This window comes from Macaca nemestrina, chromosome 3, assembly GCF_043159975.1.
Source record: "Macaca nemestrina isolate mMacNem1 chromosome 3, mMacNem.hap1, whole genome shotgun sequence".
Lineage (NCBI taxonomy): Eukaryota > Metazoa > Chordata > Mammalia > Primates > Cercopithecidae > Macaca > Macaca nemestrina.
The window spans coordinates 24,368,758-24,512,936 of record NC_092127.1 but is presented as its reverse complement, the minus strand read 5'-3'; the positions used below and the strand labels follow the sequence as shown (position 1 = coordinate 24,512,936).

The following is a 144,179-nucleotide window of genomic DNA, read 5'->3' as shown; positions in this document are numbered from 1 at the left end:
TATTTTAAGTTAATTGACTACAAACTTACTCTTCGAAGTTGGACCAAAAAATGGTGGGACTGAAGAATTAAATGTTATGATACATTGTTTACAACTGAATTATAAATATAAAATTAATATTGAATATCTTGAACAGAAACCAGAAGCACATTAAAAGACTGATACTCCATGGCCAAGTAGGATTTATTCCAGGAATGTAAATATGGCTTATAGCTTTAAAAAACTATGAATATAATTCACCATATTAATAAGTCAAAAAAGAGAAACCATATGATCATCATAATAGATGCCAAAAATGGATTTAATAAAATTTAGCATTTTTTTTTTTTTTTATTGGTACTCACTGGTTATAGCAAGTACTGATTTACTTTCTTTTCTCTTTTTCATTTTTTTGAGACAGAGTTTTGCTCTTGTTACCCAGGCTGGAGTGCAGTGGCGCGATCTCGGCTCACTGCAACCTCCATGTTCCGGGTTTAAGTGATTCTCCTGCCTCAGCTGGGATTGCAGGTGCGCCACCACGCCCAGCTAATTTTGTATTTTTAGTAGAAATGGGGTTCACCATGTTGGCCAGGCTGGTTTCGAACTCCTCATCTTAGGTGATCAACCCACCTCAGCCTCCCAAAGTGCTGGGATTAGGGGTGTGAGCCAGTGGGCCTGGCCAGTTCAGTGGTTTTTTAAAACTCATTAACAGCAAGAATAAAATAGAGGTGCTGCTAATGTATTAAGTGAAGGAATCAACCAAGAGCTGGAGTGGAGACCACAAAAGGATTATTTTCAGATGATTTTTGAACCATAAATACAAAATTAATAGTCTGATTATACATAATAAAATTACCTAGTTAGAAAACATATTGTCAGAAAACACACTAATTTATAATAGTAAGTAAAATGTAACTTACATCAGAAAACCTTGACGAGAAGGGTTATGTAAAGAAAATGATCAGGGCTGGGCTGGTGGCTCACTCCTGTAACCCCAGAATTTTGCGAGGTCAAGGCAGGTGGATCACTTGAGGTTGGGAGTTCAAGACCAGCCTGGCCAACACGATGAAATCTCGTCTCCACTAAAAATACAAAAATTAGCCTGGTGTGGTGGCACATGCCTGTAGTCCCAACTACCCAGGAGGCTGAGGCATGAGAATCTCTTCAACCCAGGAGGCAGAGGTTATAGTGGGCCAAGATTGCACCACTGCATTCCAGCCTGGGTGATAGAGTGAGGTTCTGTCTCAAAAAAAAAAAAAAAGAAAGAAAAAAGAAAAAAGAAAATGATCAAATTTTACTGAGTTCTGTCTGATTCCAAATACAATTAATCACCATTGTGGATATATTTATACATATTCACTTATATGATAAAGGTAACATTTCAAAAAACATGGTAAAAAAAATTCATTACTCCATAAGGGTTTTGGACAACAGGTCAGTTATCTGGAAAAAATAAAACAGATCAAGATTTCAACTCCCAAGAAGCATTGTGGTTATCAGGGGCCGGGGGTGGGGCAGAGTGGGGAGCCCTTGGTCCAGGGATACAAAATTTCGGTTAGACTGGAGAAATAAATTCAAGAGATCTATTGTATAACATGTAACTATAGTTAATAACAATGTATTGTATACTTGAAAATTGCTAAGAAAGTAGATTTTAAGTGTTCTCACCACACACAAAATAATGATAAGTATGCGAGGTAATGCTAATTAGTTAGATTTAGCCATTTCACAAAATATACATATTTTATAACATCAGGTTGTACACCATAAATATATATATATTTAGTTATCGATTTAAAAAAAGATTTCCATGCCTTTCACACGAACATCTTCTAGATGGATCATGGGTGCAAGTGTGACTGATGAAATGTCAGAAGTGCTAAAAGAAAAATAATGGATATTTTTCCTTTAGGGGATGGCAGACCTTTTTAAACAATATCACAAAAATTCAGGAGCCGAAAAGAATAAAATTGATAACTTTGACATTTTAAACTTCTGTGTTGCAAACGATCAAACAAAAAAAAGTCACAACTCACACTATAAAGAAGGAAGAGAGAGAGGACAAATTGAGAAATGTTTTTGCAGCATGATCTATAACAAAGGGCTGAAAATAAAAAATATATCTTACATACAAGGAAGAATAAACAAAAGAAAAATGACAAAAGACAATGGACCGAAAATTTATAAAAAGAAGATATCCAAATGACCAATACATATATTAGATGCTCTAGTTTATTAGGAACCAAAGACCAGTCAGATGATATTAAAACCATCATTGAAATATTTTTTTTGTCCAATTGTTAAATATTTTAAAAGATAGTAACATTCAGAGCTGGAGATGATTTCAGCAAATGGATACTTTCATATCCTATTGGTGTAAATGTAAATTAATATAATACTTCTAGAGGACAGTTTGGCAATATGCATAAAAATAACCCAAACTGCCACATAGAGGAATTAATTCAAAAGGAATAACTGAAAACATGAGAACAGCTGGAAACATAAGGATTCTCACTGTGGCTTTGTTATAATAGAAATTCAGAATCAGCCCAGATAATTAAGTAAATTATGGTACATGTATTCAGTAGAACACACTGCAGCCTGTAAAAGAGAAAAGTAGCTCTGTACTGATAGGAATGGAAAGATGTCTGGGACAAATGGTGGACTGAAAGGAAGCATGTTTCAGAACAGCATGTGCAGTATGATTTCATTTATGTGAAATTGTGTTTGTCTATAAATGTGTGTATTTGCATAGAGAAATGTCTAGAGGATATTCACCACACTGATATCAAGTTTTCTCTATGGTGATGAATTTTAGGTATATGTTTACTTTCTTTTCTGTACTTTTCTGTTACATGAGATTTTGTTTACATTGAGCATGTGTTATATTTAAAAAACAGTAAGTTGGTTTTAATATATTGCCCTACATGTGGCTCCTTTCAACATGGCAGGGCATGTGTTAGCAGTCTTGTACAGACACGAGAGCAATGACGATGTCAACGGTATTTCTCCCCTCAAAGTACACTTAGTCCTAAAGGAAGATGGAAAAACAGCTTGGTGGCTAGAGGAAATACTGGAAAGCACATAGTACACTGGAAAAAAAGGGGGTTCATAGAGAGTCAGACAACTCCATTCCCCAAAATGTGGCCTCGAAGAGTTCAAGTGGCATTCATGTATCCCTTTTTACAAATTGTTTGTTTATTTATTTATTTATTTAGAATAGAGATAGTGTTTTGCCATGCTGGTCAGGGTAGTCTCGAACTCCTGGCCTCAAGCAATCCTCCTGTCTCGACCCCCCAAAGTTCTGGGATTACAGGCATGAGCCACCATGCCTGGCTTCATGTATCCTTTTGAAACATTCTACTACCAAAATATCACATTTATATTCAAAAGTGACATTCAGTGTTCAGAAACTTAAATTTTCTGAATTTGCAGACATTCTTGTGGTGAAATATTAAAAAGTAATATATCACAAGACCAGAAAAGGCCTTATTGTAAAGCATCATCGACTCCCATGAAAGAAACATACCTGCAGCCAGAAGCCAAAAAAATAGTATTATGGCAAGGCCAAGCACATTGCACATCATTGCCAGAAACATATTTCTGGCAAAGAAACAAAAATTGGTAATTGAACTATCAAATATATTTCAAGAGGTTATTATGTTCCAGAGAGAATTGAATACATTTAGAAGTAGATTTCATCTCATTTTCCCTGACCTGAAGCATGTCTGAATGCCAACATCTATTAGGCAAGATCCCCGTAATATTGAATGCAATAAAAAGTCCTTTATATTTCTTATAAATTTTTACTTAGGAGGGGTTTTTTTTTCTGTATAACAGACATTCTCTAAAGAAAATTTTGTCTTTAGTAAGCTTCCTTGAAACCATTTAGAGTCAATAAAATTTGTTATTGTATTAAAACATGATTGAGAAATTTTAGACCCTGCCCTCTTGAAGTATATTTTTACCTGCAGCACCGTTACACTGTTTAGCTTTAACAAACTTCTTTATTTCTAGATTCTGTCAGCCACATTTAAAAAAATTTTTTTAAGAAGAGAACATTACTGTATTCCACAGGGAGCAGTAGGGTTATAATGAGATAATATTGATAATTTATTTTGATAAAAAAATTACTATGAATAAACATATTGTATATGATAACTAAAGGGAAAAATATAATTCCACAATGAAAAACAGGTATAAATTTAAATATTTTCAATATTTCATGTTCATAGATGAATCCTAGCTCAGTGCCTTGCCAAGGAAGATTAAAAAAAAAATCAGTTTTAGAAAGCTCAAAGTTGCCAAAGTCAGAGAAATGCGAACAGAGTCAAGCTTACTCCATTGTTTCAATTTGTTCAGCTTTATCCATTAGTCTGTCACTAACTTCTGGATTTTATTTTTTTCTCAGTAATGTGCATAGGCCAATTTAGTATGAAAGCTGCAACGCAGAACCACATATTTTGAATAAGAGATTGAAAACTGAAACCTTGTTTAAACTAGTCAAACAGCTCTCTAAATTTTCTTTAGCATGGATGGAAGCACAAAGATTACCATAGGCTGCTAGTTTTTATTAGAATCGAAAGTCATTACTGTAAAGTTCTAGTATCAACCTAGAACTTAAACATTTTCCCCAGGGACTAGCTACATCCCTATTTATAGCCCAAACTCTTGGTTTAATGCAATTTAGAATATCTACAACAATAACAACTTCTCTTTAGGATTTTCTTCTCAATTTTGATAGTTCACTAGTCAAGCTCCAAAGAACTGTACAGTTGGGCTGGTGATTCTCGAAGAGGGCCATGTTGGAAATTGGAGAGTCAAACCCCTCCACTCCTCAGGATGGACGGGAGGAAAATAATTCAATATTATATTTTTATGTTTTTGAAGGAAACACTTTGATTCTTGTAATAAAACTATAGAAAGCAAAACTTCAGGGAAAAACTATGTGTATATGTTGAAAATGATTGAGAAGCACTAGCAAATACTGATATCTACTGTAAAGGAAGGAGAATGTAAAAGAACTGGTCATTTAGATGGAAGCTGAGGAAAATTTTCGGCCAGACACAATGGCTCACACCTGGAATCCCAACATTTTGGGAGGCAGAGGCGGGTGGATCACGAGGTCAGGAGTCCAAGACCAGCCTGACCAACATGGTAAAACCCCGTCTCTACCCAAAACACAAAAAATTAGCTAGGCATGGTGGCATGCGCCTATAGTCCCAGCTACTCAGGAGGCTGAGGCAAGAGAATCGCTTGAACCTGGGAGGCAGAGGTTGCAGTGAGCTGAGATCACACCACTGCACCACAGCCTGATGACAGAGTGAGACTGTCTCAAAAGAAAAAAAAAGAAAATTTTCTTGGTGAAAGAGGTGACAGAGGGACGAATAGGATCATGCAGTACCCAGAGTGTTCTGTTCCAGTTTCCTCCTCCATTCCATACTTGTCTAGTTCGTTAGCAAGCTGTGAATTTGGATGGCTTAATCTGTGACTTGATTAGCTTGATTAAAGGCCGAGTTAAGTTGAAATATTTGGCACTGAATTTCAGAACTGAAACAGATAAACATCATCCTTGCCAAGTGGCAATTCCAAAAGTTCATGGGTTTTGTTGATTGGGGCTGGAGGTGATTGGGAAAGTAAAGAGGGGGAGATTTGGTAATAAGGAAGGCGGTAGAGGGAGCACTTGGAGAGAGACAGAAAATTAAGAAAAATACACTTGATTTTTAAGTTTAAAAAGAACCACAAGATCACAAATAATAAATCATCATAAAATTGGATCTATGGTAACAAGTAGAAAATGCTGTTCACTACAATGCACAGGGATTTAACATTTTAGGATAACAAGTCTATTGCAGCCAGAAACTGGAATTACAAACTAATAATCAAAAGCATATATAATTTGGAAGTAAATAACATAGGAAACACAAACGTTTTCATATTTATACCCACGTGTTTCATAATAACTATGCTGAACTCTTAGAGAAGAAACACATTCCTGAGAGAATAAATGGGGCTTTCCACCTGTATTCCATGGAGGAAGACTTATTTCAAGACCTAAGCAGAGCCACTTGTAGAAGGATACTGCTCTTATCTTTTTGTGTTTTTCATAGCCTTTCTCTTCAGGCAATGTGTTGCAGTTTGGTCCCATAATATGCAACTAGGTTTGTCTGGGCTGACTTATCTGGGTTAAAATATTCAAAGTAATTCTCCATTTGCTATCCTTCCCAAAATGCTTTGTTAAAAGTTATCAGTAGGTAGGTAAAATAGCTTAACACAGTGAAAATTCTAATTCAGAATAATTATCTTAAAGGCTCAAGTGAATTAAAATCTGATTTATAAAATTCTTTTTGATATTTACAAATGTATTTTTAAGTTCTCTCAGAATATGAGCTGATTCTCTGAAATTTCCAAGGAGAGTTCCTTTTGGACCTGTTTTAACAAACAGGTAAAAATCATTTTTAATTAGTTCATCATTCATATGCAAATAAATGCTGCTACAGAATTTCAAGAGTGCCTGAAAGGACTTCCTAAGGAAAGCTAATAGTTCCCTTGTGATTTTTTTCTCATTTATAATTTATTTAGCAAACATTTTCTTAGAAAAAGTACAAAGATCGTGATCTTATCTATGCTAGAATTATCTCAGTTTCTTAAATACTGTTTATTTAATGAGATTTTACTGGAATGCTCATCGTTAGTTTTATCACACAGGAACGGTAATTGTGTCATGTTTATAAACCTTGTGGAAAACATTCCAGACGTCAGTTCCTTATGGTTTGATTTTAGCTATTTCTAGGACATTTATTTTAACATTAAACAGGATTCTGAAAATTTTGCGGATTTTCTGTTGATTTGTCTAATGCATATGTATCTGCATCTTTTTCCTCATAAGCAACATGTTGGGAGATGGTGTAGAAAAAGGTAAGGATCCAAATCATCAGTTGAAAGTGAGAGCAAGAACAAACATCAGCATACTAAGGTTGGAAGGTGAAGCAGGCCACCCAGCAAAGTCCAGGCTGGGTCAGTGTATTAATTTGTTTTCACACTGCTGAAAAAGACATACCTGAGACTGGGCAATTTACAAAAGAAAGATGTTTAATGGACTTACAGTTCCACGTGGCTGGGGGGGCCTCACACAATCATGGTGGAAGGTGAAAGGCACGTCTCACAAGGTGGTCGGCAAGAGAAGATAGCTTGTGCAGGGAGACTCCCCTTTTTACAACCATCAGATCTTGTGAGACTTATTCACTATCATGAGAACAGCATGGGAAAGACCTGCCCCCATGACTCAATTACCTCCCCCCAGGTCCCTCCCACAACACATGGGAATTCAAGATGAGATTTGGGTGAAGACACAGCCAAACCATATCATTCCACCCCTGGTTCCTCCCGAATCTCACGTCTTCACATTTCAAAGTCAATCATGCCTTCCCAACAGTCCCCAAAGTCATAACTCATGTCAGCATTAACTCAAAAGTCCACAGTCCAAAGTCTCATCTGAGACAAGGTAAATCCCTTCCACCTATGAGCCTGTAAAATCAAAAGCAAGTGAGTTACTTCCTAGATACAATGGGAATGCAGGTATGGGGTAAATATAGCCATTCCAAATGGGAGAAATTGGTCAAAACAAAGAGGTTACAGGCCCCACACAAGTCAGAAATCCAGTGGAGAAGTCAAGTATTAAAGCTCCAAAATGATTTCCTTTGACTCCATGTCTCATATCCAGGTCAAGCTGATGCAAGAAGTAGGCTCTCATGGCCTTGGGCAGCTCTGCCCATATGGATTTGAAGGGTATATCCGACCCCCGGCTGGTTTCACAGGTTGTCATTGAGTGTCTGTGGCTTTTCCAGGTGCATGGTACAAGCTGTTGGTGGATCTACTAATCTGAGATCTGGAGGATGGTGGCCATCTTCTCACAGATCCACTAGGCAGTTGCCCAGTACAGACTCTGTAAGGGGGATCCAACCCCACATTTTCCTTCTGCACTATCCTAGCAGAGGCTTTCCATAAGGGCCCTGCCCCTGCAGCAAACTTCTGCCTGGGCATCCAGGAGTTTCCATACAGCCTCTGAAATCTAGGCAGAGGTCCCAAACCTCAATTCTTGACTTCTGTGCACTGGCAGGCTCAACACCACATGGAAGCTGCCAAGGCTTGACACTGGCACCCTCTGACGCCATGGCCTGAGCCCTATATTGGCCCCTTTCAGCTATGGCTGGAGTGGCTGGGATGCAGGGCACCAAGTCCCTAGACTGCAGACAGCACGGGGACTCTGAGCCTGGCCCATGAGACTTTTTCCTCCTAAACCTCCAGACCTGTGATGGGAAGTGCTGCTGTGAAGACCTCTGAGATGCCCTAGAGACATTTTCCCCATTGCCTTGGCAATTAATATTCGGTTCCTGGTTATTTATATAAATTTCTGCAGCCAGCTTGAATTTCTTCTCAGAAAATGGGTTTTTCTTTTCTATTGCATTGTCAGGCTGCAAATTTTCTGAACTTTTATGCTCTGCTTCCGTTATTAAACTGAATGCCTTTAACAGCACCCAAGTCATGTCTTGAATGGTTTGCTGCTTAGAAATTTCTTCTGCCAGATACCCTAAATCATCTCTTTCAAGTTCAAAGTTCTACAGATCTCTGGGGCAGGGAAAAATGCCTCCAGTCCTTTTGCTAAACCATAACAAGAGTCACCTTTGCTCCAGTTCCCAGCAAGTTCCTCATCTCCATCTGAGACCTCCTAAACCTGGACCTTACTGTTCACATTACTATCAGCATTCTTGTCAAAGCCACTTAACAACTCTGGAGGAAGTTCCAAACTTTCCCACATTTTTCTGTCTTCTTCTGAGCCCTCTGAACTGTTCCAACCTCTGCCTGTTACTCAGTTCCAAAGTTGCTTCCACATTTTCGGGTATCTTTTCAGCAGCACCCCACTCTACTGGTACCAATTTACTGTATTCGTTCATTTTCACACTGCTGATAAAGACATACCTGAGACTGGGCAATTTACAAAAGAAAGATATTTAATGGACTTACAGTTCCACATGGCTGAGGAGGCCTCATAATCATGGCAGAAGGTGAAAGGCCCATCTCACATGGCAGCACACAAGAGAACAGAGCTCTTGCAGGGAAGCTCCTCTTTTTACAACTATCGGCTCTTGTGAGACTCATCCACTATCACGAGAACAGCATGGGAAAGACCTGCCCCCATGATTCAATTACCTCCCACTAGGTCCCTCCCACAACATGTGGAACTTCAAGGTGAGATTTGGGTGGGGACACAGCCAAACCTTAACAGTTGGATACCCTAGAAACTTGTGAGTGTTAGAAGTAATGTCAAAGCCACTAAACCATGGGGGGTCGGGGTGGGCGGCGGGAGTTAAATGCAGCAAAATCATGGCAATGGCCGATATAAGATATAAGTGGTGACCATTTTATTATTAACTTGAATAAGATAAATGGGAAGAAATTAAGACAAAAAGAAATGTTATAAAGGCAAGATAGGTGGAAAAGATTTTGGTCAAGATCCAGGCAAATGTCAGCCAAAGTTCAACTGAAGTCTGTGTCGCATGCTAGGACGTAGATGAGTTCAACTGAAGTCTATATTGCATGCTAGAACAGAGATGAGTTGGGGGGGTGCAGGCAGGAGAGCTTCAAATTTTCATTTTATAAAGCAAAACTGAATCTCAGGGAGATAGAGTTACAAGCTTACTGTATGGCAGAAGTAAGTCATTATTTTTATCTGTCATCTCTGCAATGGAAGTCCTACCCATACTTCAAAGGTCAATTCAAAAGCCACCCTCTGTTCAATCAGGCACGAGAAAGAAATAAAGGGTATTCAATTAGGAAAAGAGGAAGTCAAATTGTCCCTGTTTGCAGATGACATGATTGTATATTTAGAAAACCCTATCATCTCAGCCCCAAATCTCCTTGAGCTGATACGCAACTTCAGCAAAGTCTCAGGATACAAAATTAATGTGTGAAAATCACAAGCATTCTTATACACCAATAACAGACACACAGAGAGCCAAATCATGAGTGAACTCCCATTCACAATTGCTTCAAAGAGAATAAAATACCTAGGAATCCAACTTACAAGGGATGTGAAGGACCTCTTCAAGGAGAACTACAAACCACTGCTCAACGAAATAAAAGAGGACACAAACAAATGGAAGAACATACCATGCTCATGGATAGGAAGAATCAATATCGTGAAAATGGCCATACTGCCCAAGGTAATTTATAGATTCAATGCCATCCCCATCAAGCTACCAATGACTTTCTTCACAGAATCAGAAAAAAAAACTACTTTAAAGTTCATGTAGAACCAAAAAAGAGCCCACATTGCCAAGACAATCCTAAGCAAAAAGAACAAAGCTGGAGGCATCATGCTACCTGACTTCAAACTATACTACAAGGCTACAGTAACCAAAACTGCATGGTACTGGTACCAAAACAGAGATATAGACCAATGAAACAGAACAGAGCCCTCAGAAATAATACCACACATCTACAACCATTTGATCTTTGACAAACCTGACAAAAACAAGAAATGAGGAAAGGATTCCCTATTTAATAAATGGTGCTGGGAAAACTGGCTAGCCATATGCAGAAAGCTGAAACTGGATCCCTTCCTCACACCTTATACAAAAATTAACTCAAGATGGATTAAAGACTTAAATGTTAAACCTAAAACCATAAAAACCCTAGAAGACAACGAGGCAATACCATTCAGGACATAGGCATGGGCAAGGATATCATGTCTAAAACATCAAAAGCAATGGCAACAAAAGCCAAAATTGACAAATTGGATCTAATTAAACGAGCTTCTGCACAGCAAAAGAAACTATCATCAGAGTGAACAGACAACCTACAGAATGGGAGAAAATTTTTGCAATCTACTCATCTGACAAAGGGCTAATATCCAGAATCCACAAAGAACTCAAACAAATTTACAAGAAAAAAACAAACAACCCCATCAAAAAGTGGGTGAAGGATATGAATAGACACTTCTCAAAAGAAGACATTTATGCAGCCAACAGACATATGAAAAAATGCTCATCATCACTGGCCATCAGAGAAATGCAAATTAAAACCACAATGAGATACCATTTCACATCAGTTAGAATGGCAATCATTAAAAAGTCAGGAAACAACAGGTGCTGGAGAGGATGTGGAGAAACAGGAACACTTTTACACTGTTGGTGGGACTGTAAACTAGTTCAACCATTGTGGAAGATAGTGTGGCGATTCCTCAAGGATCTAGAACTAGAAATACCATTTGACCCAGCCATCCCATTACTGGGTATATACCCAAAGGATTATAAATCATGCTTCTATAAAGACACATGCACACGTATGTTTATTGCGGCACTATTTACAATAGCAAAGACTTGGAACCAACAAAAATGTCCATCAATGATAGACTGGATTAAGAAAATGTGGCACATATACACCATGGAATGCTATGCAGCCATAAAAAAGGATGAGTTCATGTCCTTTGTAGGGACATGGATGCAGCTGGAAACCATCATTCTGAGCAAACTATCACAAGGACAGAAAACCAAACACCGCATGTTCTCACTCATAGGTGGGAATTGAACAATGAGAACACACAGGAAGGGGAACATCACATACTGGGGCCTGTCGTGAGGTAGGGGGAGCGGGGAGGGATAGCATTAGGAGATATACCTAATGTAAATGATGAGTTAATGGGTGCAGCACACCAACATGGCACATGTATACATACGTAACAAACCTGCACGTTGTGCACATGTACCCTAGAACTTAAAGTTAAAAAAAAAAAAACCCAAAAAACAAAAGCCACCCTCTGTTACTTCCCTGTTTTTCCTAACTCCTGATCTCTTTCACCTCTGAAATTCTGCAGATTTTAGTAGTGTTTATGTAACAATTTCTACTTATATTTTGGTCACTTGTATGTAATGTCTTAGCTTTCATAGTCTTCAGACTGTATACACAATGTATGCGACAACCATAAACTTTTGTTGACATGAATAAATGAATGGACCAGGCACAGTAGCTCAAGTCTGTAATCACAACACTTTGGGAGGCCAAAGCGGGAGGATCTTTTGAGCCCAGGAGTTTGAGACTAGCCTGGGCAACATAGTGAGACCTTGTCTCTACAAATAATAAAAAATTAGCCAGGTGTGGTGGCATGTGCCTGTCGTCCTAACTACTCAGGAGACTGAGGCAGAAGGGTCGCTTGAATCTAGGAGAGACTGCAGTAAGCTATGATGGCACCACTGCATTCCAGCCTGGGTGACAGAGGCTTGGAAGTTGTCCCAAAAATAAATAAATAAATTTCAAGACCATTTAATGGACAGATTCCTTAACCCTGTCTGAATTTAAAAACCAAACAGTTTTGTCTTGTTTTTCCTGGCTTACTATCGTGTTCCTGTTGCAGGCTGCTTGAACTCAAAGAAAGAGGCTCACTGATGAGTATGTAGGCAGGGAGGGCCTTCAACATAGTGTGTCCTCTTGCTGGAGAGAAAAGAATAGGAAGAAAAATGAAATGTACCCTGTCCTCATCATTTTTTTCTCTTTTTCAATAAATGACCTTCATGAATTCAACTTGTTTTATTTCTCCCTGTTCCTATGAAACCAGAAGGTAAGTTTTTTAGGGTTTCTCCTTAGAGCATTCTATTACCTCCATGTTATGATTCCAGTAAATAAATAAATTCTAGGGACCTTTAGTAGACCAAAGGCCAGACGATGTCAGCTTTTCTCTGCTTTCTACTTTGAGTGACAGTCAGGTAGTACCAATGCAACCCAAACTTGGCTAGTGTGGTGTGGGGTCACAGAACCAAATTAGTCAGATGTATGGTAGCTAACTGATCATTTCAAAGTAAGAAAGGATGGATTTAAAACTTTTGCTATTATTATGATGATGGTAAAAGAGAAGTCATTATGAAATTACATTAAAAGAAAAAAGATGGTTTATACCTAAAGGAGGAATTAACAGCTGGGAAATAAAGATTTTTTTTTTTTTTTCCTGTCAGTGAGCACTTGTGAATTTAGAACCCCAAGGAGTGAGTCACTGAAATGTCCCAACAGATAACATATTGTTAATCTTTTTCTTCTCCTAGAAAATCCGACGTGAGAGACTAAAAATCTAAAATAAAGTCCACTGCCTATCAAATATCTGGAGAAACTAATGGTAGAACAGTGATGAGACCAAAACAAAATAAAACAATCAGCTGATCTAATTCCAAGAACTAGAGAGGGTGTGTTTTGATTTCTGCAAAGTTCTGGAAAGCAAAGCATCTGGGCAAATTCTTAACTCCTTAAGGGCAGAGCTCTGCTTTATTTTGCCTATGAATTCCCTTTAGTGCTCAGTGGCGCAGAGTAGGTGCTTGGTACATGTTTGCTGCATTAAAAGCTTTGAGCCATACTTGGCATAGCAAAGGCAACCATGTGCCTATGTTAGTTACCTCTCATATCAAGCCTTTCTGAGTCAATCTTCTGTGTTCTTTGTACTTCACAAATTGGTGACAGAAAAGCAGATGCCCTTAGTCTTTTGTACTATCTGTTCTAAGCCTGGGTTTCACAGTTACTTCTTTCCATTTTTGTGTGTGTGCTAGTGAAAAAGTGATGACTTTTCTGGTAAATGATGTATGTTTCCACTGCCTCTAAAGATGCTACATCAAAAGACCTCCAGGACTCCTATTTTTCATGCCTAGCAACTATTATTGATGGGAATTCGGTCTCAGAGTTTAATAATTTCATTCCCAAATCTCTGGGGTGCAGAGAGCTAGGCTCGGGGCGGGGGGAGGTCCACGTTTGACTTAAATACCTGTCCCTCTTGTTCCCACTCATAGGCCCATTTCGCAGTAATGAGCCAGACAGCTCTGCCTAGAGAGCCTATTGCTTTTTTTTTTTAAATAATTTTCTTGATCTTAAAAGCATACATTTTATTGTTAAAAAGTGATTGCAGATAACCGTATGGAGTAAAAAGGAAGAGTGTTCCAATCTTTTGCCATCCTATCATTGATCCCTTTCACCAGAGGTTACCGCTGATAACATCCTGACCTTCAGAGATTCAGACAGATTACATCACTGCCAACGTTTGAAAAAAGAAAAATCTTACATTCAAAATAATTCTGTCTGCATGCCTTCCCATAGTTCATTTTACAGTTTTGATGAGACACTGGTCAGGTACTATAAAAGATCTGAAAGTTATTACTCCCAGTACATCCTGTGTGTGGTACAGACTGTCAAACGTACACCTTGTATTATTCTTCATACATCCTGGATTCCTGGGGAGAGGGTGTATGATGTGGGCGTGTTTCGTGTGCTTGATATCTATAAATACACTCAGAGGCTGCTCAAAGCTGCTCACTGTTATTTCAGCACATTCACTATTCCCAGTTTTTACATACACCCGCACCCTCACAAAAAAGGAGTAAAACTGAATTTATTTCTGTGATCATGACCATGATTCCAGATAATTTGCTACAAAACTAGTCATCATTTTCTAGGTGGACCTAACCTCAAACATGCAAAATTAACTTCTAGTTTTTCAGCAGCGATGTGTAGAACACTCTGTTTCTACTCGTTTTCTTGACCTCCTTCAGGGCTGACTTCTGAGATACTGACTTCTATTTATGCCTCCACCTGCCTTCTGCAGTTTGACTCAGGGATCATCTTCTTTTAGCTCGTGACTCTGACTCCATTTTTCTGCTAAAGCTTTTCTTTTTTTTTTCTCCAGGAATCCCAACCCACAGGTCTTCCACCCACTGCTGCCTGTATCCTGCCCTTGCAGTCTGCACTTATCTGGAGGATGAGACCTTGACAGTGTTCAGGGCCCATCATGATCGGCCCCTATTCACCCAGCCGGCCTCGTCTCGCATGGCTCTTTCTCATATGTAACATTGTGGTTAGGAGCATAGATTCATGAGCCAGTGTCTGGGTCCAAATCTTGTCTTTGTTTCTTCTAAGTTATGGGTTACTTAACACCGTATGAACTTCATTTTCCTCATCTGGAAAATGGGGATCTTAGTCCAGTTACCTACATCACAGGGTTTTTATAAAGGCAGTGGGTGGACTGTTGCAATAATAGCAAACCCAGTGAATCATGCCTGAAACCATGCTCTTGCAGAGTCCCCTTTGACACTGATTTTGGGTTTGGTCATGTGGCCTGCCTTGACTGACGGCACAAGCAGATATTTGATATGTGCTTGCACGTTGAGTTTTGTACTCATTTGCTTGCTGGTTTTTGGAACTCGACCACCACCTGAAAAAGCCTAGGGTAGCCTGCTGGATTCTGAGAGACGCTTGTCTCAATGGACTCTATCCCCCAAGTCAACTGAGACAGGCAGGTGGGGGAACATCTGGGACTAGCCAGCCCCAGCAAACTTGCCAAGTGATTGCAAATACATAAATAATTCCAGCTATTATATGGAGCAAAAAAATGGACTGTGCTAGCCCAAATTGCCAACTCACAGAATCTTGAGCTAATAAATGGTGAAGGAGTCACTAAGTTTTGGGGTGATTTGTTATGTAGCCACAGTTAACTGATAGAAAGACAAGGGAGTTTTTACTTGGTACATGCAAAGTATTTAGAAAAGTGTCTGACACATGGTATGTCAGTAGTTGTTTATTATTATTTATCATTAGCTTGAGTCATAGGGGTCATCCTGGAAACTCCTGAATAGGCTGAGCCTTCTTATGCTTCCACGCCTCTGCATATGATTACAGTTTTCAAAAATGCATTCACTGACTGCCTACCTCCTATGTATCCTTCAAGAAGGGGGATATTTAAAATATTTAACAATTAGTGTGGCATGGGCACCATTAATCAGAATCAGGTGTGTCCCACCTAAATGTCAGGTCTGCCTTCAAGACTCTGATGAAGCAGCACCATCATCTGTCACCTGGGTTATTGTAATACCTCATCAGATTTCTCTGCTTCTCTTCTTACATCTCTCCATCCTCACCCCATAGTTTGCTCTAAACATGGTTGTCATTTTCCAATGGAAATGATCCTTTAAAAATGTAAGTCAGATCATATCACCACGCAGAGAATCAAAGCTGCAATGGTTCTTCAGTTCACTCAGAGTAAGATCTAAGGTCCTTGCAATGGTTCACAAGTCCTGCAAGTTCTGAGTCTTCCACTCCTGCTCCTTACCTCTCTGATTTTTCTCTCCTTCCTTCATTGTGCTCCAGCCACACTGATCTTCTTGTTCTTTCTCAAAAATCCTACCTTAGAGATTTTGTTCTAGCTGTTATTTCTTCTCAAAATGCTTGTCCTAAAAGAACAGACTTGCCTATTTCACCTTTTCCAAGTCTTTGCTCAAATACTTCTCAATGAAATCTAAACTATTAATCTGCAACCTGCTCCCTAATGTTACCCTACACTCTCACTCTCCCTTTTACTCTATCACCTTCTGTAATAGTCAGGAATCCCCCAGAGAAGCAGAACCAGAAGGATATATATATATATATATATGGAGATATATATATATATATATATGAATATATATATATGGATATATATACACAGAAGGATGTGTGTGTGTGTGTGTGTGTGTGTGTATGTGTGTGTGTATATATATATATCCTTGCAAGGAACTGGCTTATGCAACTGTGGGGGCTGGCTAGGCAAACCAAGATCTGTAGGGCAGGCTGTCAGAAAAAACAGACTGAATTCCCAAGCACAAGCTAAGGCTTCAGTCCATAGGCAGAATTATTTGTTTTTTTAGGGAAACCGCAGTTCTACTTGTAAGGTCTTTCACCTAATTGGATCTGTTCTAATCTGGCCCATCTGGATTTCTAGGATGATGGTCACAGCAACACCTACACTGGTGTTTGATTGAATAACTAAGGACTATAGCCTGGCCAATTGGCACATAAAATTGGCCATCACATCTTCTAATATACTATATAATTTTCTAATTTCTTATGTCTATCATCTCTCTCCTTCACTAAAATATAAGTTCCATGAGCATTGGGGATGTTTTTGTTTGCTGATATATTTCACAGTAAATATTCAATAGATGTTTGTTGAATTAAATAGAAACATCACATCCCCAGGAAGTCTTTTGACTACCCGCTGTCCTCAAAGCAGACACCTACCTACCCTAAATTAGGCGCCAATCTTCTTCTTTCTACCTCCTGGTTAGCTAAATCCATCCACTTTAATTAGACTGATTTAACCTCATTCCAAGAGATTAAGTAAAGCACCAGGAATAACTAAGCATCTTATGGTTTTATTTATTTAACTTACCTCTTTGCTCCCATTAGCCTCCTATTTTGCATCTATTCCTTTAGCTTTCTTCTACTTCTTTCTTCTATTCGAATCATTAGGAAAAATAAAAAGGAGGATGTATTATGATGAAATTTATAAAAATCAGCCTTACACTAAAGGCAGTGATGACTTGTTTGATATCTCCACCTGCAAAAATAGTCTTTCAATTTAGCAGCATGCCTCCATTTATTTTACCAGCATTTATTAAGCACCAAATATGTCAGACATTGTATAAAGTACTGAGACCATGGAAATAAAAATCAATGTCAATGCTTATAATCTTTAGTAATTATTAACTGTCATATATTATCGATCATACAATTAATCCTATCAATTATTTCTTATTTCTCATTAATTAAGCCTTTATTAATTATTAGTTCATTATTGGTATACACAGTGTTTGATATTTAAATCGGCTGTTCACACTGAAAAATTAGGCCGGGTGAGGTGGCTCATGCCTATAATCCCAGCACTTTGGGAGGCCAAGGCAGGTGGATCACCTAAGGTCAGGAGTTCGAGACCAGCCTGGCCAACATGGTGAAACCCCGTCTCTACTAAAAACACAAAAATTAGCCAGGCATGGTTGTGGGTGTCTGTAATCCCAGCTACTTGGGAGGTTGAGGCAGGAGAATCGCTTGAACCCGGGAGGCAGATGTTGCAGTGAGCTGAAATTGCACCATTGTACTCCAACCTGGGTGACAAGAGGGAAACTTCATCTAAAAAATAATGGAAATATTAGAATATTTTACATAGAAAACAGAATTTCTAGCTTCCCTTGAAATATCAAAAGATATAACAAAATGACCTGCATTTTTACATAGAATAAGCAGCTCAGATTTGAGACATGGGCTCTCCATTTCTAATTCACCATATTCACTACTTCTCTGCATTGCTTCTCAACATTAAGGTCAGGTATCAGTTGCTATTTATCACCTTACAGCTAGCCTGATTAGTTATTTAGCTACCCTCCCGGCCTCCTGCATGGATTTCATTTGTGTATCCCTAGTCTAGTGCGTTGTATATGAGGATACATTACTAAAACACTTTTTAACTCTGCAAAATAATTCTGCTTCTGTGACATAATTTGGTGTTCACAGTAAATCTAAGATGTAGGTAGGCCAAGCATTTTTGGCTCCATTTTTTTACACAACGTAATGAAAAATTGAAGTGGTTAATTTATGGATTTGGGGTCTAGTAGTGGTTCTAGAATTTACATGTCCCCGTTAGCTACCTTAAGTCTAAAGAGTATTGCAGAGGGATCTCACCGCCTTCCTCACTTTCCCCAGTGCGAGATTTTAGACTGAAGTAGGTCAACGACTGGGAGGGGCAGAAAAACGAACACAAAGTTAAATTTGGAATTTTAACTATTACTTAAGACTGAGTTGTGGCATTTTAGGACTAAGTGGCTGGGGGACTTTTATTATCTGAGAGTCATGGGCCTGTTCGATATTTCATCTTAGGACAGAAAAAGATCACACCAATGAATACATGTGTAAAGGGACAATGGAAGCAAAAATCGAATTTTTCTATGCAATCAAAATGTTTCATATTTATTCAGCTTACCAGTTACAGAGATGCACACACACCACACAGATACTTTTTTTTCTTTTACATACACGGACTCATACTATCTACAGTGTTTTGTTGTTGTTGTCGTTGTTGAGACAGGGTCTCACTCTGCCATCCAGAATGGAGTGCAGTGGCGTGATCACGAGTCATTGCAGCCTGGATCTCCTTGGACTCAGGTGATCCTCCCACATCAGCCTCCTGAGTAGGTGGGACTACAGATGCATGCTACCATACCTGGCTAATATTTGTATTTTTTATAGAGACAGGGTTTCATCATGTTGCCCAGGCTGGTAATATTTTCTAACTTGCTTTTTCCTTTTAACAATATGTCGTCTTTTATGACATTAAGTTTTCTTATACTGTATCAATTTTAATGGTCTCATAGTAGTCTACTATATGGTGGTTTTATAATAATATTTATCCAGTAACCTGTGGGCCAGTTTGGTTTTCCAATGTATTATTATATAAATAAGTTGCAGTAAATATTCTTGTAGCTGACTCATGTGCATGTATGAATACTTCTTTTTTTTTTTTTTGAGACCGAGTCTCACTCTATTGCCCAGGCTAGCATTCAGTGGGACCATCTCAGCTCACTGGAACCTTTGCCTCTCAGTTTAAAGTGATTCTCCTGCCTCCGCCTCCCAAGCAGCTGCGATTACAGGTGTCTGCCACTACGCCTGGCTAATTTTTGTATTTTTAGTAGAGACTGGGTTTCACCATGTTGGCCAGCTGGTCTTGAACTCCTGGCCTCAAGTGATCCACCTGCCTCAGCCTCCCAAAGCGCTGGGATTACAGGCCTCAGTTACCACACCTGGCCATATGGTTACGTCTTTAGGATAAATTCCTAGAAGTGGAATTGCTGTATCACAGGATACACGTATTTTTAAAATTTTGATGCACGTGTAATGACTCCTTAATCAATGTCCTTCCTTCCCAAATCTCCCAACTCCTAACTAGGTCTAACTACTTCAGCCAGATAAATCTCACTAAATATCATACTTGAATATTGTATTCCCTTGTTAAAAAGTCTCAGTGGTTTCTAGCTTATTAGATAAATTTAAAAACTTTGGGGGTGTGGGGGGGTGCCCTGAGAAAATATCTCATCTTGACTTCTTTAATCTCACTTACCGCTCTTCAATTCCAGTTGGAGCTGACCTGTACTTTTCGCCAGGTCCAACATTTCTATTTTTTTTTTCCCCTACACGAGGAAGCTGCTCCCTTTTCTTCTCTGCTAATTTAAATCCTATATGTCCCCTGAAGTCCAGATCAAATTATACCTCTTCCAGAAAGTGTTACTGGAATAATCCCACCCCCAAATTATCATTGCACCCATAACTCATATTCCTCGATAACTTTAGTACATATAGCCTAAAATTTCCTCGGGGTGAGCAAGCTGTTTCTGGGCAGGTTATATTTTGAATCTGCCTCCACAGCAAACACAGTGCTAAGTTCTGAATCTTGAAAAGGACTGTAAAAGTGTACAATGAGTTACTGGAGAAAGTTCTTGAATATTCCCTGAATGCCTTTAAAATTGGTTATACTCCCATTTGAAATTAGGTAAATGGACTAAATGAGTTTTCAAAGAGGCTTCAGCCATATTTTTCTAAGAGTATAATTATAATTAGTTATTGATGAAGTATGAATCATTTTCAGCTGGCCCTGTGAAAGACACCTCCACTTACTCACAAAAATTATTTGGTATGGAATAAGGTATGAGAAAAAAAAATCTCTCAAAGATAATTTAATCACCACAATTACCAAAGTAGTTGGTGGTGGTCACATGATGGATTTTGAAAACCATGTAAGTGAGGTTCCATTGTATAAAGATATTTTTATTCACAGCTTATGATACAAAACTGAACCAATGAATTTTCAAATTATCCTAGATACTGAACATTAAGAAAAACTTTGATTCATTTAAAAATACATAAATTATTTTCATTTCACCCCCCCCAAAGTATGGTGCTTCACTGTTCCAAAAATACTACACATTCAAATAAACTGTAATTATGAACACATATAGCTTCTCGTTAGAACTTTAAAAATGAATTGTGTTAAATAAAATGCATGTTGCTGCAATATTTAAATATGCTTTAAAGTAAATCATTATTATAAGTAGGCATGTAATTACTATGACTTTAGGAAGGTTTAACTGGGAACTAAAATACAAAAGAATAAAATTTCTGCAGCTTTTGACCAAAATACAATGAAAAATCATAGACAGAAAAAGTAAAATTTGGAACAAAAGATATGAAAAATAGAGAATATAGAAATATTAAGAACTTCAGGCATTGTAAAATCCAATTTAAAAAAAAAACTAATCTTTACTGGAGGAATAGTGGCTTTGAATCTATCTCCCTAAGGATTAGAGCAAAAATAAGATTTCCAAAAGAGTGGGTGTGTTTTGGTCAGAATGGAGGAGGAAATTGTCTGTGGTACTAAGATGCAATGTAGTACTCACCTGGCACTAGGTACTATTTAACCTAATGCATTAGTCAACCTTCTCATATTCAAGTTTTCCCCTGAAATTTGTATTATTTTAACTCCTAGATGTACTGGCAACTGGCAGCTGAGCTCTCCCTGCCTGGGTCTCCCACAGCTACAGCAAATTGGCAGTAAGCCTTCCTTAGCAGCTGCTAATGGGCTGAAGGTAACTACAGCATGATTCCACTTACATGAAACAAATACAAACCCACCTATTTCCGTGTGTACCACATATATATTCAACTACACAGAAAAATATTTGAAAAGATACACTTAAAACTGTTAACATATGCTACTTCTGGTGAGAAGATTAAGGGAAAGGTCAATGAGAACTTTCATTTTATGGTTTGAATTTTTACTATAAGAATGTAATCATTTTCTTTCCAGTAAAGCCTTATGGAAGAAAAAATGTAATCATGTATTATTTGCTTTAAATTATTTAAAAAATTAGCAACCAAGAAAGCAGCCCTGGGATGCCAGCTAATACCCAGAGCAATGTGAAGAACAATGTAGTTGACCACAGAAAGTTGCATTACCAGTTTCTTCAGGGGCCAATAACTTTATGAGAGTGAATCTATCTTTATACCAGGTGTCCTTGATCTGGCTAATCTACAGCTTTCTGCTGGACATTTTACTGGGATATCTTGAGGTTACTGCAAACTCTGTAGGCCTAAAACCACACACATCATCATCTATCCCACGTGACTTTCTTATTTTTACCAGCTCTATCATCGTATTTTCAGGCTACTTCATCCTCCTTATCCCCCATACCAAATTAGTCACTGAGTCACGTTTATTCCACCATTGCCATTTGGCTTTTTCATTTGTGCCACACTATGCTACTTCATGCTTTTATCATATCATGCAGACACTTTTTTTCTTTTCTTTTTTTTTTAGATGGAGTCTCATTCTGTTGCTCAGGCTGGAGTGCAGTGGCACCATATCAGCTCGCTGCAACCTCTGCCCGCCAGGCTGAAGTGATTCTCATGCAACAGCCTCCTGAGTAGCTAGGATTACAGGTGTGTGCCACCACACCAGGATAATTTTTGTATTTTTTAGTAGAGACAGGGTTTTGCCATGTTGGCCAGGCTGGTCTTGAACTCCTGGTCTTAAGTGATCCACCCACCTCAGCCTCCCAAATTGCTGAGATTATGGGCCTGAGTCACCACACTTAGCCCGCAGATAAAGTCTTGTAATAGTTTCCCAGATAATCTTCCTGTTTTCAGTCTCTCCCAGCTGTCATTAATTTTGTAAAGCAATGCCAGATTAAAACTCTTACAAGTACAGTTTGTTTATTCTACAACCTGGACAAACACACACACACACGCATGCATGCACATACACGCACGTGCGCGCGCACCCACACACACACACACACGGACTTACCCCTCTAATAACTGTCTACTTACTCCACATAAAGCCTGAAAGGATTTATGGAATCTGATCTTAACATTAACAGCTTGGCTTTATTTCTTAACATTCTATTCTTGGATTATTTGCTTAAAATCCTCCTTTATTATCCACTGAACATATTCTCTTTTCCCACTATGTACTCTTCTCTTTCTTAAGCGCTCAAGTCAGAGTTTATCTTACTTGTGAAGACTCTGTTGTCTGGAATTTTTGTTTAATTAGTTTTATTTATTTAAATTTTTTTGAGATAGAGTCTTACTCTGTTGTCCACGCTAGAGTGCAGTGGCAACATCTTGGCTCACTACAACCTCTAACTCCCAGGTTCAAGTGATTCTTCTGCCTCAGCCTCCCAAGTAGCTGGGATTACAGGCGCGACCACTATGCCCGGCTGAGTGTTTTTGCATTTTCAGTAGATAACGGAGTTTCACCATGTTGGCCAGGCTAGTCTCGAACTGTTGACTTCAGGTGTTCCGTCTGCCTCAGCTTTCCAAAGTGCTGGGATTACAGGCATGAGCCACTGCTTCTACCCTAGTTTTATTTATTTTTTTAGAGACAGGGTCTGGCTGTATCACCCAGGCTAGAGTACAGTGGCACAATCATAGCTCACTACAGTTTTGTACTCCTGGGCTCAAGCAATCCTCCCACCTCAGCCTCCCAAAGTGCTGGGTAATTAGTTTTATTTAAAATTTGGATTTATTTTTGTGACTGAAGTTTATTACAATTATCTTAAGGGGAGAATCTTTGTCCTAAGTTTCATATTATTCCTAACTGCTCCCCCAGATGGACTCACCTATCACAGTGTAATCATCAAAGAAGACATTCAATAAATTTGTTGACTGGTTGACCGACTGAAATCAAAGAAAATTTCTCCGTACCTTCTTTATTTCTGGGGACCATTATTTATATACTTCCAAAAGTAAAAAAGAATAAATTTGATACATTGATGTAGCCATATATCTATTAAAATGCACATTGCTTGAATTTTGAGTTGGAATAAATGTTCCTGGAGGTAAACATTTTGGTTGGTGCCAGTTTATTCACTCAACAGTATTTGTTGAATGTATAATATGTTAGGTATTTTGCTAGGCCCTGGGACTGAACAGACTAAAATTCATGACTTCATAGAGCTTACATTCCAAAGAAGAGAACAGACAATACATGAAATAAACAAGTAAGACAGAGTTGGTCAAATTGTGATAAGTGCCTGGGGAAAAAAACAAATCAGAAAAGAAGTTTAGGGAGTGTTGAGGGTGCAGGGGGAGTGCTAGTTGCAATTTAAAATAGGGTGGTCAGTATTTTCCCTATGTGACATAGAAAAAAAGTTGATACGTATATCTAAATATAATACAATCAAGATTGGCTTGAATCAGTTTGCCTCAGAAAATATGACTTGGAATATTTTTCTCATGATTTAATTTTAGTTGGCTTTTAACAAAGACTTCAAAATGGCAGCTCAGGTTCATTTTTAGTTCAATGAAGAATAGTTCTCATACATATGCAGCCTGGATTTAATTCTATTTCTTGGGTTGGATTATTACCAAGATCTTAACAAGGAAAATGAAGAAATATGGATGCCTCAGGAATTGACTAACCACTTATATCCTGCATTAAACATGCTTCTTTGCATCCAGAAGCTGACTAGTACCAGATTAAGAACTAGAAAGGATTTCTTGGCAAAGGACCCTTTCGTGCAAAAATAATTCCAAGACTTGGGCTGAGCTCAAATTTTAGGATTTATGTGGAAATTCAAGACTTATCTTTTTATATTAGCATGTGAACAATTTGAACAAGTAATACAAACTCCCTGAGGTATGGTCTCCAAAGGTCTAGAGTTTAAGAATATTTTTTATCTCTTATACTCTGCATGTTACTTGTCGAAGTAAAGCATTCATTTCACAGCATTATTCAGTAACACCTTTATTAATGAAAGACACATTTAAATATCACAACTTGTAAATAATTTTGTAATTAATATAGATGACATTGGAACGCATTCTAGGAAGGAGAATAGGGGTAGGGTATTAAGATATTATTTAGCTCAAATAATACCAGTATGAGGTAACCCCTTGTCTAAAAGCCATTTGTTTTAAAGTATAGTTCACTAATCATTCTGTTGGCTGATGTCTGATCATTTCTAAGTTTTGATTAGGGATGGAGAGAGGACACTGGAAACCTGTAGATGGTGTCAAAGGTGAGAGATGTATTGACGCATGAAAAAAGAGAAGAAAATGGGAAAAATGAGAATGCCAAAGCAAACTTATTTCACAGTTTTGCTTAGGGCCTGTGCTATTAACAGTCAGCTGTAATGGACAGGCAGAAGCTGTGGGGAAAAGTTTTTATGTATGTGCAGATGCACAATTTCAGATGAATGACAATAACCTAATAATGCTTCGCATAATTTATCAAGAATTTTTACTTGCTTTTTCTTCCCCCCAGCACTGCTGACTGTGTAGAAAGATGTTCAGTCCTAGATAATTCTATAATGAGGTATTACATCACCAGACTACATAAATAGATACCATAAAGCTATATACAAGTAAAAATAGATTAAGTAAATTTCCTTTTCTTAAAGCACAGAGAAACTGCTTACCTGATATACATTAGTGTGAAACCTATTTTTGGATACTTCCTGTACCAATTCCAACAGATTTTCAATTAAACTTTGCAGCAAACAATTTGCATTCATTTCTCCAGGAAGCTCAGACACAGGGTAATGGAGAGGTATGCTGTGTTGGAAGTAAAGTTGGTATCTTAAAGACTACAAAAACAAGGAGGCAAGCATTTGAAGAGCAAATTGGATTCATGGAAACAAGGGACTCCATCAATTAAAGATTTTCTATTGATCTGGAGCACAAGACTCACATCACCCCATTTGACACCATAAAGCTTGTAATAAATATCTTACTGTATTGACAAATCCATTTGCTAAACAGCGAAGTATCACAAGAACATTTTGAAATGCTTCTTAATATATTATGCATGCGAAGTTTCTCCTAGTCAAAATTTTAAAAGCAAAACCCCTAATTGAAAATTACTAAAGCAACTTAAACTAAGTCTTTAGGATAGAAAAATGACACTTTTTAGAAGGCCTTTATCTTCTTTAGTACCTAAGTTTGAATGAGTGAATCTTTTCATACTTGCCATCTTTGCACTGGAAGGAATTACAAATATAGCATCTAATGGCTTTGTATTCTTCGGTGAAGTTAAGTCTTTTCTTTATAGGAAGAATTCTTAGCTCCCAGATACTTGCCATGAGATGTATTTGTGCCTGCCACGTCATGTCATTAGTTCTATTGCAACATCTGATTTCAGCTCAATCTAAGGAATTTTTGCCACTAGCTACTCTCATGGACTTGTTCATCTGAGTGGTTCCATTTTCTTTACAAGTGATACATTCCAATTACTTATATTAGCTTTAGATTATAGTTACTAATATGGTTAAGGAATTGTTCTATCTCAACAGTATAGCAGGCAGATGGACTTTTGTAAGATCTCATTCCTCTGCCAAGGGTGTGAAGGGCTCAGCTAAAGAATGATGAAAACGTGGGTGGAGGTAATAACCTAAGCAAGGGGAGCTCAACACCGTTACATGTTTAGTCAGACCTTATGTCAGCGGAAATGAAAAAGAGAAGAGCTTGGTGGTCTTAGACAGCTGCTCCTAATGCTTAGTGTCCTTCACTTGAGAAGATGGTGAAACTGAGAGTCAAAGGAAGAAGTATTAAAAAGTTTCTTCCCCACTGTAGTGTTGGATTTGGGCTCAGCCTGTCAAGCATTTTTGTTTACTTTCTCTTGTGAGCGGAGAGACAGGTTAAGGGTGGAGGCTGTAACTGGCTGAGGACCAGTTTTGGTGTGACATTTAACTCCAAGTAAGGCTGAATTGTATGTGGGTAATGTACTCTTTCCCAGTCTACGTGTGAAGCCTACAAATGGGGGTGGTTGTGAAAAAGGAAAGGTTTGGGTTGACATTTCGCATGCTAGATGAGTTGAACCCCTTAAGCAACAAATGATGATAGACAAAACTAACCCAGAGGAGGATGTGAGAGGGGCTATGGTTTGAAGTGATGTGCCTAGCTGTCAGATGGACACATCTTAATTTTTTAGTATTTATTTGTACACATAACACTATTTTGGGTGGGAAGATACAAAAGCAATAGAAAAAGTCCACCTCCCACCCCCCGCCTCAAAAGAGTTCCTGAAATGGCTGATGAGTCAGCCCTACTCACCGAGCTTGCATGCAGAAGGAAGTCAGGCCAAAGGTTTGGTAAAACCTAAGTTAGTATCTCTTGGCTCTAGGACTTAACCCAGTTCCTAGCAGAGTCAGGTATAACTGATGGCCACAGAAATGTACAGAAATAATAACAGCAACCAACATTTATTAAGTGCTTCCATTATACATTTATGTCCTATGTACTTTACATCAATTACTCCATTTAATTCTGAAAACAACGTTGTAAAGTAGGAAGTTTTATTATGGCTCTGAACAGAACCATCATACAGAAAAGTCTTCATGCTAAAGTGTACTAAGGTTGTTGTTGTTTTTTTTTTCTGGAACCCTTCACTAGGCTGCCAAGACACCTGCCTTGGATCTCCTTCTATTTCCCCGGTTGTTCCTTTACTATCTCCTTTGCTGAGTACTCCTCCTCTTCTTTTTTAATGTTGGAGTGCCCCAGGGCTTACTTCTTGGTCTACTTCTTTTCTTTAGCTACATAATCTAGTTGATCTCAATATCATCTGTACACTAACAACTTCCAAATTTGTATCTACCCCAGATACATATATCTAATTGTCTACACCTATCTTCACATGGATGTTTAACAGACATCTCAAGCTTACCATATCTAAATCAGAGTTTACAAATACAATGTCCACCCCGCCCTCCAATACTTGTTCTTTCTCAATCTCCCTAATCCCAGTAAAGGGCAACTCCATTCTCCCCAGAGCTCAGAACAAAATCCTTAGGATCATCTTTCTTTTTTATACGCGAATCTACCAGCAATCCTGAGTACTTTACCTTCTAAACAGATTCAGAACCTGACCACTTCTCTCAGTCACTGGGACTCTAATCCAAGCCATCCCTACTTTTCATCCCAGCCAGGTTAATCTCCTTGCTTGCTCTCTTGCCTCACTATGCATGTTACCCATACAGCAGTCATCTTAAACAAAACAAAACAAAACAAAAAACAACAACAACAAACACACACACACACACACAAAAACTTCGTATTATGAACTTCTGTTTATTTATGAATTTTGGGACGGAGTCTCGCTCTGTTGCCCAGGCTGGAGTGCAGTGGCGCCATCTTGGCTCACTGCAATCTCCGCCTCCTGGGTTCAAGTGATTCTCCTGCCTCAGCCTCCCGAGTAGCTGGAATTACAGGCGTCCACCACCATGCCCGGCTAATTTTTTGTATTTTTAGTAGAGACGGGGTTTCTCCATGTTGGTCAGGCTGATCTCGAACTCCCGACCTCAGGTGATCCGCCCGCCTCGGCCTCTCAAAGTGCTGGGATTACAGGCGTGAGCCACCGCGCCCGGCCTCTGTCCGTCTTTTTGTGGGATATTTTCAAACAAATCCCAGAAAAGTCATCCTTTTAATGATCAGATCAAGCTACTGACCACTTTCTAATTGCTTCTCATCTCAGTAAAAGCCAAGTCCTTCATCATGGCCTACAAGGCCTGGGTAATCTGTGATTACTCCACGCCACACCCATTCCCTCCGCTGTCCTCCTGACCTCACTCTGCTTCATTAGAGGGTCTCCCATCCTCGCGACCCCAGCAAGCATCATCTGGAGAGCTTGTTAAAGCGCACGCTGCTGGGCCCCACCCCCAGAGTTTCTGGTTCAGTAGGTCTAAAGTGGAACTGGAAAATTCGCATCTCTAACAAGTTCGCAGGTGCTACTGCTTCCAGCGGGCATACTTGGAGAACCACCAGCTGCATTGTTCTCCTTTCCCTTCCTCAACAAAGCAGGCAGGATCTTGCTTAGCAGTCTCCACGCTGCTCTTCCCTCTGCCCTGGGCATTCTTTGCATTACTCAAAGTCCCTGTTATTCCATCTCTGTTTAACTCATGCCTTTTGGGAGGCCTTCCCTGATCACTCCTTATAAAATCTCTTTACCTCTCCTCATCCTCATTTATGTTCTTCATGGTAAGCATCACTTTCTGTTTCTGTCATCCCGTCTAGATGGACAGCTCCACAAGCACAGAGACTTGCTGTGTTTTGCTGTCACGTCCCCAGCACTAAAACCTTGCCTAGCAGATGCTCACTTCACTTGTCCAAGGAATGGATAGCATACTGAGGAGGGACAGCTTCTTGCTTGGGACACTGGACAGGCAAATCATTTCTTCTTGACTCAGTTCCACCATTTGTAAGGGCACTGGTTGGTTATGCCTACCCTTCCCATCTCCCTGGGTATAGGCTCAAATGAAAAGAATAACGTGTACACGCCCGCGAAGCAGAGCAGTAAGTGGATACCGGGCATTATCCGAACGCCGCGCGTTCGGCCGCCCTTTTTCTGCACGGAGAACCCCCTCCACTCCCATTTTCCAGCGCCCCCGTCCCGGAGATCCACAGACCCGCTGTGGGCGGCCGCCGCCCGCGTCCCGGCCTGCGGGCCAGGGTCTGGGCACGCCCGCCCCGCTCCCGGCTGGCGCCCGCCCGCCTCCAGAAGCAGCAGAAACAGCAGCAGCAGCGGTAGCAGCAGCAGGAGGAAGGGGAGGCGCCGAGGGAGGGGTCCTCGGCAGCCGCGGGAGGCCGCATCGCAGTCCCGTCACAGCGTCGGCGCCGGCCGGGGCCAAACCCGGAAGTGGCTGAGCCCGCGCGCCCGCCGGTCCCGCCGCCGCCGCCGCCCAGCACTCGGGCGAGCGCGGGAGCCGCGCAGTAGACGGAGCGCGCCTGGCCGAGCCGGCCATGGCCGCGGGGGCCGCCGCCGCAGGTGGTGGCGCGCGGTGAGGAGAGCGCGGCGCCCCCTCCGGGGCGGATGGAACGCGGCTCGGCGGGCGGGCAGTGCCGGCGTCCGCGGCTGGAATGGTGCTGGCGGCGGCGGTCGGTGCCTGCGTTCTGAAGCCCGAGAGGAGCCACAATGGAGACGCCGCCGCTGCCTCCCGCGTGAGTGAGCGGACGGGCGGGCTGCGCCGCTGCGGATAAGCGCGCCGCTGCGGCGCGTGTCGCTGGCCGCGGGCGCAGCTCTGGGGACGGCCGCCTGGAGCCGCCGGGGCCGGCGGGAGGTGGGAGATGCGGGGCGTGACGAGGCGCTGTGCCCGCAGTCCGGAGCGGACGCGGACGGAAACTCAGCCTGGCCAGGCGGTGACTTAAAACGCTGCCCAGGATTTCTGGGGAAGGGTCTTCCCCATCTCGGGCGAATAGAAGATTCGGGGTGGGGCTGTGCATGGGTGACCCTGCCGATCCTGTGTGTACCTTCCTGAAATGCATGGGCACCTGGTGCCCAGCTTGCCTACCCCTTTATAAGAGATCAAGCTAGGATGCACTGAGTCCGTTGAAAAAAGGAAACTGTAAAGTACCAGTCGCCCGCTGTCTAAATGAATTGATTCTAGGTTGCTTGATTCCCCGAATTTCTAACAAAATTAATATCCGAGGAGCTTTTGCATCACTCTAAATGAGCGGCGGTCGTTCAGGGCATGTGACCTCTTTTACCTGGCACTGCAGAACGTTTTATCCAGAAATCAGAGCATCTTCTGTTTCCTTCGTACCTCGGGCTAATTAGTAGCGTATCGACCTGCCAGGCACAGGTGTCTTTTTTCTTTGGTACCCAAGTACATTCAAGATCACTGGCAACAGAATTACTTTCTAGAAATAATAGCTGAAACATTATGTAGAAGACATTATTGCATTATTCAGAAAAAGGTTTTTTTTTAAAAAAAAATTCTAGTTTTTAGTTTTAAAAACATCTTGGTAAAAGTGAACTGTAAATACCCAGGAGTTTCGAGAATTTCAATTTTGGTTCCCTCTTCTCTTAGGAGGGAACAAGAGTCCTTTGAATCTGACTTTTCAAATCGCAAACAAACCTCATCCTGAAGAATGGTGTACCTTTTCATGAGAGCTTATTCATGGAGGCTTGTCGTTCTCCGGTTAGATTTGGCAAGCTTCACTCCATACCAATTGTACCGCACCAGCCTCTTGTGGTTATTTGGCAGAATTCCAGCCAAAATAAGGATACTTGGCTTGGGTTGAATAATTTTTTGATGTTCAGCCCTTTAAGGAGAGCTAATAGGATTCTGAAACGACAGTTTCTAAAAGTGCGTTTCAGAATTTTTAGCTGGAGTGGAACAGGTCGTGGAAATCTAGGGGGTAGATGATAAGACTCTTGAATTGGCCTTCCTGGGCTGACAGAAGCAGGGGCTTAGTCACCTCTCGATAGCTGTGGCTTTGAGGGCTGTGAGATTTGGTCATGTTCTTCAGCAGGCTGGAGGAAGGCACCTGAACTCGTAGGAAATATGATGGTGGATGGTTTACATCAGCAGCATGAACACACGGGGGTCTGCCCAGGCTCTGAAGCACTTAAGGCAGGATATGCTAGCTGTATTTAGACAGCACATGGTATATAATATGTAACATGTAGGTATGTTATCTGTAGTAAACCTGCCTTCTATATAAGTTCCTGCAGTTGCTTTTTACTTTTGGAACAGAGGGAACTAAAGGAAAGAATAAGGGAATCTTAGCATGCAGGTGAAAAGAAGGGGGTGGAAAAGTAGGCTCTGGAGGGAGGGAATAGAGACACAGATGATTTAAATTGAAACAATGAAAAATGAAATTGATGTATGCATTCAAACATTGATAAACTGACTCTAGGGTAGATCAGCTAATCATAATTTTGATGACCAGCACCATTTTTTGGCATTGAGATTCCATCAATAGTGCTGAAACAGTGAGAGGCTGAGATATAGTGGGAAACCTGGAATGCCAGCCGGGATGAAAGAATTGTTAAAACTTCTTTCAATCATGGGTAGCTAAAGTTGGTGAGACTTTTTCTTTGTTTCTATCTATTTAATTATAAATACAAGTAGGTTTTTATTTTCATTTGGTTCTATCCAGCATTAAACCTAATTCAAGAACTCATTATGGTGTTATTTGCCATTCTTTGGATCAGAAATAGTTTTTTTCCTTGCCACCCCTTGGCCTGTTTGCCTCCACTCCCATTAACATCCTTCCACCATGGATCCCGTGTGCTGGATTTGAGACTTGCAGGCAGTGTCTTTAGGAAGGAACTTGACCCGGCCTCACTGCCAGAGCTGGGCTAGGACAGAGGCCAGTGGAAACTATTAGGAAGACTCAGCTTTTCATAAAGTTAGATTTTTAGCCTGAGCTTTAAGGCAAAGAAAGATGTTTGACCTGGACTTAAAGTGCCTTGGATGGTGTGATTGGAAGCATGGCCCCAGATTCTCTTTGTGTAAGTGTCTGTTTATTAATGCGTTCAATCTGCAAATGTTTGAATGCCTGTCTCTGCCTGGCACTGTGCGTGGTGCTTTTGCTTGTGTTTCTCTTAACATCCAGTTTTACGTTGTTCTCAGATTGCACCTTGTTCTCCATTGTTCCGTTGGCACATTGTCTTGGAGGGATGTCAGGCATCTGTACCCACCATTCCTGTTTCCTTCAGGATGGACTCCTTGAAATTAGCTTTTGATCTCTTGTACTTTTTCTCCTTCCTTGCCTCCAACTTCTCATCCTTTAAATTCTCATATAATTAAAAATTGTTGGACTATATATTTCTGCTTATTGTTTTTTGCATACTTGAGTATATGTGGCGTTTAGATTCTGTTTCATTTTGGGGTCTGGGTGATATTGAGATTGTGTTACATTTGCTTCTGATCAAACCTGAAAAGTGTGTAACTAAAAAATTAAATGTAGATAAGTAAAGGAATTTCAGGTAGTAAATTGAGAGATGCACTTTAGATGTAGATTAGTAAAAGAATTTCAGATGGTAAACTGAGATGTGCAAAAGGAAATGTAAATTGACCAGCCCTGACCTTAGGAATGTATTTTACAGTCTGGCTTTTATAGTTATTTGCGTAAAGGATTTTCATAATAAGTTGAAGGAAGAATGTGAGGTATAGGCCTGAGTGCATCCCTCTGATCTTCTCTTACTGATCAGTTTTCTTGGCATTTGTTATTTTACTGGCTCTTTTTTCACAAGTCGGCTTACTCTCTATAAGCCTTGATGTTTTTGCTTTTCCTTCACAAAACTAAGCAAACATCCCTCAGATAGAACTATATCTTTTTTCAGTCGATGGTTCCACATTACTAGAGACTTGTCATCAGAGGTGTTCACGCATAGGCAGATAAACAACTTGTTGACCATATTCTAAGGCATTTAGGCAGCAGAAGATTGGTTGGATTAGAGCAGACGTTCTCACATTTTTGAATTTCACTGACCTGTAAAATTTAAAAAAGAAAAAAACACTGAAGTCTAACAATTCCTAAGTTTTTTGTTTTGCTAAGTAAAAGAATTATTTATAAAACAATGATCAACTATCACCATCTTTTTATGAAAGAAAAAAACATTTTAATATCCTTCCTCAAATATAAGGAAGGATATAATCTGACTAAAGGATTGTCTTTAAATTTAAAACATTTAGCCTTATGAAAACTTATTACCTTGTCCTCATTTTGACATGGATCAGTAAAAAGTTCATTGAAGCCTGACATTTGCAGTCCACTGGACCAGATGACCTTTAATGTTCTTTCTAAGATTCAGTTGCTATGAATTTGGAACCTTGCTATGGGTTACCCAGTATTCATTTGTTTATTATAGTGCATTGGAGTGTATTCTTATTTTTGTTTAATTAAATGTACATTGGGCATCTATCATTTCATAGGTGAATCTCCCCAGTGATAGGCAAAGATGTTTAAAATATTTAGGAGTAATAATGGCCCACAAACAAGGTAATGGTGAAAGAAGACATGTGGATCAATGTGTGTTGAAGGAAGTGTTACATATAGGGACAACTTTGAGGTGCATTTGGGAACTTAAGAAGTGAATTCTGGAAATAGGTAGCATTTATGTGGTAGTTTAAAAAATTTCTGATGCTGGAAAATCACTCCACCTACTCCCCACAGAATGCCCCAAACCTTTTTTCTGATGTACATGGTAGGTATTCAGTAAATATTAGTAAATGTGCTTTTCCAAAGGTGACTGTAAGTTTATTCATCTATGGCTGTTACGAATTTACATTAGTAGTGCTTATGAAGACCATTGAACATCTTTCTTAAGATCAGGCAGAAGGTTTTTTCAAGGTGATCCAGAGGAGGAAATTCACTTTAAGTTGCATTTCTGTAGTGTTCTACCAAATCCAAATGCATTTACTCTTTATGATGAGGCAGTCTGAGTTTTTAATTTACATTTATTGAGTGCCTCCTATGGCCAGATTTTGGGGATATCTCAGAAAACAAAGTTCCTTTTCCTATGATTGAAACTAATAGCAAACAAATATGTAATATTGTTAGTAGTAAGTACAGTAAATACAAATGAAGCAGGATAAAAGGTAGAGAATAATAAGAATAATAGTTCAGATAGGGTCAGGGTGTCTTTGGCGAGGTGATATTTTAGCACAATCCAGACGGGGAAGAGCATTCCAGGTAGAGAGAATAGCAAGCGCAAACGCATTCCTGAATTCTTCCCCTGAGATAATTGCTGCAGTGAGGGGGTCAGTATACTTTTTGTGTGTTATGCACTGTACTTTCTTACATTTCAGACTGTTGGCATTTGCCAAAATATTCCTTTGACCAGTTCCATTCTCTGATTTTACCTTGAAAAACAAGCCCCTGCTTTTTATGATAGCTCTTTTTCTTGTTTTCCTTCTCTGGTTTTTAGGTTGCTAAATGTGATTTGCGTACTTTATTACTTAATCTCACTTACTCTTGTCAACAACCTTATAGTGGTAGGTGTCTTATGTATCAGCTGAAGAAGTAGAGTTTAAGTTACTTTCTCAAGCTTATCAAGTATTAGAAAAACGGGGATTCTAATCTCTCTGTTGAATCACTTTTTTCTGTCTTGCATGGCTTCTCTTCTATCACTGTTTGTGGGCAGTATTTCCTCATAGAAGTAAGCCTTGGCCAGTTCTTTTCAATCGACTGTTAATCTCTGAGTTCTAGCTCCATCTATATCTTAAGTCTGGGCTCTAGGTCTGTGCTTTGGTGCGGAATTTTGAACTTCTCACATCTCTACTCTTAGCTCATACCTCTAAACCCAGCATATCCAAAACTGATGTTCGGTCAGAAACTGACTTCATTTTATAACATTTTCACTTATTTAATGGGGTAACCATTCTTCTGGTCCCTGATAACCAAAACATTGGACTAGTCTTTGATTTCTCTCTCTTTCTTTATCCTCCATATCTTATTAGTCCCCAGGAACTGTAGTCTTGATTTCAAGTGTCCATTCTGGTTGCTACTATTCTGATGAATGGATTTCATCACTTGATACCTGAAGTTTTTCACTGGTCTCCTATTGAGCTGTATGTATTCTGTCATCATCCTTCAGTCCCCATACTGTTTTGACCCTCCAACATCTTAGAGCCATGTGAAGCGACTTGACTTATCAACACCAGAGACTCAGGCAATCATAGCCCTCCATCATTTTATCTTATCCTATATATGCAAGATCATCATGTGCTTTTAAAACTCTCCCTTGTCCACAAGCCAGGATCCTCCAGCCTTTTCCTATGCTTCTCTTCTTCCCTCCGCTGTTATAATAACTTGAAGTTCCTCCAAGGCCCCATTGGAGCCCCATCTCTTTCACAAAGTCTTTGCTCTTTACTCCAACTCATTCCAGCTCATCGTTGCATTCCTATAGTGTTTGTCGCTGCACCTGTGTACTGACTTGTGCCATTCCTTGGTGGTTTCCCATGTACCTTCCGATTTAGATGGTAAATGGAGGAAGATCTCAATTCAACCTTCCTAATGTTTCTTACCCTTCTTAGTACAAGGCATGCAGTGGGCATCTAGGCAGCACTTAAACAAATACTTAATTTATTAGCTTTGGTCATTTTGAATATTGCTATTAACTTTGAATTGAATGTTGCAATTAAAAATGAAGGCCAATAAGATCCATAAAAATATATCTGCGTATTCAGCTTAGCTCCTGAACTCAACTCAACAGTTTTCTTCTAAACTTTGCTTACATTCATATAGTGCCTATACAGCTCCCTGAGATAAGTAGGTGAGGTATTATTATCTTTGACTTTCTTTTTTTTTTTTGAGACGGAGTCTGGCTCTGTCGCCCAGGCTGGAGTGCAGTGGCTGGATCTCAGCTCTCTTCAAACTCCGCCTCCCGGGTTTACACCATTCTCCTGCCTCAGCCTCCTGAGTAGCTGGGACTACAAGCGCCCGCCACATCTCTATTTTTTAGTAGAGACGGGGTTTCACCGTGTTAGCCAGGATGGTCTGGATCTACTGACCTCGTGATCCGCCTGTCTCGGCCTCCCAAAGTGCTGGGATTACAGGCTTGAGCCACAGCGCCCGGCCGACTTTCATATTACATTTCACATCAGACATATTTGTGAAATAAATTTTATAAGTAGTCTGAAGCCCACAGAGGCTAAGTGACTAATCCAGGGTCTCTTGGTTAGTATTTGGCATAGACAGAACCACAATTTAGGGCTTCTTTCTGATTCTGGTCCTCATCTAGTACCTTTTCATTCAAGTGCTAGAAAATGTACCCCAGTCAACTGAATTGCCGAGTCATATTGCCGCCCCCTGCCAACCAAGTGATGGCAATACTAGGAAGGGGGCAAAAGAAAAGTCAGAAATATAAGTGATAAAAGAAATGGACATGTTTGAAATGGATCATCGACCCCCTTTTCCCTATTGTAGCCCCTCACAAATATCCCACTCTGACAATGCTTTGTTAGTTGTTTATAAAATATTCCTTAGGAGATTGATCTTGCATAAGACATGATTTTACCCTGGTCCTTTTCCTGGTAATAGTCACTGTCAGGGACAAAAAGTGCCTGATTGTGTTCTGTTTGTCATGTAGGTGGGAGGGAAAGAGGGAGAGAAAGCTGAGTAGAACTGAAGCAGAGCTTTTTACAGCTCTATTGTTCTACTATCAGAGAGCAATTATACTCCAACTTCCATCAGCCTCTCCACCTCAGACGTCCCAACCTCCTCCTCCTGCCAAAGCTTCCCTACACACTTAACATACAGCCGCACAAGGGAGAAAACGGATGCTCTTTAATACCTCTCTCTGCCCTTCAGTGAGTTCAGGGCTCTGCTTTTTAACTGCTAATATATTTTAGTAAATTTGGCAATTCAAGCTTTTCTAGATGTTTCCTTTTCAGCTCTGGAAAATCAGAAAAATAATTTTTAACTATATATATTTAAAGTATTCAGTGGCATTATGATATTGTCTGAAAGGCATCCTGTGACTTGATGCAAGATCAGATTTTTTTTTTCCCCTCAGAGAAGTGAGTAATAAAAAGAAAAAAGAAATCAAAGTTTTTATCTCACAAGATACCTCATATTCACTTCTAAGGGTCTACATATTGAAGACCTAATCCAAGTTCTTACATGTCTATAAGGCAAATGTTAACATTTTTAAAAAGCTGTATTTGTTTGGCAGTATGTTTGTAGATTAGTCTGCTGTTTCCATACCTAATAAAAGTTTAAATTCCAGACATATGAAGAAAATTTGCAGTGTGTCTCTTTGCCTTAGCTAACTGCAAAAATTGAAATCACAACCCTACCGTAGACCCAAATGTGTTTCCAGTTGAGAAAGTCCTCTACCTTCACAGCCTCGTAATATAGTGGCTATTTGTTTGAAGGATGTGAGAGTATTTTGTTGAGAAACTGTAGAATGACATGACAAATTTTAGTTAAAATATTAGTTATGGTTGACTCTCTACTTCTGATATCCCGGATTTGTGTATGAGAGCAATGCTAGTAAGATGCCTGCTTCTGAATGCAAGTTTAGTTGGGAAGACAGCAGAGAAATAGAAGAAATATTATAAAGTAATGGAGAAATGTCAAAACAGTATGGTATGGATGTTGACTTTGAAAACAACAGCTGCTGACGTGAACTTGGCAGAAATTTGTGAGTAATTGCAAGCAGGAGAGTCTTGCAGCTTTTGAGGTGAACAGGCAGAGGGGGAGAACACTGATGGTGACCACCCAAGGGCCAAGTATTTATGTCCTAAATGTCAAAATGTCTCAGATATCCTGTTAAACTTCGCAGCTGCATTATTCACATGAATAGTTGCATTTTTTTTTCTAAAAATGCAACATATTTTCTAAAGCATTTGTTTTTGATCTGGGATGATTCTGAGGTGGGAGGTAAGTTGGTGGCAGGACATATTACATGACTTGTGTTGTTATGATTATTTTTAAAAATCACGCATTGCTGGCTTTACCCTATACCCCTGGAGATGCCATCATGTACGTATAGCTAATTCTAAAAAGGACTTGTGTGACTTTTCATGTGAGAAGGGGTGGTTATTTGTGGCTTGAAAAAATTGCTTGGGTAATTCTGATCTTTCTCTTTCACTCTGCGAAAAACCATTGTTCCAAAGCCAATAATACATATCTAAAGAAGTTTTACTTCATTTATGTGGTGTTCTCAGAATTGTTACAGTAGGTTTAAACCTTTGCCTGGTTTGGAAATCTTGACTATTTGAGGGAGACAGCCCTGTTAGAGTCTTTATTTTCTTCCTCTCTGAGAATTCAGTTATCATCAATAGTGTATTCTTAGGCAGAGTCAGAAAGTCATCTCATCTGAGAAGCCACCCGTGTCCACAGCTGGGAATTTGCAGAAGTCAGTCACTGAAGGAAGGCTTTAGGATATCTATGAAAAAACTTAGCAAGCAGTACACTGGGATCCAAACCCTGGGAAACCTCAACTATTTTAGAGTATGTGTTGATAACAATAGGCTATTGGATAATTGCCAGACTACTTGAGGAGTCTCAGAGTTGGGGAAATAGTTAAAGGTGAAAGGAACTTGGAAAAATATCTTCAGGTATTTTAAGGAAGACGGTTCTCAGAATGAGCAGCTTTTCTGGAAAAGGCTAGCACTTTGCTTCAGAAGGGAAGCAGGGCAAAGGTGTAATTCTTGATTTAATGTGGTACAACCTAAAGGGTAAACCTTTCCCTCTCACTTAAGTGGTTGTTCCTAGTATATATATATTTCTCACGTCTGTAGTTTTAGACATTATGCTTCATTTTCTGTTCTGCTTCTGAATGAGAAGCCATCTAACATAAAGCCACACAGGGAATGGAAATTTATGGAAAGGGCATTAGTTTTGAAAATGGACGTTTGCAGAAAGGGGTGATGTATTTGTAAGTGACTCTCCGTACAGAGAACACTTAACAGAATTCAGTGTTTTCTCTTACTTATTCCTTTAAGCCTTTGAATAAAGTCTTTTTTGCAGAGTTTGTATAGTACATCAGAAAAAGGAGGAGCTGAAAATAGGTTTAAGAGAGCACCAATATGGGCATTGATTGTTGTATGGCAGCTGTCTTAAAGTGAATTCTCCAATGCAGGGAATTTTAATTCCTAAGTTGTTAAGCACGTATAAACACTCGTGACTCTTAAATAATGACATTCTTTCTGGAGCAGAGTTGCTTTTGCTTCTGCTTTCAAACACTGAAAATTCTTTTATGATAGTTTTGCTAATTCTCAGTATAACATTACTCCCTTTGTTGCACCTGCTAAATTATTAAACTAGAAGTAGATATAGAGTGAATATTGCCTTGCTATCGTATATGGACATTCAGTGTTACATGGTTAGAAAGTTTACATGGGTTGCATATATCTATGCAGTTTCCCCTTTCCCTGGTTTCCTATAATTTCCTTTATAGGTAGAATGAGAATATCTGTGTTATACTATAAAGTGTTTCCCCAGTCCTCTCCCTCCAGACGTGAATGTTCTGCCATCTTTTTGGGTTCTAGACTTACCAGTGCTTTTCCTTTCTTAGACTGGGTGTAACTAATTCCCTACACACACACCTTTAAGAGGCCGTAGGGAGTAGAGCGGAACCTCCTTATTCTCCCACTTCAGCTGTGGGCTTTCCCTGTGGAGGTAGAGCCTTGCGTTAATTCATTTGTTAGGCCTCTTAAAAAGTGTCAAGTGGTGAGGAAGTAGAACTGACGGGCACCTGTAGTAGGCAAGCCCTCAGAGAGGCAGGTGCTTCAATTAGTGCTGATCCTGGAGCCTGGGGTTTGGTTAATTTTAGAGATTATCTTAATGTTGAGTACTTGTTTCATGGCTTAATGTACCATCCATGTAACCAGTGATTCCCACATTTCTGCCTCCAACTAAACTTTTTTCTCCAACTCTAGACTCTAATATTTATCTGATGATTTGATGCCTTCACTTGGATGTCTGATATTTTAAAACCAGTTTGTATAAAAACAGCTCTTGATCTTCTTATCTCAAACAGTTTCTACCTGCAGCCTTTCCCAACTTAATGAACAGAAACTCAGTCCTTTCTCTTGTTCAGGCCAAAAGACCTGGAGTCATTCTGACTTTCTTCGACATGTCATAGGGTTGTTTAAACAGATCTTGTTGGTTGTATCTTCAGAATATCCAGAACTCAGCCAGTTTTCATCACTTCCACTGCTACTATCCTCCCTAAGCCACTGTCATCTCTTACTGAATTACTGTAATATCCTGCTAAATAGTTGCCCCCTTTTAATCTTTAACCTTTGTTAACTGTTCTCAACCAGCAGCCAAAGTGGTCTTTGGAAAACATAAGTCGGATTGTGTCACTCTTTTGCAGTGTCTCCTCATTTCACTCAAAGGGAAAGGCCTTAGGGTATCCTAAAAGGCCCTTTCTGCACTCCCCTCTCCTGCTCAGCCCCAGCCTTTTGCTCAAGCTGCATGGGTCACAGTTCCTGGAACATACCAGGTACATACTGGCTTTTGCTGTAGTTACTACTTCCATCTGGACGTTTCCACCCCCCTAGTCTTTTGTTCAAATCTCAGTTCTCAACTAGGCCTTCCCTGAGCACCCTGTTTACTGCAGATTACACTCCTCCACCATCCCCACATTTCTCACTCTCTTCACCCTGCCCTGCTTTTTCTATTTCCTTAACACCATTTGCTAACATGCCAGTTGCTTCCCTGACTTGTGTTGTCTTCCGCTTCCCCCCACCAGACTCCAAGCTCTATGAGGACAGGGATCTTTGTTTTATTCACTGATGTATTCCAAGTGCCTTAAGAATAGTGATTGGTACATGGTTGGCACTAAAAAAAAATTGCTGAATGAATTAATGAACGATAATGTTTAAAAATGAATCATCCTTTTAGAAATGGGTCAGGAAAGGAAGAGAAGTGCAGCAATTAATAATGATGTTTGCTTGTTCCTTGATATATATACAAGTATGATATTTTTAGACTTCATTTTTAAGCCTGATTAAAAAATTGGTGCCCTGATTTTTTATGTAATAGCTTTATTGAGGTATAATTTACATACCATAAATCCACCCATTATAATTGTGCAATCTAATGATTTTTAATAAATTTATAAAGTTTTATAACCATCACTTCAAAAAGTTCTCTTGTGTTCATTAATTTGCAGTTAATTCTCTGCCCCCTTCCTCATTGGACCCTGATTTTTTGGGTTAATTTTTGGGTCCTAAGTCTTGAAAGAATAATTCATGTAGCAATGCTAGTATAGCCTTGTGTGCTTAAAAAATGTAAATTTAAATATTCACTGTTCAGGGTAGGAAATGGTATTGAAATATTAGTGAAAAGAATAAGATGGAGAATCAGACTGGCCATACTTTTACCCAGCCCTACCATTTACCATGTTACTCAAACTATTCTCTTCATCTGTTAAATGGGGATAATAATAGTAATTTGCTCAGAGAGTTGTTGTGAGGATTAACTAAATAATGAAAGTAAACTACTCAGCACAGTGGCTGCCATATGGTAAATACTCAATAACTATTAGCTAACATGATTAATCTTGATTAATCTCTTGTTAGTATAGGTCCAAAATATATGGGGTAAATATATCCTGGCAGGTAGAGAGCAAAATTTAAATCAGATTCTAAGTTTCTGAAGTTTGTGTAAAATATGATCCTGCTCTGTCTTGGTTTGTTAATAACATAGAAGTTTTTTTTTTACAAACTGTAGAAGTTTGTAAAAGCAAGTTAATTTCCAATGGAGAAGATCATTTCTCAACAGTTTTATTTGGAGATATCTGCTAAGCCACTTTTACTGAATATTCTGTGTTGATCTTTGACAGAACTTTGACACCAGGGAAATAATTACCCACTTTTTAACTGAAACCATAATGTCTATCAGAAACTGTTCTCGATTGTCTTAACCTTACATTGGGATATTCTGTCCATGAGACTTCCTCTAAATAAGTAGGGAAAGAGACATTCATTGTATCTCTTGTAGTTTGATAAGCTGAACTAAATGATCTTTAATAAGACCTTTTTCTGTTTTTGTTCTTTTCTTTTATGTACAGATGCACAAAGCAGGGTCATCAGAAACCTCTCGATTCAAAAGATGATAATACCGAAAAACACTGCCCAGTGACAGTGAATCCTTGGCATATGAAGAAAGCTTTCAAAGTCATGAACGAATTAAGAAGGTATCATTATACTAATGTACATGCAACCATTGGTTTCGTCCCTTTATTTTTCAGTTGTTTGTAGTGAGTATATAATCAACCTTCTATTGTTGCTTTGTCTGGTACATGGAACATTAAAAGCTTTTTCTGCAAGTTTTTTTAAAGGAAGAGAGCAAATAATTTATCGGAAGTGTGGATGGTGTGGGGCTTCTCTATTGTGTGGTAACCGCTTAACCATCCTGCTAGTCTGATGCAATTGTTTGGAGGTGAAAAATACACGGGGGATTTCTAAATGCAAAAAAAAAAAAGAAATGCAAATATTTTATTAATACTTTTAAATATATTCCATGTAGAAATGATAATATACTAGATATTTTGAGTTAAAAAGAATATAGTAGGCCAGGTATGATGACTCATGCCTATAATCCCGGCACTTTGAGAGGCCGAGGCAGGAGGATCACTTGAGGCCAGGAGTTTGAGACCAGCCTGGTCAACATAGTGAGACCCTGCCCCTATTTTCTTTTTTAAACGTTAAAAATAAGAGAGTATATTATTGAAATTAATTTATCTTGTTTCTGTTTACCTTTTTAATGTGATTACTATAAGATTGTGACTTGCATTATATTTATATTGGACAGTGCTGGTCTAGGGCTTCTTTTTTTTTGTCTTTTTTTTTTTGTGGAGAATGGGGTCTCGCTATATTACCCAGGCAGGTCTCGAACTCCTGGGCTCAAGCTGTCCTCCCGCCTCTGCCTCCCTGAGAGCTGGGATTACAGGCGTGAGCCACCGCGCCCGGCCTGGTCTAGGGCTTCTACCTTACCGTGGCAAAGAATATGGAAATAAACTTTTAGACAGAGAAAAATGTAACCATTTTTTTTGTGGGAGTGGTGGTAGTTTTAGGGGACAGTGATCTGCCTGTTGCTGAGGTACTAAGGATCTCAAGTGTACTAAGGATCACTGCAACTTTTAAGTAGTATTAAAAGTTGATTGAAAAATGAGTAACTTTTTTTTTTTTTAATTAAAAGGCTAATGTATGTGTTAAGAGTCTTGGGTTTTATTAGCACTTTATGAAAGATCTGCTTTTTCCCACCATTCCCTTTGTGAAAGTATTCTGCATATATCTATCTGAAATGCTGAAAGCCTAAGAAGGGATTAAATCTTCCCTTAATCTTTCTATGCCTCCTAAAAACTCTCCCTTTTAGGCCCATCATTTGTTTGTTTCTTCTTCAATTAGTGATTCAATAAATATTTATCTGCTAGGTACTGTAGGTACAATGGTGAGCAAGAACAAATATGGTTGCCACCCTCGTGGGCCCATAGGTGACTGCACGAAGCAGGCATTCATCAAAGAAATCACAAAAATAATTTACTGTAATGACAGTATGTGCTGCAAAGGAGGGCTGCTGGTGCCAGAAAGGTGGATAACAGTGGTCAGGACAGGCTTTCTTGAGACGACAGGAATAATTATGCTGATATCTAGAAGGAAAAGAAGATAAGGAGATAAAGTCAGGATGGGAGTGAGGAGAGAGAGAACAGTGTTCCAGGCATGGGGAATGCTGTGCCACATCTTAGAGTAGGAAGGAGCCGACCTCATTGGAGGAACTGATAGTGTTGCTGCAGTGCACATGGTGGCGGAATCACACAGGAGAGGCAGCTGAGTTGGTAGGAGGGGCCATTGGACTGAGGTCCTGAAATTTTGGTCTTAATCAAGAGTTGCCTTGAGAGGAAGCCCGTAGAGAGTGTTAAGCAGGAATGTGACCTGATGAGATTTATATTTTGAACACACTGGCTGCTGGGTGGAGAATGGATTTGAGAGAGATAAGAGAAAGTTAAACTGAATATTGGATCATTTGATTTGTTTCCTAGTACTGCTTTGACATTTTCAAAATGTGGGTTTTCACTTATTCTTTGGGAGAATATATAGCTGGGATAATCCAGCAAGTCTGAGGGTGCTGTTTCGGGTTTTTAATCCTGTTTTGACAGTAGTTATTAGAATGTAAAATGCATTGGTTACTAAGTGGAACTGTAAGAAAAGCAAGAAAAATAGTCTGGTTGTTTTAAGACTGGGATCTTTAATGGCTGTTTTTTCTCTTTGAGAAGTCTAAAAAGATTGACTTTTAATAGACTATTCAAATGTTCTTTTTCCCCACTCCTATGGGTGGGGCGCGGGTAGCCTTGGTGTTCTGCTGGTGTTAATGTGAGTGGGTCTCTGTTGACCTGGGCATGACTCACTAAACTGCGGGGAAGGTAACACCAAGTGCTCCTTCCCTTGGGGTCAATGACCCGAGTTTTGGGACAGACTCTGGCCTCGAGCCAATTGTTTTACTTGTTTGAGCCTGACTATAAAATGAGAGGAATGGACAGGATGGTGTCTAAGGTTCCGTGCTGCTCTGACATTCTCAGCTTAGAGATGTTTTTCCTGCTTACCTGCAAGCCCTGTGGTATCCTTGCCTGGCCCTAGGATTATTTATAAGCTCCAGTCTTCCTTCATCTGTTTGCCCCTTTTTGGATGTAAACCATATAACTGTCAGATAGTACCTTCTTGTTCTTCATGTGGCACCCTTTCAGCAGCTAGTATGTCACTGGGCTGGTAGTCAATGCTGATTTTCAGAACAAAGAATGACCTTTGAATAGCTAGAGTGTTGGCTGCCAGGTCTATAACCTGGATTGTTTCAATGAAAGCGCCAACCAACAGTATTTTTAAAAATGGACTGTTGTTGGGGTTCATCAGACCTTTTTAAAAATGTCATTCCCTTCCATTCTTAAATCTTATAGCCATTTTGAGTAATTCTTTAAAAAAAAATCTCTGAAGAGGCCTATTCCTTGTACAGCTGAAAATCATTAATTATTTCCTGTCCTTGTGTCAACTTCCTGTTGCCCGGAAAGGGTAGCTGAGAGTGGTTTCCTGACTTCTGGGAAGGGAGAACTTCCTTGTTCTCACCACTCTGCCCTTGGGCTCTAACCTCAAAGTGGTAGAGCAACGGCTGTATGCCGAAGAATGTTAATGTGAACCTTCGGCTGATGGAAGCAAAATTTTAGGAGTAAAAGTCACTTTCAATTATGGCTGATGTAAAGTGTGGTTGTGGGAATGGGGGTAGGAAGACAGGAGTTCTGTAAGGTTTAAGTTACAGAATTAAAATTGTTTGATAGAAAAAGTATGTGACATTTTATTGTTTTCTTAAACTAATTGTTTTTAGACAGGAGGCTCAGAGACCTAGCTTTATATCCCAGCCTAGTAAGAGCTTGAATATCTTGAAATTATTTGGTTTAAAAACCCTGCAGTCACATGTAAACAGTGTATTCAACGAGTATTGGTGAGCACCTAATCAGCAAATATGCCTGAAATGCTATGTGGGATCCAAAAACAGTATCAGACTTAGCCCATGCCCTTTGAGTGTCTAGAGAGCTGCTGGACAGAGGAGGATGAGGCAGTGAAAAAGTGTGCAAATCGTGGGTGCCCAGAAGGATTCTTACGAGGAAAATTCACATAGCCCACAGAGGTGGGCTTCAGTTGGGCCTTGTTGGGAGTGCAGCAGGATTCACTGAGGGGATGCAGTGGGAAGGTCTTTCCTGGTATAATTAATTGCACAAGCCAGGGAGGGAATAAACATCATCTGTTGGATAAAGTGAATCAAGGGTTCATCCTGGGGAGTCTGTGCAGAAAAGGTTAGGAAGCAAGAGAAGGGCAGAATTGTGGCAGGCTTAACTAGTATGATGAATTTGGACTTAATCCTCTGGGCAGTGGGATTCATTGAAGGCTTCTGAGAAACGGAGTGTTGTGCTAAGATTAATGATGTTGGAGTTGTGAAAGGATGGCTTTTAGGTCAGCAGTGCATCTCTGGTGGGAAATTCAGCTCTTAACTCTAAGTTTCCCAAGTGTGGATGGGGGAAATTTTTCAAAACACCAATGTTTTCAAAACCCAATAGATCTTCACAGAGTGCTTATAATGTGCAACACACTGTATTAGGTCTCTAGAGGGGACAGAGAAGCAGACTGTACCCCAGGTAAGTTTTTTTCTTTTTCTTTTTTTCAAGACAATCTCACTTTGCCACCCAGGATGGAATGCAGTGGCGCGATCTCAGCTCACTGCAACCTCTGACTCCTGGGTTCAAGTGATTGTCCCACCTCAGCCTCCTGAGTAGCTGGGATTACAGGTGTGTGCCACCACACCCAGCTAATTTTTTTTATTTTTAGTAGAGACAGAATTTTGCCATGTTGGCCAGGCTGGCCCAGATAAGTTTTATTGACAAAATTAGATGGCTAGCTTTTGGAGATGACCAAAGAGCAACTGTCTTTGGTGGCATTTTGTCTTTACAATTAAAAAAAGAAAAAGAAAAAGAAAAACTACTGTTTTTTAGGCTATAGGATAAGACTGTACTTGAGCTTTAACAATTTCAATGAGTATTAGTGATGGGGGCACAACCTATTAGCTTTCTTTACAAAGAATATAAGTTTGATCCTTAATATTTAGGAGTTGAAAGTGTTCGGTAAGGATGAATCATATGAAGCAATTCAAATGTTCACCTTTATATCCTGCATAACCCATAAATATTGAGTTGTTCATTCATAACAGCAGTTCTTAACATTCCAGAAGATATTTAAGCAAAATAGCCTGATGTGCCTTCTTAAAGGAGTGGTTATTGTGTTTTTCCTCCAGGATTTTAGGCATCATGGGACCTATATTACTAACTAGGATTAGATTATCTGTTGTGCATCCATAAAAAATTTGATTTGTGGCTGTTGAGTTTTGGCGAAATTGTTATTGTGGCTCTTGTATGAATTCATACTTTGTTACTTAGATGGCAAGTGAATTAAACAGTGAACTTAAGTGAGCCTCCCTTTTTCTTCAGGAATACCTAAGATATTTTGGTACAGATATACAATGTATAATAATCACATTTGAGTACAATTGTGGGTACAAATGGGGTGTCCATGACCTCAAGCATTTATCATTGGTGTTATAAACAATCCAGTTATACTCTTTTAGTTATTTTTAAATGTATCATTAAATTATTATTGACTACATTCACCCTGTTGTGAGGCGTATTTTACTTTTACGAAGATAGACACTGTGCATTTTAAAAGCAGTGACAGATTTTTCTCAGTCTTAGGAATTCATTCATTTTATATCAGAAACCCCAAGGATTCCTTAGTATGCTCGGGCATGTTTCATGCCTTTTCAAAGCAGGTTTTTTTTTTTTTTCCTGAGAAGGACCAATTTTCATGATATAATTTTATTTAGGAGATGGAGTGCCTTTCTTTATTCTGTGCTATTTGAGTTTTACATTAAGCCTATCTAACTCCTTTCTTTTCACTTTAGATTTGAGCTTAGAAGCCACTTCATTCTGAAGCTTTCCCGTAAGGTTGGGCCTAGCCTCTCCTGTGTGTTTCCAAATATCCCACACCTGTCCCATCTTAATAGTCATGGGTTCATTTTATAATCACTTATTTCCTTCTCTGTCTCCCTCACCTGACTGTAAACTTCATACTGTCATGGCTGTTAATCTTGTTTATTTTGGTAAGCTCACACAGTCCTTGATGAATGAATGAATAAATGCAAATTTTGCTAAATAACAACTTTATTTATTCCATTATTTTGAAGGCCTTCTTTTCCTACAGTTTATTCCCTCATTAGATTTTCAGTAAGAGGAACATAAACTTAGAAATTCACTATGGAAGACTTTGCATATGGGCTGCTAAAAGAAGTTTTTCTTATTTTTAGTGCCAGACTTTTCATTCGTAGCTCTCTCACTGAAAAGTCATTCAGCTTCTTGTAAGCATGCAAATTTGGAAAGAGGTAAGGGCCAGACTCAATGTACACACACTGATATACACTCATTGTATACTCAGTGACACAAACTAGTCAGAGTTTGTTAGCTCTCTCATCTCTAATGCTGTTTTAAAATATGTTATTACTGAAGACAGATAAAAAATTGAATACTAAAACTAAGCATGTCCTTAATTTGTAAAGTAGCTCTGGGACCTAACCCAGGATGTGGCTGCATAATATTTTAGCAGTGTTTTAACCTTATTAGTTAACTTACACCAACTAATAAGTCAGTAAGGCCAAGTCAGTAATGTAGGTGACAGCCAGCAGGTATTATGTTAGAAGGTTTGGATCAATGAATAATTGTAATTGAAGCCAAATGTAATTAGTTATGTGATTTTTGAGGTGTTCAAGTGTAATTCCACTTGTGTTCCATCTTGAAACTAAAGCACTAGGAGGGATTACTGACAGAAGGAAAATAGGCATAAAGATGCACTTACGCACTTGACTCATCTTGTGTTCAAATCCCCAGGTCACAAAAGAGAAACCTGGATTGCTTTGTTCTAGAGAGATCATGCATGCTCTGCTGACCCTGCTTACCTCCCACCAGAGTTTTTTCGCTGCCACGCTTCTCTCTCCCCACTCTTTTTGACCCACAGTTCCACATTCTGCTTTGCTGCTTTAGGTCTCCATGCAGTAGTACGTCGTGTTCTCTTTGGGATTCTTGTGCTCATTCTTGATCCAGCTGACTCTTACTTGTTTTTAGAACTCAGCTTAAGGCCAATAGCTGCAGCAAGCCCTGTCTGACCCCCAGTCTGATTTAAATGCACCCCCACCCACCTTTCCATAACATCTTTATTACGGTGCTTTCCACTTTCTCCTATAATTTTTGCGTTGCCAGTTTTTTCTGCTGGTCTTCTTAAGGGCAGAGATGGTCTTGCAGTACTTTGTTGAATGAATGAGCAAACTTTGATTTTTAAAAATATTCTGTAGAGGTAGTGCTAACACTAAAATTGGAGCTTTTATTAGCTATATATAGAACTTAAAAATAATTTCTAGTATATAGTATGTCAAAAAGTAAATTATTATTTATAATTTATTGTTTCTCCTTCTTGTTTTATTCAAACTTTAACAGATCTTAAAACCGTATAGCTTTAGGTTTTGTGTAGTGGTCAAGAGGCTCTGGAGTCAGCCTGTGGTTTTGAATCCTGGCACTGCCACTAGTTGGAGGACTTTAACCTTGGTTTCCCCAACTATAAATTTGGGGATAAAAATAATACCTTATAACATTGTGGTGGGCACTAAATGAAATAATACATGCAGGTAAAACTCTTGCATAGTTCCTTCGTGAAAACGCCACTGACACCACTGACTTTTCCCACCCTAGTTATATGTGAACCCATAGAATTCATAGAATTGCAGAATGCTTTTATATTCTCAGAGCAGGTGGTACACTTCGTCAGTTCTCTAAAATGATCTGGAGGAGTTATAAATTAGTGATACTGTGCCACCTTTTATGACTCCAGTATGGGACCTGCCGTATGTCTCATACAGCATCGTGAGCCATTAAACTGTAACACACGAGCCAGACTATAATCTAAATGGCATAGCAGTCTCCTCAGCAATGAGGCCCTGGGATGCAGTCATCACTGATGCTGGGGTGCTCTTTTTCTCCCATTTCTCCTAAACTGGAAGGAGAGTAGTTACCAGTAGGCTCTCCAAAAGTTTTGGCATGAACTTTATGGGAACAAGTTTGTAAGCAGTATGGGCAGGTGGAAAACTTCAAGGACTTGGTCAAACTCATGGCAAATGTTGCTTGTAAGCTACTAGAAAATTACAGAAGGAGGCAGGCCACCCTTTTAGGAAATAGAAGAGTAGAGGAGGGTGCCAAGTGTGACTTGCGTGCGCTGTGGACATAGACATAAATTCAGTGCTTGGGTATGTGAGGTGTGGAAGGGACATTTGCTTTCACCACACCCATTTCAGTCATTCATAGTATGACTGCTAGCAGGGCAGGTTTTAGGCTTCAGAGCCTTCTTGCTTGTTCTAGAATAAGCATCAGCAGCGTTTTCTATTAAAAATATTCTGTGACATTATGAATTACCTGGAGAGTACGATCTGTCACCACATATGCATGTCAAAAATGCTTACCACGTGTTTTTGAGTGAATTGCAATGGATGTTTTAAAATTAGAGATATAATAATTATGGATGCTGAATAATGGTTTGTTTTGAGGTAACAAAATGCTTTTTTTTTGAAACAGAGTCTCTGTCACCTAGGAGTGCGGTGGTGCGATCTTGGCTGAATGCAACCTCCGCCTCCCAGGTTCAAGCGATTCTCGTGTCTCAGCCTCCTCAATAGCTGGGATCACAGGTGTGGTCTACCATCCCTGGCTAATATTTGTATTTTTAATAGAGCCTGGGTTTCACCATGTTGGCCAGGCTGGTCTCAAACTTCTGGCTTCAAGTGATCCACCTACCTTGGCCTCCCAAAGTGTTGGGATTACAGGCATGAGCCACTGCACCTGGCCAAAGTGCTTTTTGACTTTAGATGTAATATTTTCTGGCCTTGAGGGATGAGATATTTTGCGCTGGTAAAATGTTGTGATTAAGTTAAGCTTCAAATGCGCAAAGACTTTTAAGCAGCAGGTGTAATTGAATATAATTTTACCATTGCTTGATGAACTAGGGTCTTTTAAGATTTTTGTTGTTGTTGTTGTTGGGAGGGGGTGGGTATTTGCCCCAATTTAGTTTTCGGCATGTGTTTTTTCTTCATCTTCATGTCAGACTACACCTGCCACTTCTACTGCTACTTCTTAGTCAGACAACCTCTTCTTTTGCAGTCCATTGATAGGTTTGCTGCCAGTAATTGCCTTTAGGTTGAAAAATCAGTAATCAAGTTTGGGAAGATTTCTGTGTTTTTCAAAGGCAAGATTCTTAATGAGGATCCAAGGCATGTTGGGCATTTATCCCAGCTGTTTTCTATGTACTTCATGTTTAGGGATCATGTCCCAAAGGATGGCTGTCTTTTACATGAGTCTCCACTTGATGAAAGTGGGCTTTACTGTAATATTTTTGCATAGGATGTTCAGTACATTCATTGTTGATATCATTTACATTTTTTTCTCTCTGCTTTTTACACAGTCAAAATTTGCTGTGCGATGTCACAATTGTGGCAGAAGACATGGAAATCTCTGCTCATAGAGTGGTGCTGGCCGCCTGTAGTCCTTATTTTCATGCCATGTTTACAGGTATGAAATATTTTAGTTATGGGCATTTTAAAAAATGTATTCAGATCTGAGCTTTTCTTACCACATTTTCTTTTGTTATTAACATTTTACTTTCATGAAATGAAGAATTACAATGGAAGAAAATGTTCTTGCTTTGTTCCAAATTCCTCCTCGTCTTTGTTTTTCATTGTTGGGGGTCAGTAAGCCTATATATACGTACACTCACAATTTTATGCTCAACTTTCCCCCGTAAGTTATGTATATTAGTTCCTGCCATTTATAATAGCTTTTTGGCACTTTATTATTTTGACAAAAGAAAAACACTTTTACTTTTTTTAAAATGATTTTTATATTTGTTTCATCTAGTGTTACATTGAACAAAAAGATGTTTATTTAATATCCTTCATTTGGAAATACAAGAAAATAAAGCGGTTTATCTACAAGCTTAGATTTTACTTTGGCAACTGTGAAAATGTATAGAATGATTTTAGTACTTCTGGAAAAGAAGTAATTTATGTCTGTCACACTTGAATCCTTTACTCTCATTCTTTTTTAAAATATACTGTACAAAGAAATGAAGTTTTTATCTGTTACATCAATGAGTTTGTAATCTTAGGGTATTGGTATGCCAAATAGAAAATACAAATAGAAATGTAGTTATACCAAAAAGCAAAAATACAAAGCTCTTCTTACTTTAGAAACTATTAAGTATTTTTGGTGCTACTGTTTTACTAGATATCTCAAGGCATACAAAAACAATGTGAACATGCTTCCTGCCCCAAAAGCTTCCTGTGTTGCCAGGGAGGTGGATGTGCGCTCTTTAATAGGTAATAGTGTATGGAAGATCTGAGTGCCCACAGCAGTGATCAGACATTGAGGGCTGTGGTGGGCAGCACTGAGAGAAGGATTTCCCCAGACTTGATGGATTGAGGGGTTTACACAGATGAAGATGAATGTAGAAGGTCAGATGGAGAAGATGGACTGAGTGAAAACTTTTCTGGGTGTCTTGGGAGTAGTGAGGAGACCAGAGCCCCACTCAGTTTTCAGCCTTTTATGATCTTGCTGTTCCAGAACAGAGTTAAATAATCAGGAATGAAGAAGGATAGCAGGTGGGCTCTGAGCCAAGTTGAGGATGTAGTTTGGGAGGGTTGCCTTTCAGCTGAGATTGATCTGAAAAGTCAATACCTATGAAGCGAGACTAGTCAGATTTTTATGTCTTGGGGTTCACTTTAGTCTCTTGATTTACATCTTATTTATTACTGCTGGACACTTCTAGAGAGAGAGGGTCTCTAAGGCTTGTAAGAGAAGGATTCAATCTGGAATGTGTTGGGCTACTTCAGGAATTCCCTTGTAAAGTGCTGTCCCCCCCTTGGTGGCCTTCCTTCAGATGACACTGCTGTTGCCACTTACTTGTTGGAACTACAATCTGTGCTTCAGTTTCCCCATCTGGAAAATGGGAATAATAATATTACCCACATCCTAGAGTTTTTGTGAAGATTAAATGAGGTCATATGTGTGAATTTCTTAGCACTTGACACATAGAAAATGATCAGTTAATTTTGACACTAATTATTATGGTCATCATCACCATTCTTTTTTATTCTAACTTTGTAAATTTCTTTATATTCTGTACAAGATTGGAAAGCTTTAAGTTAGACTCTTTTTTTTTTGATAAATATTTTATTATCCACAGAGTGACAAAAATAGAGTGATTAACTTATACCTGTAAGACCAAGGTTAGTTTTCTTTCCCCTCAAAAGGCTTTGGAGACTTAGTGTCTCCAAATTCCTTGAGCCTTAGACATCCAGTGATATGGATGCTAGGTAGAGATAGGAGATCTTATTATGTCTTTAGCTCTCTTTTCTGTTTGCTTTATAATCTAAACTGCATTTCGGTTTCCCTCTTCTGTGTTTACTTCATGATTTAGCTGACATGTGATTTATGAATATGTGAACTTTGCCTAAGGAAGGGAATGAGGCATTGAAGACATTCTGATTCTCTAAGTATTTATAGTGTATCGCAACTAACTAGTAGGTAGGTGCTTTTGCAATTCAACTGGTTTCTGTCTGAGAATATACCTTTTGTGCGTAGTCAAATTTTAGATTGCTATGCGCTAAAGTAGTTGAAAATAGGAATACTGTGTTAATTTCTGGCACATATGCAAAGTGTGAATTGAGTACCTAATGTGTTTTTTTTTTTTTTTTTACTAGTTTATTGAGGCATATTTTATATATCATAACATTTACCCATTTCAGGGCTGGACGCAGTGGCTCACACCTGTAATCCCAGCACTTTAGGAGGCTGAGGCAGGTGGATTGCTTGAGGAGTTCAAGACCACCCTGGGCAACACGGCGAAAACCCATCTCTATCAAAATACAGAAATTTAGCTTAGTGTGGTGGCACTAGCCTATAGTCCCAGCTACTCAGGAGGCTGACGTGGAATGATCACTTGAGCCTGGGAGGCAGAGGTTGCAGTGAGCCAAGGTGGTGTCATTGCACGCTGAACTGGGTGACAGAGTGAGAAAAAAAAAATTACCTGTATTAAATGCACAACTCACTGATTTTTAGTAAATTTACTGAGTTGTACTGCCATCACCATAAATCAATTTTAGAACATTTTTGTTCCCACATAATGTTTATGAGGTTCATCCATGTCATAGATGTTGCAAAGGAAGCTGTTCTTATTGCTAAATAGCATTCCATGTGGATAGACCACTTTTGACTTTCAATTTACCAGTCGATGGATGTTTTTGTGTTGTTTCAATTTTTGGCTATTATGAATAATATTGCTATGAACATTCACGCGCAGTTCTTTGTGTGGACATGTATTTTTATTTCTCTTGGGAGTAGATATTTAGGAGTGTAATTGCCAGGTCACATGGTACATTTATACTTAAAAAATTCTGCTAAGCTGTTTTTCCAAAGTTACCACACTGTTTTACGTTCCTACTAGCAATGTTTGAAACTTCCTATTTCTCCACATCCTTGCCAGCACTTGCTCTTGCTTTTTAAAAAATTATAGCCCTTCTAGCGGGTGTTGAAGTAGCATAGTATTATAGTTTTAATTTCTATTTTTCTAATGACCAATGATGTCGAGCATCTTTCTATGTGCTTATTATTTAAGCTAAACTTTTATGATTTTTCAGCAGTAGATGCCCTTTGACTTTCTGGCTATCTTTGTATTGTTTTTTTTTTTCTACTTTTGAATCTACTGTTTAGCCAACAAGTTGGCAGAGATTAGATAAAAAAGATAAAAGCAGGGCGCAGTGGCTCATACCTGTAATCCCAGCACTGTGGGAGGCCAAGGTGGCAGAATTGCTTGAGCCCATGAGTTCTAAACCAGCCTGGTAGAAATAGGGAGACCTCATCTCTAAAAATATTTTTTAAAAAATTTACTGAGCATGGTCACACGTGCCTGTATAGTCAGTCCCAGCTACTGGGGAGGCTGAGGCAGGAGGATCGCTTGAGCCTAGGAAGCAGAGGTTGCACTGAGCTGAGATCATGCCATTGCCCTCCACCTGGGCAACAGAGTGAGAATGTGACCCTGTCTCAAAAAAGAAAAAGAAAAAAAAAAAAAAAGAAGACACGGGGATTGGGTCTAGGTAATTTAGTGTATATAGACTCATTTAAGTATTTGCCAGAGTATGAGTACTTTATTTCTTTATTTGTTTTTCATGGTCTGAAGCCCTGGTAAGTTTTGTTTTGTTTTGTTTTTTAAATTATGGTGAGGTAAACAAGTAGACCATTGGATGCTTTCATTCCACCAAACATCAGGTACATTTACATTCTCTTGCTCAGGGACAGGGAGTTTCCCTACTCTTCTGTTTTCGTGTGACTAACCTGTTAGGAAATGGGGAATATGCAGATGTTCTTCGTTGGCTCTTACTTTTAATCTCATAAACTGTAGGTGAAGTATTCATTTAAGTTATATCACCTAAGAAATAATTCTGTTACTCATCATAGTTCCAAGTGTTTGAGTAGAGAAGGGAAGTGAAAAGTAATTCTGTGATGTAGTCACAGGGTTTTACTTTGTGAAGTATGGGCCTATTTAGAGCAAGGCCAAGTTGTTTAACTATTACTTAAGAAAGAACGTACCAAATTGGGTTCTTGTGTTTTTAGATTACTTCTTGGTTACAAATGTGGCATTTGGAAAGCTGTTTGCTTAACACATACTTTGAGATTTATTTGTGCCACAGGCTAACATTTCTGAAATCTGGTGAGAAGTACTGAATACTAAATTTTTATTTTTAGCCTTTTTTTTGGTGTGCTTTTTGATTTCTTTTGTCATATTGAACATGATTCAGTAAAATAAATTAGAATAGGAAAAGACAGATTATTGTTTGAGTTACTAAGAAGTCAGATTTTAAAAAGCTGTGTACATGGTTATGTTTGTCTAAGATTCATACTTTCATTCATCAAGGAGTATTTATTGAGCATCTTCTCTGCTAGGCATTGTCCTAGGCTTTGGGGACTAGAGTGATGAATAAAACAGATAAGTTCCTGTTCTCGTGATTCTAGTTAGGAAGAAGAAGAAAGGTTAGACAGTAAGTAAACACACGAAATATAATTTCTGGTATTGATGATGGCTCTGAAAAAAATTAAATAGAATGTTGCACAAAGAACTTAAGTTGGAATGTTTAGGCTGCCTGTAACAGCAAGCTCCATTCAAACTGGTTTAAATAATAAGAAAGCAGGCTGGGCACCAGACATGAGCTTGAAAATTTTATCAAGAATCTTCTTCCTTCTGTCTCTCTACCCTTCTGTCCTCAATAAAAACATCCTAAGGTTTGTTCCCCACTTAAATGAAAGATGCCTACAACAGTGGACCCAACAACCACTTCCTTGAGTGGACTCAAGGAAGGAGGACACTCTCTTTTAGGAGCTAAGGAACCTTTCGCAGAAGTTACCCAAACCAGATCAAAACTGGAAGGGCAATGCAGTTAACATGTTGGCCTTAGAATTGCTGTAGAACTGGAGAGTTACCTGCTTTGACCATCATAGAGAGTGGCTGGTGGGGCACCTGGGTCAGCTTGCCAAACTGAAAATTCCTGTGTGTCAGTAATTGCTTTGTAACCCAAGAAGAAAAAGGTGGTAGTGATTAGAGTAGATGACAAGTGGAACTTGCAAAGTAATGGAATAAAATTTATTTATTAAACATAGCTATAAATTTGTTATTTATTTCTTAGGGTTTCAGCACAGAGTTTCTGCGTCACACTTTTATGTGTTTTTTTTTTCCCCAGATGTTTTGTGTGCTAAATAACTGAAATTAGAATCATAGAATTTTAAAAATGAAATGAATTTTAGCGTTTATCTTTTTAAACCTATTCACTTTTCATGTATTCATTGGATAAATTCATTTTACAGTGGATAAGTGAAGTTACCAGTTTATGTTGGGCTTCAGGAGTCCTGATTAAAGGTCCTTGAGATGGAATTTTTTTTTTTTTTTTTGGAGATGGAGTCTCGCTCTGTCACCAGGCTGGAGTGTAGTGACATGATCTCAGCTCTCTGCAACCTCCGTCTCCTGGGTTCAAGCGATTCTCCTGCCTCAGCCTCCTGAGTAGCTGGGACTACAGGCATGCGAGATGGAAATGTTTTTAGCTATATATGTGTTCTTAACACTTTCATGATTTGGAGGACTTCCTTTTTTTTCTCAATAAAAGTAGATATGAGACTGGGTGCAGTGGCTCATGCCTATAATCCCAGTACTTTGGGAGGCCAAGGCGGAAGAATCATTTGAGGCCATGAGTTCAAGGCTGCAGTGAGCTGTGATTACACAATTGAACTTCATCCTGGGCAACAGAGTGAGACTCTGTTTCAAACAAAAAAAGAAAAAGTAGAGATGATATGGTATTTGCTAGTGAAAGTGCTTGGCTCACCCTGTAATGTATAGTGATGTTCAATAAATGTTTGTTGACTGAAATCCTTCATAGCTAGAATATCCATGTTTAAGACTAATTAAAGTGCCATTAGTTATGTTAAGTAAAAATGCTATATTTTATGTATTTATTCAATTAATTAATTTATTTACTTATTTATTTGTTTGACAAGACAGAGTCTTGCTCTGTCATCCAGGCTGGAGTGTAGTGGTGTGGTCTTAGCTCACTATAACCTCCGCATCCCAGGGTCATGCAATTCTCCTGCCTCAGCCTCCCAACTAGCTGGGATTACAGGCTTGTACCAGCATGCCTGGCTAATTTTTGTATTTTTAGTAGAGACAGGGTTTCGCCATGTTGGCCAGGCGGGTGTTGGACACCTGACCTCACGTGATCTGTCCGCCTCGGCCTCCCAAAGCACTGGGATTACAGGTGTGAGTCCCTGCGCCCAACCAAAATGCTACATTTTAAATTGGCACTTGCTTTACTTTTTATTCATCTAGTCATTTATTTATCCAACCAGTATTTATTGGGTATCTACTAGATGTCAGACATGTTATACAGAGATAAGAAAGGCTTCATCGGTGTTCTCATGAACTTAAGAATTCAGAGGAGGAGAACTAGGTAAAGAGTTGATTATGACAGAGTGGATTTGCATGAGTTACCCAACTGTACCTAGAGTGAGAGCGTTAATCCAGCCTTGGGCCACCAACAGATAAGGCTACCTAGAGAGGTTCCAGTGGAGATTAGCCTGGGAAATGAGTGGGTGGGGAGACAGAGAGGACAGTGTTCAACAGGAGCATCAGGGGTAAGACATTGCCTGGTGTCTGTAGAAAACAACAAACAGCTTCTCATTAATGTATTTCAGGTTTAGAAGTGGCAGGGGGAGAGAGAGAAGGCTAGATAATGAATCAGGGGCTGGACATGTGTGCTTGGACTGGGAGAAACCAAAGGATTTTTGAACTCCATGCTCAGGTTTGTGGAGTCAGTACTGGAGGCAGGAAAAGAATTAGGAGGTGGCTCCATTGGTATTAGCAAGAGATTATAGGACCCCCCAATGGCGAGAAGGTGAGAAGATTTATTTGAGATCTATCCAAGGTTAATTCTGCAAGTTTTGGTGAACTGTGGGATTGGTGAGTAAGGAAGAGGAGAGAGTCAAGGATGACCGTCACTTAGGTTTTTAGTATAGGTGTTTGTATGGATTGCATAATGTGGTTTCAGAGTTCTGATATAACTTCAGAGTTATGTGATCAAAACATAAACAAGAAACTATAATCTCTATAGAGATTATGGGAGGTTACAAATGGTAAGGATAAACTATGTACAGTATCATTGGATAGCCTAGCTTTTTTTCTGTTTTAAATCCGACAAAGTCTTGCTATGTTGCCCAGGCTAGTCTTGAACTCCTGGGCTCAAGTGATTCTCCTGCTTCAGTCTCCCTAGTAGCTGGGATTACAGGAGTGAGCCACAGCACCTGACTCTCTTTGGATAGTTTTTAAAATGCATTATCAATCATAAATCTCACAAAGCCATGCCGTTTAAAGATTTCCTCTGAAAACACAGCAAAGGGCAAAAACTAAGGTAATATGTGACTACTGGAATTAGATATAAATAACTTCTACAATTCTCTTTAGTATGTGCTTTGATTCATAGTAATTAGAATTTTTAAACCATCAGTGCAGTCATGGGCAAGTTTTTTGTTTTTCTTACTGTTCTTATAAATTAATATAAAAATATTAAAATGTTTTCAAACAGTATATAATTGAGATTGAATTTATTGGAAGCAGATACAGTTTTCTGGGGAGAAAAATAGTCTTAAAATGACAAATATTTGAATTAGCAAAATGCATCATATAGCAATACCTTAAAAACTGTAATATTAAAAACTGTTTGGCGGAGAACTAAATATTTTTCAGCCATACATGTAAATTAAAGTCCTGCTTGGTTTTGTCTAAGGTGAGTCCCGTTTAACTGAGTACTGGCTGTTTGGCTTTGTGCTCACATGGCCCCAGGCCCTGAAGGGCTTCGTGTATTATTGGGGCCCTGTAGGTGAATCAGTTATGGGCTTTGTCTAAAGTCCAGGTGGGAATCACCAGAATATCTTAACTTTTGGCACAAAAGAGTCTTCAGTTTATACAAACCCCAACTATCCACAGGATCCAGCAAGAATAGGATAGAGGCAGGTGCCTTATATGTGGCTGAAGACTTATTTTTCTGTATTCCTTGACCTTCCTTTTTCCCCCTTTCTGTAAGCAGGGGAAAAACATTTGCTGCAGCACCAGACATACAACTCAGTCCCCTTTCATCCTGCTACGTAGGTATAGGTTCATCTTTCTCATTAACTCTCCTACTTCCCTTGTCATACAAAGAGATGCTTTTCTTCCTGGGAAGTAGCAGGGTAGTTTTTGGGATATTTTAGCTCTGAGGTGAACAGCTTCTTTCTGAGATCTTGTCAGAGATAATCTCCAGGGAAGCACACAGTTAAATGTACATGACGATTGTTATTTCTCTCCTCCCAGGGTTTGTGTTTACAAAGGAATTTTGTGTATTTATGATTTCCCATAGACTTTTCTGATAGTTTATGGTTGCTGACAGTGCATTGTATCTGAAAAAGAAGCGAGCTTTCAAGAAATCTTGAGGCAGTGTTGTTTTAATAAGAGACACTTGGTTAAAGTGAAGGTGATGAAGGCACGTTCTCATGCTTCTTTTATCTTTAAAACTTAGTGAATTCTAGAGCCAAATCTTTTTTGCCCATGGCCCTCAGCATTATTCTTGGACTGTCCTTTTGATTTTTAATTGAATCCCTCCCCACCCCCGTTCAATTGCTTGTGTCTCCAAGTATCATGGTTCACTTATGTTGTCCACACCTAGATGCTTAAACTTGCCTCCTGCTCTCCCCAAGTCTCCTTGGCTTAGGGACCATCCCTTCTCTTTTCTCTTTCCCTATTTCTTTTCAACAGGTGGGTATTAGGAAGAAAGTCTTGTACTGTTTTTTTGCAGGCAGTTTTGTAGAAGGATGCCTGGTTTTAGTAATAAAGCTGGTATGGAAGTGACTTCAGCGTGAAGTTGCTGCGGATGACAAACAAACTGAATCTGAGCTAGAAGATCTCTGTAACAAGCTTTGTTATTGACTAACCCTTTGTTATTATTGTGATCCCTGTTATGCCTTGCATTTTCTCAGCATCATAAGTAATTTGTTTTCTCCTTGTCTCTGGAGTGAGGGTTGTGACCGCTCACTGAGGGTGGAGCTTTTGTGTCTGGTGCAGGCTGTGCATGCCCCTGCAGGCATTTGTGTGTTTGTTGAAGGAGTAATGCTAACCAGGTGGGTGCTTTTTAGCAGCCGTTCATTGCTATTAGCCAAAGGCAGTAACATCGTTACTCTTCTAGTCATGACTAGAAATCCGTAAAGACAACAAATGCCCCAAAGCAGGGACAGCCTCAGCTACTGATCCTGTAGCCACAAGAATAGTTCATGCAGCTGGACATATGGCACATTCATTGTTGTGATACGATTTTGAGGTACAAGTGGGTAACAAAAGTACATATTATGATTTGCTCAGGTAAGCTTTGGAAGAGGAAGGGGAGTGTTTTCGGCTTCCAAAAAGTGGCTGATTATGCTGCCCGTTGAATACAGTGAGTGGCAAGAAGATGTATCCATCCATATTGGCATCGGAACTTCCACAGCAGTGTCTTGCTGTAACATCACTCTTATTCCTTTGTGTTTTAGGTGAGATGAGTGAGAGCCGAGCAAAGAGAGTTAGAATAAAAGAGGTAGATGGCTGGACCCTGAGGATGCTGATTGATTACGTTTACACTGCAGAAATTCAGGTTACAGAAGAAAATGTACAGGTAAGAGTAAACACTTCACACCATCTAGCTATTTATGCATACAGTTTTTTTAATAAAAAAAAGCGTACCCACACAGTATACATTTTGCACCAAAATAATAGGATTCATTGTGAAAATTGTATTTCTAAAAAATATTTGGAATGATTACATCTTTTTAGTAATGTTCCTGAGTTCAGTATCTTTTATATTCCTTAAGATCTAAGATACAAATCCTTTAGTTCCCTGAATGATACTTGTTCTTTCATGAAAACACTGTCATATTCTTTTATAACTGTTGATCGATGCTGCCCACAGTTTTTCTTTATTCCTTGGAAGGGTATAGTCTACAAGAATGTGTTTGACTGCCGATATTCTTTATTTCTGCCTTTTTTTTTTTTTGATACACGATCTTGCTCTGTCTCTCAGGCTGCAGTGTAGTGGCTTGATCATGGATCATGCAGCCTCGACCTCCTAGACTGAAGCAGTCTTCCTGCCGCAGCCTCCCAAGTAGCTGCGACTACAGGCATGTGCCACTGTGCGCAGCCAGTTGTCTTATTTTTTTGTAGGGAGGTCTCACTATGTTCCCCAGGCTGATCTCAAACTCTTGGACTCCAAGTGATCCACCCTCTGGAGCCTCCCAAAGTGTTAGGATTAGAGGTGTGAACCTCCATATGCCCAGCCTATTCTTTGTTTCACTATTTGAGCATCCTCTTTAAGTGATTCTGGAGTTTAGCTAAAAGTTGACATTGCATCTTATTTCCTGTAAAGAACAAATGTTTCATGTGTGTTACATAAATGTTTAAATAATACAGATGGATGTGGAGTAAAAGGTGAAAATCCCTCCTTAGAAAACTGCCCTTCTCTTTGAACCTACCCCAGTCCACATCCATTGATTCACTTCTTCTTCCCTAGAGGGTAGCTTCTGTTATCTACCGTGAATCCCTTCAGACCATTTTCCATGTGTTTATTCACACACACGTACACACAGATTTTTTACATAAGAAATACTATACTTGTTCTGAAACTTGCTTTTTGAACTGAACAGTGTCTTAGGGGTCTTTACACATTAATGTATATGGGTCTAACTCATGTTAATCAGCTATATATATGTATGATTTTTCACCTTTATATAAACAGTGCAATGAGTGGACAGTTTTACATTTGCATCCCCAAACTTTTATTAGCTGGATTCCTCAAAATGGAATTGGTGAATCAAAGAGTACATGCGTATATTAATTTTTTGATAGCGATGCCAAATTGCCATCTGAAAATGTGTGTTTATTTATATTCCTTCTAACAGGGACACTTTGTTTTAAGGACAACAAAAATAACTAGGGCTAAATTCTTAAGAAATAATCTTTAAATTCTACCTACACAAATAGGAAGTTGTTGGCTTAATCGTTATCCCTGCTAGCTAGTTGAAATATGCTACAAAACGAATTTGGAGATTGAAATCTTTGCACTTTTTAAGACATGCTATCGTTTGTTCCATGTGAAATATTGGCAGTAGTAAGGTCTCCTGGTGATCTTTCCCAGATGGCCTCATTAGCCTTTGCTTGGAAGTTCCAGTTATGAGGTAAGGCATTTGAAAAACCTTGGTCAATACTGGGGATGTTTCTAAATGTATGCATCAGATGCCAGATGAATTTTTTTTTTTAACATGGAAGAAAGTGTTTGGTATATGTCATGAGATCACTGTACTAATATGTCATCTCATTCTTGTCTTTTAGGTACATTTAAACTATTTGCTAGATTCTGGGGCGTTGTTTTCAACAGGAGTTTATCTTGGTTTCTTTTTGTTCATTCCTTTTATTCACTTCAGCGCATGGGCCTCGTTATGCCCTTGTATTTGACCTTCAACAAATGAATTACTGATTTCTTTGATTCACAATGGACCACATGGGAGAAAATTGAGAAAAATCATTTAGGCATTAGAGACAAAACTGTGTGAATTCAGCCCTGAATGTTGTTTGTAGTAGTTCTTGTGGTGGGGACATGGGCCTATTAGGAGTTAGGAGAACGCCTCTCATGTTTCTTTTAATAACTGTCATGTTCCAGTCCTGAAATATTAGTCATCACAGCCTTTCAGAAAACTCTTGCCATGCTAATTTGCCTCTTGTATATATTGCTTAGCTTTTAGAATATGCAGGAATACATTCTAAGAGTTACATTTGGCAGGCTTATTAGATCCTTAACATTTGTATAGTTTCATTTTGTTTTTAAGAGGGGGAGGGATAGCTCTTCAGCATAGGGCTATCCTGGTTTGTAAAGCTTTCTTTTATTTTCAATTGAAAAATACTTGTTTTGGAAAAGGCAGTTGAGAAATAAATTTGATTAAAAATAGCTGCTTTTTCCATAACATGTGTTTTTCAATGAAAAAAATAAGACTATACGATATCAAGATACACCAGACTCCTCTTTCCTGTTTTATGTATTTTTTGTCAATCTGTGTTTTGTTAAATCTTTCTTGTGAAGTGCTGTCCACCTTAAAAAAGCAGTATGGTGAAAAAAGCAGTATGGTGGAGGTGTCTGGTGTTATTAACGTTAAGCTGAAGTTTTAAGTGGCCCTAACTGAAAGCCGTGCTCTGAATTTATATGCCCTGAAGGTGCTGACAGTGGGAACAGAAGTTTCTGTAATTCAAATGGTTCTTGGTGGTGGTATATTTTTCTCACTAGACCTAGACTCAAATCTTTTACCAGGTGACCTCCCTTATGTAAAGTTTCTGTTTTAGTAAGAAAGTACAATATTGGGCTAGAAAGTATCTTTGGGATTGCATGTTTTGATGTAGAATCATTGTGCCGTAGAACGCTGAGGTTCAGCCATCTGTTGGCAGTCAGTTGGCGACAGAACAGGGCTATAACCCTGTTTTCCCAGATTACTAGTGTAGGGTCTCTTCCATGATACCGTACGATCTTCTTATTACACCAACTTTAAATGATATAATAGCTATTTGAAATGAAAGTTGTTAACTTGGAGTCAGAATGAGGGAATGAGTAATTTAAAAAATTAACTCCAAAGAAGGGACTACTGTTATTATAGTCCCTTCTGATTTATACAAGCAATAGGGCTTTAATTCTTGGCCGTTCCAGGTCTCCTAGCTTTTTGTGTGTTTGTGTATGTTGCTGCTGTTGTTTTTTTGTTTGTTCAGGTTTTTAAACTTTGGCTTTAAGTTTGGACATTTGGTTTTATTTATGGCAAAATTGGAGGATAATTTGAGCTAAATGAATTTACAGTTTTTTTTAAAGGGAATTAAAAGGAGAACCAATATTTTACCTATGACTACACTTGTAATTCAACTTTTTTGGTGGTGGTTGTTGTTGAGAGAATTAAAATTTAACTTGTGTCTAGAGTTTCAAAGCAAACTTTATCAACTGCATAAATCTGGGGAATAGAGAAAATACAGCCAAAGGCTATTGAAAAGTATGCTCTTGGACATTTGGTGGTTATGGACACCTTTGAGAATCTGATGAAAAACTGTCAACCCTTTCCTAAGGAAAGGGCACATTAGCTTATCTACACAAAGTTTTGCATACGTTTTCAATACACTTTCAGAGAATCCGTGTACCTTGCTGCTTGCCCCACCTTCCACTGTTAAGAATACTTGGCTTTATTTTTAAATTTTGTAATCTTTTTATTTTATTGAGACAGAGTCTTGCTCTTTTGCCCAGGCTGTAGTGCAGTGGTGTGATCTTGGCTCATTGCAACCTCCGCTTCCCAGTTTCAAGCAATTCTCCCGCCTCAGTCTTCCAAGTAGCTGGGACTACAGACATGCACCACCACGTCCGGCTAATTTTTGTATTTTTAGTAGAGATGGGGTTTCGCCATGTTGGCCAGACTGGTCTTGAACACCTGACCTCAAGCAGTCTGCCCACCTTGGCCTCCCCAAGTGCTGGGATTATAGGCATGAGCCACCACTCCCGGCCAAGAATACTTGGCTTTATATATAAAAAATATAAATATGTAAGTGCGTGTGTGTCTGTGTGTGTGTATATGTGTGTGTGTGTATGAAGGATTTTCACATGGGTATATCTCCAGCTATATGCTAAGCATTTTATATGTAGCTCATTTGATGTTTATGCCTCCATGTAAGATAGGTGTTACCCCAATGTGATTGAAGAAATAGGCTTAAGAAGGTTAAATAATTTGCTCAACGTCACACAGCAACTATTAAATCGTCATTAACTAGTATTGCTTACAAAGAGAGTTTGTAAATTCAAAAATGTAAATGTCTTTATAACTAAAAAATTTTTTTCACGATCCAAAAATTATTCAAGATATATGCTATGTCATTAGATGTATTAATTAACATTTTTGGAGAATCCTAAAAGATCTTGAACCTTAAAGCATTTACTTCATTGCTAAATTTGTAGTTTTGTCACATGAGTTTGGCTTCTCAGCCTTTGGGTATTTGTTTTGGCTTCCTAAAAGTAGGTAAGAGTTTTTCACTTGATGTAAGTGTTAAAAACAAAGGTAATGATGTTAATAAACAGTGCCCATGAAAGTAAATGCTCTCATTCCTAAATTAATATTATGAGTACTCATCTACGGATTCTTTCTATTTTAGAACTTTTATCATCTAGAAGAATTTAAGAAACATCTGATAATTTTGAATGGATGGGTTTTAAAAAGCTCATGAAACGTATGTTAGACGAATTGGAATTATTTGAGACAGAAACGTCTCTTTAGAAATGAAACAGAATTTAAATGAGAGTTTTTCAAGGGACATCTAAAATCAATTATTGGTAATAACAGACTCATTGTTTAACACAATCTCAGTATAGTAGAAATTCAGCATAGTGTGTCCATTTTATTGGTGGTGTGGGGCAGGTGGTGGTGGTTTTGCTTCAAACCAGAACTGCTGGGAGTATGCTATATAGATAGTGTTTTACTCTGCGTGTTCCCAAAAGGAGGACATCACATGGAGGGGCTTACGTGGTACCAGGCCTGTTGACATAGTTGAAAAAGCTTTAAATTGGCTTAATAAAAAGCCTGCCAAAGTAGAGAAATCACCAAAACAGTACATGTGTACCCTAAATATTTTAACCTCAAACATGTAGATTTACAATTGTATGCCAGTCTTTGTTTGTAAAACTAAGTATGGTCAGCTGTTTCTAGAGCCGCAGGTCCTTTTTTGCACAAACCACACCATAATCACGCACCAACTATAATTTCCAGGCCTTTTTTTTTTTTTTTTTTTTAAGTGCAGCAAGAACTGAGACACTTGAAAAGAAATCTCAATGCAAAATCTTCTTTGAATTATACAGTTTCTCTTTCATTCCTCCCATGTCTAATTGGATTGAAAACATTTATTTTTTTTCCAGTAACACATTGATCAAGCCACTCCAAAGCAGCCAACTTAGTTTTCATAGAAAGAGCTCTTTTTACATTCACATTTCATTGAATTCATTTACTTAAATTGTGTAATTTCAATAAGTGCAAGTGTCATAAACAGATGTGGGAGCAAATCCAACATGTACGAGTTGGTAAAATGCATCCCAGCTGGAGGAGCAGATGTGTGCAAGCACAGTAGAGTGTACTTACTGAGGTCATGGAGAGAGTTGGTTCATCAGGTGAGTAGGTAAAGTGGATTTTGGTGAAGAGTGCTTTTGCTTTGTGTATTTCTATATTGTGTGGGTAAACATTGAAATGAAATTCCCATTAGGTGGAGATTTGTTATAAAAATCTGTCTTAAAAATAAGACACTCTATCAGTTAAACAGTCATAGATGGAATATCTGATAAGTACTCGGTCCGGTCCTGGTGCTCCAAAAAAAAAAAAAAAAAAAAAAAAGGAACAAAGCACAATGAATACAGTATATACTTAGACTGGGTTTGGATCTTGGCTTTGCTGTTTAAATGCCATGTGACCTTGCCTAAGTTGCTTAACCTCTGATTGGCATTGGAGCTTGAGCCAGAGATGAATAGGGCTAGGCGTAGGAGCACTGACCTGATGGAGCAAGCACTCAACAAGTATTTTTTGTGTGTTTGTGTTTATTTTATTTTATTTTTTTGACATTTTCAAAAAAGTAGTTTTTAAACTGAAGGTATGCTGGGCATAGTGGCTCACTCCTGTGATCCCAGCACTTTTGGAGGGATGCCAAGGGAGGCGGATCACCTGAGCTCAGGAGTTCAAGGCCAGCCTGCCCAACATGGTGAAACCTCATCTGTACTAAAATTACAAAAGTTAGCCAGGCATGGTGGTGCACACTTGTGGTCCCAGCTACTCGTGAGGCTAAGGCAGGAGAATCGCTTGAATCCGGGAGGCGGAGGTTGCAGTAAACCAAGATCGTACCACTATACTCCAGCCTGGGCAGCAGAGTGAGATTCCATCTCAAAATAACAACAACAACAAAAAACTGAGGGTAGCATGCAGTCCAAACTGAAATGTTTAGAGTTGAGTTACAAATTCAGGTCTGAATGAGATGCTGCAGAGAGCCTGGCAGCAGGAGTTTTGTGGTGTTGGTAGTGGTGGTGGCATCTACTGTTAGGCTGATGGCAGTGCCTTTATCCAGGAAGAGCTGCCCTGGGTGAACACTCAAGCCTACAGCTCTTATATTTCTGGCTTGTCAAGAGACTTGATAAGGGCTGGGCAATTGTAATGACCACAACCAAGTAAGTTTGAGATTGTGGAGGGTCTGCATGCCCATAGGAAACTGGGCAGCAAACCCAGGATCTGGGGCTTGTTATGTGGGGCATTAGGAGTCATGCTGTGGCTTGGCAAGCATTAGGGTACTTAGGGGAGCATATCACCTTTAGGGCAGCAAGATTAACGCCAGACTGTAGACACTGATTAGGTGCCCAATAAGCTTTGTGGTATTGGTCAGGATTAGTTTAGGACCGAATTGAACTGCACTTGAAGATCTAAGATTTTTAAGACCTGTAGCTGGATCAGGCCAGATCAGGTATGGATGAAGAACCACTTTACTGCTTTTTATACATGGCTTGCCCTTTACCTTCCCTATATCTAAGCTGTTGAGCTTACCTCTTTATTTTCACTGCCAGTATTGATCTTGATGAATTCCATCTTTCAATCAACAGTTTATTAAATATTTATGGGGTATCTATTCTATGCCAGACACTGTTCCAACCATTGGTGTTACAATGCCAAGCAGGACAGATAAGGTCCCTGTCTTGAAAGGCTTTACATTGTAGAGGCGGGGTAGGGACGAGACAAATAATATACCCATAGATAGAGAAACAGGTAAATTTTACATTATTCCCTGGGGAGGAGTCATTTGAGCAGAGACTTGCATGAAGAGAAGGGAGTGATGTAAAAGTAAAGACAGAGAACATTCCAAGCAGAAAGAGCAAAGGACCTGAGATGTGAATAAGTTTGGCACGTTTTATGGACCAGAAAGAAAAGGACGATTATTATTTGAGCAGACTAAATGATGAGAGAGTGGAGAAAGATGAGATTAGGTTAGAAAGGTAGATGGGGCCAGACAAACTGGGTTTGTAGCCTATGATAAGGGGGTTTGATTTTGTTCCAGTTGTAGTTTGGGCAGGGAATTTATGCTTTAGACAGATTGTTCCCCTTTCCCATCTGCTAGGTGGAGGATGGACTGTGGGGGCAGTAGAAGAAATCGGAGGCCCTTTAGATACCTGTTGGGGTAGGCTAAGTGAGAGACTAGTGGCTTGGGCCTGGGTTGTTGGCGTGAGATGGTGAACAATAGATTTGGGAGATATTTGGAGGTAGGGCCAATGGAATTTACTAATGGATTTGCATGACGGGATGGAGGAAGGAGAATGGTCAAGAATGGCTCCTGCATTTTTGGCGTGAGCAACTGGGTGGATTATAGTACTATTGTCTGAGATGGTGAAGACATGGGATGGGGACATATATTTGGGGTGGTGGGAATTAATGGTTCTATTTTGGTTGTGTTAACTTTTACCAGTTGGACTTTCCAGTAGAGATGCTGAATAGGTTGGTTCTGTGATGGGAAGGGGTCAGGTTAGGGAGGTAGATTTGGCATATTGGTGGCATATTGAAGTGAACGAGGTCACTTTAAGAGGTAATGTAGACAGAGAAAGGAAGCCAAAGACATAATCTGGGGCATTCCAGATATTAGATGAGCAGATGAGGGAGATGGAGTACTGGTGTCGTAGGAGGAAAAGCAGGTGTGTGTGGTGTCACAGAATGCAAGTTCTAGAGAAGAAAGTGCTTCAAGGAGACAGTGTTTGGCTCTGTCCGATGTTCCTGATAGGTCAAGAAAGTGAATTGAGCCATATCAGTGTAGGTGTCATTGCATTTGTTTGCCTGAGACAGTCCTATTTTATGCCTGTTAATCTGGTGTCTTGTCTGATTAGTGTTTATTTTACTCAGAAATGTTCCAGTGTGGATGATAAATTATATGGTCACACTGGTCATTAGTGACCTTGGGAAAAGCTATTTAGAGGTGACGGTGAGAATGAAAACTGGTTTGGAGTGGACTAAGAATAAGTGGACTCAGAGAGTACCGACAGTTCTTTCAGTGCCTTTTGCTGTGAAAGGGGAGAGAATGTGCCGGCTGAAGGGGATGATGAGTTTAAGGGTGTTTTTGTTTGTTTGTTTGTTTCGTTTTGTTTTTTGATGGGTAATATTTTAAAGCATGTTTTTATGTTAATTAGAATAACCTAGTAGAAAAGTGAAAGTTGATATGATAAAGGGGAGAAAGAAACAAAGGGTATAATTGCAAAAGTGAGAGAGGTTGGCATCCAAAACAAAATGAAGGGGTTTACCTTAGATGGGAGCAGGAAAACTGTTTGTTAACCAGAGAGAAGGCAGACTGTGTTCAGATACAAGTTAGTGGCTTGGATGGTGGAAAGGTAGGTATTTTATCAGCTTGCATGTAATTATGAAGGCTGTGGCAAGTAATCAGCCAAAAGGAAGATGAGGAAAAGGGATGCTGGAGATTTGAACTAAAGATTGATAAATCATTGTCTTGCAAAGGATGAAGGTGAATTTACTAGTGAAGTGTAGCTGAATTGTCAGGCCATATTGGGAGCTCATTTGAGATTTGCAGTCATAAATATCAAGTAGAATGGTTGTGTGATTTTCTTCAACCATGTTAGACTACTTATACTTAGGTATAGAGACGACGAATGTGTTAGTTAGCTATTGCCACAAAAGTGCCACAGAACAAAGTGTGCCAAAGCTCAGTGGCTTAATAAAAAAATCATTTATTCTTATGGATTTGCAGATTGGTTGAGGGTCAACTAATCTAGGCTGAGGTTGGCTGGGTGATTGGCTCTACACCATATTTTAAAAATTTTTCTGGAATAAGAAGTCTAGAACAAGACTGCCTGAGTGGGGTAGTTGAGAAAGAATGGAGGAGGAAGTGGTAGTTGGAACTCAGGAAACTGAGATGTTCTATTTGGATGTTTATGTCATCAAAAATTGTCAGAAATTGTGGTGGAGAGATTGGTGATTTAGGTTTTAAAAAGTTCTCTCACTCTTGTGTGTTTGAGTTAGCGTGACGACAGCACTCTGGGGTGATTGTAGTACCGTACTAAATCTTTGATTTAGAATCACCTGTTCCATCTTAGTGTATTAGACGAAGTTGGCCAAGTAAAAAAAGTCATCTGTAAATGAGTAGGAGTGACTGAGGTGTCATTAGATAGTCCCAGTGAGGAAGGTGAGCAGATGTGTGCTTCCAAGGAGTGGGGTTTTTGGAGAAAGGAGAAAGAAAGTAGCAATGGGGAGCTGCATCTCTAGGCCTTGGAGCAGCATTTTTGTTTTTCAGGTGTGGATGCTGATCAACTAGTTGGTCAAGAAATAAACTTAGTAGTTCGTTATTAGCATTTAAGAGAAAAATTAGAGAGAAGAGTAGGAAATGCTATTCAAGCCTAAAGTCTGTTTCAGTCTAAAGACTGCTTAGTTTTTAGACTACAGAAGAAAATAGCAGATCCTAGCAAGTCTGTCTGTTTTGTGAAACTTTTGAGTTCTAGGTTGTGAGATAAAAAGTCTTACTATGTAGTGTGGTCAAAAGAATTGGAAAATTCAGCTGTAAGTTACTTGGAGTGTGAGAGAGAAAAGTTTCATAAATAGTAGAGATGTGACTGAATATATGTTATTGATTATGCATAAATACGGTGATTTTTATGTTATTTGTGTATATGTTTTATTTTTCTAGACTGTATTCTTTAGCTTGCATTTCTAGCATGGAAATACCTGATGGATGACTAATAGATGTTGACTGCCTGGATGTCAGGAAGACATAGGTACTCAGTGGTAATCCAGAAAGTATGCTTTGTTTTCTATGCTGGCTCATGGTGCAGGTCCTGGAACAGGGCACAGAGATTCAGATGGACCTGCTTGAGATGGTGAGCGATGAAGGTGACATCACAGTGGGGGTTAGACATCGCTTGTCCAGTCTATTTCTTGGCTTTGCAGGTCTAGAAACTATTGTTAGCTCCTTCAGAATTGATCAGACTTTTGGGAAATAGCTCAGACTAGCCAAAATCAGAACACTAATACATGAACCATAATGATCTTAAACTAATTTTCAGTGGGGTAACAGGTGTTTCTAGGGACTATGTTTACATTATCCAGTGTACATCATTCTCAGGATCTAGATACCCAAGTGATAGAATTAGTAATCAGAACATCATTTGGTTAGCAGGGAATCACAAGGAAAGGGAATTTACTTCAAAGGGATAATGGAAAGTCCTATTAAACTGGCATCCCACTGCAAAACATACCTTTCTAGTGATTTGAGTATTGATTACATACTGTGAAATCCAGTATCTCCTTACCTTTCATGGTACTGGGAAAACTCTGACGAATAGTTGACCTTTGGATAACCCATTTCTGATTTTTTTGTATTCTGGTAGTTGTGTTTTTCTGTCCCCAAGCACTTGAGGATGTGCCAAACTCCACCAGACAACAGTGGTTCATTGACGCAGAGATTCTCAACTAGAGGACAGGGGGCCCTGGTATTTTTAATTCTTATTTATCCCCTTATGGAGATTTAATAATGTGGACCATTTTAAACCTCACGTTAAAAATAGTTTCTTCTGGCCAGGTGCAGTGGCTCATGCCTGTAATCTGAGCACTTTGGGAGGCTGAGGTGAGTAGATCACAAGGTCAGGAGATCGAGACCATCCTGGGTAACACGGTGAAACCGCATCTCTACTAAAAATACAAAAAATTAGCCGGGTGTGGTGGCGGGCGCCTGTAGTCCCAGCTACTAGGGAGGTTGAGGCAGGAGAATGGCGTGAACCCAGGAGGCGGAGCTTGCAGTAAGCCAAGATCGCCCCACTGCACTCCAGCCTGGGCAACAGAGCGAGACTCCATCTCAAAAAAAAAAAAAAAAAAAAAAGTTTATTCTGACAGAGACTATCACTATATATTTGATTATGTTTTTTTTTGTTTGTTTGTTTTGTTTTTTTTTTTTTGAGACGGAGTCTCGCTCTGTCGCCCAGACTGGAGTGCAGTGGCCGGATCTCAGCTCACTGCAAGCTCCGCCTCCCGGGTTCACGCCATTCTCCTGCCTCAGCCTCCCGAGTAGCTGGGACTACAGGCGCCAGCCACCTCGCCCGGCTAGTTTTTTGTATTTTTTAGTAGAGACGGGGTTTCACCGTGTTAGCCAGGATGGTCTCGATCTCCTGACCTCGTGATCCGCCCGTCTCGGCCTCCCAAAGTGCTGGGATTACAGGCTTGAGCCACCGCGCCCGGCCTTGATTATGTTTTGAGCTTCGTTACAGTCACGTTCCAGATCTGCTCCTCCAACACTGCCCTCCACCCATTTTGAGTGGATGACCATGCTTCGTTTGCAGCCACACATTTAGAAGTTGCCAAGTAGCAAGGAGTTCTGTAGAAAGTTCATCTTCAAGATGAACAGAAACATCTACTGAGCAGTTTTTTAAAATGTTGTTAATGACTCCTCAAGATAAACTCATTTGAATTACATGTATAATGCTGCATGTTTACATTAATGTGGAACAACTCAGAAAATAATAAGGAGCTCTTAGGTTGGCTTTCTGCTAGTAAACTTCGTGGCCCAGTAGACTTTGGCTAATTATCGTATTAAAATTCAGAGCTCAAATCTTAAATTTATTACTGACTTCAAGAAGGGCCTTGAGTTAAGATATTAACCTTTCTGTTTCTCAGCTATTAAATGAGGCCAACAGTGCTTTGCCACTGCATTGAAATGATGTAAAAATATGCCGGTTAAAGCTTGCAAAAATATCTAAATGCTCTATAAATGTGGAGCAGAAATAAGAGATGGACAGGAATAAAAAGACTTAGGACCAAGAAAAAAAATAACTCATTAAAATTATTTGGGATCACTGGGTAAGCCGAGACGGGCGGATCACGAGGTCAGGAGATCGAGACCATCCTGGCTAACACCATGAAACCCCGTCTCTACTAAAAATACAAAAAACTAGCCGGGTGAGGTGGCGGGCGCCTGTAGTCCCAGCTACTCCGGAGGCTGAGGCAGGAGAATGGCCTAAACCCGGGAGGCGGAGCTTGCAGTGAGCTGAGATCCGGCCACTGCACTCCAGCCCGGGCTACAGAGCAAGACTCCGTCTCAAAAAAAAAAAAAAAAAAAAAAAAAAAAATAGCTCATATGATTTTTCCTTCCCTCTTTATATTCTGAATCAGGACATATAAAAAATGTCCCTAATTTGCTGTGGAGTTCTCTCTGTCTTGTGCATTTGAGTTGGTGTGGAGACCACCCTCGGGTGATTGTAGTACCATGCTAAATCTTTGATTTAGAATCACCCATTCCATTGGTTTGACATGCAGTGGCTGGAGAAAAAGTTATGTATCTCCCAGCAGTGTCTATGGAGGGCTTATTGCTTTTCCATTTCTGTTTTATTTCTCTTATGAGATAGAAGTACTTTGTGAGTAAAAGGGTTTGGCAGATGAGGTACTTGGTAAACACAGGTTAAAACTTTAAAAAAAAAAAACATAAATTCCTGAATCAAACCTTCAGGATTAGTGGTTGTTTATGATATAACCACGGGAACTTATATCATTGTAATGAATTTATCTGACATTCTAGCACCCAGAAATCAGTTACCTTGATATTTTATCACTTTACCTGATTAGTACTAATTTATTATTATTATCCAAATGCATAAAAATTTAAATTATTTACCATTTGAGTTTTGATGTTAATTGTATTTTATTATATTTTAAGTCTGAATTTGGAAATCCTCATAGTTTTAATCAAAATATTAGACCAACTAGAACATTCGGTCTCCATTCTAGTTAAATTATTTTTATTCAGTATAAGAATATAGAATAAAAAAAGTCTTATTTAAAATTTAATATGGAAAGGCCATTGAGGTCAGCTAGTTTGAGAAAACCTAGAAACCTTGGTATAAGAGCATCTAATAAAACTAGATGGATGTGAAACCCAAAGTGGTTTTTAAAAAATTTATTGTTCGGAGCAAGGCTAGGTACTCTAGAAGCAGTAGTAATTGAGTTACTTGTGGCTTTGTATTATTAAAATATATGGTCCTTGAAGTTGTCTCCACGACTGAATCATTTCGAGATTCATGTTTTAAGTAGTTTCATGTGGTACATAAAAGGCATTTATCTTGATGAACAAAAAATGACTCCATCCTGATTATGATTTAGCATATTATAACAGCGTCTTTGTAATTTGAACTAGAACAAGAAAAATAGAAACAATTCAAAGTCCTCATTAGAAATAAAGCCAGTTCAAAGTGGATTTTTCTTTTCTTGATTTGTGATGTTTGCCTCATGTTGTTTAGGTATGGAGCCTGTGTATAGGATAGCACATTTGTTTCAGGCTGGTTGCCAGTGTTCAGGGTTCGCCTCTCCAGTCCAGTCCAGGTGGTCACAGTCTATAGTTGTTAAATTATATGTTCTGGCATGTTTGGTTTGACACCAGCCAAAGGTTTTATAAACCCTAGCATTATTGACATATAGTCTTAAAAAATATTATTACCTCTTGGACCTTAACATCTTAATCTCATGGTTAGGTTAGTAAAATTAATGTGCTTCTGATAATCTGGTTTAAGTGTATTATGCCTTTTCTTAGGCTATATAGTTTATGAAAACTTTATTTCTAGCTTTTACAGTGGCAGTATCATAGCCAATGAGGTTTATCTGAGGCATGATTATTGCTAATTGAAAACTTTATTTCTTGGGAAAATAGAATATAGCTATATCGCTGACATAGATGCCCAAGTTACTGTTTTAAAATAAGTTTATCAATGCTAGTTTAGAAATTTGGTCATGTAAATGCATTTTTGCGGGATTGCCTCTTATTTTGGATTCTATCAGGTAGGATTATTATTTTCTATTTGAAAACTTATTTCATGGCTTATAAGTGCTGTCGGTTGACCTCTGGTTAATCTATTATGGATTTAAAGTACAGTTGTCCCTCAGTATCCATGGGAGGTTGGTTCCATGACTTCCCTTAGGTACCAAAATCTAAGCATGCTCTAGTCCCTGACATAAAGTGGCATAGTATTAATATTTGCATATAACCCATGCACATCCTCCTGTATACCTTTTTATTTTTTATTTTTTTGAGACGGAGTCTCGCTCTGTCACCCAGGCTGGAATGCAGTGGTGCGATCTCGGCTCACGGCAACCTCCGCCTCCTGGGTTCAGGCGATTCTCTTGCCCCAGCCTCCTGAGTAGTTGGGATTACAGGCACCCACCACCGTGCCTGACCACTTTTTGTATTTTTAGTAGAGATGGGGTTTTGCCATGTTGGCCAGGCTGGTCTCAAACTCCTGACCTCAGGTGATCCACCCGCCTCGGCCTCCCAAAGTGCTGGGATTACAGATGTGAGGCACTATGTTCGGCCCCTCCTGTATACTTTAAATCATCTCTAGTTTATGTATAATACCTAATACAGTATAAATGCTGTGTAAGTAATCATTAATATGGTATGGTTTAGGGCATAATGACAGGAAAAAAGTTTGTACATAATCAGTACAGATGCACTATTTTTCCTGAATATTTTTGATCTGAGGTTGGTTGAATCCCATGGAGGGTTGACTGTACTTGATTGTTTTTCCCCTAGTGGGATATAATTTACATACCATAGATCTTAACTGTACAGTTTGCTAAGTTATAACAAATGTACAGATCTATTAATCCACACCCAAATCAAGGTATCGAGCATTTACAACCTCAGGTCTCTTCCCAATAAATCTCCCTCTCCCTTTCCAGGCAGCCACTGATGTGATTTCTATTATAATAGATTAGTTTTTCCTGTTCTTGAACTTCATATAAATAGAATCATACAGAATGTATTTCTTTTAAGGCTGATTTCTTCCTCATAACATATTTGTGAGAGTCATCTATGCTGTTGTGTATTTCAATAGTCATCCCTGTTTATTGATGAGTATGGCATTGTAAGGGTTTACTGCAGTTTAGCATGTTAATGGATACGTGTCTCCTCTGACTAGAGACAGGATGGGATCTAGATCCAGTGCTGCCAGCTGTAGGAGTGAAGGATGCAAGGGCAGGAGCCAAGCCGTCATTAAAAAGACCAGTAGAACACTTTCTTTACTATGTCCACTATGTGTTAAAAATACTTGGTGTGGAAGTGTTCAGTAGTTCGTTCTGTTCGTGTCAACATTGTTTTATTTTCTAAGTTTCCTGAGATCAGAGGAGCTTGTTGTCCATTAAATTTTTCTAATATGATGATAGGTTAAAGCTGTGTGCCAAGTCCCTTTAATTTTATAATAGGATTGTTTCTTATAGCAAATACTTTAGAAATGTTAGTATTTTTAAAGCCATTATTAGTCTTTATTATTACTGATAACATTTCATCATGTGGATTTACCATATTTTACTTAATTGTTGCCATATTTTTAGATCTTTAGTTCTGGTTTCTTTCCTACTCTTATAAGTAATGCTAAAGTAAAAGTCACTTACGTATCTTGTTCCATTTTTTGAACTTTTTTCTCAAGGTAGATTTTCAGAAACATAATTTTAGGGTCAAATGTTTTGAACGTTTATATTTTTTGGTATCTATTGATCAATATTCCTTATTTTCTAAGAGAGTTGATTAGTTTATAGGGACAACAAAAATATGCTAAGGGACAAGGCTTACTATACTTTAGTTTGAATACATATTGTCTGGAAACATTTTGTTGTTTGAATTGGGAGGTGCTAGAAAGAAAAGTAAAAACATTTTGTATCGTAGTTATAAAATGCACTCTCATGGTTCTATATTTATTTGGTAACAAATGAGGCATCAAATACATTTCTCATTTTTGTATGCTATGTTTCTTCTTTTGCAAATTTTTCCCGATTACATCTTTTATGTTGAGAATATTTGATCAAAAAAGGAAGCTATCTATATTGTGAATGATCTGGGATAAAACGTCTTCTTATGCGGGAGAGAGTAAATCTTGCTGTTCCATTCTTATGGGGTAGAATGTTTAATCCAAGAAAAAAAGCCTTGAGTCAGAGCTGATGTACTACATGGTCATTGCCAGGCATTGTGTTAAATGGCTGACTGACATTTAATTTTTCAGCAACCTTGAAAGGTAGGTGGTGTCTTCATTATCCATTTGAGCCACTGTCAAATAAGTTGGACTTTTAAGAGAAACCTTGGGTTAAAAGTAGTAGAAGTAGCAAGTGGAAAAAGGACAGTGTAGGAGAGATGGCTTTCAGTCTGCCTGAGGCCGCTTTGCCCCCAAATTTGTTCTCTCCATACTACCTTTGCTTTTCTACTTCATTAATTATAACATTGGAAATTCCACCAATTGCAGTTGTATTCTGCTTAAAAGTCAACCTCTCTTAAAATGTTAAAAACCCCTAGAAGGGATTTATTCTGGAAGATCTTGTGTTATTAGCCTTTAATATGAGCTAATAAGACAGTTTTTTGTGTGGGGGGAGGTGGTTGTTTTTGTTTTTTTTAAACTCTGGGACATACCTATTCCTAGGGGTGGAGTGTTGGGAGGAGGCAGGCGAGGTTGCATGTGGGGTACAGGAACGAAGGAGGAAGAGAGTTTCCTTCCTCTTTCTGGGATGTAGGGGGCTGGCCCGGTGCAGAGTTTTGACACAGGAAATGTTTGTCCTTGGCATCCTGCCATCTCCTTATTCATACTTCTACCTCTCAAAACCCTACGCCTTGGCCGCAAAACCCAGCCCTCTGCTCTGCGCATCCAACCATGACTCTCCACCCAGATCTGCCTTTCTTGTCACTAAGTGTTTCATCTTCTAAACGCATCACCCTTGCCTGCCTCCTCCCCACACTCCTCCCCAAGCTCCCCCTTGCAGGATAGCTACGGCTAGCTGAGTCAAAAACAACAGCAACAACAAAAGCTGTCTTTTCATGTTTGCATGTTTTCTTAGCTATCTGGAAGTTATATGTATATGGAGCAATCAGAACCCTTGGTAGTCTCTTCCTACTAAACAAACTGCTAATGGCTCAGGATTTGAAAGACATACTACATAAATTATTTCTCCCTATGGAATAAATGCCCAAGCTGAAAATAAACTACAGATCCTAATAGCCAAGCAGAAGGAGTATACTTGTCTAAGCGAAACATCTTATATGTAATTTGGCTTGTCAAACAATGTGAAGTATAGGATGAAAGCATCTTACTTTAAAATGTGCAGCTGGTGTGAGAATGTCACACGGATGCTAATTGTTTGGCTTGGTGTCTTCTGTTTCTCATGCTCTACAGTGTCTTCACTCATCATTGGTGGCTTCTCCCCCCGTTTCCTTGTTCATTGCAGAAAGTATAAAATGTGCAGGCTTATATTTGTCTCCATTGGTTGGAAATCAACATATACAAATAAAAAAGTTTTTTTTTTTTTTCCTATTTTACAAAATGACAACATTTTAAGTTAGATTTATTTAATCAGGGGGCTCTGTCCTTCTACTTCATGTTTCTCCAAACTCTAAAGCTGTTGCTGTTCACCGAACAGGAAGAGTAACGTGTGGAGCCTGGTGACTGTTCTACAAAACACTGGCTTGATGATCAAAGGTCGTTCAGACTCCAAAGGCCTTTCAACACGCCAAAGTGAGGCAATCTCTAGTGAGTGGAGGGTAGTATTTCCCGTAGAAGCCACAGTCCGTATATAGCTCCCCTTAGCCTTTGTTATATTTGCTAGCATTGTAGAAATCCAGAAAGACATTCCTTTACTTGCTTCTCCCTGACATTCTTTTAAATAATGTTTGACCATTTCAATGGTACATAGAAAATGTACCACTTAACAAATACATAAAATCTAACAAATACATAAAAATAAATAGGAAATGTTGGTATCACACCTAACCAGAGACAAACCCTATTAACAATTGTGGTATAGCCTCTAGTACTGTCTGTTGTTATGTACACATGCGTTTACCCAAAAAAGGGGTCATACTGTAGATTCTTTTAGAAACTAGCTTTTTATATTAAATGTGTTAGAAATATTTTTCCAAGTCATTAAATATTTGTCTACTGTATCTCTTTTAAGAGCTGCAAAATATTCAGTTTCACTGATATTATAGAATTGACTTCATTTTTCTCTTGTTATTGGACATTTAAGTTCTTTTCAATTTTTTATATTTTAAACAGCACTATAATTAATAGTTCTATAGCTAAGTAGATTCACATTCACAGTTTGTTCCATTGTGTAATATAACAGCTTGGGGTTCTTCTGCAAGCAAGGCTTATGTGCAGTTCATTTATTTGGGAAGTGATCCCAAGGAGCCACAGTAAGTGAATGGAGCACTTGAGCTGGAAAGGAGGGAAAACCAGTTCGTAGGTGCAGTACAGAACTGGCCATAGCTACATGTGACAGGACCTTTGAAAGCCTTATGAAATGTGTCTCAGAACTGTCTTCTAGGAGAATACCAGGGGGAAGTATTTCTCTTCCTTTGATCCATTCTTCACTGGTCAAGGGTGGTCCCACAGCATTATTTCCCACATACTTCCAGATTGTGTGGGTATGAGCCCAGTGCATCACTGAAGTCCTAGGATAGGAAGCCAGAGAGAAGTATGGGTGGGGGCTGGGGTGAGGCCCTGTTTCGTTACATCTTCAGAAAGGTGGTCAAAGCCTGCTAGGGCCTCGTTGCTGCAGTGGTGGCTTAAGCAAGAAGTAAGGCTGAGGGACTTTGTAGTAGGATACAAGAAGTGTCTGGTACACATACATTCCTGGAAACAGAGTTTGTAATTTTGTCTCAAAGGACATGCAGAATTGTATCTCTTAAAATACAAATACACATGGGAGTCATAAAATTATGTTCAGGTTGATTCATTTATGAGGTACACATTCTAAGACCTGAGGATGCGGCAGGGGGCGAAACAGATGCAATCCTACTGCCACAGAGCTTACATTCCTCTGCAGGAAGATAGTAAACATGGGAACAAATACATAACATCAGTGCTGACAGCAGTAGGTGCTGGGAAGCAAATGAAATGAAGCAGTGCTGTTAGTAGTGACTTGAAAGGGACCGAGCCCATGCTGAGAACACAAGGTTCTCATGATTTTAGATGGCACACAGATAACCTCAGAGTGAAGAGATTCGGGGTTGGGTCGATGGAATAGAACTAAAGGAGAAGGATGTAGGAAGCAGGGGCGAGGGCCTCTTTACAGTCACTGTGTGCTTTACATTTTTCCTAGAGGCACATATACCCAAGAGAGATTTTGGCTTTTGGAGTGTGGCCTTCCCTCAGTATATACGCTATATGGAATTTAATCATTCTTCGATTCTTAGAAAATATCATTCATATTCAAAATATATAGCAAATTATAATTGCTTCATCTTTGATGTTTTGGAATATACTTCAGGATCATAGCGTGCCTTAGGGTTATTTTTAATCAATCTCAGGGTTAACACTAGTGCAGCACAAATAGATGGAAATTTCCATTACATGGTGACTGGGGGTTTATTGTATCAACGTAATTCTACTTCGTAGAAGAAGCAGCACTGTTCACCTGTTCCTTTGCTTTAGAGAGCTCAGAAAACAAGTTTCAAAGACATAAATTTATTCATTTGACCTTTTAGTTACAATGCCCAAGATATTTTTGTGACCTAAATAGCAAAGTAAGAACATTGCTAGGTGTTTCTCACATTTGTTACCACTAGTACAATTTATCCACTTCAGTAGAAAATAAGCCATGGGATTATGATACCTCCAGATTAAAGCACATTCTTCTTTTTCAGTGATATGTAAAACCACAGATCAGAATTATATTGGATATCGAAAGATTAGAATATTAAATCTGATCTCCTAAATCAGGGTTTTCCAAATTCTGATCACTTGTAATCATTTGTGTGCCAGCTTCAAGATTTTGCTATATTCTACAAGTGCTGATGCTATTACATTTTTAATGTTTTTCTCTACAGTGAGTCAATTTTTGCTTAAATAAGTTTACTTGAGAAGGAATGTTTATATTATTGTATTATTGAAATAAATGGAAAATAACTTTAAGAAATATATTTCTAACTATGAACCTATATTCTTTTTGTTTGTTTGTTTGTTTGAGAAGAGTCTCACTGTGTTACCCAGGCTGGAGTGCAGTGGCGTGATCTTGGCTCACTGCAACCTCCGCCTCTCGGGTTCAAATGATTGTCCTTCCTCAGCCTCCCAAGTAGCTGGGATTACAGGTGTGCACCACCATGCCCAGCTAATTTTTGTATTTTTAGTAGAGATGCGATTTCACTATGTTTGCCAGGCTGGTCTTGAACTCCTACTCCTGACCTCAAATGATCTGCCCACCTTAGCCTCCCAAAGTGCTGGGATTACAGGTGTGAGCCACCAAGCCCTCCCTGAACCTATATTCTTGACTATTGATGCAAGACGTTTATCTGTACGTCATCTAAAATCATTATACACATTTGGTTAGTACTGCTGTCATAGCAGGCTTGGCCTGTCCCATACCAGGTGTATGACCTTTAGCAAGTTACCCAACTTCTTTTTTTTTTTTTGAGACGGAGTCTCGCTCTGTCGCCCAGGCTGTAGTGCAGTGGCCGGATCTCAGCTCATTGCAAGCTCCGCCTCCCGAAGTTACCCAACTTCTACCCTCTGTATTCACTTGTGTACGATGGAGATAATGAGATATTATTGTCTGACAAGTACTTAGCACAGTGCCTGATGTAGTAATTACTCAGTAAATGGAAGCAACTGCAATAATGTATTGTTGAAGTGGTTGTTGCCTTTGTTATTATTCATGGAAAGGACAGTGTTGGAGATTTAGAAATTATACAAATACTTCCATTCTGCACCTAAATTTGGGGTCGAAGGTATTAGAACAGTAGACCAAAGAGTTGACCAATTTAATTATATCCCTAGCTTTCCATGACTCGCTGTATGACTTGGTCAAGCCGTTTAACCCCTCTAGGGTGTGGTTTCTTCATCACACAAATTAGGAGGTTTGATTTGATTTGATCTGAAGACATTCAGCTTGCAGGGTGCCAGCTGTTTGAGTGGTTTTGATCATGGGATGTGGTTCATCTGAAGTCAGAGCATTTTAAATTTTGTTTTAAGTGGCTATTTGACACACAAAATAAGCTAGGAGTTGATGTGGCCCCAGCTGTTTTCCTGTTTTCATTATGAGTGACTGATGGTCACGAGGCGTCATGTTAGCAAGCTGGGTCAATTAGTAATTGCTTTTGAAGCTGTATATAATTAATTACATAATTATGAGCTATTGAAGTTTAGTTCTAGTAAAACTACATCATAAAACCAAGGCAATTTCAAAAGATTTTCTGACAAAAGAAAAATATGAACAAACTTTTTGTACATTTGACTTACCTTTATTTTATGTGTAATATATATTTGTCAAGCATGTAACACTTTTCACAATAAAAATTATATGTGAATATAATCTAGCCACGCGGACCACTGTTGAAATAACTTTTATATTTCTACCTAGATGACTTGTTATGCCCCTTCCAGATAGGAGAATCTACAGTTTTATGAATTTCAATCTCCTAATAAGGTAGATCTGAACTTGGTAATGATTAAGTTCAAATCAATAAAGCCAAATAAAAATTTAAAAGCCTGCTATAAATATATACATATATGTAAGTGTGGGTGTATATGTTAGTATAATATACCAACGACTATTTTTTTTTCACTCAGGAATATATTTTAGAAATTATCTCATTTATTTCCTCTTTTGTTTGAATGACTGCAATTGAATAGATGATTCCAATTGTTTAATCAATCTCCTTATGATGGACATTTGGGCTTTTTTCTAACTTCTATTATCCACAATAATGCTGTAATGAATGTCTTACACATGAGATTTTGTGCATATGTTAGCATATCTATAGGTTAAATTGCTGGGTCAGAGGACATGTGCATTGGTAATTTTGAATTTGAAATAAACAAATTATTCTTCATGGAGGTTGGACCAATGTGTGCTCCCACCAACAATGTGTAAGTGAGCCTATTTTCTGCCCAACCACTTTTTCCTCATCATTCTGTGTGACCAAACAATTTAAATATTACACTGTTTTCTCTAGGAAAATGCTAATTAGAGGGGCGATCATACTGTTTGTGCAGATTTCACAGAGATTGAATATTACACTGAAGACCACTTTCTAAACTATATGTAGATATTTAATTTGCTGAATTAAATGGTTAAGCATCTTGGAACGCACTTTATATTGCTTTAGAGCGCAATTACACTGGCATGGAAAAACCTGCAATTTGAAAATTATCAACAAATTAAAGCCTTCTGTGGATATTCTCATAATGAAACCTACTATACATATCATGCAAAAAGTTTTGCTGTAGCATTATTTATACTTTATTTTCTATTTTTATTTTTATTTTTTGAGACGGAATCTTGCTCTGTCACCCAGGCTGGAGTGCAGTAGTGTGATCTCGGCTACTGCAACCTTTGCCTCCAGGGTTCAAGTGATTCTCCTTCCTCAGCCTCCTGAGTAGCTGAGACTACAGGTGTGTGCTACCACACCCGGCTAATTTTTGTATTTTTAGTAGAGATGGGGTTTCACCATGTTGGCCAGGTGGTCTCAAACTCCTGACCTCAAGTGATTCACCTGCCTCGGCCTCCTAAAGTGCTGGGATTACAGCTGTGAGCCACCACGCCTGACCTATTTTTCTTAGAAGGAAAAGGCCTTATGTCTAGATACTGTTTCTATTTTTTCTTGAGCCTTTAGGTTGACGAGTTAAAGCTTCTGTGCTTCCTTTAAGAAAGTCAGAAGTTTGTTACAGAGAGATGTGAATGATGTCTTTCTTTTCTATGTTTAGGACTTATTCCATAGATTTAGGAAAGTCATATAGTCATAAACCATTATTATTTTTCTGTCTTTGGGCTACAGTGTAACATATATGAAAGTCAGTTTCTGAAGGAACTTAGGGTTTTTTTTAACGCGAATGTGGTCTTTTCTAAAATTTACCATTGTTCGAATAGTTGAAGGTTTGTTTGTGGGGTTTCTTTGGCTTTTATGAAGGATCACCAGATATTCAATAACTTTTTTTTGAAGTTTTTCTCCTTAATTTGACTTTCAAATATGGTCCTTTATATAGCACTGTAATAATTCACTTACAAGGAAAAATATTTTTCTGTTATTGACTTATTTGAAAAGCATTTGTAGTGTTGGATATAGTATTTATAGTGAAGATAGTGGTTCAATCCCACAGAATAACCTGTAATTAATATAAAATTACTTGGGGTTATTCAAATAAAACGCAAATTAAAAAGTTATTAGATAATCACCTATTACATTTTCCTTGTTAGCACATATATTACATTCTAGAGAAACTGTCTGCTTATAGGTAGAGGCTGTTGTTGAATTTTAAATTGTTCTACCCCGTAAGGAAAGCAGTTGTTATGATACTCACACAGTGGAAAAACAGGCCTTCAGCAAAATGAGGCTTTGTTGTGATATGGATTACTCTGGGGCCACTCCTTCCCCACAAATCACTGAAACGCATGACTGCTTGAACTAGGAGAACAAAACCGTTTTCATTGAATCACAGCACCCCCTAGCATCCTAATAATTTACAGGTTTGTTTTGTTGTTGTTGTTTTTGTGTGTGTGTGTGGTTTTTTTTTTTTTTTTTTTTTTTTTGTGATGGAGTCTCACTCTGTCACCCAGGATGGAGTGCTGTGGGGTAATCACAGATTACTGCAGCCTCAACCTCTCAGGCTCCAGTGATCCTCCCACCTCAGCCTCCTGAGTAGCTGGCACTACAGGTACGTGCCACCACACCAGGCTAATTTTTGTATTTTTTGTAGAGATGAGGTCTTGCTATGTTGCCCAGCCTGGTCTCAAACTTCTGAACTCACGCGATCCTTCTGTCTTGGCCTCCCAAAGTGCTGGAATTACAGGTGTGAGTCACCATGCCCAGCCAAGAATTTGTGTTTTTAGAAGTCAAAGAAACATTTTTGTTTATGCTTATAAAACAAACCATGAATCTAATAAGATCTGATATCTCATATTCTTCTGACCAAGGAGAAGAGACCTTTGAAAGATTCCATGGAAATTATGGGGAATGTGAAGAGTCATCATTGTTTTTGAAAATAATTGTTACGTTTGTTTTCTATGGAATATAGGGGTATGAATGCAGATAATAAACTATGGCTGAACCTCTTGTGTCCTGTGTAGAAGTGGTCAGAGAGACAGTGTTTTTCCAGCCAAGTGCCTAAGAATATTAATGTGTGTGTTGCAGGTACTTCTCCCAGCAGCTGGTCTCTTACAGTTACAGGATGTGAAGAAGACTTGTTGTGAATTTTTGGAATCCCAGCTTCACCCTGTCAACTGCTTAGGAATCCGGGCTTTTGCTGATATGCATGCATGTACCGACCTTCTGAACAAGGCCAACACCTATGCAGGCAAGTGGAGTAGACCTCAGCTGAATTTGGGAGGAACTGGCTTGATTTTTGGTATGATTCCACAGTGGTCTCTGGAAAGTCATGTCGTATTTCTGTGTGTGTGTATATGTGTATATATGTCTGTGTATATATATATAACATTTTCTTTATCTACTCATTGGCTGATGGGCACTTAGGTTGATTCCATATCTTCGTAATTGTGAATTGTACTGTGATAAACATACACATCCAGGTGTCTTTTTGATATAATGATTTCTTTTCCTTTAGGTAGATACTCAGTAGTGAAATTACTGGATTGGATTTTAATTCTTTGAGGAATCTCCAAACTGTTTTCCATAGAGGTTATACGAATTTACATTCCTACCAGCAGCGTATAAGCATTCCCATTTCACCACATCCACACCAACATCTATTGTTTTTTCACTTTTAATAATAGCTATTCTGGTTGGGGCAAGGTGGTATCTGGCTGAGGTTTTAATTTGCATTTTCCTGATGATTAGTGATGTTAAGCTTTTTTTTTCATGTTTGTTGACCATTTGTGTATCTTCTTTTAAGAAATATCTGTTCATGTCATTTGTCCACTTTTTGATGGGATTATTTGTTTTTTTCTTGCTGACTTGTTTGAGTTCCTTTTAGATTCTGGATATTAGTCCTTTGTCAGAGGTATAGTTTGCAAATATTTCCTCCCATTCTATAGGTTGTATGTTTACTCTGGTGATTATTTCTTTGGTCTTGTGGAAGTTTTTTTTTTTTTTTAATTAGGTCCCAGTTATTTATTTTTGTGTTTGTCACATTTGCATTTGGGGTCTTTGTCATAAATTTTTTTGGCCAGTGCCCAGAAGTTTTTCCTAAGTTTTCTTCTAGAATTTTCATGGTGTCAGGTCTTAGATTTAAGTCTTTAATCCATCTTGGTTTAATTTTTATATGTGGTGAGAGATAGGAATACAGTTTTATTCTTCTACATGTGGCTATCCAATTTTCCTAACACCATTTCTTGAATAGGATGTGCTTTCCCCAGTTTATTTATCTGTTTTTAATACTTTAGGTTCTATGGTACATGTGTACAACGTGCCGGTTTGTTACATAGGTATACATGTGCCATGTTGGTTTGCTGCACCCATCCACTGGTCATTTACATTAGATATTTCTCCTAATGCTATCCCTCCCCCAGCCTCCCATTGCCCCGACAGGCCCTGTTGTGTGACATTTCCCATTCTGTGTCTGTGTGTTCTCATTGTTCAACTCCCACCTATGAGTGAGAACATGTGGTGTTTGGTTTTCTGTCCTTGTGATAGTTTGCTGAGAATGATGGTTTACAGCTTCATCTATGTCCCTGCAAAGGACATGAACTCATCTTTTTTTAATAGCTGCCTAGTATTCCATGGTGTATATGTGCCACATTTTCTTAATCCAGTCTATCATTGATGGACATTGGGAGGTTCCAAGTTTTTGCTATTGTGAATAGTGCCGCAATAAACATACGTGTGCATGTGTCTTTATAGTAGCATGATTTATAATCCTTTGGGTATATACCCAGTAATGGGATGGCTGGGTCGAATGTTATTTCTAGTTTTAGATCCTTGAGGAATTGCCACACTGTCTTCCGCAGTGGTTAAACTAATTTACACTCCCACGAACAGTGTAAAAGCATTCCTATTTCTCTACATCCTCTCCAGCATCTGTTATTTCCTGACTTTTTAATGATCGCCATTCTAACTGGCCTGAGATGCTATCTCATTGTGGTTTTTGATTTGCATTTCTCTGATGACCAGTGATGATGAGCATTTTTTATATGTCTGTTGGCTGCATAAATGTCTTCTTTTGAGAAGTGTCTGTTTATATCCTTTGTCCACTTTTTGATAGAGTTGTTTTTTTCTTGTAAATTTGTTTAAGTTCTTTGTAGATTCTGGGTATTAGCCCTTTATCAGATGGGTAGATTGCAAAAATTTTCTTTCGTCCTGTAGGTTGCCTGTTCGCTCTGATGATAGTTTCTTTTGCTGTGCACAAGCTCTTTAGTTTAATTAGATCCAATTTGTTAATTTTGGCTTTTGTTGCCATTGCTTTTGGTTTTAGTCATGACGTCTTTGCCCATGCCTATGTTCTGAATGGTATAGCCTAGGTTTACTTCTAGAGTTTTTATGGTATTAGGTCTTACATTTAAGTCTTTAGTTCATCTTGAGTTAATTTTTTATGGAGTGTAAGGAAGGGATCCAGTTTCAGCTTTCTACATATGGCTAGCCAGTTTTCTCAGCACCATTTATTAAATAGAGAATCCTTTCCCCATTGCTTGTGTTTGTCAAAGATCAGATGGTGGTAGAGGTGTGTTGTTATTTCTGAGGCCTCTGTTCTGTTCCATTGGTCTATATCTCTGTTTTGGTACCAGTCCCATGCTGTTTTAGTTACTGTAGCCTTGTAGTATAGTTTGAAGTTAGGTAGTGTGATGCCTCCAGCTTTGTTCTTTTTGCTTAGGATTGTCTTGGCTATGTGGGCTCTTTTTTTGTTTCCATATGAAATTTAAAGTAGTGTTTTCCAATTCTGTGAAGAAAGTCAGTGGTAGCCTGATGGGGATAGCATTAAATCTATAAATTATCTTGGGCAGTATGGCCATTTTCACAATATTGACCTTCCTAATCATGAGCATGGAATGTTCTTCCATTTGTTTGTGTCCTCTTTTATTTTGTGAGCAGTGGTTTGTAGTTCTCCTTGAAGAGGTCCTTCATATCCCTTGTAAGTTGGATTCCTAGGTATTTTATTCTGTTTGTAGTAATTGTGAATGGGAGATCATTCTGATTTGCTCTCTGTTTGTCTATTATTGGTGTATAGGAATGCTTGTGATTTTCACACATTGATTTTGTATCCTGAGACTTTGCTGAAGTTGCTTATCAGCTTAAGGATATTTTGGGCTGAGACAATGGGGTTTCTAAATATATAATCATGTTATCTGGAAACAGACAATTTGACTTCCTCTCTTCCTAATCGAATACCCTTTATTTCTTTCTCTTGCCTGATTGCCGTAGCCAGAACTTCCAACACTATGTTGAATAGGAGTGGTGAGAGAGGGCATCCTTGTCCTGTGCTGGTTTTCAAAGGGAGTGCTTCCAGTTTTTGCCCATTCAGTATGATATTGGCTGTGGGTTTGTCATAAATAGCTCTTAGTATTTTGAGATATGGTCCATCAATACCTAGTTTATTGAGAGTTTTTAGCATGAAGGCTATTGAATTTTGTTGAAGTCCTTTTCTGCATGTATTGGGATAGTCATGTGGTTTTTGTCGTTGGTTCTGTTTATGTGATGGATTACGTTTATATGTTTGCATATATTGAACCAGCCTTGCATCCCAGGGATGAAGCCCACTTGATTGTGGTGGATAAGCTTTTTGATGTGCTGCTGGATTTGGTTTGTCAGTATTTTATTGAGGATTTTTCCATGGATGTTCGTCAGGGATATTGGCCTAAAATTCTCTTTTTTTGTTGTGTCTCTGCCAGGCTTTGGTATCAATATGATGCTGGCCTCATAAAATGAGTTAGGGAGGATTCCCTCTTTTTATATTGATTGGAATAGTTTCAGAAGGAATGGTACTATCTCCTCTTTGTACCTCTGTTAGAATTTGGCTGCGAATCCATCTGGTCCTGGACATTTTTGGTTGGTAGGCTATTATCACCTCAATTTCAGAACCTGTTACTGGTCTATTCAGAGATTCAACTTATTCTTGGTTTAGTCTTGGGAGGGTGTATGTGTCCAGTAATATATCCTTTTCTTCTAGATTTTCTAGTTTATTTGCATAGAGGCATTTATAGTATTCTCTCATGGTAGTTTGTATTGCTGTGGGATTGGTGGTGATATCCTCTTTATCATTTTTTATTGCGTCTATTTGATTCTTCTCTCTTTTCTTCTTTATTAGTCTTGCTAGCAGTCTATCAATTTTGTTGATCTTTTCAAAAAACCAGCTCCTGGATTCATTAATTTTTTTTTGAAGGGTTTTTTGTGTCTCTATCTCCTTTAGTTCTGCTCCGATCTTAGTTATTTCTTGCCTTCTGCTACCTTTTGAATTTGTTTGCTCTTACTTCTCTAGTTCTTTTAATTGTGATGTTAGCGTGTCGATTTTAGATCTTTTCTACTTTCTCTTGTGGGCATTTAGTGCTATAAATTTCCCTCTACACACTGCTTTAAATGTGTCCCAGAGATTCTGGTACGTTCTGTCTTTGTTCTCAATGATTTCAAAGAATATCTTTATTTCTGCCTTCATTTTGTTATGTACCCAGTAGTCATTCAGGAGCAGGTTGTTCAGTTTCCATGTAGTTGTGTGGTTTTGAGTGAGTTTCTTAGTCCTGAGTTCTAATTTGATTTCACTGTGGTCTGAGAGAGAGTTTGTTGTGATTTCTGTTCTACATTTGCTGAGGAGTGCTTTACTTCCAATTTGTGGTCAATTTTAGAATAAGTACGATGTGGTGCTGAGAAGAATGTATATCCTGTTGATTTGGGGTGGAGAGTTCTGCAGATGTCTATTAGGTCTGCTTGGTCCAGAGCTGAATTCAAGTCCTGGATATCCTTGTCATTAATCTTCTGTCTCGTTGATCTGTCTAATATTGACAGTGGGGTGTTAAAGTCTCCCATTATTATTGTGTGGGAGTCTAAGTCTGTTTGTAGGTCTCTAAGGACTTGCTTTATGAATCTGGTTGCTCCTGTATTGGGTGCATATACATTTAGGATAGTTAGCTTTTCTTGTTGAATTGATCCCTTTACTATTATGTAATGACCTTCTTTGTCTCTTTTGATCTTTGTTGGTTTAAAGTCTGTTTTATCAGAGACTAGGATTGCAACCCCTGCTTTTTTGTTTGTTTGTTTTCCAGTTGCTTGGTAGATCTTCCTCCATTCCTTTATTTTGAGCCTGCATGTGTCTTTGCATGTGAGATGGGTCTTGTCAGTACAGCACACCGATGAGTCTTGACTCTTTATCCAGTTTACCAGCCCGTGTCTTTTAACTAGGGCATTTAGCCCATTTACATTTAAGATTAATATTGTTATGTTTGAATTTGATCCTGTCATCATGATGTTAGCTGGTTATTTTGCCTGTTAATTGTTGCAGTTTCTTCATAGCATCAATGGTCCTTACAATTTGGCATGTTTTTGCAGTGCCTGGTACCAGTTGTTTCTTTCCATATGTAGTGCTTCCTTCAGGAGCTCTTGTAAGGCAGGCCTGGTGGTGACAAAATCTCTTGGCATTTGCTTGTCTGTAAAGGATTTTATTTCTCCTTCACTTATGAAGCTTAGTTTGGCTGGATATGAAATTCTGGGTTGAAAATCTTTTCTTTAAGAATGTCAAATATTGGCCCCACTCTCTTCTGGCTTGTAGAGTTTCTGCCGAGAGATCTGCTGTTAGTCTGATGGGCTTCCCTTTGTGGGTAACCCGACCTTTCTCTCTGGCTGCCCTTAACATTTTTTCCTTCATTTCAGCCTTGGTGAATCTGACAATTATATGTCTTGGGGTTGCTCTTCTCAAGGAATATATCTGTGGTGTTTCTCTGTATTTCCTGAATTTGAATGTTGGCCTGCCTTGCTAGATTAGGGAAGTTCTCCTGGATAATATCCTGAAGAGTGTTTTCTAACTTGGTTCCATTCTCCCCATCACTTTCCAGTACACCAATCAAACGTATATTTGGTCTTTTCACATAGTCCCTTATTTCTTGGAGGCTTTGTTTATTTCTTTTCACTCTTTTTTCTCTAATCTTGTCTTCTCATTTTATTTCATTAATTTGATCTTCAATCACTGATATCCTTTCTTCCACTTGATCGAATCGGCTGTTGAAGCTTGTGCATGCGTCACGAAGTTCTCTTGCTGTGGTTTTCAGCTCCATCAGGTCATTTAAGGTCTTCTCTATACTGTTTATTCTAGTTAGCCATTCGTCTAACCTTTTTTCAAGGTTTTTAGCTTTCTTGTGATGGGTTAGAACATGCTCCTTTAGCTCAGAGAAGTTTGTTATTACCGACCTTCTGAAGCCCACTTCTGTCAATTTGGCAAACTTATTCTCTGTCCAGTTTTGTTCCCTTGCTGGTGAGGAGCTGCATTCCTTTAAAGCAGAAGAGATACTCTGGTTTTTGGAATTTTCAGCTTTTCCTCTCTGGTTTCTCCCCATCTTTGTGGTTTTAACTACCTTTTGTCTTTGATGTTGGTGACCTGCAGAGAGGGTTTTGGTGTGGATGTCCTTTTTGTTGATGTTGATGGCATTCCTTCCTGTTTGTTAGTTTTCCTTCTAACATTCAGGACCCTCAGCTGCAGGTCTGTTTGAGTTTGCTGGAGGTCCACTTCAGACCCTGTTTGCCTGAGTATCACCAGCAGAGGCTGCAGAATAGCAGATATTGCTGCCTGATCCTTTCTCTGGAAGCTTCGTCCCAGAGGGGCAGCCCTTTGTTTGAGGTATCTGTCAGCCCCTACTGGGAGGTATCTCCCAGTCAGGCTACATGGGGGTCAGGGACCCGCTTGAGGAGGCAGTCTGTCCATTCTCGGAGCTCAAACGCCATGCTGAGAGAACCACTGCTCTCTTCAGAGATGTCAAACAGGAACGTTTAAGTCTGCAGAAACTGTCTGCTGCCATTTGTTCTCCCCAGTTTATGTTTTTGTATGCTTTGTTGAAGATTGGTTGTTTGTAAATATTTACTTTATTTCTGGGTTCTCTATTCTGTTCCATTGATCCATATATCTACTTTATGCTAGTACCATGCTGTTTTGGTTATGATACCCATATATTAATATAATTTGAAGTCAGGTAATGTGATGCCTCTAGATTTGTTCTTTTTGCTTAGGATTACATTGGCTATTTGGGCCTTTTTAAAAAAATTCTGTATGCATTTTAGGATTTTTTTTTCTAATTCTGTGAAGAGTGATGGTGTTTTGATAGGAATTGCATTGACTGTAGATTTCTTTGGACAGTATGGTCATTTTCATGTTACTGATTCTTCTAATCTGTGAACATGGGATGTATTTCCATTTGTTTGTGTCATCTATGATTTCTTTAAGCAGTGTTTTGTAGTTCTCCTTGTAGAGTTCTTCACCTCCTTAGTTAAACATATTCCTAAGTATTTTATTTTATTTTGTAGCTATTGTAAAAGGGATTGAGTTCTTGATTTGATTCTCAGCTTGGTCATGTTGGTGTGTAGCAGTGCTACTGATTTATGTACAATGATTTTGTAACCTGAGGCTTTACTGAATTCATTTATCAAAGCTAGGTGCCTTTTGGAGGAGTCTTTAGGGCTTTCTAGGTATAAGATCATATCATTAGCAAACAGAGATAGTTTGATTTTCTCTTTTCTAATTCGGATGCCCTTTATTTCTTTCTTTTGCTTGATTGCTCTGTCTAGGACTTATGGAAGTTGCTAATTTGTTTTTAAACCATATTTCTGGAAGATAATTCGGGTAGAAGTTACAGTCCACCAACTGCCTGCAAGACTCTTCTTTGCATCTATGAGACTCAATAGGAATAGTTCCTATGGAAGCTTCTGTGTTCACTGCTCCTTTAATAGGCTCTAGAAACTGTAACTTCCTCTAGCCTTCAAATGCAAGAGCCCTTTGTCTAAACTCTGCTTCAGTGTGCTTACTCTGATGAGTAAGAAAGCTTTTGGTACATAGATCTGGGTAAGGGAGAATACACGTGCATATATATATGTGTGCCTCTGCCTGCACAGAGCATTGGACAGTAGTAGTCCTAGAATCCCTATTTCATTTACCAAATAAATAACGGTTCAAAGTGGTTAGTTGAAAAAACAAAAACACAGTGCTTCACTAAAGTACAGTAGGTCCAATAAATTTAGACTTTGTTGATTTCTATTGGGTGGCCTGGTGGCCTAACTGCCCTTTATTTTTTTTATTTTTTATTTTTTATTTTTTTTGAGACGGAGTCTCGCTCTGTCGCCCAGGCTGGAGTGCAGTGGCCGGATCTCAGCTCACTGCAAGCTCCGCCTCCCGGGTTCACGCCATTCTCCTGCCTCAGCCTCCCGAGTAGCTGGGACTACAGGCGCCCGCCACCTTGCCCGGCTAGTTTTTTTGTAGTTTTAGTAGAGACGGGGTTTCACTGTGTTCACCAGGATGGTCTCGATCTCCTGACCTCGTGATCCACCCGTCTCGGCCTCCCAAAGTGCTGGGATTACAGGCTTGAGCCACCGCGCCCGGCCTCTAACTGCCCTTTAGAAAATTATTTCAGTGAAAAAATGTGATCTGAGTTCGAGGAAGCCGATTTACAGATGAGCTTTTAGAACACAACCCTTCTGTAAGTTGGGGAATGCCTGTAGTGTTTGACAATATTCATGCAGCCCTTTTGAATAGGATGAAGCATTTCATGAAAAATCAAAGACAAATATGAATTTATTGGTGTATTCCAGTGCAACCAATTCTGTTCAACTAAGTAGGAAATATTACTTCTAAATTCAGATTCCATTAACTGCTAGACTTAATGCACCTGTTATAGGTGACTTCTATTAGGAAAACCAAGAAAACTTTCATATTTTTAGATATTTTTTGCTGCATGAAACAATCACTGTTTAACATTTTATCTTTCCTGGGCTGCCAGTTGTCTCTGTAGTGCTTGATAAATGTTACTGACTGCTAATGAGGAGAGGAGGGTCAGTGCCTGGGGAGAGAATGAATAAAGTAGGATTAATGTACAGGATATCCAAACATAATTCATATGATATACTAGAACTCTTAATTTTGCCCGTATTAGAAGCAACTCATTCACTGTGTTTTTAGGAGATCATTAGATTTTTTAAAATCTTTCTCTTATTTAAAATCTTAAATTTATTCTAGTATATTACAAAATATAAACAATTTTCCACCAAAATTAGAACACGTCTGTTTCTTAGTTTGTAGAGTCCTCCTTTGTAATTTTTCATGAAAAATTATTCACTTTCAGTAGTAAAATTATAAAGAAGCATTGATTTTTCATTTTTAATGCACTATATTTTGCATCTGAATCTAGCTTTAACATACCATGCTTCTGAATCTTGTATTTGCTTGAGTTTCTTAGGTTTTAGGTAACATTTTAAAACATCTTTCATTATGAAAAATTGCAAGCATGTACAAGAATAGAATAGTACTCATCATCCAACTTCAACAGTTGTCAACTTAGGGATAATTTTGTTTTAATTATAACCCTCATTACTCCCCTTCCCTTTTTTTATATGCAAACATTTTACTGAAGTCTAATGTACATATAGAAAAGTGCACAAATCATGTCTACAGCTTGAGGAATTTTTTACATCCTCTTGTATTATCTTGAAGCAATCATCATGCTTTAACTATGTATTTCATCCTTGTATTTTAAACAAATGCCATTACAAAGACCGTGCTTGTATAATGAAACTTTCCATATCTTTGGTGTATTGATAACTAGTTGCAACAAACTTTCCAAAATAATCCAGAATAATACTATAAAACAGTTTGATATGGCTTGGCTGTGTCCCCCCTCCCCCCACCCCAATCTCATCTTGAATTCCCATGTGTGGTGGGAAGGACCCAGTGGGAAGTAGTTGAATCATGGGGGTAGGTCTTTCCTTTGCTGTTCTTGTGAGAGTAAGTCTCACAAAATCTGGTGGTTTTAAAAATGGGAGTTTCCCTGTATAAGCTCTCTCTGTTTGCCTGCTGCCATCCCGGTAAGACATGACTTGCTCCTCCTTGCCTTCCACCATCATTGTAAGGCCTCCCCAGCCACGTGGAAGTGTAAGTCCATTAAACCTCTTTCTTTTGTAAATTGCCTAGTCTTGCATATGTCTTTATCAGCAGTGTGAAAACAGACGAATACACAATTGTTCTTCATAGTGAAACTACCTGATTGTTGTTGACATTTTAAGCAAATAGGAGGTGGGGAGATAAGGAGTCCATGCAATAAGATGTCTATAGCTCCTTTTCTACCATAAACAAATAATTGTTGTTTAGGTGATTTGTGATTTGTCTTTAAAGCACTCTATTTGTCCAGAAAATTTACCCAAACCTTCAAATTACTTTCAAGTCAAATCACATAGCATGTGAAGAACTCCAAGAGGGTGATGGGACACAGTGACAGTAAAGTTAATATTCTTTTTCTTTTTCTTTTCTCTATCATAGGCAGTAGGACTTGTGACAGGCTTTTCTAGGTAGGAAAGAAAAGAAGGAAGGGAAGAAATAAATAGCAATAGATGACTCAATACATACATACATACATGTATGTAAAGCAGAAGGGAGGAAAACAAGCTGAGGGAGAAAAGGATGGATAAGGAGAGAAAGCCTGCAGGACCTCAGGGTATTGTGTGGTCCATGGTGTGGCTGCACATAAGAAGAGCACTCTCTATCCTTTGAAAACTCACCAGAGATTCTGGACATAAGAACTGCTTCATTTCTTTCTCTTGCCCATTGGAAACAAGCTTTTTAGAATTCATTATAATTAAATTAAATTGTGCAGGTATAATGAAAAAATTACAGTGTTCCATGGAGATCTCTTCCATGAACTCATGCTTATTTTTAATAACATCAGTATCTTTAGGGAAAGTAAAAATGTGAGCAACCAGATGGGTAGGTTAGAGACTGAGAGTAGGGGAGGACGTGGAATCCGCGCTCCTCACCCTCAGACGCTCTCGTGGCTTCAGCAGTGTGGCTCTGGCAGTGACAGCCTGTCACACTGACCACGCTGCTTCTCCAAGGTGTGGAGTGACAGCTCAGTGTGACCAGACCACCCAGGTTAAATGGCCTGTGGACTGAGGCATGGTGTTCTGGACTATGGTCAGCCTTTGTTATACTCCTGAAAGATTTATTTTATTTTATTTTATTTTATTTTATTTTAGCTTAAAAAGCTGTATGAAATTATTTTTTGCATCATGTCTAAAAATGACATTTTTCTCAGTTAACCCCAAATGTACTGACTTATTCAGAGAGTGCTGGTTTGTGGACTCTTCTCATGTTTTTTGGGTGGTATCTATATTTTAACCATTTCTCAAATCATTAGCACCTTTATTTTTAGCATTTTGGGCAGGCCAAAAAAATGTACAGGAGGTAAAAATTGAACTCATCCGTTTAGATGCATTTTAATAGTTCTAGCAAAAGACTCTTTGGAAATTGGATTTTAATTGTAATCTGAAATATGAATTTTATTCAGTGTTTCTTATTGATAGCCAAGCACATTTAAGGGGAAAAAAAATTGTTTCAGATTTTTAGTCATTCCTATACCTCACCACTTCCCATACTGAAAATATGAGAAACTACTTAATACTAGTTCTAACTGATCTTTGGGGAAGTTTGTGGTATCATTTTCCTTTTTAAAATAGAGATGGGCTCTTGCTGTATTGCCCAGGCTGTTCTTGAACTCCTGGCCTTAAGCAGTCCTCCTGCCTTGGCCTCCCAGAGTCGAGATTACAGGCGTGAGCTACCACACCCAGCCTGACTGTCATTTTCAAGCTAGACCTGTAGCTGAAATTCTGGGCTTGGTAAGCACTCAGCATTCCTCAATAACAGGACTGCCTATGGAGAATTCCTTCAGAGCCAGGCATGGTGGCCCACACCTGCAATCCCAGCACTTTGGGAGGCTGAGATGGTCAGATTGCTTGAGGCCCAGAGTTCGAGACCAGCCCGGCCAACATGGTGAAACCTGGTCTCTACTAAAAATACAAAAAAAAAAAAAAAAAAAAAGGAGCCAGGCATGGTGGCATGTGTCTGTAGACCCAGCTATTCAGGAGGCTGAGGCACAAGAATCACTTTAACTCAGGAGGCAGAGGTTGCAGTGAGCTGAGGTCGCACCACTGCACTCTAGCCTGGGTGACAGAAAGACTCTCTCAACAACAACAACAAAGAAGTCCTCCAGTTACTGATGTGCTTTCATTTTATTTTCCATTCTTTGGCTCTTAACCCTGTTATTAGTTTATATCCCAGGCCCTAGGCAGTAGTAACTACTTTACCCAGGCCTGTTCAGGCACCCCTCACTGTCCTGCTTCTGTCCTTTCCACTAGGCCTATAAAATGATCAAACTTTTTTATATGCGCAACTGTTTTCATGTGTGTCCCCTCTGTCTTTGTCGTAAATGAAACTTTGTGTTTCCCCCAAACCTGTATGTCGTGGGCAGACTTCTTGAAGGGATCGCTACCCACAGCTCACTGGGAACCTAGGTGGAAGGGTACCACTTCCAGAGCATGCTCTCTCACTGCCATTAGCCTCACTTTTTTTTTTTTTTTTTTCTTCACTGTTCACTACAAAACAAAGTAATTTTAAGATATTTTTAAAAATTGACATTAAGAAGCTAGATTAGGTAACTTATAATATGTGACATTAAATATTTTGAGAAATTCTTGGTTTCATTGGAAGGCATTTGTAATGATAAACCTTTTTTCAGTTATAATGAGATACTAAGCAGAGATAATTCTTTCATCCCAGATAGCAATTTCTTATTAACAATTGATAACATTTGAACTGAAAGAGATTCTTGGCTTTATTTCTATATTTTTTTCTACTTAGGTATTTAACTCTTTTGACATCCTCTTATCCCCTCAATAGGATCCAAAATATGTCTAAAATTAATTCAAAAGAAAAATAACTATTTGAATTATTGCTTGTGTTTGAAAACAATATTTACCGTAGTAGTCCACATTTTCTTCTTTTTTAAAGCTAAGACAATTAAATAAAAATGTAAGGGATAAGAAATATAGTTGAAGTCAAAATAAAGTATATATTTTTTTATGGACATAAAACAAATTTTAAATGTTGGCTCTTTAAGAAAAAAATTATCCTGGTAAATATGCATAACTGTTGCCCAAAAATGTATACAGTTGTTTTCCAACATATTTATATATATAGTGGTTCACTTAAGACCAGCCTTGTTAGAACCTTCTGAATATAATGTGCTCTTAATTTATAAATGGGCTACCCTCAGTGTATAAAATATATAGGCATGTATGTTATACATACAAAGTAAAAAATATATAAAGGAAAGATGGAAGAAAAAAGAAAGTATCCTTTCCTTTAAGATCCAGACAGAAAGTCATTATAATTAGTGGGACCATGGAAAATGTCTGAAGGATTTCAGTTTTGGCAAATAATTTTCAGAAAAATATCCAAGCTGTGAGAACACTAAATGTCAATTTTAATAATTTAGTAGAGGTTTCTATTCAAACATTCAGTGAAGGTGTTGCCATCTTCTACTATGAAAAAGAAGACTATGAAAAGAAGACTTTTGGGGTGTCTGTTAAAAGCAAAGAGCTGCTCATTTTTAACAGGTTACTAATAACCTTTTAATCAAGTATATGTCATGCAGAGACTCAAATCCTGATCCAACAGTGTTTGAGTCTGTTTGATGGAAGATTCCAATGGTGAGGATCCGAATTCATCCTACATCTTAGAGGAGCAGGATGTTATGGCAGTGGAGGGGGTCAGCCCCAAAGGTAGCTGGCCCAACCTTAACTGTGGATGTTAAACAACAACAACAACCACCACAACAAAAACACCAAATGTTTCTATAGCATTCTTTTTGCTGCATTTTCTTTATTTTAAGCCACAGGTCTACTTGGAGGGTCATGCAGCAAGTAGCTAATAAATAAAATCAAAGTCTATGAATAGTGTCATCACATTAAGAGACAGAATTGCTGGGTTCTTTCATTATGTGAAAAGCTCGCATCTTGGGAATCCATGAGTTGGTAGGTTTTACGGAACACCTGAGATGTACCTTGCTCCAATTAACATTATCATGCTACTCACTATAAAGAAGCCCAGGGGCAGACTACAGAAGATACTAGGGTCACCACTTTCTGGAGATTGAGTTGTAACCCAACCCATTGACTTCATCACAGCTTTCTTCCATGTAGAATAACGAATTTCACTTTCCTCAGCATTAATCTGAGGTTCAAACCGCTCCATCGTGACGGCAGACAAATCTTCGGGTTCAAGACTCCATACGTTGACTCCTTCTGCAGCCCCTGCCGCCATGGCAGCACCCAGTGCAGTGGTTTCGGGCATCGAGGGCTTCACTACTGGAATACACAGAATGTCTGCTTGTAGCTGCATAAGAATTTTGTTGCTGGTCATTCCTCCATCTACCTGCAAATGACTGAGTGGAATTCCACAGTCTCGATTCATGGCATCCAAAATCTCTCGAGTTTGGAAACAAACAGCTTCTAATGCAGCAAAAGCAATATGGCATTTGTTGGTGAACTGAGTGAGTCCACAGATTATCCCTCTTGCGCTGGGCTCCCAATAAGGTGCATATAACCCCGAAAATGCTGGGACGAAGTAGCATCCATAAGAAGTACCTACTACTTTAGCAAGTTTTTCAATTTCTTCTGAGGTCTTTATAATTCCAAGATTGTCTCTTAGCCAGCGAACAACAGCACCAGCTATAGCTACAGAACCTTCCAAAGCATAATATACCGGTTTGTCTCTGCCAAGTTTGTAAGCCACTGTGGTGAGAAGGCCATGATCAGAAAATACACACTTATGGCCTGTATTGCATAGTAAGAAACATCCTGTTCCATACGTATTTTTGGCTTCTCCAATCTGGAAGCACATTTGTCCCACCAATGCAGCAGACTGGTCCCCTAAACACCCAGATATCGGCACACCTTCCAAGGCCCCAGCTTTCATTAGGCCATAGATCTCAGAAGAACTCCGGACATTTGGAAGAATTTCCATTGGAATTCCAAAAAAATCGCAGAGTTGTTTATCCCATTCCAAAGAATGAATGTTGAAAAGCATAGTCCTACTTGCATTTGTGACATCTGTACAGTGGACACCTCCACTGACGCCTCCTGTCAAGCTCCAAATAAGCCATGAATCAATAGTCCCAAAAAGAGCTCGTTTGTCTTCAACAGCCTTTTGAACTTTTCTCACATTGTCAAGGAGCCAATGAAGTTTCACTGCACTGAAGTAAGTGCTAAGTGGAAGGCCTGTCTTGGACTTGACAAAGTTATTATTTCCTGGAATTCTTTTACTAAGACTCTCGACGGTAGACTGGGTTCTTAGATCAAGCCACACCACAGCATTGTAGAGAGGCTCTCCAGTTATCTTGTCCCAGACTACAGTGGTTTCCCTCTGGTTGCTGACACCGATAGCTTTTATGTTGGAAATATCAATATTGAGCTGTCCAAGTTTCTCACATGTTTTCTCTATACACTCATAGACAGAATGTAGAATTTCCTTAGGGTCCTGTTCCACCCATCCTTCTCTTGGGAACTCTTGTTTTATTTCCACTTGATGATGACTAAGTAGTTCAGCTGTTTTTGAATTGAAAACCAAAAAGCGTGTCGAACTGGTGCCCTGGTCCACCGCCCCCACCAATGGCCCCCAAACTGCCTTCTTGGAGGCTGCCATGAGACCAGCTTCATGTCCGCCGGCGATTGCGGCCGGTTTCCTGGGTGACGGCGGCGCGAGGGGGAGGGGCGGGTGACGAGTCCGAAGAGCGAGGCCGCGCATGTCCGCTGAACCAGCCTCACTTCTTTACTGGCTGGCTGGCGGGCTACTGCGTTCTCTCTGCAGCTCATTTTCTGTCTTGGCTTCTGGGCATACTTCTGGATTTAACACTGAGATTTTCTTTCCCTGTGTATTTTGTTTCTTCTGCCATCAACGCCTTTAGAATCTATATTGTTGGGTCACGTGAGACTCTTTCGTAGCTCCTTGTAACCCTCATCTTCCCCCCCACAAACCCATTCATCACCTTAGACTACAGTTCCAGGGTCTGTTGGATCTTTCTGGTATTTAGAACTCTGGGGTTTCCACCTTGGTTTGGACTACATGTGTGCCTTTTCATTCTCTTGTATTTCTTCATAAATCTGTGCTCTTTGGCGCTTGTTCTTCCAGCCAACTCTTGGCCGTTCAGCCCAGACCCAGTAGTCAGTCATTTCAAACCTATCCTCTTTATGTGCCTGGCATTGCCCACACTGTTGTGGGTGATAGATAACAGGCTCAATACAATTTAACCCTTGCTTATAATCTAACTTTATAGTCCAGTAACAATAAACTCACACCCTAATTAAGTATATTTGGAATATGCGTTATTCTCTGTAAAACCAGTTTTTATAATAGTTTCTTCTACAGAAAATTTACTTCAATCATTTGCCCACCTTTCTATAATTTAGGCTAGGAATCACTGCTTGGAATAAACATCGGTTAGAATAAGCTCATGATTTGAATACTGCCCTCTTGAAAGAAATTTGTGTTGAGTGAGTGGTTTTAATAGTAGTATTACTAGCCTTAGCCATGGGATATGCATGCCAAAGAATAGATGCTGATTATTCAAGGGTCTATTGCAATGTTAATTTACTGATAACAGAAGATTCTTCCTTTGGAGAACTGCGAAAGCACTTGATGCCAGCACTTTTTAGCTGAAGTCATGCCAACTCAAATGATGCTTCTTGAAAGAGTTAATTATTTGTATATTCATGCATTCATTATGGTCATTTTTATTCCTTAGTAAACGACGTACAGTCTCTGCTGTGCCTTGTTGACAGGTTTTTTTTCTGGCTTACCTGAGTTAACTGTTTTCAGGTTTCATTAAAACTGCCTCATGTTAATAGAACTGCTGGAGACATATATGATTTTTTTCTCCTAAAGATTAATAGTGTTGAAAGTCAAAGAATCACAGAGTATTAATGTTATAGGAAATCTTAGCAGTTATCTAGTCCAACACTGTCATTTTATTAATTAGGCAAATGAAGACCAGAGATATGTCTATTTTCCCAAAAACACTTTGTCTGTTAGGGATGAGCTGCTTATGGATCTAAGATACTATTGTTATTCATACTTTTGTCCTCACTTCTCAAATGGGACTCTGCATTGAGTATAGAGGAATTATGGAGACCCATCATGGCATTTTAATTTTGTTCAGAAAGGTGCTTGGCATTTAGAAATCAAATACAAAGGGTACTTTGTACCTTGTTACAGGATATAAAACAGAACAAATAAGACTTGGGGCCGGGCGCGGTGGCTCAAGCCTGTAATCCCAGCACTTTGGGAGGCCGAGACGGGCGGATCACGAGGTCGGGAGATCGAGACCATCCTGGCTAACACGGTGAAACCCCGTCTCTACTAAAAAAATACAAAAAACTAGCCGGGCGAGGTGGTGGGCGCCTGTAGTCCCAGCTACTCAGGAGGCTGAGGCAGGAGAATGGCGTGAACCCGGGAGGCGGAGCTTGCAGTGAGCTGAGATCCGGCCACTGCACTCCAGCCTGGGCGACAGAGCGAGGCTCCGTCTCAAAAAAAAAAAAAAAAAAAAAAAAGACTTGGGACTTATATTGTTGATTTTATTACGCTTATTTGGGATGAGGGTCCTAACCTGATGCTCTCTCTTTTTTTTTTGAGACGGAGTCTCGCTCCATCACCCAGGCTGGAGTGCAGTGGCAAGATCTTGCTCACTGCGAGCGCCGCCTCCTGGGTTCTTGCCATTCTCCTGCCTCAGCCTCCCCAGTAGCTGGGACTACAGGCGCCCACCACCACGCCTGGCTAATTTTTTGTATTTTTAGTAAAGATAGGTTTTCACCGTGTTAGCCAGGATGGTCTCGATCTCCTGACTGCGTTATCCACCCGCCTTGGCCTCCCGAAGTGCTGTGATTACAGGCGTGAGCCACCGCGCCAGGCCCTGATGCTCTCTCTTGACCTGGTATGGCAAATTCTAGGGACTGTCTTTCGTTTCATGATTAGCTTATTTTATTTCCTGGAGGGAAACAGAAAAGTTCAGTTGCTCTAGAGAGTAATGAGCATATATGTTCATTATGGGAGGAATGAAATGTATATTCCATATACATGTATGGAAGGATGCATATATATCCACATTATATGTGTGTAGTTTATGTGTTTAACGTGTATAGCATATTGATGGCATAGTCTTTACTACTGGGAATTGTGCCCTATTGCAATTATGGTATTTGTTCAGAGAGAAGAAACCGATGATTAAACGTCAGTATAACTGTGTTGGGCTTTATTCAGTGGCCAGTGGTGAACTACTGAAGGTAAATTACTAATGTCACAAGCTGTGATCCGTAACAAGATGTCCAGTGAATATGTGGGTGAAAGGTTTGGAAGCAATAATTGAGGTTGGTAATAGGGTTAGAACTAGGGTCATGAACATAGAGAGGAGGTGAATGAAGCAGGATCATAGATATGGGAACTAACTCTGAGTATAAGTGGAGGAAACGGATTACACTCTGAGATGACCTGCCTTTTAGCATTACAGTGTAGGTAAATTCTTTGTAGGTACATTTTAGTGTATGCATATTTATAGCCAGTGTGCAGTAGCTGCTGATTTTTACTGTACCTTACTGAGATACAGTAGGCTGAAAAAGAATTCATTCTCTGAAAAGGAAGAATTTTTCACTTTGGCTGTGTTGTGTTAGGCTTTTATTAACCAAACGAATGCAAACATGTTAGGCTTTTAGTTGATGGTATATTCAATGGGAATCAATTATGTAATTGTATCCAGAAAGGTGTAAGGTGATTATCCTATTCTGTTCTGTCCAGTTCCTAGCTATGAAAGTGAGTTTATTTTTAGGTTCAGTGTTTTGAGAGAGACTGATGCACTAGAGCCCTGAATTTATAGCGAGGGTGATGATGAAGACCCCAAATCATGTTGAACAAGGAGTGGTTGAAGGACATAGGATTGTACAGACCATTGAAAGATAATTTGGGAAAATATAATGCTCTAAGATTTTGAGGAATTGAATTAATCTTGTTCTGTTTATTGTGGTGGCAGAATTATCAGTGTTATAATATAAAAGTGAAAAAGATTTTAGAGCAACGTACAGAAGAGCTTCTAATAGTAAGTGTTTGTATTAGTCCGTTTCTGTGCTGCTGATAAAGACATACCCGAGACTGGGCAATTTACAAAAGAAAGAGGTTTATTGGACTTAACAGTTCCACATGGATGGGGAGACCTCACAATCATGGTGAAAGGCAAAGAGGAGCAAGTCATGTCTTACGTGGATGGCAGCAGGCAAAGAGAGCTTGTACAAGGAAGCTCCCATTTTTAAAACCATCAGATCTCATGATACCCATTCACTATCACGAGAAGAGCATGGGAAAGACCCACCCCCAAAATTCAGTCATCTTCCACTGGGTCCCTCCCACAACACATGGGAATTATGGGAGCTGCAAGATGTGATTTGGTGGAGACACAGAACCAAACTATATCACTCCACCTCTGGCCCCTCCCAAATCTCATATCTTCACATTTCAAAACCAATTATGCCTTCCCAACAGTCCCCCAAAGTCTTAACTCATTTCAGCATTAACTCAGAGGTCCACAGTCCAAAGTCTCATCCCAGATAAGTCAAGTCCCTTTCACCTATGAGCCTGTAAAATCAAAGGCAAGTTAGTTACTTCTTAGATACAATGGGGATACAAGCATTGGGTAAATACAGCCATTCTAAATGGGAGAAACTGGCCAAAACAAAGGGGCTACAGGCCCCATGCAGGTCTAAAATGCAGTGGGGCAGTCACATCTTAAAGCCCCAAAATGATCTCCTTTGACGCGTGTCTCACATCCAGGTGACACTGATGCAAGAGGTAGGTTCCCATGGTCTTGGGCAGCTCCTACCTCCCAGCTGCCTTCAGGGACTGGTGTTGAGTGTCTGCGGCTTTTCCAGGCACATGGTGCAGGCTGTCAGTGAATCTCCCATTCTGAGTTCTGGAGGATGGTGGCCCTCTTCTCACAGCTCCACTAGGCAGTGCCCCAGTAGGGACTCTGTGCGAAGGCTCTGACCCCACATTTCCCTTCTGCACTGCCCTAGCAGAGGTTCTCCATGAGGACCCTGCTGCTGCAGCAAACTTCTGCCTGGACATACAGGCATTTTCATACATCTGAAATCGAGGTGGAGGTTACCAAACCTCAATTCTTGACTTCTGTGTACTCACAGTCTCAATACCACATGGAAGCTGCCAAGGCTTGAGGCTTGCATCCTTGGAAGCCACGACCTGAACTCTATGTTGGCCTCTTTCAGCCATGGCTGGAGTGGCTGGGACACAGGGCACCAAGTCCTTAGGCTGCACACAGCACAGGGACCCTTCTAGGCCTCTGGAACTGTGATAGAAGGAGCTGCTGCAAAGGCTTCTGACATGCCCTGGAGACATTTTCCCCCATTGTTTTGGTGATTAACAGTTGGCTCCTTGCAAATTTCTGCAGCTGTCTTGACTTTTGCCTCAGAAAATGGGATTTTCTTTTCTGTCATATTGTCAGGCTGCAAATTTTCCAAACTTTTATGCTCTGTTTCCCTTTTGAAACTGAATGCCTTTAACAGCACCTAACTCACCTCTTGAATGCTTTGCTGCTTAGAAATGTCTTCCACCAGATACCCTAAATCATCTCTCTTAAGTTCAAAGTTCCACAGTTCTCTAGGGCAGGGACAAAGTGCCTCCAGTCTTTTTGCTAAAACGTAACAAGAGTCACTTTTGCTCCATTTCCCAACAAGTTTCTCATCTCCATATGACACCACCTCAGCCTGGATTTCATTGTCGCTATCATTATCTGCATTTTTGTCAAAGCCATTCAACAAATCTGTAGGGACTTCTAGACTTTCTCACATTTTTCTGTCATCTTCTTCTGAGCTCTCCAAACTGTTCCAACCTCTGCCTGTTACCCAGTTCCAAAGTCTTCCACATTTCTGGGTATCTTTTCTGCAGCACTCCACTCTACTGGTACCAATTTACTGTACTAGTTCACTTTCACACTGCTGATAAAGACATATCTGAGACTGGGCAATTTACAAAAGAAAGCGGTTTATTGGACTTAACAGTTCCACATGGCTGGGTAGGCCTCACAATCATGGTCGAAGGTAAGGAGAAGCAAGTCCCATCTTACATGGATGGCAAACAGAGCTTATGCAAGGAAAGTCCCATTTTTAAAATCATCAGATCTTGTGAAACCCATTCACTGTCATGAGAACAGCACAAGAAAGACTTGCCCCCGTAATTCAGTCATCTCCCACTGGGTCCCTCCCACAACACATGGGAATTATGGGAGTTACAAGATGAGATTTGGATGGGGACACAGAGCCAAACTTTATCAGTGTTCAAAGATGATATGACTGTCTTGCCATCTGTTGATGTGTGTAAACTATAGCTAGATAACCATTTACTGTGAAACTTTTTAAGGTTACACATACATATTACAGAAGCTGTGTCAGGTGACCTTTCAGATCCCTTATACCACTAAATCTTACTATTTTTATGACATTACTGAGGAAGAATTAACGGTTTATGAAACAATTCACATTAGACGTTAAAAAAAGAGTGAGATGACGAGGGAAAGGGTAGTTATTTAATGAATTTCATATTTGCAAGATGAAAATGTTAGATCTTTTTCATAACAATGTGACTATACTACTTTTTTTGAGATGGAGTTTTGTTCTTGTTCCCTAGGCTAGAGTGCAGTGGTACAATCTCAGCTTACTGCAACGTCCGCCTCCTGGGTTCAAGCAATTCTCCTGCCTTAGCCTCCCAAGTAGCTGGGATTACAGGCTCATGCCACTATCCCTGGCTAATTTTTGTATTTTTAGTAGAGACGGGGTTTCAACATGTTGGCCAGGCTGGTATCGAACTCTTGACCTCAGGTGTTCCACTTGCCTCGGCCTCCCAAAGTCCTGGGATTACAGGCCTGAGCTGCCGTGCCTGGCCCAGTGTGGATATACTTGACACTGTTAAACTTTACACTTAAAAATGATTAAGGTGGTAAATTTTATTGTTTTTTTCAGATAATAAAAGAGAGGGAGGGAGGCGAGAATGACTGTGACTAAGAGCTCATTCAGCCTTAGAATCAGAGTGTAGCCATTAGGACACAAAGGGAACACGGGAGGTCCAACAGGTGTCTGGAGAAGGGCACTGAGACGGTTTGAAACATAGGTATATCCTCGTCTTGTTTGCTTGAGGGAGAGCCAGCAGTGAAGTGCAGTATCAATTGAAAGGTTCTCAGATTGGGCAAGATGTTTAACAGTAGCCAAAGACAGCTTGGCCAGAGGAAGCACTTGATTTATGAGAGGAATATCAACAGACATAGAGAATCTTTATCAAGTATCAGGCCAAAGAGTGAAGCACAGCATCAGTGGAAAAATGCACAATGATGAAAAGTCAGACCATAGAGCTCAAAACAGGCCAAGGTAAGTGGCCCAAGGTAGTAATTAATGTGAGGGTTTTAGAGGACTGCCTGTATGTGGTACTGGTTTCATGGTGTGTGGGTGGCTCTGTCTTGTTTAAAAGAGCCGTGACGATTAGATCATCTTCATATGGAGACTAACAGACCGCTAGAAATTCAAACTTTGGGGTTTGGGGGAGAGGTTGGATCTGGGAGCAACAATGTTAGGGTAATAAAGATAACTGTGGACAGTAATGTACATGAGATAGTTAAGACAGAACAAGTGGAGAATCAAAAGTAGGCTCAAGGCAGGCAGGACCATAGTAATACCTATTTTAGGGGAGGTAAAGGAGGCAGATTGACTAGTCAGAAAGGTAGAAAAATATATATAATCCTAACCAGTAGAGAAGGCCATTAAGGTTAAAATCAGCAGAGAGGTCGAGAAGGACTAATATCAAGAAAAAGACTTCCAAAGAACTGTGTCAAGGTAAAATTGAGCCAGAGGCTATGCCATAACATAAAGATGTGAGTGTGCATCAGCACGCAGAGGCTTCAGTATTAAGATGTGCTCTTGAGAAGTCTTGTGTGGAGGCTGACAAGGTAGGACAGCGGCCAAACGTAGGGATGTTAACCCAGTGATCTTTCTTTTTTAGCAGAGCAGGTATTTGTCCACTGAAGTCAAGACAGTGACACGCATTTACTGTCTGTAGCAACACTTCCTTTCTCACTGGGGAAGGAGAGTAGTTGGATCTAGTTGCTTGTTTTGTTTTTGTTTTTGTTTTTTAATTTTCATCACCAATGTTTTCAAATGGTTATAAACTTTTAAAAATATTTGTGGTAAAGAATATATAACCTGAAATTTACCAACTTAGCCATTTTAAGTGTTCCATTCAGTAGTGTTATGTGTAAGTATTTGCTTTGTTGTGAAACAGATCTCTAGGATGTCTTCATTTTGCGAAACTGAAACCCTGTACCTTTTAAACAACTTATCTTTTCCACTTTCCACTAGTCCCTGGCAAGTATGGAAACACTTCCTGTTTCTATAAATTTGATTCCTTTAGATACCTCATATAAGTGGAATCTTACAGTATTTTTTAATTTTTGTGACTGGCTCACCGCACTTAGCATAGTATTCTCGAGCTTCATCCATGTTGCATTGTGACAGGATTTCCTTCCTTCTTAAGGAATTGTATGTATATATAGTATATGTTTATACCAATTTCACTTATTCATTCGTTTATCAGTGGATACCTGCTTCTGCCTCTTGCTATTGTGAGTCATGCTTCTGTGAACATGGGTGTACAGATATGTCGTCAAGACTCTGCTTTTCATTCTTTTGGATATATACAACAAAGTGGGATTGTTGGATCATATGGTAGTATGATCCAACTTTTAATTTTTTAATTTTTTGAGTAAGCTCCATGTTTTTTTTTTTTTGAGTAACCTCCATGCTTTTTAAAATAATAGTTGCATTATTTTATAATCTTACCAACAGTGCACAAGGTTTCTAGTATCTTCACATCTTTGCCAACAACCGTTATTTTCTGGTTTGTTTGTTTGTTTGTTTTGTAGTAGCCACCCTAATGGGTGTGGGGTAATATCTCATTGTGGTTTTGAGTTGTATTTTCTCTGATGATTAGTGATATTGAACATCTGTCATCTTTTCATATGCTTATTGGCAATTTGTATATCATCTTTGGAGAAACCTTTATTCTAGTTCTTTGCTCATTTTTAGATTGGGTTATTTGATTTCTGTTGTTGAGTTGTAGGAGATATTTTTATATTCTGGATATTAATTCTTTGTCAGATACATGACTTACAAATATTTCCTTCTCTTCTATAGGTTGCCTTTTTACTTTATTGTGTCCTTTGATTCACTGAACTTTTAAGTTTGATGTAGTCCCATTCATCTTTGTTGCCTGAGCTTTTAGTGTCATTTCCAAGAAATCATTGACAAATCCAGTGTCACAAAGCTTTCCCCCTGTGTTTACTTCTAGGAATTTTATAGTTTTGAGTCTTACATTTAGATCCTTAGTCCATTTTGAATTAATTTTTGTGTATGGTGTATATGATCCACCTTCACTCTTTTCCATGTGGATGTCTAGTTTTCTCAGCACAATTTGTTGAAGAGATTGTTCTTTTCCCATTGAGTGGTCTTGGCACTCTTGTCAAAGATCATTTTACCATATACGTGAGGATTTAAAAGTGTTTGAAAGGTATACCTTGAAAGAGTCATCCTTTTACCCTTTTTCCTCATTTCTCTTCCCCCTAAAGATAATCACTATTATTAGTTTCTCGGTTTTGTTTTGTGTTCTTGCATGGAGAGAATAAGTAATCCTTTCACATGGTTCATAGAACAAACAATCTAGCCACTGAAAAAATGTGTTCCCACATCTGTCCTGCTTCCTTTCTAAGCTGACAGTATTTCCTAAAGCTTTTCATATTATGGGCTTCCTTGTTCATTTTTACAGATGCAGAATATTCCACTGTATGGATATACTATGTTTTAAACTAGTGTCTACCTGATGAACTCTCTTTTGTAATTGTTAAAAACAATGCTACAGTGAATAACTCAGAGTGTGTCATATCATGAGTGATCAAGTATATTGTAGGATGAGATTTCAAAATTGCTCTCTGTAGAGATTGTGCTGATTTATACTCCCACCAGCAGTGTGAAATAGCATACTGTTTCATAATAGGGTTGTTGCTTTTTTTTTTTTTTTTAAACTTTGATCTTTGTGGTTTTGTGGCTTGAGGCCAGGGAAGGAATGTTCATGTTATATCATTTTTATTAGTGCTAGTGGTAGTATAAGAGCATTTACTGTCATGAACTAAGCACCAGAGAGACTGATAGTGATTTATTTGCATCAAGAACATATAAAATAACGTGAGCTGCACTAGCCTTCTTGCCTTTCTTCCTATAGAATTTTCCATGCATATCTTAGAGTGATTTTGCCAGTCATCTAGTGCTTCCTGACTGTGTGAAGTGTGTTACAAGCAACAATCTCATTAAATTGCCTATCAGTTAATGCTGTAGAACACTTGAAGAAATCTACAGTTAATATAAATAGAAGAAAGGTAGGCCCTAAAGTAAACTAATTTACTCCAGATGTTGCCAAATAGTGCCCTCTATATTTTAGTAATGCTCCAGGTATATTAACCACATCCTTTCCAAAGAAAGCTCAATATAAGAATGTAAACATTAGATACCAATACTTAAAAATTTTTCTAAGGGGGAGGGATTGTTCCAATAGAAAATAAAAGTATTTGAGAATTGGAAGTATTTAAAAACATGTATATGTTCACAATGAAAGTTACTTTTAATTTGAATAGTTCTTCACTTTTCCTTTAGGATAATGGTTTTTTGTTTTTTGTTTTTTTTGTAAGTGGTGAAGGGGTGGTGTTTGTTTGCGTGACAGCTATGTTATGGTTTTGTCAATAAAATTGTAATAGTTGACTATTTTCCTTGCCCTCTTAACCTTCTTTGCTACACTAGGAAAGAATACACGATGAATTTAGATCCCAGACTTGGTTTTGGATAGAGTTTACTAATGCCCTTCTACATTTATGTAATTGCTGACTTTTAAAAAATCACCACCAACTTGGCTTTTTAGCAATCCATTTTTTTCTGATCAGTGAAGCAGAGACCAAGACAACACGTAGTCACAGTATCGAAAGGTTGTGTTCTCTCAGTTATGTTTGTTACCACTGGAGAGTTCTTTCCCCTCATGAAAAGCATAAGGAGGCCAGCAATCTCTTGCTTCGATTCAGATTTAAAATATGCAGAAGAAGCTTAACCCAAAATCACTGTAGACATACATTTGAAGGTGAAAATATTTTTATAACGGATAGAAAGAGGTTTATGTTAGCTTCTCTTTTTGTTCAGTGGCTGCTATGTTTTCTGTTTGAATTTCCAAGTTGGTATACATAAATGTTTCTAAATTTATATACTGTTAGCCAGCTTTTCATTAAAATGAATTTATTTCTCATTATTTTAGAACTGTTTTGTTTTTTGTTTTTTGTTTTTTTTGAGACAGAGTCTCACTCTGTCACTCAGGCAGGGGTATAGTGGCACAATCGTGGCTCACTGCAGCCTTGACCTCCTGGGCACAGGTGATTCTCCTACTTTAGTCTCCCAAGTAACTGGGACTACAGACATGCACCACCATGCCCAGCTAATTTTTTGTAGAGATGGTGTTTTATTATGTTGTCCAGACTGGTCTTGAATCCCTGGACTCAAGTGACCCACCCTCCTCAGCCTCCCGAGATTCTGGGGTTACAGGCGTGAGCCACTGCACCCGGCCTACTTTGGAACTCTTAATATAAAGAACCTTGTTTTCTCTTTGTTTGTTTGTTTAAATATGTTCAGTCTTTAAAAAACAAACTCAACTATTGAAAAAGTTTTCCCTTTTTTCTTAGCGTATAAAGAAAACTTTCCTAGCATATAATTTTTTTTTATATAAACTTCTGGTAAAGCCAGGAATTAGTGGGATTATATTTTAGATATAGAAGGTACTTTTGCAATTAGTCATGATGGCTTTTTAAAATCTGTAATCTGGCTGGGTGCGATGGCTTATGCCAGTAATCCCAGCACTTTGGAAGGCTGAGCCTGGAGGTTCACCTGAGTCAGGAGTTCGAGACCAGCCTAGCCAAGATGGTGAAACCCTGTCTCTACTAAAAATACAAAAATTAGCTGGGTGAGGTGGCATGCACCTGTAATCCCAGCTACTCAGAAGGCTGAGTCAGGAAACTTGCTTGAACTCAGGGGGTGGAGTTTGTTTGATTTTGGAAGAAACTGCTAAACTGATTTCCTACCAGCAGTGAATGAAAGTTCCTGTCAATCCACGTCCTTGTCAGCATTGGTGGTGTCAGTGTTTTGGATTTTAGCTAGATTTAATAGATATGTAAATGGTATCTCATTGATGTTTTAGTATGCATTTCTCTAATGACATGTAATATTGAGCATCTTTCCATATGCTTATTTGCCATCTGTGTATGTCTTCTTTGGTGAAGTGTCCATTTAGATCTTTTTGCCCATTGTTTAGTTGAGTTGTTTATTTTCTTATTGTTGAGCTTTAAGTGCTCTTTTTATATTTTAGGTAACAGTCCTTTATCAGTTACGTGTTTTGCAAAGATTTTCCCCCAGTCTGTGACTTGTCTTTTAATTTCTTAAGAGCATCCTTTGCAGAGCAGAAGTTGTTAATTTTAATGAAGTCTAACTTAACCATTTTTTTTTTCATGGGTAATACTTTTGATGTTGTATCTAAAAAGTCGTTGCCATACCTAAGATTCGTTAAATTTTCTCCTATGTTATCTTCTAGAAGCTAAGTTTTGTGTTTTACATTTAAGTCGCTGATCCATTTTGAGTTAATTTTTGTGAGAGGTGGAGTCTGTGTCTAGATTTACTGTTTTGCACGTTCAGTTGTTGCAACATCATTTGTTGAAAAGACTGTTCTTTCTCTATTGAATTGCCTTTGCTTCTTTGTCACAGATCAGTTGACTGTGTTTTTGTGGGGTCTGTTTCTGGGCTCTCTATTCTGTTGCTTCAATCTATAGTCATCCCTTGGTATCTACATCCATGGGGTGTTGGTTCTAGGACCCCCAACAGATACCAAAATCCATGGGTTCTCCAGTCCCTTATATAAAATGGGGTAGTATTTGCATACAACCTATGCACATCCTCCTGTATACTTTATTTTTAATTTTTATTTTTTTTAAAGAGACAAGTCATTACCCAGTTGCCTAGGCTGGAGAGCAACGGTGTGATCCTAGCTCATTGCAGCCTCAAACTCCTCCTGCCTCAGCCTCCCAAGTAGCTGGGACTACAGATGTGCACTACTGTGCCTGGCTAATTTTTAAATTTTTTGTGGAGACAGGGTCTTGAACTCTTGGTTTCAAACAATTCTCCTGCTTCAGCCTCTCAATATGCTGGGATTACAGGTGTGAACCACTGTACTTGGCTTCCCATGTACTTTAAATAATCCCTAGATTATTTATAATACCTAATATAGTGTATGTGCTATGTAAATAGTTGTTTTTTATTATATTGTTATTTTTTTCCTCAATATTTTTGATTTGAGATTGGTTGAACCACCAGTTGGTTGAATCTGCAGATGTAGAACTTGTGCATATGGACATCCAACTGTATTTGTCATTTTCATCTTCAATTTCCTATTTATTTCAGGACAGTACCTTGCTTGGTCAAATCTGAGTTTCAGACAATTGTGTGTCAAAAAATTTTTGAGTTTCAAAAAATTTTGTAAATACAAACATTTTAGAGCTGCTTATTATTTTTATAGTTATCTTGGGGTGAACTTTTTTTTTTTGGAGACAGAATCTTACTCTGTTGCCCAGGCTTGGGTGCAGTGGCGTGATCTCAGCTCACTGCAAGCTCCGCCTTCTAGATGCATGCCACTCTCCTGCCTCAGCCTCCCAAGTAACTGGGACTACAGGCGCCCACCACCACGCCTGGCTAATTTTTTTTTTTTTTTTTTTTTTGTATTTTTAGTAGAGACGAGGTTTCACTGTGTTAGCCAGGATGGTCTCAATCTCCTGACCTCGTGATCTGCCCACCTCTGCCTCCCAAAGTGCTGGGATTACAGGTGTGACCACTGCACCCGGCCCAGTTCTGTCTCTTTTTAAAAAAATGTTGGTCATATATTCAGATTGACCAGCATTTGAGATTTCTTTAGTTTCCAAATAAAGCAAGGCTTTTTTCCTTACTCTGTAAGGAAAAACCCTCTAATGTTTCACATGATGTGACATGTGGGATATGACAATATAACATCATGTTCTTTATCTGATTTATATAATCAAAAGGTTTTACAAATTTAAGTACTGATAGTGTCATACCATATAAGGAATAGATTTTTTAAGCCTAAAATACCACCATGTAAAGCAAGAGTGATTCAGCTAAGTGCCTGTATATTAAGGCAGCTTCCCTACTTGCACTGCTAATGTGCTGTTGTATAAACAAATCACTGAAGGTACATCCCCAGGTATCTATAAGTTTCTTTGGGTTTATCTTGTTAGTTCTTGCCTGGAGGCGTGCAACTGGTTTTCTCATTCTTAAGTTAGATTAAATTAAGAAAAACCTTTTTTAAGCATTTTGAAACTATGATAATGGAATGTTGATATTAATGGATTTTCTTTTTAATTCCCAAACAGAGCAACATTTTACAGATGTCGTACTTAGTGAAGAATTTCTCAATCTTGGCATTGAACAAGTGTGCAGCTTAATCTCAAGTGACAAACTTACCATTTCTTCAGAAGAAAAGGTAAGGATATTTTTCTTTTCCCAGTGTACAATGATGTTTCCCTTTTTTAATTTATTTTTTTAATTGCACATTTTTGTGTAGCTTTGTGATCCTGTATGTGTAGTGACAGCCAGTGATGTTTCATCTGAAAGTTAAGAAACTCAGCTAATTACTTCAGGAAAAGATTCCAGGAGAAAAAAAAGAAACTCAGGACTTGTTGATTGTCTATGTAAATTACTCTGTGTCTTCACTTCGTGGGAGATTCCCTAAATTTTTAGCCATTACAATTTTGTACTTGACCTCCACAGCAAGAGCTTGCACACATTAAACTATCTGAAACAAATGCTTTTTTGGAAAGCAGTTTCTTCCTACAACTCGATGCCTATAGGAATTATGATGTGACCATAATGTTTGTCACTAAAGTAGTTTCGCTGTCTTCTGAGTTGAAAGAGGTTAAAAGTTTTGGTAGTTCTAGACTGAACATTCTTGATTGTCACCTTCCTTTAGATTGGTTCTCTGTGACATAATACCTCACCCCTGCCAGTCCGTTCAGCCTCCCTGCCTCCCTGCCTCCCTGCCTCCCTCCCTCCCTCCCTGTCTCCCTCTCTCCCTCTCTCTCTGTGCAGCTACTGCTTCTGGTTGTAGTCTTTTGTCTCTCCCCATTTCAGATTACCTTTGTCATCCACCTGCACTTTTCATATAGTTGGAGAGAGAAGCTCCTTTTAGTGGGCTGGTTTTCTTTGGTTGGGTTTTGTAGCACATGGGAATCAGAGCACAAAAGCTGTACTTAGAGGAAACGAAACTTGAGTTTCTCCTTTGTGTGCTTTGCATTTCAAGTTGTGTAAATTCTGATTCTCTTTCTCAAGGATATTCATTTCACCTGGAGGTAAAGGACACATTTACTTTAATATTTACAGTATTAAAAAATGTGAAAGCATTTGTGACATATATAGTCTTAGCATCCTAGAAATACAGAGGAAGATGACATTACTTTCACACTTAATAGACATGTATTGAGTGCCTACCACGTACCAGAAACTGCCATGGGCTCCTAGAGAAGAGAACATTAGCAAAATAGAATTTGTTACTCATAGACTAGTGGGACAACCAGTAGAGTAAATAATTGATTACAGAATGCTGTAAAGGGTGCCTTAGAAGAATTTAACTTTTCCAGGAATGGGATAGGGATGGGGATGGTAGTTCAGCTTGGTTCAGATGTATATTTCAAGTCTTTTAAAAATGAGTCTGAGTTTGCCAGAGAAATAGGGATGGGTGGGAATGCAGAGGGCATTCCAGGTAAAAGAAGCAGAATATACAAATATAAAGAGGTGTGAAAGAATAATTGTATTCAATGTATTCAGTATGATGGGAGTTTAGAATATGATACATTGGTGGAAGATAAAATGGGAAGATGATATAATAAAATATCTTCTCAGTTATGTTAAAGAAAATTAACTATATTGTAGTGATGAGCCTTAAAGGGGTTTTAAGCAAGAGGAGAAAACTGTGCTAAAACCTGCATTATAGAAATATCATGAGAGCTGTTCTGGTTTTCTGCTGCTACTCAAGTCATTGCCAAATGTAAAAGCATAAACAACAACCATTTTATTATGCTAACAATTCTATGGTCAGAATTCATGCAGAACAGTAGGGACAGCCTGTCTCTGCTCCACAGTGTCTGAGGCCTCAGCTAAGGTGACCCAGATGCCTGGAGATATCTGGCATGGTTCTACTGGAGCCATACATCTGGAGCTTCAGTTCTGCACATGGCATCTTATGGGTCTGTGATGTCCAAGGTGGCTCCTCCACTCGCTTCTGTCTGGCTCTGGGGCTCAGGGTTGATTGGTTTCTCTCTAGGTCTCCCTTCTCTCCCCTCCTTTCTTCTCAGTAACTTGCATGGGTTTCTCATGGGGTGGTGGTTTCAATAGCCAGACTTCTTATATGACATTTGGCTTCCTTCAGATGAGCATTTCAAGAGAGCAGAGTAGAAGTAGTGAGGCTCCTTAAGACCTACCTTCAGAAATCACACACTGTCACTTCCTCTACACTCTACTGGTTACACAGGGCCAGCTTAGATTCAGTGTGGAAGGTTACTATATAAGGGTATGGATCTGGGAGATGTGGTTTATTAGGAGGCTATCTTTGGAGACGAGCTGTCATGGTGGTGGTGGGCAGTATGGACCAAAAATGAGGTGAGGGCCAGATGAGAGGGTGTTGAAGTCATACCAGTGAGCAGTAGGTTCTGATGTGGGATGATAGAAGCAGGGGGGAGAGAAGACAGAACTGAGAAATATTAGATAGAATTGCCAGAAGGCCGACTATCTTGTTCACTTAATCTCTGGCACCTGGCACGTAGAGACACTCGATAAATACTTGCTGACAGAATGAATTAAAGAGGGGTGTTATTTTAATGTGCATTATTTTTAGTTTCTTGCTTTATTCCTGGATCAAAATAACCTATTTTTGGTCTCAGTTATCCATTTGCATTTTGTCAAACATTTCCTGCAAACCTTTAAAGATTATTAAGTGATATATTCATCAGTTGAGAAGGAAATTATGTAGACAGTGTCTTCATATTAGCTTATTAGCTTTCTCACAATTATGTATTATAAATAATAATGCCCTTATTTTTTAATTTGTAGAAAAAATTTTCAAAATACTACATTTTAGTATATTATGCTATTTCAGAGCTGAGTTGATCTATTATACAAACCTTCAATTTATGTGTATGGTCTAATATTTGTTTGTAAACCTGAAGGAAAGCCAAACATGAATTGTTTCTAAGGGTACATGATTTTCATTCCAGAATATCACTTTGCTTTATTATTTTGGGTAAAAAAAAAAAAAAAGAAAAGAACAGAAAAGAAATGGGGTGAATGGCTTTGTAAGTACATTGCAAGTCAGGATTTTGAAAACATTTGAGCTGTGAATTAAACTTGGATGTCTTAGCAAGAGTTATATATAAAATGTAGTCTCATATTTTATCCAGCTGTCTTGGTACACAACTCATTTCTTATTTTTTCTTCTCCTATATTTTCTGCAAGGTATTTGAAGCAGTAATAGCATGGGTGAACCATGACAAGGATGTGAGGCAAGAGTTTATGGCCCGACTGATGGAACATGTACGGTTACCTTTGCTTCCTCGGGAATATTTAGTTCAGGTAAATACATATGCAAAACATACGAATCCACACAGCACCATGTCACTGGACTGACAGCATGTAGATCCCTGTCAAGCAGTGGTAAGAGCTGTAGAATGCAGATGTGTGGAGTACAGGACAGAAGACAGTAAAGGACCCTGCAGGCTGGAGTGTAGTGGCGTCATCTCAGCTCACCTCAACCTCCACCTCCCGGTGATTCTTGTACCTCTGCCTACTGAGTAGCTGGGACTACAGGTGCATGCTACAACCCCAGCTAATTTTTATATTTTTAGTAGAGATGGGGTTTTGCCCTGCTGGCCAGGCTGGTCTCGAACTCCTGACCTCAAGTGATCTACCCGCCTCGGCCTCCCAAAGTACTGGGATTACAGGCGTTGTGAGCCACCGTGCCCAGCCGCCATTCCCCATTCTTAGCAATTTGCTTTTGCCGCTATTTTTGATTTGGGTAAGCAAGTACTAGCACTTACCAAGGTAGTATTTGTGGTCGTTTAAATACATGTAAATAAATGTCCCTGTGGCTGTCACTGCTTTGCATCTTCTTTACTGTTTTTTTCTTTTGATAGTCTCTTCTGATTCTCCTGCAGACCTGGAATTTTGAGGTCTGACCCAAATACTGTTTAATTTTACTTTGTAATTTAATAGTGGCATGCATTTGATTTCTGTCTTTATTTCTAAACTGTGGGAAAGCATTATTTGAAATAAATATGAATAAATGATTCTTTGGTGGTCTCCAAATAATTTTAAATTTGCTCTTTTTTTTATTAGAATCCCACTAGGAACATTTCAGCATTATTTAAATAACTGAAACCATTGAAAGAATCATTTATTAAGAAATTAGATTTGAACATTTTAGACTTTCTTGAAGCCTCATTACTTTTTGTGATCCATGTAATTATGGGTCTTCTGGTATTAAGAAAATGATCCAAAAGGCCAGGCGCGGTCAGTGGCTCACGCCTGTAATCCCAGCACTTTGGGAGGCTGAGGCAGGCAGATTGCGTGAGGCCAGGCGTTCGAGACCAGCCTGGCTATTGGGGCGAAACCCCGTCTTTACTAAAAATACGAAAAACTAGCCAGACGTGGTGGCAGGTGCCTATAGTCCCAGCTACTCAAGAAGGTGAGAGAGGAGAATTGCTTGAACCTGGCAGGTGGAGTTTGCCGGGAATGTGCCACTGAACTCCAGCCTGGGCGACAGAGTGAGACTCTGACTGCAACAAGAAAAAGAAAAGAAAAGAAAACAAACCCCAAAGCCTGTCCTGCATTTGAGGTCAGGCTAGGCAGCACAAGATTTATAGGTACATTGCTTTAAGGTATTTCTAATCTCTTTTTGGGATATTTTACTTGCCCACTTATATTTGAAAAAGGTATCATTAACTTATTAGTATTGTCTTCTCCTGAAGGATGCATTTATCTAAATTTTGTTTCTTGTTTTGCTTACTTTTTGGCTTAAAGGTTAAAGATTAATAGGTGGATATAATATCTAAAGAGTTCGTCATATTCCATAGCTAACACTGAAGTTTATCATTTTTCATTGCAGTTCTTTTTATTACCTATGTATGTTTTTCTCTGCAGGCCAGATACTTGAGCATTTTTTGGTTTTATTTATTTTTCTCTTAGTTGTATTTATAAACTGTCCTCATTTACTTTTAGACTAAACTAAAGGATATAGTTACTGCTTTTTTCCTCTCCTTTACTCTTTTTCTTTGGCAATTTAATTATGAAATAGCCCTACCCTCAGGGGGTGTGTCTGATTTCTTGTTACAGAGGGTTGAAGAGGAAGCATTGGTCAAGAATAGCAGTGCTTGCAAAGATTACCTCATTGAAGCAATGAAGTATCATTTGCTGCCAACAGAGCAGCGTATATTAATGAAGAGTGTCCGGACCCGGCTGAGGACACCCATGAACCTTCCCAAAGTAGGATCTATTGCTCATGCTTGTTATTCATGCGAAAGGCTTATAGTGAAGCTGTTAGTACTCTGCTTATTTGAATTTCCATGATTTATTATTTGTTTTAGTTTCCCTTCAAGAGAAAATGTGCCTAAGAATGCATTGTAGTGTTTGTAATTCAACCTCTATTGATTTTATATGTTAAGGGTGGGGATTGTTTGGTCTATTTAATTTTTATAAACTACATGTCACTTTTCTAGAACAGAAGACAACTGGTTTTTGTCCCCTCTGAGTTTTATTAGCTCTAATTATAGTAGAAAACTCTAATTATAGTCCAGAAAAAATCAGACCAGGTAGAAAGATTTCTCTGTAGGCCGGGGGCGCTGTGGTTCATGCCTGTAATCCCAGCACTTTGGGAGACCGAGACCGGCGGATCACCTGAGGTCAGGAGTTTGAGACCAGCCTGGCCAACATCGTGAAACCATGTCTCTACTAAAAATACAAAAATTATCCATGTGTGGTGGCAGGTGCCTGTAATCTCTGCTACTCAAGAAGCTGAGGCAGAGAATCACCTGAACCCAGGAGGTGGAGGTTGCAGTGAGCCGAGATTGTGCCACTGCACTCCAGTCTGGGCAACAGTGCAACAGGCTCTGTCTCAAACAAAAAAAAAAAAAAAAAGATTTCTTTGTAAGCTAGGTATTTATTTAATAACTAAAGACCTCATGGTTTCACGGAATTACACATTAGAACTACGGATAATAAAATAGCTTGTTCATTTCATCTCATTGCACTTCCCTGTTGTATACCATCTGATGGTTCCCTGCACATCATGTGTAGCCGCTTCAGCCTACATTCCTATGTCTTCCCATGTCTCTTGTGTTCATGTTTTCCTATGTGAATGTTTATATTCTACCTTGGTCTTTTTAGCTGTGGCCATTCATGTTTTACCAATTCAGTTTTTCTTGTGAAATAACCCCTCATTTCTGTCTCTGTTGGCAATTCCTTCTGCTCTGTTTACATCTTTATAGTACGACCAATACTTTAAGCACCATTTTGTGCGTGGTCTCATCAGAATGATTCATAATATAAAGACTTTATTTATGTATTTATTTTTAACTCTTGTGTATGTTTTGGGCAATGCTGGATTAAGAAATAAGAATCTCTTCTCTCTTGTTTTCTTATATCGTCTTTAGTTATTACTCTCTCCTTTCCATTGGATTATGTTTTTAAAATTCTTTCACTTTAATACTTGTATTTAATATTTTTCTAAGTTTTACTTTGGAGTCTACATTTTTAATTGCTGCAAATCTATATTGGTATTGTTTTTCTGTTTTGCCTATTACTAACAACAGTACTCAATTTAAAACTAACTGCAGATTTGCCAGGGTGCTGTTGACTTATTTTTCTAGATCATTAGTAAATACTTTAATTTAGAATTGATCTCAGAACTCTCTTGGTGACACCTTGTTAGAAGTACCCAGCCACTGACACAGTCTGCAGAAAGTTTCATTCTATATGATTATGCTTATTATCTAAGCCAAAATAAGTAATTTGGCATATAACATCTGATGAGGTTGAGGATCAAATGGATTCAAATTTGGCCTGACTTTCTAAACATCCTTCTGTGTGTTATTTTATCGGCCCCTAGAAGTTCAAATGCTTTTCTCAAAATCTTGTTAATTTTTACTCAGAATTATCATCACTTAACAAAGTGCATTTACAAGGCATTCACTTCCTATCCTGGTTTGAAAATTGGTATTTACTTTCTTTAAATTTTCTGATCCATCCTCAGTTCTCTGAGATTTTTCAGAACTAATTGTAAGTGGTTTAGTAAGTACATTAGCTCGTTCCCTTAATACCTCGGTATTCATGCTGGGTCTGCTGATTTTATACATGTTTACAGTTTTCAAATACCCTTACACCTACTTTTATAAGTACCCATCTTTTAAGTCTTCATTAATTCATATTTGTCCATCTTTTTTGGTGTCAGTTTTTGTTCTTACAAAATAATCCATTTATAAAAATTGCTCAGTCTTGGCAGTAAATTCTAAGGTTGCCATATTTTATTTTACTGTTTTAATGTTAATCTTTGCAACTTCCTTCTAAATAATGTGCTATATCTTTAATACTTTTTAAATACTTCATATTTGTAAAAAAGAATTTCTTCTTGTGTATTTCTTCTTCTGGCATCTTCAGACTTTCCTATATTTAGCTATGCTGCAGAGACCTTTAGAGTGAAAATGATTTCTGGAATAAACACGTCATTTTGATTTCTGGAATAAACATGTCATTTTTGAAACCTTCTAGAGTTCTCGGTAAAAGCCTATCAAGTACTTACTTTCTCTTTTGTGGTGGTGTGTTTACATTGTTTACGTTGTTTCTGGGCTTCTCTGGTTGTGGTTTTGGAGTAGGACTACTGTAGCTGTGTTATACTTTTAGATTTCTCAGTTCTCTAGCTGTTATTTTGTGGTGGGTATGTGGGTTCCTGGAGGTTCTCTTTCATTCTGCTGTATCAGGGTGGTGGGAGGGGCAGCAGACCTGCTGGATAGCAGTGAGCAGCCCTGTTGCTTTGACTTTGCATGTTACTTGTATGACCCCTTCTCAGTGTATTTGTTTATCCACACATATTTTCAAAAAGGTGCTGGTGATGAACGATTTTCCAACATCACTGTTTGTCATTTTAGAGTTGTTATGTTCAGATTAAGTCTAAGGAGTTGGGTAAGAATGAAGCAAAGATTAATTGCTTATGCTTATTATTTCATAGTAATGATGCCTTTTATCATCGTAATAGTGAGTCAAATTGAACAAAATGTGGTAGTCGTGCTGAAGAAATTACAAGGTTTTGATAATATTTTACCGTGAGAGTGAATTAGTACTTTTTATATTAGGCTCTGATTTTTAATTTGCATGAATGATTCTTTTCATATGTCAGACATTAGTTTTGGCTTCTCAAACAGATTGTGTAAGGCATCCTTGGATTTGTACATCATAAAAATTATGTATGTTTTGCTTCTTTTGTATTTTGTTAGCTTTTCTCTTTGGAATCTGTATTTTTATAAGTGCTGTCATATTTCTGGGTATATATTATATTTTAAAAATATTTTTACTCAGTATATTTATTGAAATTTTCGGTTAGAAACAATTTTTCAGGAGTTAATTTTCAACTAACATTTATTTAATAGGTAAAGAAAATAAAAAGAACAAAGTTTAATTGACCTACATTTCAGGATGACTACTGAATTTGCTTAACCTTCTACCCCTTGCCCTCTTCAAATATGTTACATTTAACTTTTCCTTACAAAAGGTCTTATTTTCTTGTTCCTTCATAGCATAATTAGTATGGTGTTTTCTCAAATATCTGTGTCTTTTACAGATAACTGGGGTGTCAGCATTATGAGCAACTCTTTTGGTAGCCACACAATGGTTTATGACACAGTCTCTTGGTTTTATATAAATATTCCTGCCTTCTTGTCCCCCCATTGCACATTCTCCTTGTCTCCTTTATCCCTGATTCCTGGAGATCCAAATCCTCACCCCATTTACCTCTCTTGGGTGAGTAAAGGACAGATATTACCACTGTTCTCTGTATGTAATAGCACAGTTTTCCTTTTATCTTCATTTTAATGTGTAAAAGTGAACTATTGCATGGAAATGGAAATCTTATATTCAAACTTTGAGGATTATGAAATCTATAACTGAGTATTATTTCCCAAAAAGTTTAAAAAGTGTTCCATTCTGAAATTTTAGAAAAATTGGTCTTCATCAGATATATCATCTAAGACTCTTTCAACTATTGTCTCTTGGGCAGTTTTGAAGTTTTGAACAGAACCCCTAAATACAAGGTTTATCTTAACATGCATCCCAGTTCTGTGATTTTTACAACGTTGCTCCCGTGCTTTTTTTGGGTGGTCAGAGGTGAGGGTATTGTGTATTTTCTTTCTTAATTATGTTTATTTTATTTACTTATTTTTTGAGATAGAGTCTCACTCTTTCACCCAGGCTGGAGTGCATTAGCACAGTCTCAGCTCACTGCAACCTCCGCCTTCCAGGTTCAAGCAATTCTCATGCCTCAGCCTCCCGAGTAGCTGGGATTACAGGCGCGTGCTACCACGCCTGGCTAATTTTTGTATTTTTGGTAGAGATGGGGTTTCACCATCTGGGCCAGGCTGGTCTTGAACTCCGGATCTCAAGCGATCCACCTGCATTGGCCTCCCAAAGTGCTGGGATTACAGGAGTGAGCTACCGTGCCTGGCCAACCCAAATGTTGTTGGTTGGTTGGTTGTGAGACAGAGTCTCACTCTGTTGCCCAGGCTGGAGTGTAGTGGTTGGTGCAATCTCAGCTCACTGCAACTTCCACCTCCTGGGTTCAAGTGATTCCCATGCCTCAGCCTCCCTAGTAGCTGGGATTACAGTTGTGCACCATCATGCCCTGCCAATTTTTAATTTTTGTTATTTTTTTGTGGAGAAAGGGGCCTTGCTGTTAACAGGCTGGTCTTGAACTCTTGAGCTCATGATCTGCCTGCTACAGCCTCCCAAAATGTTGGGATTACAGACGTGAGCCACCACACCAGGCCAATTTTGTTTCTTTGAATTCAACACTAGAAGAAACAGGCCTGAAAAAAATTATATAGTTGGTTTATGTTCTGTCTTCTTTTAAGACTTTTAAAATTAATTCTGCTCTCCAGTTACCAAAAACTAAAATGCGTTTCTTTTTGGAAACTTGGGATTTGCTCTCTGATTCAGGAATCATTTTTTTCTATGTACCCATCTTTCTTTAATTCTAAGTACAGGTAGCTCCATTGCCTAGTCAAGGTTGCAAATTTCCCCTTTTTGTGTATCTGAGTTACTCCGTATTCTGTTTGTTTTTATTTTTTGTTTCTTTCTAACATCTGTTTTTCCAATCATTATCTCATCTTTTCATGAAGGTCCTTGCCATTCTTTACAATTTTTGATTTGAGACATCATTAATGTTTACATTATTCTGATTTGACGGCTGTATTTTCACTGTTGCCAGAGAGTGTCTGTGTATACTCAGTAAAAGACAGACACATTGATTTCTAAATTCTATCCATTTAGCAAGACCGTAGATCAGGTTCCAGGAAGCTTTCACTAAATTACGGCAGCTTTTCATTTTCTGATCAGCAGTAGCAATTACGTCTATACTAATCACATAATTTTTTGATCATATCTAATTGTGTATTGTTCTTGAGTTACTTCGTAAGTCTTGTCTCAGTGACATCTATAAAGTCTTGAAGGGTAGAGACCATGTCTTATATTTCTTATGTATAACACCTGACATAGTTCTGGACACATATAGATGGTAGGCATTTAGTAAATAGTTGTTGGATTGAATTGAGGGAGTTTATAGACCTCATTTGTTCTCAAAAGTAGACTGTAATGTATTTGTTCATTATGATATCTAGCATTTCCATTACCTGTCCTGTTAGGTGGTTTTATTTGTGGGGCATCAGGAAAGGTCTCTTTACTGGAGATTCGGGAATCTGTGCTCTTGTGAGCTCCAATTCAATTACCCCTCCTTTTTCAATCGTTTTTTTTCCTTCTTCTGTCTTTTAATACTTATTGTCCTTTTCACCTCACCTACCCAGTAACATATGTTTCATTTCTATCTTCTCTCCTGGATTGTGGAGATCTAATGCCTGGTCATTGCAAAACCAGGATCTAGTTTATAGCAAGCCCTATGACATACTGCAGCCTTGCCAGTAATGACTGCCTGCCATTTTTTGGCTTAAATAACTCATTTTGCTTGAAGGATCAGAAACTTATTTTAGTTTTTGAAGTCCTTATTTTTGACTAAATGTGTTGGATGATAGAATTGTAGTTCTAACATGTGCCCCCTTTGTTGATATTTGTGAAATGTTGGTTAGATGGTTGTATTTACCAGCTCACCCTACCATCTTCATCCTAACACTTCCCACACCAGTGTCTTTGTAGGACATTTTAAATCCTGAATATGTAATAATCATTTGTTCAAGTGCTTACATTTCTGCCCTTGCAGTTGATGGTGGTGGTTGGGGGCCAAGCACCAAAGGCTATCCGGAGTGTGGAATGCTATGACTTTAAAGAAGAAAGGTGGCACCAAGTAGCAGAGTTGCCTTCCAGGAGGTGCAGGGCAGGTAAGCATGATGCATCACAGTCAATTCTCTACTCCTGGGTCATTGAGAGCTTCTTTTTCAGGTCTCATTTTATTAATTAGAAAAATCTCTATCAAAAAAACTGAGTAAAATAGCTATGTAGTTAAACAATAATTCAGGGGCCTCGTACACCTCTCAAGACACTGATGGGATAGCTACTCTGTCTCCGTCTTTACATACCTTTCTGATTGTTTAGTGTAAGGTGGAGGAGCTAGTAATTTGCTGGATATTTCCTAGTTACCTTTGCCTGAAGTGTTAAGAGGGGAATTCTTTAGGTTGGGGCCCTTAGTTGTAGGAGATTCCCTCAGTTTATAAGGTACTGTTAAGTCCCTCAGTTATAAGGCATAATTGCCTTCTTCAAGGCATCTGTTTTACAAACATTTGTTGAAATAGACTTTCATTTAGCCAAAGCTGTGATCAAAAGAAGCAGTTATTATTCAAACTCAGGATTTTTCCTGGGACTTAAACTTGGATCCATAATTTCTGTCTCCCATAGCGAAATGAGTTCTGTATGTAATGGAACATTCTATGATGGTAGCACTTTAACAATACATCTTGGAGATTGTTACTTACCAGCATATCTGGAGTTACCTCATTCAGTAAGAGCTGTCTAGTGTTTTATTTTGGTCTGGACATAGTTTTTACTAGTTTTTAAATAGAGCATTAAAAATGTTTTTAATCTTAATGTTATTATAAACAGTGCTACAACAAATCTCTTATACATACATCATTGTGTATATATGCTAATATATTTTGGCAGGATAAAACTCTAAAACTAGACTTACTGATTCAAAAGATGTCTTAAGAGGATATACCAATTATTACTCCCACTAACAGTAAAATATGAAGGTGCCAGTTTCCCTAAACTCCTGACAGTACTTTGTAATTAAATGTTTTGAGCTTTGCCAATCTGGTGGGTGAAAAATGCCTTAATTTGTACTTACGTAATTTGTACTTATGAGGAAAGTTAAATAGCTTTCTTTCTGAATTGTCAGTTCATGGTTTTTGCCATTTTAATAGTTTTATTGATGTCACAGGTACAGTTATATGTTAAGGAAAGTAGCCTTTGTGTCTGTGATGTCTAGTGTGAATATTTATTTGTATTAATCGTTTATCTTTTGACTTTGTGCTATTTTTGCCTTATCTTTTAATGTAGTCCTGTACCAAAGTTTTGTGTCTCTGGACTTAAAAATCTGTTTCTTGCATAGAAAGCCATATGCCAAAATTATCTATATGTGTGTGTGAGTGTGTGTATACACACACAAACATATTTTTAAAAAACTTTATGTTGGGCCAGGCGCAATGGATCATGCCTGTAATCCCAGTGCTTTGGGAGGCCAAGGTGGGCGGATCACAGTCAGGAGCTCGAGACCAGCCTGGCCGACATGGTGAAACCCCTTCTCTACTAAAAATACAAAAAATAGCCGGGTATGGTGGCAGGCGCCTGTAATACCAGCTACTCAGGAGGCTGAAGCAGGAGAATCGCTTGAATCCGGGAGGCGAAGGTTGCAGTGAGCTGAGACCTCACCACTGCACTCCAGCCTAGGCAACTCCGTCTCAAAAAAAAAAAACAAAAAACTTTCTGTTGCAATAATTTTACTTACAGAAGAGTTGCAAAGATAGAACAAAGAATTCTGGTATATTCTTTCCCTAGTGTTAACATCTTACTGTGATACAGTTATCAAAACTAGAAATTAGCATTGGCATATTAATAGTAACTGAAATACAGACTTCGTTCGTATTTACCATTTTTTCCATTGATTCCCTTATGCTGTTCCAGGATCCTACTTTGCGTTTAGTTGTCATATCTTCTTATCTGAGATAGTCCCAGAGTCTTTTCTTATCTTTTATGCCCTTAATTCTTTGAAGAGGACTGGTCAGATATTTTGAAGAATATCTCTCAAGCTGGATTTGTCTGATATTTTCCCATGGTTAAATTGACTTAGTATGATTATTTCTTGTGACGGTAACCTTGTTCTCTTGGTTAAGGTGGTATCTGCCAGGTTTCTACCCTATGACAAAAGTATATTTTGAAAACATTTGTTGTTCTAGTACCTTTACAGTTTTATTTATAAATACATCTCTCTCTCTTAAGATATCTGGGCTGTATTTTAGTCTAAGATGTAAGGTATAGATTTTGGCTTTTAATGGCTAGTCAGTTGTCCAAATACCCCTTATTGACTTATCCGTCTCCATTCATTTGATGAAATGCTGCCTTTATCATGTATTAGATTTCCACATTTACTTGGTTGTATTCTAAATTTCCTGTTCTCTTCCATTGATTTGTCTTGCCTATTCATGCATCAAGACATAGCCACTTTTAGTTACTGTGCTTTATAATATGTTTTACTATGTTGTGAAACTAGTGATAAGACTCCTGTCTTCTTTTATATCCTTCAGTAGATTTTTAACACTTTCTTCCAATGGTCCTCCGTGTTTCTTGGCAAGTTTATTTTTAGGTATTTTATCTACTGGAAATGGAGTTTTGTATGCCATTTACTAACTGATTTCTTAATTCATATCTGATTCCTATTATAGTTCCCTTTACTTTGGGGCCATATGTCATTTGACTCAATTTATTGCAAAATGTATTATTTACTTATTGGATAACTATGAATACATTTTATCTTCATCATGCCCTCTTCCCTCTCCCTCCTTCAGATTAGAACCAATGTCCTTAACTGTGCAAACTTGGCCAAATTTTAATAAACTGTGTATTTAAACTTCTGGGCACTTCAGTTTCCTTATCATACTTCTTTTAGTTCAGTCCCTTCTCCAGACCCAGAGCCTTTGGTGGGGGGCACTTCATAGATTGATTCATTTATTTTCTTCTTCTCTGTGACCTAAAATTCCCTAAAACTTGGTAAGCATACTACATTACTTCTAAGAGATGGCATATTTGTTGTGTTATTTTGTGTGTAGAGAAAGGAAAATGAAAATTGCAATGGGCAAAATTCCCACAAGGAACATTCCCTGGAGTTAGTTATGATTTTGGGATACAGGATTGTTTTATGCTGAAACATGCTGCCTGCTATGTTGCTGCTCACTAGTCTCCAGGCCCTCTTAGGAGGTCTGTTAAATTCTGTGCTAGCAGGGGGCCAAAACAGGCAACTTCATTTGAACTGGAAAGGTCTTGTTGCCATATGGAGGACTGCATTTCCATGTATTTTTAAGGGGGTGGGGGAATAAAGCACCAGAGGGTAAGACAATAAGGGATAGAGGTGCATCTCTTGCCTGATGACATCTTTAAAACATTGAGCTCGTCAAACATATCTGGTGATTCCACTTCTCCCTACAGGGATTCAGAGAACTGTGAGCCACATTGCCTTCCCTCAGGCTGGCACAGGGACATAAACATAGAACTAAGAACAATAAAAATTTGAACAATTTAAAGTAATTGTATTATAGACTCTGTACATTTATTAAACCTTAAGTGCACTATATAGATGTTATTTTCTATAGGGGTTCAGGAGCTGGACTAATCCCTTTTAGGCTAAAGTAGACCGGGAAGGCATCACAGAGAATGTGGAACTTTAACTGAGGATTCAGAGTTAAAGAGAACAGAGTGGATGGTGATAGGAGCCTGTCGGATTAGGGCAGCAGCATGAAAAAGTTGAGAAAAGTGAAAAGACGGTTGAAACCTGAGTCTAGCAGTCCAGTTTCTCCATTCACTGATTCTGTAATATCTGTTTAGCCCAGGGATCAGCAGACTTTCTCTTGAAGGACCAGAGAGTAAGTATTTTAGGCTTTGTGGTTATATGGTCTCTGTCACAGCTTCTTATCTACTGCTATAGTGCAAAACCAGCCATATGGAAGTGAATAGGTGGGACAGTGTTCCAATAAAACTATATTTATGGATGGTGAAATTTGAATTTCATATAGCTTTTTACAAGTCATGAAATATTATTCTTTTGGTTGTTTTTCAGCCATTTAAAAATATAAAAACCATGCTTAGCTTATGGGTTCTACAGAAATAGTCTGGTGGACCAGATTTAGCCTGTAGGCTGTAAATTTGCCGACCCCTGATTTAGCCCACTAACGTGATAAACTAGGAGTGTGTTATGCAAATAAATTATAAGTGTTTAGAGTTTCATTCTAAGAATATCCACTAGAAGATCCAAAATTGAAAGCTATGGGAGGTGAGTACAGGTTCAAATAGTTGGAAAATAATGGCTCATTATTTAAGCTTGTAAATTGATATTTGAAAAAAAAATGAGTCAAAATGGTACTTTAGCCCATGCCATTGCATCTTTTAATAACCTTAGAAAGAAGGCTGGGCGCAGTGGCTCACGCCTGTAATCCCAGCACTTTGGGAAGCCAAGGTGAGCTGATCATGAGGTCACGAGAGCGAGACTACAGTGAAACTCCATCTCTACTAAAAATACAAAAAATTAGTCGGGCATGGTGGCGGGCACCTGTAGTCCCAGCTACTTGGGAGGCTGAGGCAGGAGAATGGCGTGAACCAGAGAGGTGGAGCTTGCAGTGAGCCGAGATCATGCCACTGCACTCCAGCCTGGGCGACAGAGTGAGACTCCGTCTCAATAATAATAATAATAATAACCTTAGACAGACAATTTAGTGATTGGATGTTCTTGCAAATGAATAGCATTTTCAAGGATTTATTTACTCAGGCTCCTCCTAAGAGTAGCATGTTCTGACAACAGCTATAGACTTACTAGAAAGCAATCTTTGGATATTGGTGGTAGTCGAGTTGCACATTGATCTGTAAATGCTGTACTCCTTTTGCAGGCATGGTCTACATGGCTGGACTTGTTTTTGCTGTTGGTGGCTTTAATGGTTCATTAAGAGTTCGTACTGTAGATTCTTACGACCCTGTGAAGGACCAGTGGACCAGTGTTGCTAACATGAGAGACCGGAGAAGCACTTTGGGAGCTGCTGTGTTAAATGGATTGTTATACGCTGTGGGAGGCTTTGATGGGAGTACAGGTAATTTCCTTTTCATCTCTTCTACATTGCTGCTAAAATTAACGTAGTAGTCATGTTTATGGAATAAACCGTGGCATCATTAAGGCATATGTGAGGTTTTAACTGGTATTTAAAGATAAATTTAAAATTTTATCAAGAATTTCCTTAAATGATATGAGTGCTGAGTATATAAATTTTCTTTCTTATGCATCAGTATCAGTCATCAAGTTTTAAAAGCTTATAAATGTCAGTAGCTTAGGTGGGAGCCTTCTGGAAAACAAGCTGTTCCTGTTTTTCATGTAATTGATGTGTTTACATTCTGCCATTTTCTTCTCTTAATTTTAGCCCAATGTTCCATACCTGAAGTATTTTTCCATATATATGAACTATTGACTTTTTTTAGAGAAGGAAATGAAGACTTGTGTTTTATTATAGGTCTATCATCTGTGGAAGCATACAACATAAAGTCTAATGAGTGGTTTCATGTTGCTCCCATGAACACAAGGAGGAGCAGCGTTGGTGTGGGTGTTGTTGGAGGTAGGTGCTGACAGTTCTTTCAGGTACATATGGCTTTTTGATCCTTGAGAGTGATTCTTCCAATAATCAAAACATTAGTTTTCTGAATGGGCAAGCTAATTATCATTTAAAAAAGAAAATCGTAATTACTGTAAAATTTCAATTATCCTCTTTTCAAAACTAGCTTCTCTATATAAATCAACCTATATAAAGCCTTTTCTCTCCCTCTCCATCCCTCTCCCTTTATCCTCTTCGTGTGTGTGTGTGTGTGTGTGCGTGTGTGTGTGTGTGTGTGTGTGTTTGACTTATATAACAGCAGTCCCCAACCTTTTTGGCACTGAGGACCAGTTTTGTGGAAGACAATTTTTCCACGGACAGGGGTGGGTTGCGGGGCTGGTTTTGAGATGAAACTGTTCCACCTCAGATCATCAGGCGTTAGTGTGTCATAAGGAGCGCACAACCTAGGTTCCTTATGTGTGCATTTCAAGATAGGGTTCGCACTTCTGTGAGAATCTAATGCCTCTGCTGATCTGACAGGAAGCAGAGCTCAGCCGTAATACTCGCTCACCTGTCACTCACCGCCCGGTTCCTAACAGGTTCCAGACAGGTACTGGTCCATGGCCTGCGGTTTGGGGACTGCTGCTATGTAAGACTGTCAGCTGATTTTAATACAGTTGTTTGGGGGGAACAATTCAGGTGACATAAATGTGTAATTTTGTATCTGGAGAAGGGCTGTTTAACATTTAAGGGATGGATTGCCACAGTTATTTATTTATATCCTACTTTGTCTCCCAACAGAAGTTAAGGAAGGCTCTAAGTATTAATGTTTTTTTTTTTTTAATTGACTTGGGCAAATTTGCAGGTTTCCACCCCCTCCTCATCGTAGGTGTAATTCTCTGCACTTAGAAAAAAACAGCTTTGTTGAGATATAATCCATGTACCATACAATTCACCCATTTCGTGTATACAGTTCATTGTGCATCCATCACTACAATTCATTTTAAAACATTTTTATTATCCTCTAAAAGCAATCCTGCTTCGCTTAGCTCTTACTCCTCTCCTACCCAACCTTCAGCAACTGCTAGTCTGCTTTCTATCACCTAGAGATTTGCCTCTTCTGAACATTTTAGTTGTACGGTATGTGATCTTTGGTGACTCACTTCTTTCGCTTAGGGTGATGTTTTCAAGATTTGTTTATACTGAGGCATTTTTTAGTACTTCATGCCTTTTTATTGCCAAGTAATATTGCATTGCATTCTGATATTAATTTTTGATTTAACCTTTTTTCCAATTTCCTAAGATAACTTTGGTATTTAATTCTGTCTTACAGGATGTTGTTCACTTATCAAATAGTGTTACCTAAAGATATAATGAGTGTGCTTTTTATTTTATCAGATTATTGAGGAAAGTATAAAATTAACATCATCTATACCCTGCAGATCTTCATAATATGATTTGATTACTCCATCTGTCACCATTAGGCAAGACCCTAATATAGTTCATAAAAATCAGAGCACTTTACGGGGAAACTCTACTGCCATGAAGGAAAATATATTAGTATTTTCTGGCTTGAAAAAATAGTGTTTTTTGTTTGTTCGTTTTTTAATAAATTTGGCTTTCTTTGTGATTTTATGTGTAGGTTTGCTCTATGCTGTAGGAGGTTATGATGGAGCGTCACGTCAGTGTCTTAGCACAGTAGAATGCTATAATGCTACAACAAATGAGTGGAGCTATATAGCAGAAATGAGCACCAGGCGGAGTGGAGCAGGTACATGTGAACCTATTTTAGCAATCGAAGCACAAAAATGATGGAAAATAGTTAAAGTAAAATGATTCAGTGGCATCACTTTACATTTTCTGAAAATATATGATATGCTGATTTTAATGGCACTGCTAAATGTCTTTTGAATTGTGCAGTTAATGGGAGTAATTACAAAGTAATTTTACTTTAAAATTTAATGTCAAAGTGCTATAGACATTTCTGTTTCATTTATATATTCACATTGTTAGCACTCCTTTTAGTTTCTGTTTTTAGTGCTTATTGGGGAACTTGCTTAATAATCAAATCTTTTCATGTATATTTCTTAAAATTTTGTGCTTTAATTCGGGGTTATTTTATTATGGATATTTTTTTCAAAAGGATTACATTAAAGGACTTTTTCCCTCCCTGTGTTTCACCTACATATTATTAATATTTTTATTCTGTTTGACATGCCTCTTTTTTCAGAATAAAAGTTTGTTGAGATGCTTATTTAATCATCAATTCTATTGATTTCCATTTCTTAAATTGTAGGCTATAGTATCAGCTTGCTTTTATTATGAATTATAACTTCAAAAGTTTTAGTTACAGTTAAATAAACATATTAGTTAAATAAACCTAATATGATATAAATCTCTTGTTCTTTTTGCCCCTCTATTTGGCTGGTTGTGTTTTATAGGTGTTGGTGTGTTAAACAATTTATTGTATGCTGTAGGAGGTCATGATGGCCCTTTAGTACGAAAAAGTGTTGAAGTGTATGATCCTACCACTAATGCATGGAGACAGGTTGCAGATATGAACATGTGCAGAAGAAATGCAGGTATCTGTCAGTTTAAGGTTATAAAACTTATGTTGAATTTTATTTTAAGTTTCACTAGTATCACTGTGTATTTCCATTGTTCTTTTACTGATCTGGGTTCCCTGGTAGACTTTGAACTCTTTAAAGGCAGAAACTTACGTAATAATCCTGTAAAGTGAATGCCTGCCACAGTCTCTGGAACATAACAGGTTGTTGTGACACGTCAGTAAACTTTTTTCTACTAGCTGCTACTTTTTGGTGATAAACTTGGAGACTAATTAATTAGGAGTAGACCCTTCATTTGATACTTGAATTCATTCATTCTTACACCAAATATTTTTTAGTGCCTACTATGTATCTATCACATACTGGAGATCCTACTTCTCAGGAAATTTAGTCTAGTTGAGTAAATATTTATACTAGGTTAAAAAACTAGTTGGTTATCTAAATCTAGAGGGGAAGTCTGCAGAGGTAACCCTAGCTTAATACAGTTCAGGATTTCCAGGAAAATGGAAAAACTAAAGCAACAACAACAAAAAATAATTTTAAGAAAGTAGAGAACTTTAAGATTAGGGAAATAACCACTTAAAAAGAAGAATCAAGGAAGGGAAATACAAGTGGAAAATAGACTCAAGATAGCTACATAGCCTTTCAGGAAATGCTAGGATTCTTCAAAATGCCATTATCTTCATGTCATTTCTCATAGTGTAAAATAAGTTCCTGGTGAGTCTCAAACTTACGTACACCATGGGACACCCCTCCTCCATCAGCACGCATCTTAGTTTCTCTTTAAAGAAGTGTGATTACTAAGAAAGACTAAGTATGTGGAACTGCAGATACTGTTAGCCACAGACCAGAATTTATAATTAATTCTGTCTGGCCTTGCACGTCATCTGGTCAGTTGTATTTAGTCATCAGTTCGCTCGATGGTAAGACCCTCAAATCTGGGTCCTTAGTGGAATAAGTGACTCCAGTACACATTAAGTTAGAAAAGCCATGGTGATTTGTGCAAGTGTCCTTCCTGGATTAGGAAACTTAGTTGCAATTTGAGCTTTTTATGAATATTTTCTTAAAGGTTAGAATAATCTTATTTTTTCTCTATATGTGCTTATTGTTTTCATATCAAAAATTACTCATTTCTTTTAGGTAGAAGAATAAAGAGATAATTTGTATTTATAGAGCTATATGATAGGTCTATCATTATAGAGCTGTTCTTCAAAAAATTGTGTGGGAAAGGGTAGGATTTAGGAAAAAGACTTAAGTCTGTTGAAAAGTTGTTTCATACTTTGACTTAGACAACATTACTTGAGTTTATTTGATAATAAGGAAGAGAGAGAAATCTGAAAGCTAACTTTTCAGTTTTTCCTTCTCAATCAATTATGTTTATTTTCTATGCAAATAACAGAACTTGAATTATTTACTTCTATAATTTACAAGATACAATATAATCCAATTGAGCATATATTTTAAAATTATTTAAGTTCATAAGAATATTTAAAATCTCACCCTTATTCCATATTCCTGGTAATCTGAAAAAAACTTCTAATAAGATCTGTTCAGCTCTTCCTTTTTAATAACCTAGGCTCAGGACCTCATCCAAGCACCTAAATTACTGGGAAGAAAGAACTAAGCTGGCAAAGAGTGGAGGACACGTATTCAATGTTAAATGGGGAGAGGTGAAAGCATCCATATAAATTTGAAATAGCAAGCAGCTTACCAGCCAAATTTCAAAAGTTTTCATAAGTATGGTAAATTATGACACCAAGAGTGGAGTAAAAATGAAATAAACTTGAATTAGATGATTATATATAGACTTTTAATACCTAGCACGTCTGTAATATGTTCTCAATATGAATTTGATTGTGTTGAAGTAAACTGAATAAACTGGAACCATCAAACAATGCAGGAAAGTGCATCCTTTTGGCAAAGTGATTTGGCTCCGATCGCCTAAAAGGAATCTGGTGTTGTGAGTTAGTGGGTTAGTAAAATTGGTGTCTTCTGAATATATAGCCAATATATTCAAATGGATGTATGGACCAACCTCCCTTTCTGCAGTGGGATGCTCTTTAATCTGTGAGCCCCTCGTAGATACAATTGGGAAAACTCTTCAGGACGATATAATCTCCTTGTTCATGCCTTCCATCATAGCAGGGCCATTTTTGAGATCATTTTTTCTCTCACAGTCCTATGTTGTCCATCAACAGACTGAAATATAGTGTTGCATACACATATACCTACTGTATGGAGCTTGTGTGGCAGCAGCATTTGCCTTTTAAGTATTTGAACAACTTAAAATGGTATGAGTTTTTTTCCTACAAAGTTTTGTAGATTTGGGCAGCATTCTTCTGGATTCTTTGATGCCCTCTAGTACAAGTTCATAGTAGCACTGAACTTTTTATAAGATATTAAATGTACTTTAAAAAATTACATTGAATTAGCTTTTTAAAAGCATTTACCATTTGACTCAGCAGTTTTCTTTCTAATAATTTATATTAGGAAAAATTGCTCAAGTATTCAAAACAATATTCAGGGGATCTTTGTTCATTGCAACATTATTGATAACAGCAAAAAAATCAAAGTTACTTAAATATCCATCTAAAAAAATGATTAAATAAACTACAATGATATCATACATAAACATTACATTTATTAACTTGAGGAACTGTCCAAAGTATGTTGGTTGGCCAGGGTGGCTAAGTTGTTTAATAAAGTAGCATGTGTAGTGTGAGCTACTTTGGGGTTAAAAAAGAAAGTATCTGAGTATATATGTGTAAAGAAAAGTTAGCCAGAGTAGAGATCAAAATTTTAATGGTCATTATTCTAAGTGACATAAGGTTGGAGGTCATCTTTTTTTCTTTATACTTTTCTAGATATTTTGAATTTTTGCAAAGAAAATAGTTATTTTAATAGATAAATAATATTCTCTTCTTTAAAGGGTGATGAAATAGCTAACCATTTAGTGTGATAATTAAAATTAAGAATATTTTTACCTTCTACTAACATATATTTTCTTAGGATTCCCTAAGTAGCTGACTTTGACTTTTTATTTAAAAAAAAATAAATAAAATGAGGGTCAAAATAGTTTCCAACCTATAATGTTGTGAAAATTAAGTACAATAATGCATATATAAAGTAACTACTGCATAAATGACAATCAGTAGGAGCTTAGAAGTGGTATCATAGTCTCCTAATAAAGAAAGAATTCTTCTTTTTTTTTTTTTTTTGGAGACGGAGTCTCGCTCTGTTGCCCAGGCTGGAGGGCAGTGGTGTGGTCTTGGCTCACTGCAACCTCTGCTTCCTGGGTTCAAGTGATTCTCTTGCTTCAGCCTCTTGGAGTAGCTAGGACCACAGGCACACTCCACCATGCCTGGCTGATTTTTGTATTTTTAGTAGAGATGGGGTTTCGCCATGTTGCCCAGGCTGGTCTCGAACTCTCGTGACATCAAGTGATCTGCCCACCTCGGCCTTCCAAAGTGCTGGGATTACAGGCGTGAGCCATGGTGCCTGGCTATCCTAAAATAAAAAGAATTCTTTACGTGCTCACTATTTTCTTGCCTCCTTTCAAAGAAATTAGTGTCTCTGGATTACCTCACTAAACATGTATAGGGATACTCATATTCATCCAACTTTTTAAAATAATCGTTTTCTCTCTGTGTAATTTTTTAAAGGAGTTTGTGCAGTTAATGGTCTGTTATATGTTGTTGGAGGGGACGATGGTTCCTGTAACTTGGCGTCAGTAGAATATTATAACCCAACAACCGATAAATGGACAGTTGTGTCATCGTGTATGAGCACAGGGAGAAGTTATGCAGGTAACTGGTCTCTAAAGTCAATTATCATACAAAAAGATGACCTCATTATGGTTTTTATATTAACAAAGTTTTTCTGTTATAAGAATAAAGTCTTTTCTGAAGGTATAGTTTATATCTTACTCTTAAGATGATTAACATTGGTTGTGTATATTCTGAAATAAAGCACCATTATACTTTTGTCATTCTGCAGTCATTTGTATTCAAAATCCCAAGTCTTTGATATACAAAATCATATAATAAAATTTAACGTAGCTAAAATCTGTATGCAGAGAAGAAGAATTCACTATGTGACAAGGCTTTAATTCCTGAGATGTCCGAGAAATAGGATAGGATTCCTATGTCTCCCCGTGGTGCGGCTCCATGAGACAGTATTATAGTGAGGCTGTGGAATAATTTTTCTTTCTTAAGCATGGTACTGGTTGAGTTATAAAATGTGATTTTTTGTTCCATTCTCTTAGTAAGATAAATTATAATTTTAATAAATTTTATCGTGAATCTTTAAATTGTTTTCAGTGATATTTATCTGGCTTTTAATAGTATAATATTTCTGTAACAAAATTGATCCAATAGTGGAGGAAGAAAATGTCTAAACTAATTAACCATCACTGTTGCTTATGTATCATTCAAAACAGCACTTAGAAGAACTATGTACAGTAGAATTCCAATATAACATGGCTGAATACTAGATTAATTTTTAAAACAACTTCATTGAGGTATAAACTGACAGAATACATAGCGTACAGTTGACCCTTGGACAACACAGGTTTGAACTGTGTATGTCCACTTATATGTGGATATTTTTTGAAAAATAATTACGTTGGAAAAAATTTTTTGGAGATTTGTAACAGTTTGAAAAAACTCAGATGAACTGCATAACCTAGAAATATTGAAAAAATTAAGTAAGATTATGAACACATAATATATGTAGATATTAGTCTGTTTTATCATTTACTACAAAATATCCAAAAATCTATTACAAAAAGTTAAAATTTATCAAAACGTATGCACACAAACTCTTACAAGAACAAACACCTACAAACCATAGATGGTGTCATTCACAGTCCAGAGAAATGTGAACAAACCACAAAGATACAATATTAAATCATAACTGCATGAAATTAACTGTAGTATATTACTGTACTACTCTAATAATTTTATAGCCGTCTCCTGTTGCTGCATTGGTGAGCTCAGCTGTTGTGAGTATCCACTTAAAAAGCTGTGGGGCGCTAATCACCTTTGAAAGAGCAGTTTTGTCTCTTCAGTGACCGTATCTCAGTAAAAAGTTCTCTCTCATGGTTCTGCGTTATTTTTCATCATGTTTACTGCAATATCATAAACCTTGAATAACACCACGGGACCCATGCAAAGTGCCACTGGTGATGATGCTGGGAAGTGCTCCAGCGAAGCAGAGAAGAGTCATGACAGGACAAGAAAAAGCGGAATTGCTTGAGATAAACCATGGACTGAGGTCTGCTGCTGCACTTGCCCACTATTTCAAAATAAATGAATCCAGGTCGGGATCATTGTAAAAAGGAAAAAGGAAATTCATGAAGCCATCCTTGCAGCCATCCCAGCAGTTTTGAAAACTTCACACTTTTTGTGAAATCCCTTTTTATCTTGTGTTGAACATGCAGCTTTTATGTGGGTGCAGGATTTTTCTTTTTGAGACAGAATCTCACTCTATCGCCCAGGCTGGAGTGCAACAGCGTGATCTCAGGTCACTGCAACCTTCGCCTCCCAGATTCAAACGATTCTCATGCCTCAGCTTCCTGAGTAGCTGGGATTACAGGGGGTGCCACCACGCCCGGCTAATTTTTAAACTTTTATTATTTTTGATTTTTTGGTTTTGGTTTTTGGTGGGTGCAGGACTGCTATAAGAAAGGCATACCTGTCAACTCTAATATGACTTGAGAAAAAGCAAAGTCATTATATGACAACTTGAAGCAAAAGGAAGGTGAAGGATCTGAAACTGGAGAATTTCCTCAGCCTACTCAAGCAAAGGATGACTTGATAATTTTGGAAAGGGGTTTGGCTCAAAAAATGTCAAGATAACAGGAGAAGCAGCTTCTGTCAACCAAGGGGCAGCAGATAAGCTCCCAGATGCCATTAAGAAAGTTGTTGAGGAGAATGGTTATCTACCTGAAAAAGTTTTTAATGCAGACAAATGTGCCACCAAGGACATTTATTACGAAGGAAAGTGAGCACCAGAATTTAAGGCAGAAGGGGATAGGCTAACTCTACTATTTTGTGCAAATGCAGTTGGGTTTATGATTTGGGCTGCTCTTATCTAAAAAGCTGCTAACCCCCAATCCTTGAAGGGAAAATATAAATACCAGCTGCCAATCTTGATTGCATAACAAGAAGACCTAGACAAGAACTCTTTTCCTGGATTGGTTCCATCTGTGCTTTCTTCCTGAAGTCAGGAATTACCTTGCCAGTAAGGGACTGCCTTTTATTTTGATATTGGACAGTGCCATTGGCCACCCAGGACCCCATGAGTTCAACACCAAAGGCATAGAAGTGGTCTACGTGCCCTTAAACACAATGTGTCTAATTCAGCCTCTAGATCAGGGACCAGAGGAACCTTAAAGTTCATTCTATATGGCACTCTATGGAAAAAATTGCCAATGCTATGGAAGAGAATCTCAACAGAGAAAACATGAAAGTTTGGATGGATTACACCATTGAATATATCATGGTTGTTATAGAAAAAACTATGAAAGTCATCAAATCCAAAACAATAAATTCCTGCTGGAAAAAAAAAACGTGTGTTCAGATGTTGTGTATGACTTCACAGGAGTTATGACAGAGCCAGTCAAAGAAATCATGAAAGAGATCGTGGATGTGACTATAAAGGTTGATGGTGAAGGATTTCAGGTATGGATCTTGGAGAAATTCAAGAGCTAATAGATACCAAACCAGAGAAATTAACAGAACATGACTCAACGGAGATGAGTGCTTCTTAACCACTGCCAGACAATGAAGAAGACGTAGAAGCAATGCCAGAAAACAAACTGACATTAGACAGTCTGGCAAAAGGGTTCTGGTTATTCAAGACTGTTTATGACTTATTTTATGAAATGGGCCGTTCTATGATATGTGCACTGTAACTGAAGAAAGTGGTGGAAGGAGGATTGGTATTGTATGGAAACATTTTTAGAGAAATGAAAAAAACAAAAAAGTCAGGAATTACAGTGTATTTCCTTAAAGTTGCACCAAGTGTGTCTGCCTCTCCTGTTTCCCCTGCCTTCCCTTCCACCTCTTCCGCCTCTGCCACCCCTGAAACAACAGGACCAACCTCTCCTCTTTCTCCTCCTCCTCAGCCTACTCAATGTGAAGAGACAAGGATGAAGACCTTGATGATGATCCACTTCCCCTTAATGAATAGTAAATATAGTTCCTCTTCCTTATGACTTTTTAAATAACATTTTCTTTTCTGTAGCTTACTTTAAGAATACAATATATAACACATAACATGTTATGACATGTATAACATATATTACATGTAAAATATGTTAATTGACCATATCAGTAAGGCATGTGGTCAACTGTAAGCTGTTAACGGTTGAATTGTGTGGGAGTAAAAAATTGTACATGGGAGGGTCAGCACTCCTGACCCCCATGTCGTTCAAGGGTCAACTGTATATTTAAAGTATATAATTTTATTACTTTTGACATAGTATATACCCATGAAACCATCACCACAATCAAGATAATGAACATATCCGTCACGCTCAAAAGTTTCTGTGTTCCCTTTTGAGTATGTTTTCCAAATTGTAACTACAAAGAGGAAGAGACTAGTTCTGGATTAAATAGTCTTATATTTAGTCCATAACTAAACAGAGATTTCACTGTCATTTAGATTAAAATGATAACACTACTAAAGTTTAAGAAAGAGATTCTGAAACATGATTTGTATGGTTCCTACTGCTTTCGTATTATAATAAAGAATTGAGTGTCTTCTCAGAGATACAGAATGCTGCCTGTGACTTCTTTTTTATCTCTTCATTTCTTTGCTCAGGGGTCACAGTTATTGATAAACCATTATGAGCCTGAAGGACATTTTCAGCATATTTATACATGAGAAACAGCCTTCAACAAGTATTTCTGAAGTGACTGAGAATCTAGCACTTCTCCACTTGTAGCTGCACTTTACGTCTCAGCAGAAGATAAGATCGTCTGCCTTTATAGGCCTCGGATACTGAAGATTATTTTTGGTAGAAGCACCGTGTAGGCTTTTTCTGCAATGAGCAGCAGCTGACTGAATTTTCATAAGAAACTTGGACTGCAGGACTTAATCTGTAGTCTTTAGACAACAGTTGCTTTCATAAAGACTAGTTCTTATCAACCTTGAATGGCTACGGATTATTTTGTGAAGGAGGATGAAATGATGCGTGTTCTTGTAAAATTAAATTTTATCTTTATTTCTTCTAAAAATCTGTATACCAGGAACTGAAAATCTTTGAACAGATATTAAAATCTACGTAAGTATACAAACTAGTTGAGGGATAAACTGTTTGCTTTTATAAAATAACTTTGATTACATGAATATAATAAATTATGTGCATATAAATGTGTGTCTATATGCTTTCCTTTAAATATGTTTGAAAAGATGTTTGAAACTTGATTATACTATTTATAATTGGCACAGTACTTTGAATTATGCCAGTACTACATTGTAAAACAGAGTTGTATTTTTTGATATTTAACAATGCTTAACACTTTAAATGCCACTTCTGAGGAATGGACCTGGCGTAACACACTTGAATATGTGTGATGCCAAACTTTTTAAAATAAAATATAAATTATGCTTATTTATTAATTTTCTTTAGTTTAATCTTGGTCATGTTTTGGTGTGTATTTTTAATTTTTTTCTCAAATTAACACTTTGGCATGAACATTACTGCAGGTTTTTGATGAATATAATGAATGTATGGAATTCAACTGAATTTGCATGGTCTTAAGAATTTTTCTGTGTGTATAAATTTAGCTGCTATTAACAGAAGAGAGAACTTTCTGTCGGTAGCCATGTGTGTTGATCAGATACAGTTTTTCTGAGATCTTCAATTAATCTCACTTTAAAAATGACCAAAACATGTCTTTCTTGAATTATCTTTGAATAAAGGTTTGTATATTATTTGTTTCACAGTGTTCTTGATTTTTATCTATTTAGTTTTGTATTAAGAAAGTTTCCTGTTAGTTTGGTTTTGGCTCTTTTATGAAGTTTGCATTTTGTCACTTCAGAAATCTGCATTTTTAATTTATTGCCAAAGTGACCTGACCTATAAGACAAAACTATTAAATGAATAACCAAAGTCAATAAAAATGGTTCTCTTTCCAAGGAAAAGTAACCTCAACTATCAAGGAGAGGTCTGTCAAGGATTGGTAAAGTTTAAACTTTTTGTATTTTTGTGTCCCTGATAATGGGTAGGGCATGAGATAAGGATAAAACAAGTAGCATTAGACCCAAAAGAAAGTCAAAGAAAAAATATATTCCAAAGTAACTGAGAAACTGTGGTTTTGATACCAAATAAAAGGAATTGAGGAAATAGGAATAGTGGAGTCAGGTAGGCAGCTGGGGTGCTGGCACAGCAGAGGAAGGGAAGAGGGGGAAGGAGGAGGTGATGGAATATTGCGACCATTCCTCAGGAATTAAAAAGTTGGCATGAGCTGTTGCTAGAAGAGTTGATAATCAAGAGGAAAGATTGCTATGATAACATTTCAATTCAAATGTAAACATGGAACCATATTTCATACTTAGTTGAACTTTCCATTATAAATGAATTTAATCAGAAAAAGCCTATGCTGAGTTGATGAAAACATGAATTTCTGCCTTAGTGTGGCCTTACAGCACATCATTGTCAAAAAAATGTTGAAGGTCTAATGAACTTGGAGTACTGTCAGCTGTTTCTGACAGAGGCACCAAGAAAAATGTATGAGGTGTCTTTCCTGATCAGTTCCAAACACTAATGTTTCATGAAACTGTATGACTCTATCAACAATTTATCTGAAAAATTATAAAGCTTTTCTTAAAATGTAATCTCAGCCTATTAAAGTAACAAAGTCTTAACCACATAGCATGTCAAATACCTCTGTCTTTACTTTCTTAATCTTTGAAGCTGTAATAGCTACACTGTAATGTGCCCAGGTTTGTCAGTAGCTGGATTCATGTCTATGACTTCAGAGACTTTAGACATATCTCCTTCC

General features: G+C 38.5%; 2 protein-coding genes and 1 pseudogene across 3 annotated transcripts; 2 read left to right on the top strand and 1 right to left on the bottom strand.

Annotated features, from left to right (window-relative positions):
* Nucleotides 1–29,454: 29,454 nt before the first annotated feature.
* Nucleotides 29,455–143,115, top strand: LOC105466726 (kelch like family member 2). 2 transcript variants are annotated; one of them, XM_071092857.1, is made up of 15 exons: nt 29,455–29,799; nt 42,122–42,247; nt 51,138–51,244; nt 60,824–60,945; nt 85,494–85,656; nt 114,878–114,987; nt 118,011–118,127; nt 119,886–120,035; nt 126,025–126,142; nt 130,910–131,107; nt 131,522–131,623; nt 133,242–133,370; nt 134,041–134,181; nt 137,829–137,972; nt 141,994–143,115. In XM_071092857.1, the coding sequence occupies exons 1-15, from the start codon at nt 29,774–29,776 to the stop codon at nt 142,020–142,022; spliced, it is 1,782 nt and encodes a 593-aa protein (XP_070948958.1). In that variant the 5' UTR covers nt 29,455–29,773; the 3' UTR covers nt 142,023–143,115. The 2 variants fall into 2 exon arrangements, with proteins under 2 accessions (XP_070948958.1, XP_011714138.1); XM_011715836.2 differs by lacking the exons at nt 29,455–29,799; nt 51,138–51,244.
* Nucleotides 74,951–75,028, top strand: LOC112424032 (U4 spliceosomal RNA; annotated as a pseudogene).
* On the bottom strand, nt 99,125–100,986 carry LOC105466725 (glycerol kinase 3). The gene has a single exon (XM_011715834.3). It carries the CDS (start codon nt 100,963–100,965, stop codon nt 99,304–99,306), a length of 1,662 nt encoding a protein of 553 aa, XP_011714136.2. The 5' UTR covers nt 100,966–100,986; the 3' UTR covers nt 99,125–99,303.
* Nucleotides 143,116–144,179: the final 1,064 nt, after the last annotated feature.

Coding starts and splice junctions, on each gene's coding strand:
- LOC105466726 (XM_071092857.1), top strand. CDS start 29,774: ATGGAGACGCCGCCGCTGCCTCCCGC. Junction 85,657..114,877: donor CAAGGCCAACACCTATGCAG/GCAAGTGGAGTA, acceptor ATTCCCAAACAG/AGCAACATTTTACAGATGTC. Junction 133,371..134,040: donor CACCAGGCGGAGTGGAGCAG/GTACATGTGAAC, acceptor TGTGTTTTATAG/GTGTTGGTGTGTTAAACAAT.
- LOC105466725 (XM_011715834.3), bottom strand. CDS start 100,965: ATGGCAGCCTCCAAGAAGGCAGTTTGGGGGCCATTGGTGGGGGCGGTG.